General features: G+C 38.6%; 6 protein-coding genes and 1 pseudogene across 8 annotated transcripts; 4 read left to right on the top strand and 3 right to left on the bottom strand.

Moving 5' to 3' along the window:
* Window positions 1–48,414: 48,414 nt before the first annotated feature.
* LOC127435711 (transient receptor potential cation channel subfamily M member 1-like) lies at window positions 48,415–71,788 on the top strand. The gene is made up of 25 exons (XM_051689330.1): window positions 48,415–48,778; window positions 50,682–50,752; window positions 51,293–51,479; window positions 51,683–51,896; window positions 52,092–52,216; window positions 52,758–52,929; window positions 53,516–53,690; window positions 54,673–54,796; window positions 57,730–57,802; window positions 58,137–58,237; window positions 58,821–58,955; window positions 59,160–59,219; window positions 59,307–59,474; window positions 60,663–60,692; window positions 60,789–61,081; window positions 61,565–61,793; window positions 62,065–62,196; window positions 66,919–67,050; window positions 67,181–67,309; window positions 67,469–67,720; window positions 68,083–68,257; window positions 68,858–69,002; window positions 69,397–69,599; window positions 69,734–69,866; window positions 70,123–71,788. The coding sequence occupies exons 3-25, from the start codon at window positions 51,312–51,314 to the stop codon at window positions 71,618–71,620; spliced, it is 4,866 nt and encodes a 1,621-aa protein (XP_051545290.1). The 5' UTR covers window positions 48,415–48,778; window positions 50,682–50,752; window positions 51,293–51,311; the 3' UTR covers window positions 71,621–71,788.
* Window positions 71,789–71,826: 38 nt separating this feature from the next.
* On the bottom strand, window positions 71,827–90,099 carry LOC127436331 (ras-related protein Rab-8B-like). The gene is made up of 7 exons (XM_051690425.1): window positions 89,892–90,099; window positions 85,936–85,996; window positions 84,069–84,129; window positions 83,739–83,816; window positions 83,453–83,542; window positions 76,731–76,847; window positions 71,827–76,633 (listed from the first exon to the last, which is right to left on the bottom strand). The coding sequence occupies exons 1-7, from the start codon at window positions 90,013–90,015 to the stop codon at window positions 76,541–76,543; spliced, it is 624 nt and encodes a 207-aa protein (XP_051546385.1). The 5' UTR covers window positions 90,016–90,099; the 3' UTR covers window positions 71,827–76,540.
* Window positions 90,100–95,130: 5,031 nt separating this feature from the next.
* Window positions 95,131–96,946, top strand: LOC127436109 (40S ribosomal protein S27-like). Its single transcript, XM_051690045.1, has 4 exons — window positions 95,131–95,287; window positions 95,937–96,045; window positions 96,225–96,335; window positions 96,527–96,946. Exons 1-4 carry the CDS (start codon window positions 95,282–95,284, stop codon window positions 96,553–96,555), a joined length of 255 nt encoding a protein of 84 aa, XP_051546005.1. The 5' UTR covers window positions 95,131–95,281; the 3' UTR covers window positions 96,556–96,946.
* A 166-nt stretch (window positions 96,947–97,112) lies between these two features.
* On the bottom strand, window positions 97,113–104,033 carry LOC127436108 (dnaJ homolog subfamily A member 4-like). The gene is made up of 8 exons (XM_051690043.1): window positions 103,898–104,033; window positions 103,396–103,543; window positions 102,918–103,095; window positions 101,308–101,412; window positions 99,039–99,266; window positions 98,727–98,957; window positions 98,510–98,610; window positions 97,113–98,421 (listed from the first exon to the last, which is right to left on the bottom strand). The coding sequence occupies exons 2-8, from the start codon at window positions 103,525–103,527 to the stop codon at window positions 98,206–98,208; spliced, it is 1,191 nt and encodes a 396-aa protein (XP_051546003.1). The 5' UTR covers window positions 103,528–103,543; window positions 103,898–104,033; the 3' UTR covers window positions 97,113–98,205.
* Window positions 104,034–110,272: 6,239 nt separating this feature from the next.
* LOC127436140 (long-chain-fatty-acid--CoA ligase ACSBG1-like) lies at window positions 110,273–114,885 on the top strand. 3 transcript variants are annotated; one of them, XR_007896341.1, is made up of 3 exons: window positions 110,273–110,370; window positions 112,907–112,971; window positions 113,245–114,885. XR_007896341.1 is itself a non-coding variant. In XM_051690089.1 (3 exons), the coding sequence occupies exons 1-3, from the start codon at window positions 110,309–110,311 to the stop codon at window positions 113,579–113,581; spliced, it is 432 nt and encodes a 143-aa protein (XP_051546049.1). In that variant the 5' UTR covers window positions 110,273–110,308; the 3' UTR covers window positions 113,582–114,885. The 3 variants fall into 3 exon arrangements, 1 of the variants encoding a protein (XP_051546049.1); XM_051690089.1 differs by having other exon boundaries at window positions 113,277–114,885; XR_007896342.1 differs by lacking the exons at window positions 112,907–112,971; window positions 113,245–114,885 and adding an exon at window positions 110,710–110,955 and having other exon boundaries at window positions 110,303–110,370.
* A 4,919-nt stretch (window positions 114,886–119,804) lies between these two features.
* LOC127435710 (long-chain-fatty-acid--CoA ligase ACSBG1-like) lies at window positions 119,805–124,349 on the top strand (annotated as a pseudogene).
* Window positions 124,350–124,495: 146 nt separating this feature from the next.
* LOC127436139 (isocitrate dehydrogenase [NAD] subunit alpha, mitochondrial-like) lies at window positions 124,496–141,064 on the bottom strand. Its single transcript, XM_051690088.1, has 11 exons — window positions 140,960–141,064; window positions 136,843–136,905; window positions 131,712–131,795; window positions 131,344–131,458; window positions 131,059–131,246; window positions 129,129–129,262; window positions 128,663–128,765; window positions 127,825–127,889; window positions 127,615–127,699; window positions 126,695–126,847; window positions 124,496–124,846 (listed from the first exon to the last, which is right to left on the bottom strand). Exons 1-11 carry the CDS (start codon window positions 140,984–140,986, stop codon window positions 124,763–124,765), a joined length of 1,101 nt encoding a protein of 366 aa, XP_051546048.1. The 5' UTR covers window positions 140,987–141,064; the 3' UTR covers window positions 124,496–124,762.
* Window positions 141,065–144,179: the final 3,115 nt, after the last annotated feature.

The following is a 144,179-nucleotide window of genomic DNA, read 5'->3' as shown; positions in this document are numbered from 1 at the left end:
ACTGATAAAAACTTAAGTTAGGTAGGTGAATCTCACAACCCCAGAAAAACTATATTATTTAATATATAAATACTTTAATATAATAAATATATTTTATATTTAATATAAAATATTGTTTTTATTTTACATATAAAAATATATATGTTGTGTTATATTTAATATATAAAACTAATATTATTTAACCTTTAATACTTAATAACAAATTATTTAATTATACAATAATATATGTAATATATTCAAAAAAGGTATGATGTTTTGCATAAAGAAAATTAAGGCTATTTTTAAGACTACGATTTTTTATGCATTGTGAAATAATTGTTATTATCATAACTAAGCACATTTGCCCTCAAATTCTTAATACTGTAATGCATAAATATAAATATATATATATAAATGGTCGGAAAAATAAGCAACTTAATTTTCTTTACACAAAATGTAATTTCTTATTCTTTTTCTTTCGATTTTGGGGTGAAATGTGACTTGGACATGTTCTGGACAGGTTTCACGTGATCCACTTAGGTAAACATGATGATGCATGAAATGTTTTTTCCATAACATCCCACAGGTGAAAGGAGTCCAAAATCAAAATTCACGCTTGACTCTTAATAATTCCTTACGTCATTATAAATTACTTTTCTAAGCCTACTTTGGCATCGGGCTTTATCTTTGTAAACATAGATGCATGATTCACAACTACACCTGTTGTTTTCAGGAAACTGTTTTACCATTACACCACACACAGTTTGCAATTACATAGGAACATGCCCTGCAGATGCAGCATTGCATAATGTGTATCTGGTGACATAATTAGAACGACCATAGAAATCAACCATTAGCTTGATCTAACAATGTGATGCAAAGTAATGTTGACTTGATCACCCTTCACAGTCTTCTGCTGGAGTTTAACACTGGGTTGCAGTGGGAGTTTGGCCCAACCCCAGGGGAAAGGGGGAGGATAGCAGACAGAAAGGAGGAGGGAGAGAGAGACAGACGGAGGAGGGTGGTGGATCTTTCAATTGCTGGGTTCAGTATTCTAGTCTGCAGGGAGGTAGGGGGTGTTGATGCATAGAGACAAACCTGACCAAGCTCCCCTGTGTGTACTGCATGCAGACAAACCTGTTTGATCACATACAACTTGGCTAGATACTTTCGTTTGACTTCAATCCAAAGTTTGGAGACTGAATTGTATGTTGATTTTTAATAAGGGCAACCACAAATAGGTGTTTTGTGTGCTGCTAACCATTTTTTCAAAGATCAAAATCATAGTGACATTATGTGAACAATCTAGCCTTGAAATTTAAAGGTAAAGTGAATAATTCTGTGCCACTAGCATCACCAAATGGAGTTGCAAAAATAATGACTGTTTTCAAACAAGTTTCCCGAACACTCCCACCATCTGCTATCGTTTGGCAAACAGATAGTCCCACCCCATAATCATGCCATTAGGGGCCATGTTGCTATATTGGGTGGCTCAAACAAATAGACCAGTGTTTTGATAGTGAAAGCCCTGTTCACACCAAATTCAAGACTAATTTGTGAGACGAACTGCCGATGAAAGGTCTATTCCCACCAAGGCAGAGAAGATTTTTTCTCAGGCAATATGAAAAGCAAATTCACTCCTGAACAATATATGGCGTTTACCGAAAAGCAATTTTATTCCAGTACACTAGGTGGCGCAACACCCCTTTCTGCTGGTGTGACATCCTTCTATCAAGAAGAAGCGGAGAAGTAGCAAACCAAAACACTACTTGCCAGGAGTAACAGGTTCCAAACACAAGTAAGTTTATTTGCGAACCGTTCTACAAAGAAAATCAAATGGAGTTAGTCAACCACAGCAACAGCAACAAGGATGAGTATATTATGGTTCTGATCAGAGAGAAAAACGAGAAAAAGTTGGCGATGCTGGGTACATCCCATAATGGGGAGTTCCACAAACGTATACAAGAGTTTAAGTTTTACCACAAATGTTTTCCTCGGTTCCTAGTTGTTCTTCTTAATGTGTTTAATGTCGGTTTGCTAAGAAACTTTTGGTGTCGCCACCAACACACTGGATTTTGTAGTTGCAGTGGCTCGTGATCAAAAACACTTACCTTATTTGTGAGTCCGTTTTCTTTGCAGTCCGAAGAAAAAAACATTCAGACTGCTCTCCTTAAAGAAAATCGTCATGGTTACTTGTGTAACCTCCGTTCCCTGATGGAGGGAACAGGACGTTGTGTCGATGTAGTGATACTAGGGGTCACTCTTGGGAGCCCGAGACACCTCTGGTCTTTGATAAAAGGCCAATGAAAATTGGCGAGTGGTATTTGCATGCCACTCCCCCGGACATACGGGTATAAAAGGAGCTGGTATGCAACCACTCATTTAGGTTTTATGTTGAGGAGCCTATATAAGGTCCGGCCATTTCAGCGGGTAGTTCAGCGTTGTGGCAGGAGGGACACAACGTCTCATTCCCTCCATCAGGGAACGGAGGTTACACAAGTAAACGGACTAGCGGAAGATATATATCGCATGGGGTTAGCCTTACAGGGAACCACCACATGCGGAGCACCTACCCCAGAACAGGACTCTTAATTAGGACGTGTACTGGTCTCTTCGAAAACTCGACTGCCACAGGGCTCGGAGGAAGTCAACAAGGGAACAAAGTTTGTGAACACTACTGGGAATTAATAGCGCACGTCTTCAGCTCCAAGGGAGGTGGAAGGCGCTATGTGCAAGCGATACACCCGGCCAGCTATCCCGGGCTTATCCACTTGTGTTGCGTGCCACTACCTGGGACGAAACCGGTTCCACCCGGAGGTTGTAGAACCTTGCAAAGGTGTCGGGTGTTGCCCAGCCCGCTGCTCTGCACATGTCTGTTAGAGAGGCACCTCTGGCCAGGGCCCAGGAAGCCGCTATACCTCTGGTAGAATGGGCTTGTAGCCCTACCGGGGGCGGCATGTTCTGGGCAAGATATGCCATAGTTATGGCGTCAATGAGCCAGTGGGCGATCCTCTGCTTGGAGACAGCGCTTCCTTTCCACTGTGCACCAAAGCAGACAAAGAGCTGCTCAGAGATTCTAAAGCTCTGCGTGCGATCCAAATAGATGCGTAAAGCATGCACCGGACACAGCAATGACAGGGCTGGGTCTGCCTCCTCCTGGGGCAGTGCTTGCAGGTTCACCACCTGGACCCTAAAAGGGGTGGTGGGAACCTTGGGCACATAGCCCGGTCGGGGTCTCAGGATCACGTGAGAGTAACCCAGACCGAACTCCAGGCATGTTTCGCTGATAGAGAATGCTTGCAGGTCACCTACCCTCTTGATGGAAGTGAGCACAGTCAGGAGGGCAGTCTTCAAGGAGAGTGCCTTAAGCTCGGCTGACTGCAAAGGCTCAAAGGGGGCTCTCTGTAGACCCTGAAAAACTATGGTGAGATCCCATGAGGGAACGAGGTGCGGTCTGGAGGGATTCAGCCTCCTGGCACCTCTTAGGAACCTTATGATCAGGGCGTGCTTCCCTAAGGACTTACCTTCGACTGCGTCGTGGTGTGCTGCTATGGCGGCAACATACACCTTCAAGGTGGAAGGGGACAGCCTCCCTTCCAGCCTCTCCTGCAGGAAGGAAAGCACTGATCCGACTGCGCATCTCTGGGGGTCTTCGCATCGGGAAGAACACCACTTAGCGAACAGACGCCACTTAAAGGCATACAGGCGCCTCATAGAGGGGGCCCTAGCCTGAGTGATCGTGTCTACCACCGTGGGTGGTAGACTGCTTAGGTCTTCTGCATCCCATCCAGGAGCCAGACATGGAGATTCCAGAGGTCTGGGCGTGGGTGCCAGAGGGTGCCCCGTCCCTGAGAAAGAAGGTCCTTCCTCAGGGGAATTCGCCAGGGGGGAGCTGTCGCAAGGAGCGTGAGGTCCGAGAACCATGTCTGGGTGGGCCAGTAGGGTGCTACCAGGATGACCTGCTCCTCGTCCTCCCTGACCTTGCACAGGGTCTGTGCAAGCAGGCTCATTGGGGGAAACGCATATTTGCGTAGGCCAGGGGGCCAGCTGTGTGCCAGCGCGTCTATGCCAAGGGGAGTCTTGGTGAGGACGTACCAGAGCGGGCAGTGGGAGGACTCTTGGGAGGCGAACAGGTCCACCTGTGCCCATCCAAATCGACTCCAAATCAGCTGGACCACCTGAGGGTGGAGTCTCCACTCTCCCCTGAGGGTAACCTGCCGTGACAGCGCATTGACTGTAGTGTTGAGGTTGCCCGTGATGTGAGTGGCTCGCAGCGACTTGAAGTGCTGCTGACTCCAGAGGAGGAGACGGCAGGCGAGTTGTGACATACAATGAGAGCACAGACCGCCTTGGCGGTTGACATATGCTACCGTTGCCGTGCTGTCTGTCCGAACTAACACGTGCTTGCCCTGGATCAACGGCCGGAACCTCCACAGGGCGAGCAGAATTGCCAACAACTCGAGGCAGTTGATGTGCCAATGCAGTCGCGGGCCCGTCCAGAGGCCGGAGGCTGCGTGCCCGTTGCAAACAGCGCCCCAGCCCATTTTGGAGGCGTCTGTTGTGTCTGGAGACCAGTTCTAGAGGAACACCTGCTCGTAGAAATAAGAGGTCGGTCCAAGGGCTGAAAAGACGGTGACAGACCGACGTGATGGCCACGCGATGTGTCCCGTGGCACCATGCCCATCTCGGGACTCAAGTCTGGAGCCAGTGCTGAAGCAGCCTCATATGCATCAACCCGAGTGGGGTGGCCACCGCCAAGGATGCCATATGCCCCAGGAGCTTCTGAAAAAGTTTCAGTGGAACCGCTGTTCCCCGTTTGAATGCCTTCAAACAGGCCAGCACCGACTGGGCGTGCTCGTTCATAAGGCATGCTGTCAAGGAGACTGAGTCCAACTCCAATCCGAGAAAAAAGATGCTCTGAACCGGGAGGAGCTTGCTCTTTTCCCAGTTGACCCGATGCCCTAGTCGGCTGAGGTGTGAGAGCACCAGGTCCTTGTGTGCGCACAACATGTCTCGAGAGTGAGCTAGGATTAGCCAGTCATCGAGATAGTTGCAAATGCCCACCTCCCTTAATGGGGAAGGGCAGCCTCTGCGATCTTCGTAAAGATGCGAGGAGACAGGGACAGGCCGAAAGGGAGGACTTTGTACTGATACGCCTGACCCTTGAACGTGAACCGCAGGAAGGGTCTGTGTTGAGGAAGGAATGAGACGTGGATGTACGCATCCTTCAGGTCTACAGCCACGAACCAATCTTGATGCCGGACGCTCACCAGAATGCGTTTTTGCGTCAGCATCTTGAACGGGAATCTGTGTAAAGCCCGGTTCAGTACTCGCAGGTCCAAGATTGGCCGCAACCCACTGACGGTCCGGATCAGCCATCGCGACGGATTGGAAAGCACGAGCCATGCGTCCAAATTACGCGCGAGGGGGACCAAGGGGACAACATCATCGGACGTACTGGCAGGTGGGGTCTCGCGCCAGGGCGGAGCACGAGGTGCCACAGCACATTGTGGCCATGCTGAGTCTAGGGACATCGAAGCACTTACCTGGCTCCTTGTGACCACCCCCGGAACAGCCTGGGATGGGGGAGGAAGAGGCCTGTCCTCATAACCCGTGGAGACTGCCACATCGGGGGCGGTTGTGTGCCGCAGCTGGGCGCTCAGGGGCAGAAAGGGCACCGCTGGAGCACCAATCCTGCAAGAAAAAGCCTGTGGACGGTAGTCGTGGTGACGACCGTACGCACCAGGTATGTGACCCAGGGAGGAAGGAAGCCACTCTTTTGCTGAACTGTTGGGTACCGCAGCCACGTGGGCATGCGGCGAAATCAAACAAAAAGGCAACAACAGATTTTCCACCCGGCCCTCCACCGGGGGATGGAGTGGTCTTCCTATCAGCTCCACGTGAGTGGGTTCCCTTGTCCCTGGGTCGCCCGTCTCGAGGACCTCCGTGGGTTCTTCAGCGCCGGCTGTGAGACGGCAACGTTGCCATGGTCACGTTCTCGTAGTAAGAACATGAACCATTCACAAAAGCTGTCTCCGTGTGGGTCGCGCCCAGACACGAAAGACAGCGATCATGACCATCCGAAGTTGAGAGATAACGACCGCAACCAGGAATAACACACAATCAGAAAGGCATCTTTAAAAAGACACGTCTTTAAAAAGACGTTCCGTGTGTGCGCTCTTTTAGAGAAATATATACTCTTTTAGAAGGGAAAAAAGCTCTTTCAGAAAATATACTCTCTAGTTTTTCTGCCAAAGCACCCAGGGGCGTTCTCTGCAGTGCACCAGTGCAGAGGAGGGAGAAGCTGCTGAAATGCGCCGTCAGATCCAGCAGAGGTGAATGAACAGTTGTATTTAGCTCAATGAGCATGACCGTTCGGCTCCGAAGAGAAAATCTGAATGAGTGGTTGCATACCAGCTCCTTTTATACCCGTATGTCCGGGGGAATGGCATGCAAATACCACTAGCCAATTTTCACTGGCCTTTTATCAAAGACCAGAGGTGTCTCGAGCTCCCAAGAGTGACCCCTATTGTCACTACATCGACACAACGTCGAGTGAGTGACAGATAGGGAACTATGGATTCTCCAAATTGTGAATAAGCTTGTTCGCAATGCAAATTCACACAGAAATTTCAGGCTTGGTGTGAATAGGCCTTTACAGAACGACACTTTTCAGGGGGGAAAAACAACAAATGGTTTACTTATAATTGTAACTACATATATTACATGGGAAATTGCACACTGCAGCTTTAATAAGGAACTAAAATAGGTGTATTATTACTAGACTACAGATCTATTTATTTCACATTGTTTGAATCAACCCTTTCAAGGTTAGCTGCACAAGTTAGCCTAAGTGATTCGGAGTGACCTTTTCTTAATCATCTGTTATATTTTAGATTCTACTACTAGGGTGGGGGGGGGGGGGTGTACTTGCTGGTTATGATTATATGTGGGGAGGATCTACACCCCTGTACTGCAGTGTAAAATAAGCTTGAGTGGAAGAGACCCCTGCATTTCCCCACAAACCTCACATCTACCTCAAGAAACAACCCATGTCGGTTTTACAGTAGCAAATCAGTAATTACGAGACCCAAGTGACCAACATCACTGACTTTCAGTTCAGTCAGAGCCTCACCCAGACACCAGGCACCATGCAAATTACAGTGCAACCCCAACACACACCCATTTACAATTACCAGTGAGACACCAGCCCCTACGGAAGGAGCTTGTTTCCTCTGAAGCAAAGCCAGACAGACAGTAGAACAGGCCTCTTAGCGCGAAGATGAGCCATTAAAGTCATAAAAAGTGGAGGCTTTGCCTATTGGGCCTCACATTTTATTGCCCGTGTCGGGCACATTTCAACTATCATTAGATACTCAGGATCTTAGTTGAGCAATATTTAGTCATATTGAAACACAACAGGCCGAATGTGCATTGTATTCAAAAGATTTTAAGACGAAAAGCAAAACTGAAAAATTTTGTGGGCAACATGGTAATTTTCATTTTTGAGTGGACTACTTAAGGTGTTACAATGTTTGAGGAACTGAAATGATCTCTAGAACGCTATCTGGATGTGCTGTGCTATTTAACCAATTTGTTTAAGACACATTTATATACAGATTTCTTTTTCCCTCAGCAACTGCACACTTTCAGTTCCTTTCTCTAAACGTGAAGTGAGTATTAGCACATTGTGTTGCACAAGAAGTCTGAGAAAGTAGATTTTTAGAGGTTGTGCAAAACTCATAGCCACAATATTAGGGTGTTATGAGTGGTTGCTATGCATTACTAGGTGGTGTCTAGGGTGTTCTGGGTGGCTGTTTACTGGCCCAAGTAAAAAGAGTCCACCCCAAATCTCTTTGATATTCTGGCCTCTAAATATGTCTCGGTATATTTTATCGTCTGGCAGGTAAAAGTTGTAAGTCTGATTGCTTAAATAAGTAATAGTAACCTCTCTTCAATAGACCAAATGATTTGATGATATCATTCATGTGTGTAGCACAAACGGTGCGGGACAAGTTATGCACCATAGTTTAATACTTGTGTTAGCTATTTGCTGTAAACCCTATCCCTAAGGCCAGAAACATACGTGTACGCAAAAGCGCAGTTGGGTTGAACCAACACACTCTGACGGCGAAATCGTCAGGATTCGTATGTTTTCTAAATTTGGCTAATTCGTATGATATCGTGCGACTGCACTCGTTTGAATTCCACCGACTTTCACTACGGCCAATGATGTCGCTGGACATTGTTTCCATCTAATACGCGGCAATTGCTCCTGTCACACACAAGAGCTTCCTATCATGTTTACACAGTCTACTGATTGGTTAAGTTTAGATAAGGGGTTTGGGTAAGGGCATAATATTAATAAGCATGTCCTTAACGCCTCATGCGCGGAACTCGCGCTTACTTTCGCATTAGACATCCGGGAATTTGCACGTGATGAAGTCGTACGAGATCATACGAAATAGCCATCTCGTAAATTAGATACTACTTTCCATGAGATCGGGTTAGGTTGAACATGCTTAACGGCCATTCTTGCGTTACTGTGGTGGTAACAAACCTCAGTGCTCAAGGGGGCATCAAGAGTCTTTGCCATTAACCTCCTGAGACCTGAACGTGACTGCTGTGTGCATTTTCCACTTTATTTTTGGATTTCTAACTAATAGCACCTAATAAATATTTTCTAGAGCAAATGGTTTTCCTAAAAATGTATGTCCACATATGTGGACAATGAGACTAAGTTGTGAAATTTTTTATAATACCAAGCTATAGAAAGTAAAGATTTTTTAAATAAAATTATTTATAATGTTTCCAGGAGTGTTGGTTATTCATGTTTATGAGATGATACAGACATTACATCATAAATTAACATAATTAATTATGATTAAAAGTAATGGCCAGCATCATCCAATTACTGCCAACCATGTTAAAATAAAATGATTAGGGCTATCAATCAATTAAAAAATTTTATCAAATTAATTACATGGTATGACAATTAATTCATCGCATAGATACAGTAAATATTTGCTAAGTAAGCCCCTCAAATAACAATAGAGTTCACAGCTATCCATTTTGCAATTGAATTCGTCAATCAATCCGAAATAGATTTATTATCAGGGTTTTTCAAAGGATGCGTCAATGTACACCTGCGTCAGACAGACGCTTTTGGAGCGTCTCACTTTGGTCGCTGTGTCAAGTTAAACTTAGTTTGAATCAAACAGTTTGAACGCGTTGTTATCTTATGTTGTCTGCTCTCGGTATTGTCGGTAAGTGTAGTTGGTTCTCTGTCTGAATAAGCTGTGTGTTGCCTATACAGCTGGAGTTTTGCTTACTGCCCCCTGAAGAAAACAGGTGGAACTTCAAGCTTGAATTTCTCCGACTGTAGGAATATTCCTTATTACGGTCCGGGGACATGATTAATTGTGTTATTTTTTTTAACAAATTGTTTTTATTTTGTATTAATCTCACTAAATTAACGCTTCATAATCGACAGCCCTAACATTATATGTTATAAAATCTGAATCCATGTACTGATTATCATTGTCCTATGTCTGCCAAACATGTTGAGTGGTCCAACCATTTGCATCATCTGCAGCCTGAAACTGAACTTAAGAAGTTTGGATTGAATACATTTTGCTGCATAGAGAGCTATTTGATGCTCCCTTGCTCCCTATTTAGTGAATGACTAATAACCTCCAGTGTGCTGTCTATCTGCAATGGTCACAGAACAGTACAGTATGAAATGCACCTTATTTTCATCCTACAGGGCTCCAGACTAAAAAAAAAATTACTTACTGAAACATTATTGAAAAATTAAGGAGCCAAATGGCTGTTTTTAGTCACCAAATCATATAATTGCTCAATTTAGATTGTTGTTCAGAAACAAGATAGAAAGCAGAAGAAAAGGAAGACAGCTGATAATCCATTAATCTGAGGTTTAATAAACAGTATATACAGTCGAGAAGATAAGTTTGCATTCCCCTTTGATATTTACATAAATTATAGTATGCATATCATAGTGTGTTGCCTTCTTTAGCATCATTGAATGTTTACACCTTGTGTAATAGTTGTGTATGAGTCCCTCAATTGTCCTAAGTGTCAAAAGCCGGATCTCATATACAGTATATATATATATATATATATATATATATATATATATATATATATATATATATACTTTAAAGTTTAACCCTTTACTGACAGCACAGAGTCTCCTGAACTGAGATCAGTCGGTTTAAATTAATTTAAATTGTGTTGCGTATAAAAAAAATACAAAGCCAAAATACAACGTCCACACATGTGTGTGCGGGGTCACACAATGTTAAACAAAACTCACAATAGAAGCGGACAGTTCACACAGTTATAGTGCCCCTTGTGTACCTGTACTTTCGTTGTGTTATGAATTGTGGTTGACACATTTTGGAATGCAACAATGCACAAAATCAGTCTGGCGTAGCTTGAAGTGCCTGTGTTCAAGAACTTGCTTAGAGTTTGTTTCAGGCTGTAGTATGTGCATTAGCGAAAGTGATGCTTGGCATTAGCACGCACCACAAATTATGACATAGAATAGCTTAGCTATGTTCCAATTTAGATTGTAGTTTCCTGAGTATTGGAGAAACATCACAAAATGATATTTGAACATTTTTGTTCCTCTTTTTTTATGTTGTGTAGCTGCTGGACACTGGATAAATGTTGTCATTGGGAATTACTCTTTCTAAAATATGTTGTTGTTAGTTTTCTACCAAGTTCCTCTAAAGTAGCAGAGTGTTCAGGACATCCTAAAAGTGGATCAAATATTTGAGTACAGGGAGACCACTTTGTGTTGTCAAAGTGGGTAAGCAAAAACTTGTGACCTTGTGTTGTAAAAAAAAAAAAAAAAATCTCATTGTATTGTTTTGCATGAATGTGTGTGTGTGTGTGTGTGTGTACATGTGTACGTGTGTGTGTGTGTGTGTGTGTGTGTGTGTGTGTGTGCTGTTGTATTGTTGTTGTTTCTTACATGAATGCAAGCTTTAGGGTTGAGGACAAGGCTAGAATATTCAAGTTCACTGGGTCTCCCTTAAACAGATACCACATGGCACACACTAATCTTATTTAGCCTTTGCCTGTGGTTGAGCAGGTATATTCTGTCCACTCTGCTGAAGCATAGCCAATTACATTTCCTTCCCATTTATGAGCCCCCTTCCCATTTGTGAGCCCCGTCCAACAGACATACCATCTGTGCCTCAGATTGCCTAAATAATAGATCTACAGATAAGATCCCATAAATACAAGACGGCTATCATCAGCAAGATTAAATGAATGCTAATAGGCTGACTTTGAGAGGGGCTTTCTCAGACCACTCAGTGACTTTGGTAAGAAATACTCTTGAAACCAAGCTTACGCTGACTGTTGTTCTGGAATAGAAGAATGTGAATATGATCACACAGGAAGTCGGCAATTTGTTTCCAAAAGTTCTAGTACACTAGGATTGGAAGCATTATGCAGACTCACTGATAAGTGCCACCTCCCATCAGACATTTTTGCATCAGCTATAGCATGTTTACCTTCCCTTGTGGTGCGTCCTGAAACCAGGAAAACATCGCGTTCACATAATCAGTGACGAGTGCTATTTGGAGGTTGCATTTTTCCCTCTAGCATTACATTTTGACCACATTGATTTTTAGGTTTAGGTTTGTGTTTGGGTTGGGGGTTTCAGTTTATAATATATGCATTCCTCTAGACCAGGGGTGTCAAACTCGGTTCCTGGAGGGCCAAAGTCCAGCAGAATTTAGCTCCAACCCTAATTAAACACACCTAAAGCAGCTAATCAAGGTCTTCAGGGGTGCGTGAAGATTACAAGGAGGCATTTTGGAGCAAGGCTGGAACTAAACTCTGCAGGACTGTGGCCCTCCAGGAACTGAGTTTGACACCCCTGCTCTAGACTGTACAACAGCCTGTACAGCTGAAAACAACTAGCGTTACAACTTTTGCCTTTGGATATTTCACCCATAAAATGGAGCTCATGCGTGCCCATACGGCCAACAACAGTTACGCTTTGACCACTGGGGGCAGTGTTTCCAATTTCTGGAAGCACTGACCAATTTTAGCCAAAGAAAAGCCAACCTACTATTTCCGATTTCACTGTGCGATCAGTCTGGAATGTTTAAAAACATTAAGATAGTAGAGATACGTAGAGATAAGTATGTTATGCCCCTAGTTACTCTCATACAAAAGAAAAATCATGAATTAGATCTCTTTAATATCTCAGTTGTTTCTTCCAGAAAGCAATAAGATTAAGTGGAGAGCAAATTTTTCTTTCTAGGATTTTATGCCCTTTTGCAATAGAAAGATTTGTGATAAAGATTGCAATACTTAATTAATTTACTGCTCTCAGCAGTCTGTTGCCAAATGATTAAAGTCGTAATGACTTTTCACAGACTTTTTAGAGGTTAGGCATGTAATACATTGTTATACTATAATTATACAAAATTTATTAAATACTATTTCATTCAGCCAGTCATGACTTTATTTTATAAAATAATAGTGATTACAACTAAATTCATGATATGTATATTTTGTGTGTGTGTGTGTGTGTGTGTGTGTGTGTGTGGATTTTCTCCCTTTTTCTCCCCAATTTGGAATGCCCAATTCCCAATGTGCTCTAATTCCTCATGGTGGCGTAGTGACTCACGAATCTCAGTTGCCTCCGTGTCTGAGACCATCAATCCGCACATCTTATCATGTGGCTTGTTGAGCGCATTACCGCGGAGATGTGGCGCGTGTGGAGGCTTCACGCTATTCTTCGTGGCATCCATGCACAACTCACCACGCAACCCACCGAGAGCGAGAACCACATTATGGCGACCACGAGGAGGTTACCCCATGTGACTCTACCCTCCCTAGTAATCGGGCCAATTGGTTGCTTAAGAAGCCTGACTGGAGTCACTCAGCACGCCCTGGATTCGAACTTGCGACTCCAGGTATGATAGTCAGTGTCTTTACTTTACTACCCAGGCCCCCACCCCCCCATGATATGTATCTTTAACTACATGTGGTCATATACAACAGTCAGTAATTACACTGATTTAAGAATAACAAGCCCTAAGTATACATAAAACACTACTGGTTCTCATTTTAAGTTGGACATGACAAAAGTATAAATTGCATTTTAGCAACTGCTCCAACTGATACATAGGCCTTGTTATGACTCACTAAAAAGAACCAACTCTTAAGAGTCATTTGTTTGTGAATCAGACTGGAATCAGACTTCACTGGTTGTGCTGTATGTTTTTGCTTTATAAAAAAGAACTGGCTCATAAGAGTCATTCATCCGGGAATCAGACTACACTAGTTTCTCTTTTTGTTTTTTAATCATTACAACAACAACAAAACAGCTATAAGAGTCATTTGTTAGGGAATGAGACTACAGTGATTGCACTTTATGTTTTGCATTGATTCAGTAATGGTGTTTTGGCTCCACTGAATAGTACTGCAGGACCCACTGTCAGTGTATTAAAGTACCATTTTTTATGTCTGTCGGCGGAAGAATCCACATTTAGGATTATACAGTTCCCTGATTTAAAAAAATATATATAATTCTCAGTTCCCAACCATAGCTGTAAGAGGACACTCAACTGAGAAATGTTCAAAGATCTACCACTCTGCATGTTTAGTTATTTGTTTCCTTTTTTTTTTTCATTTGCATTAGCAACCCTTATCTCTTATCATTACATCTCAACTGTTGCTTGTCGAGTCCGTGCTGGCGCTCCCGTGATAAACAGCAATTGTCTTCACTGTCGTCTCCACCCAAATGTTCTTGCATTGTTCAGTTGAGATCTAGATAATAACCCACTTGCATCCATCTTGACAGCAGGCATATTTGGTTTTGTGTCTTTTTTCCAGCAGGCCCACAATTACTTGCATGTCCCTGCAGTCGCAAGTGGTAACATCAAGCTTTTAAATTCAATTGCAGGTTATGTCATTGTCAAAAAGTGACGAATGTAACAAGCTGTGAAATGGAAAAATGGCAAACAAGAATGTGTGGGTAAAATTTAAATAAAACCCAAACAGGACTGTTCTTCAGATTTGTTCTGTTAATTTCTGCTGTAATCTGCCGAATGGTGCTGAGGCTCACCACAAATCACCCTGAAATCGAGCTGGGATATGTGGTTTACATACTCAACACATTGACCCATATTCATCCCCTCTATTTTGCAAATAGGATCTTTGGCTCAACTACCAAGACCTCTCCTGTTATAATTTGCTTATGGCATATACAATCAGGACACAAATATATTTACTGTACATTATAATGTTTATATATAAACATATCCTGTATGTTTGTGTGTGTGTGTTATTAAGGGCACATTAATTTGACATATATTTATATATATACTGTACATAATGAGATGTTCTGAGTAATGGTTCCATTCTGTCATGTCCGGAATGATTACACTTCTGTAACCCAACGACAAAGCTTAATCTGGATAATTGTCAGCTAAGTAGCTGACAACAAATACACAAATATTGACCGCTCATGCTTGTAATACACAGTGATCCTGTTCTAGTCAGTCTTTGTCTTGTGAGTCAATCAAGCAATCACAGAGAATGATACAGATCTGAGGTGATTATTTTCTATTTGTTGTGAATTCTTCCCTTTTAAGTTTAAAGTGTGCTACGTGTGTGATATTTTAATTCATGACTTTCGCAAGTAACGTACTGCCACGTTTCCAGGGTGTGCGGGCTTAGCGTCATAAATGGGAAGCCTATTCACTAAGTGAATCCAGCGGAGCAGTCAATTCACGTGCTCTCACTCGTGTGCAAGATAAAGTTTGTGACACAGTAAGTATATGGTTTATTTGTTATTGATAGCACAGATTTTTGATGCCGATTGTTGTGTATAATCATGATGTTGATGTTTAGCAAGCTTTTGAGTGTGATTGTACCCTGTATATGGAGCGGATTAGCTCCGCTAGCATCGCTGCTCGTACTAATAATGTTTACAAGTTTATTACATTTAAGTGTAACATTTGTCAACGTGATAATACCCTGCTCTGGTCATCATTATTACTGCCTGTATTAATGATACAGTTCAATTTCTATATATAATTCATATTTTGTCATCCTTACTACACTGTGCAGTTTGTCATATTTGCAAACTCATATACTGCTATATTTCTTGGGTTATATTTCATGTATCAGGGCATTTTACAGAGTGGTTTATTATTGAGTTTGTAGTCTGTTAAATTGTTGATTATATTTAGACAATGAGTATTTATTTCTGTTATTTTATTTATTTCAGAAAACTACCTCGAATACTACAATGTATATATGGTCGTTCTTGTGCAATAAACGGCCAAATTCTAACTGATGACTCAGACTTCCTGACCAGAGTTCTGCAGCGGTCAATAACATAATCACCGGCATTCAGTGGGGCCATCCCCAACAAATGGTCCTTCGAGCCGGATCTATTGACTACTGCAGTAATGTCATTGGAAGAACGATCCACCTCTCCCCCTCATGCTGAGACTTCAGACAGACCCTCATGGCATCGTCGCACACCCAAGCATCTGGAGGAGTATCTCCTTGACTACAGCCATCACCGACCGGCCCTTTCCTCCCAGCCTACAGCAGAGGTGCCAGAGGAGCAGTGAGGAGCTGCAGCCGGAGTGGGCATAACTTGTCAACCATGACCAGCCTCCAGCCAGGGTGAGCATCCAGCCACAAGCTCCACGGACTTATTGAGTATGAGTTCACTGAGGGAATTATTGAAGTTTATGTCTGAGAAGGGTAGGGATGAGGCTGCTGATATGGCTGCGCTTCAGAGCAAACTCAAACAGTATGAACAACGGCAGCGTCAGTGTCAGGAGCTGATGTAACATATCACATCATTCCTGAGGGAAGAAGGGAATGAGGAGGAGGCACAAAGTGTAAAGTCTACCACAACACCGACAAGATCACTTCCAGTAAATTCTCCGCATCCGCTTCTATCATGTTATTCTTCATCACCATCACTTGACGTTGTGTTACATACCAAGGAACAAGGTGTAAATCCCACAACACTAGGACATGTGACTGCCATACAAAGAAATGTAAGCACACCTACTGCAGAGGCAGAGCACTTTAACTCTGGTGTTGTACCAATACAGCCAGTCACTTCACTCTCTTTGTACTCACCAATTTCGTCTGGTGCGTTGCCTGCTGCCATGCCCCAACACCAACAAGCTACAAGAGCAGAGACTGGGCCACTATTGCTTAATAAACAGTTCTGCCCTTATGACGATGCTAGAAATGCCTTTCAGCCTCAAGTGCAGCCACAGCTATCAGCTCCCACACCAACCTACCACTATCCTAGTGTGCCTTACGTCTATACAACAGCGGCACCTTCTCCACAACAACCTGTCACTGCTCCACCTGCTTCAAGTTTTTCAGTCCCTCACTATACTCCAATGCTTCCAGTAGTGTCAGTGCCTCAAACCCTGCACAGTGCTTCCGTTCCTGCAATGAACATTGCTGCCCTTGCAGACATTTATCTACAGCCACTGAAGCAACCAGAATACTTTGTGCCTCACTACCCTTTGCATGCTGCCCCCCAGCCAAAGATTCCTGATTTTGTAAATTTCAATGAAAGGGAATTCTCTAACTTGAAGTTAGCACTGGACAATCTTCTAGAACCTCATGCAGAGCTAGATGAGAAATACAAGTACCACACTTTGCTAGAACACCTCAAATTGCCTGAGTCGCAGATGATTGGTCAGTCCTGCCGCCATCATCCATACCTATACTCAGCAGCTATGCAAGCTCTTCAGTTGCAATATGGTCAACCACATCAGCTGCCTCAGAGCAAAATAGCGGCAATCCTCACAGCACCAGAGGTCAAACCAAATGATTCTTGCAGCTTCCAGAGTTTCGCTCTCCGTGTCCACCTCTTAGTGAGCATGCTGTTGTCTTTGGAGGGACCCAGAGGGATGGAGTTGAACTGCTGCTTGCATGTGGATCGTTTACTTAGTAAGCTGCCCAAGTACTTACGAGATGGTTTCATAGAGTTTCTCCAGCTACAAGGGAAGCTCAACTCCCCCAGTATCAACCCGGATAACCTACAAGACTTCGCTGGATGGCTCCAAGTCAAAGCTCAGCAACAGAGATTGTCTCGTAGGTTAGTGCAACACTACCAGTATGAAAGAGCTCCCAGCGGTTCAAAGGAGAAGAGTGCATTTAAACCAAAAAAACAGAGCACAGCCTTGTATCATGGTGCAGCACCTACAGAGGCTAAAGCATCCCCCAGTCCTAAGTTGTCTCGGAAAAAGACCCCCCTCAAAGTCAATTGCCTTTTCTGTGGCAGCAAAGACCACTTCATCACTCGATGCAGCAGTATTAAAGAGCAGTCAGTTGCTGATCTTTGTAAGTGGATTTCAGATGGGAAGCGCTGTTGGAAATGTGCCCATTCCCATGCATCTGAGACCTGTAATCTAAAGAAACCCTGCAGTGATTGTGGTGGTATTCACCTTTAAGTGCTTCATGGACTGGCCCAAAGTCATACAACCGACACACCATCAGTTACCTCTGAGAGCCGTATCTACCTCTTACCCTCCATTGCATCAGGCAGAGTCCTCCTGAAAGTGGTACCGGTGCTGCTGCACCACAAATCAAAGACAATAGAGACTTATGCTATATTAGATGATGGAGCACAATGCACCATGATACTACCTACTGCCGTCCAGCAGCTCCAGCTGAAAGGTGAACCTGAGACTCTGGCTCTTCGTACAGTCCGACCAGACACTACTCACCTCAATGGCTCAAAAGTCACCTTTGGAATCTCCCCAAGAGGTAACCCAGAGAAATGCTATCAGGTGATGGGAGCATTCACAGCTTCTGGCCTTGATCTGGTGGAACAGTCATACCCAGTTCAGACTCTTCAGAGACGGTATACACATTTAAGGGGAGCTCCACTACAGCCATTTCACAAGGTACGTCCACTGGTGCTCATAGGTTCAGACCAAGCTCATCTTATTACAGTCAAAAAACCTATTTGTCAAGGCACCAAAGGGGGACCTGTGGCAATTTGTACAGCTCTCGGCTGGACACTCAAGGGGCAGAAATGAGAACTATGGGCCATGCACCAGTGCAGCAGTGTTTCTTCATTTCCACTGCCCTCCCAGATGATCTTCTTTACAGAAATGTGGAGAGGTTATGGCAACTGGATGTGCTGCCTTTTCGCAACGAGAAACTGGTTGTCTGGTCTAGGCAAGACAAAGAGGATATGCATCTGCTTGAGTCTCAAATGCAGTGAGTCAATTTCAAGAGAGTACAACATTACGCCACCCCTCTTCTGTGGACCAGAGGGGCGCCTGAACTTAAGGGCTCCATGCACTCCGTCCTTGCACTGAAAGGAGACTCCACAAGGACTCTGAAAAGGCCTCAATCTATACAGGAGAAATTGCCAAACTTATCGAGGCAGGCTATGTAGTCAAGCTCAACCAAATGGAAGCAACACAGACAGAGGAGGCATGCTACCTACCCCATCATCTGGTGAGCCATAACAATAAGTCACGATTGGTGTTCGACTGCTCTTTCAGACACCATGGCCTGTCCTTGAACGATCAACTCCTCCCTGGTCCCACACTTGGACCGTCGCTGTTAGGTGTACTCTTGAGATTCAGACAGCATCCTGTGGCAGTAAGTGCATTAAGGGCATGTTCCATCAGGTCAGACTACTGCCAAAAAGATAGGCCCTTTCTCTGTTTCATTTGGAGAGATCTGCAGGGTGAAAACCCTCCAGACGTATACGAGTGGCAGGTTCTGCCATTCGGCACAACAAGCAGTCCATGCTGTGCCACCTTTGCTTTGCAGCACCATGCTCGCAATTTTGAAGCCAAATATCCAGGTCTACAACAGATAGTACACCAAAGCTTCTACGTGGATAACTGCCTGACAAGCTACCCTACTGTCCCTGCAGCCAAGCAAACCATGAATCAGTTACGCAGCATGTTAGCAGAAGGTGGGTTCGACCTCAGACAGTGGGCTAGCAGTCATACAACGGTGGTAGCTCACCTTCCGACGGAAGCCCAGTCGTCGACCACAGAGCAGTGGTTAGTGCAAAACCGCATTGACCTTATGGAGCCCACATTAGGCCTCCGGTGGAATTGTGCAGCAGATACCCTTGGTTATCATTATCGGCCCATTGAGCATGCAGCACTGACTATGAGAACTGCTTACCAGGTGTTGGCAACACAATATGATCCACTGGGGTTCATACTACCATTCACCACCAGAGCAAAGGTGAACATTCAACAGTTGTGGGCTAAAAAGAGAGACTGGAATGACCCAGATCTACCACCAAACATTCAGACCGACTGGATCAACTGGGAAAGCGAGCTTAAACATCTCAGTGCAGTATCCATTCCTTGCTGTTACACACCAGCCTCCACAAATGCAGCAGAACAGAACAACTCCCTCCATGTGTTCTGTGATGCCTCTGAAAGAGCCTATGGGGAAGTGGCCTATTTGGCAGTTCAAACCGGCAGTGACATTCATGTTTCCTTCATAATGGCCAGATCACTGGTTGCTCCTAAGAGGCAGCAGTCTGTGCCTCGCCTGGAGCTTTGTGCTGCCTTAGCTGGAGCTCAGCTAGCCAAACTGATGAGGGATGAGCTGACACTCTCCATCAGTCAGACAATCCTGTGGACAGATTATATGACTGTGCTAACGTGGATTCAGACAGACTCCTGCCAATACAAGGTATTGTTGGGACACGAGTCTCCGAGATACAATAATTAACAGACCACAGAGCATGGAGGAATGTTAATACGCAGTACAACTCAGCTGATGACATAACAAGAGGTAAAACCCTTCAAAGTCTGGCTGAGCCCAGTCGATGGAGCCCAGTCGATGGAGGGCCTCCATTCTTAAAACAGAGCGTAGAGCACTGGCCTAAAATTCCTGACGTTGTACAGTCAGAAGTAGTATCTGAATTGAAAGGCCTATCCTGCTACTCCGTAATGGCAGTTGAAACTAAGTCCAACCTTCCCAATGTTGCTCAATTCAAGACCTGGCGAGAGTTAGTGGAGGCAACTCGACAAGCCTGTCAAGGGCCGGCCGCATCAGACAGTGTAACTATGACTAACAGAGAAGCAGAAGCTGTTCTGCTTAGGGCATGTCAAGCTCAGAGCTCCTGGAAGAAGTAGCTGCCCTTAAGGCACAGAAATTGATTCCCGTACACAGTCGACTGGTCAGCCTCGCTCCAGAGTGGGACCCACTGACTAACATGATACGTGTTGGGGGGTGTCTAAGGAGGCTAGCAAACTCGGACCCAGAACAGAGACACCCTATAGTGCTGGACCCAAGACACGCAGTAACAAAGCTCCTTATCCAAGAATTTGACGAGCGTCTGTTACATCCAGGAGCCGAGAGAGTCTACGCTTAGGTACGGAGACAGTACTGGATCCTCAGAGGATGCCAGGCCATCAGGCACCATCAACGCAACTGTCTGTCCTGTCAGCGATGGAGAGCTCAGCCAAAGGTTCCTCAAATGGCAGATTTGCCACCAGTACGCCTCCGACTGCTCTGTCCACCCTTTTACTCAATGGGTGTTGACTGCTTTGGCCCATACTTGGTCAAAATAGGAAGGCGGAATGAGAAACTTTGGGGCCTGATCTTCAAATGTCTCACAACTAGAGCAGTTCACATTGAGCTCCTTAATTCGATGGATGTAGATGCCTTCCTTGCACTCCGCAGGTTCATCGCCAGAAGAGGTCAACCCCATGAGATCCGTTCAGATTGTGGCACCAACTTCCGTGGGGCAGAAATAGAGCTACAGGAAGCCTTCTTTAGTATGGAGTCAGAACTCCAAACCCGTCTTGCAGACCACCAAATTGACTTTAAGTTCAACCCACCCAGCGCTTCACATTTTGGTGGAATATGGGAGCGTGAAGTCCGCTCCATAAAAAATGCTCTCCAGGTAGCTGTCGGTAACTAATCAGTCACAGAGGATGTCCTGTCCACAATCCTAGTGGAAGTGGAGGGGATCCTCAATTCAAAACCACTGGGATATGCCTCAACAGACATCGCCGACATCGATCCAATTACTCCTAACAGTCTCCTTATGGGGCGGCGAGATGCATCACTCCCTCAGGTGGCGTATGCTCCAGGAGATATGGGGCGGCTGAGGTGGCGTCACTGTCAGAACATGATAGTTCACAAGAAACTACTTGTCCACACTCCAGATCCGGCAGAAGTGGCAAAAGGAATCAGAAAACCTGATAGTAGACTCTGTTGTACTGATCGTAGATCCACAACTCCCAAGAGCTCAGTGGCCCATAGGCAGAGTTCGGAAGACATTACCCAGTAGTGACGGATGTGTGCGGACTGCTGAAGTTGTTATTAATGGTAAAATTTACACTAGACCAGTTGCCCGCCTGATAGAGTTGCCTGCCTTGGAAGGTAACATTAGAGACATTTAGAAGATTACTTTGATTACCCATTTGCTGCTCAAATGTGGGGGCAGTTGTTGTGAATTCTTCCCTTTTAAGTTTAAAGTTTGCTATGTGTGATGTTTTAATTCATGACTTTCGAAAGTAACGTACTGCCACGTTTCCAGGACGTACAGGCTTAGCGTAACTGCCTATTCACTAAGTGAATCCAGCGGAGCAGTCAATTCGCGTGCTCTCACTCGTGCCGTTCTCATGTGCAAGATAAAGTTTGTGACACAGTAAGTTTATGGTTTATTTGTTATTGATAGCACAGATTGTTGATAGTGATTGTTATATGTATAATCATGATGTTGATGTTTAGTAAGCTTTTAAGTGTGATTGTACCCTGTATATGGAGCTGATTAGCTCCGCTAGCATCGCTGCTCGTACTAATAATGTTTACAAGTTTATTACATTTAAGTGTAACATTTGTCAACGTGATAATACCCTGCTCTGGTCGTCATTATTACTGCCTGTATCAATGATACAGTTCAATTTCTATGTATAATTCATATTTTGTCATCCTTATTACACTGTGCAGTTTGTCATTATTGCAAACTCATATACTGCTATATTTCTCAGGTTATATTTCATGTATCAGGGCATTTTACAGAGTGGTTTATTATTGAGTTTGTAATCTGTTAAGTTGTTGATTATATTTAGACAATGAGTATTTATTTCTGTTATTTTATTTATTTCAGAAAACTACCTCGAATACTACAATGTATATATGGTCATTCTTGTGCAATAAACGGCCAAACTCTAACTGATGACTCAGACTCCCTGACCAGAGTTCTGCAGGGGTCAATAACATAATCACCGACATTCAGTGGGGCAATCCCCAACACTATTGTTGACATATAATAGTAGCAAAAGCAATCTGATTAAATTGACCAATTTTCAATAAATAGGCTGTTTACCTTTGTTAAGCAATGTAGCAACTTGGTGCATTAAATGGGTCAAAAAATGTTGTTTACAGGTGTGAAGTTGTTTACGTTTATTGCCATTTTACAACGGCTTTGAACGGGACTTAGAACTATACGTTTTATAATGGAGAGTTTGTGACTGTAAAATGTGTGTGAGATGGGCTGTGGTTTTAAGGTGGGGTTTGTCTCATAATAATTAAGGTTAGTTATAGAAAATCATATACTGGTTAGTGTAAACATGTGCACTGTAGACATATGCTTGTCTTATGAGGAGCAGACAGCAGACTATGTTCTCCATGTCTATTTTTGTACCTGTTGTTTTGTAGACTTGGAAATGGCCCATACAGCAATTTTGTTGTTCCTCTTAGCAGTGAAGTGGTGACGCAAATATCCAGCTAGTAGTTACATAGAAATGCTGATGTGTATTCAACATGAAATGAGAAATAGTTCACCCATAAATGAAAATTAATTTATCATTTACTCACCCTAATGCTGTTCCAAACCCATATGAAACCCAAAGGGAGAAGTGTTGAAGAATATACTGGCCACTCTTTTCCATATAGTGAAAGTGAATAGTGACTTGTGCTGTCAAGCTCCAAAATGACAAAAAAGCTTCATAAAAGTATTATAAAATGGTCCATTTGACTCATGCGCTTTATTCCAAGTCTTGTGATAGCTTTCTAAACTATATAATAGCTTTGTGAGCAAAATTTTAATTGTTATTCACAGATAATCTTCCCCTCTGCTGAAGCTCTGAAATGGACTACAAAAGTCATATGGACTACAAAATGGGGCATTGATGTCATTTGATGGCAAACATCATTGGTGCTTGACCAAACATCATTGACAAAAATGGCACCCTATTTTGATTTGGAGGGGAAGATTTTCAGCGAACAACTGCTTAAATTTCATTCTGTTTGCCATTCAAAGCTAACATATGGTTTATGGAATGTAGTGGAATATATGTCATATGGACTACTTGTATGATATTTTAAGGTATTTTTTTATATATTAGGGCTTGACAGCCTCAATCTGCTTTGATTTTAATAATATGGAGAAGAGTGGCTAGCACATTCTTCAACATTTCTCCTTTTGTGTTTCACAGAAGAAAGAACATTGTACGGGTTTGAAACAACATGAGGGTGAGTAAACGATGACATCATTTTCATTATTGCATGAATTATCCCATTAACAGGACATTTGAGAGATTCACAATGGTTGTTTCCTGGAAGTAACAGCACAAAGAGGAACTTCTATAACATAGACGTTATTTTGATACTTGGAGTTTACACAGCTGACTTAGAGATGAAAAGCCTTCGAGTTTTCTCCTCCCATCTTTGCAAGGCACCTCACCCCCAGTTGAACCTTGGGAGTAGAGTTAGTTAGCACAGAATCTAACACCAAAGAGGCCTCTGCTCAAAGAAAATAGAGAGGCTTCTTGAAAACCTTCACACTGTGGAGAGAAGCCTAGATTAATTCTTCAGTTGAGTTCAGTTGAGACAGAATGACTTCTTGGTTAATAGCCATGGGCACTTATGCCAAAACAACTAAACTGACAGTTTTTTGTTTACTTAAATAACGATTGGGGTCACCAAAGGTGATTCCTGTACTGAATTTAAGGGCACCCAAAACTCACTAGCTATCAAATCCATCACTAGCCATCAATTCCAAGCTAGTGAGCAGGAGGAAGCCTCTTCAGAGGGATTTCCACTCACTCTTCCGTCTGTCCTGTTTGGGGGCGCAACCTTTTGTCCAACTTTGTTCTCCGAATAGAAAGGGATTGGAACACACAATTACACGGCTCACCAGGGTTCCCTCTCAGCCCTTTCTACAGGACTCGAAAAGGGGGATTCGTGGAATTTGCTAACCCTGGGAGGGTTTCTAAGAAGTGTTTACCCCGATCGTAAAAAAAAAAAAGTGGGTGGAGTAAGTAGAGTATTTGGTGCAGATCTCAGTCTGTTTGAGGATGAAACCGATTGAAAGTTGTGGAAGTGAACTGCTATTCTGCCATACAAAGGCAAAATGCAGTAACCACCCAAACGTACTTATTTATAGCGTATATTTTGTTGTTAATGCAAATTTCAAAATCCGTTTTCTTTGAACCTGTACATAGGTGAGTCAAACCTGTCTGTCACCAACATGATTACTGGTGACAGGATCAGCCACATTATGCTGACTCGCCCACAAGTGTCATCTCCCATCAGACATTTTTACATCGGCTCCAGTGTGTTTACCTTACCCTGTTGTGCGACGTTGCATCAGCAGCATGGAAGACCTGGGTTCGGATCCCGTGTTGAAACCAGGAAATAGTTACATTAGTATAATCAGTTAAAAGAGAGCGATTAGGAATTAGCATTTTTACTCCACTGTTGGTTTGGTTTAGGTTTGGGGGGTTCAGATTATAAAATATGCATTCCTCTTCACTGTATTACAGCCTGTACAGCTGAAAACAACTCGCTTCACAACTCGCATTTGGCGCCTCTCAGTGGACATTTCACCTGGACAATGGAGCTCACATGTGCCCATATGCCCAACAACACTTACTGCTTTTGCCACTGGGGGCAGTGTTTTTGCATTTCGGTAAGCACAGACTGATTTTAGCTAAAGAAAGGTCAACCTACTGTTCCTGATTTCACTATGAGATCAGTCTGCTGTCACAGGATAGATCATACAGTATGTTTACATGCGCAGATAGAATCGAGCTACAGCAGGTTTTTGCATAGTCAAGCTACAGTTCACATCTGTCTGGCCAAGTATACATGACGGGGAGGACGTCAGCTGATGAAGTGTTAAAAACAAGTCATGCATCGTGTCTGTCTTTTGGAGCATGTGCAAAATGCAGAGGCCAATTATGTTCCGAGTGCAGTTCTGTACATTTAACGTTTTGGTTGTACATGCAAATGGACAAATACTTTAATAACACAATGAAACATTTTATCCTCCTGAGTGGTTACATAGAAACAGCTGCTGGTAAACAGCTATTGCTAGTACTCATGGTAGCTTTCATGTTGAGGCTGTAAATGTAACGTGGTGTCGACTGAAAAGTACAATGTGAAAAGAGACCAGTGTGGGCAGGGGGAATGGAATCAAACTTAGGTTTGGACCAGGCAATCAAACCAAGTGTGAAAACAGCCTTACATTGTTCGGCCCATTAGGTTTCATGCTTTAGCGCATGGTTGCAGGGGCACACCCCCTCTTTCCCAAGACCCGGAAACAGATGGTGCACTGGGCTGCTCCTCCTCCACAGGCACTTTACTGTCGTGCCACCAGCCCCCACCAAATCTGGGACATGTAGTGTGGGGGAGTGGGGCAGATACATGGAGGCCTCTACAACTTAAAAGCAGCATAGAAACAAACACCAGCTACATATTAGTTTCACATTATGAAAAACACCTGCTCAGTTCTGATGCTCTCCCCCCCCCCCCCACACACACACAAGAGTTAGAAAGAAAGAAGTGTTATTACATGTAAATAAAACTGTACCTTTCAACATATTTGAAGAATGTTTTTTTTTTTTCATCTTTTCCTGACTCATGAATAACTCGTTATTGTTTTATTTACTAAGGCAAGCATCACTACTGTTGCATATACTTACTCTATATTTAGTCTTATGTATTGAACTTTGGCATTTAACTTGTCCCTCACTGTTATGCACATCTGAATGATACCTAACATAATGTACTTCGTAAAGGAGAGTGTTGTTACTTTTCAAAGTGATGTTAGATGTATGATTTACACTTGGCAATTGATAAAACAGTCATAAAAAATCCCATAGACTTACATTGAAGGAGAGACTCAAGTCATACAGAAATCCCATTGATGGCCATGAACATATATTCACTGAGCACTGTATTAGGAACACCTGTACACCTACTTATTCAGATTATCTGATCAGCTAATCATGTGGCAGCAGTGCAATATATAAAATCATGCAGAAACGGGCCAGGAGTTTCAGTTAATGACCAGACCATCACTCACAACACCCTAATATCATGGCACACACCATTCATTTCTCAGAAAATTTAAAAATCTTTGCATTGTTTTACAAGGCATCTGAGAAGTAAAGCAGGTTGTTTTAACTAGCTGCATCATGAAAAGACTTCATTTTCAGTTTTGTCATCCTCTTTATTGCAAATGGATATTTATGAATTATTTAAATTGATAACAATGAGATGTCATTGTCATGAGTGGCTATGCAATGACATCATTGTAAATCACAATGAACAGCTGAAGTTTCATTGGAGGGAACACATTTTTAAATTCATTAACAGAGTGTATTAGAAAAAAAAATATATAAAAAAAACAAAAACAAAAAAACAGGAAAACAACATTAACAGCATGGAAACCGCACCACTCGTATGTTTACACTTAACATCCTGTGTAATTACAGTAGACCTCTCACGAGAGTGATATGACACCTCTCCCTCTCTCTCTCTCTCTCTCTCTCTCTCTCTCTCTCTCACTCTGTTTCTCTCCCCTCTCACCCCATCCCCCTCAAATCCACACAGGAAACAAGCTGTAATCCTCATTACTGTTGTTTTTACTGCTTTGTTAGGGCTTGCTGAATTGTAGCCAGTCAACACAATAAAAAATGAAATGTCTCACCCTTAAAAAAATGAGGACCTTCCCACTAATTGCACAGACATAAACACAACTGTGAGGAAAGTGGGGTTGAATTTAGTTAAAGGGATAGTTCATCTATAAATGAAAATTCTGTCATCATATACCAAAACTTTAAAGCTCCAAAAAGCACAAAAGATCAGCATAAAATTAATCCATTAGCCTCCAGTGGTTTAATCCATGTCTTCTGAAGTGATCCAAATGTTTTTTTTAATTTTTGGGTGGGTCAGAACAGACCAAAATATAACTCTTTTTACACAGTACAACTTTCCATTACAGTCTTTAGGCAAGATCATGATCATTTCAAGCTTGATTACACTTCCTAGTGCTTGACGCATGCGCAGAGCACTAGATGGCACCAGGAAGTGTAATTGAGCTTGAAATGATCATGATCGCCAAGGAGACTGCTAGTGTCAAGAATTATTGTGAAAACAAGTTATATTTTGGTCTGTTCTCACCCAAAACCAACTGGATCGCCTCAGAGGACATGGATTAAACCACTAGAGTCTTATGGATTACATTTATGCTGCCTTTATATGCTTTTTTGAGCTTCAAAGTTTTGGTCACCATTCACTTGCGTTGTATGGACCTACAGAGGTGAGATATTCTTATTAAAATCTTTGTTTGTGTTCAGAAGAAGAAAGAAAGTCATACATATCTTGGATGGCATGAGGGTGAGTAAATGATGAGAGAATTTTCATTTTTGGGTGAACTATCCCTTTTAGCATTTCATTTATCATATTCATTTGAGGAGAAAAGCCTGTATTTTGCATTTGTTTTCTAGTAAACTCTGTTGTGCATCATCCAACACGAGCCTTTGATGAAACATTCCCATCACCCCATTTTTAATTCATGAAATCCTCTCAATCAGTGATGATTTGTGCCCTGACAACATCAAACTGTAGTAAATGCTGATGCTTTCCACATGCCTTGAGAAATGTGCGTGAGTGTAAACCATCAACAGCAGTACTGACGCACTGAGCTATAGCGGCCTTATCCAGATCTCTGCTGTTTCATAACCAAATATCAGAATAATATTTCAGAGAGTAAGAATTAGGGTGGAATTATAAGTTATACTGTATATTATATTTGTATGCTCTAAAGTCATGCAAGTTACAGTTAGACTGTAATGCAACAAAAGAGATGTGTTTAGGGCCAAGTGTCTATGTTCTTTTCCTGTTCATGCCAGTTAGGATTAAGTATTTCAGTTTCTCAGAACAAGAGGGCAAAAGGATCTCCATAGACATTCAACTAATCTTTGATCCCAAAGTATGTATAAGTAAATGCAGGCCATTCCACATGCTTTAGGTTGCAGTCTGTCTCTTCTTTAGAAACTGAATATTCAAAAATGGCCAATGGCTTTAAAGGTGACATAAAAAGCACCATAATTAATGTGAAACAAAGCCTGAAGCCCCGGAGGCGGAGTGTACATTAAATAAATGGATGTGAAATATTGATTTGAGTTATTCAAATTAATAAAAGTTAATATTTAAAGTTATTAACATTATTTATTATGTGAGAACAAAGAGACCATGAAGTGATACGAAAGACATTAAAGTATCACCTATATATAGGAAACTGGTTGCCTGGGACAACATCCATTTATACAGTTTAACAGTCAGTATACAAAAATATTGGACTAAAGTATGCCGTGATTGACCACTTAGAATCAAGTATTCAAGAGAGCCATGTAATAAAGGACCAGAAGTTGTTTCCACATCTAAGGGTCCTAAATGTTATTTAATGGCCTAACAAACAATTTAGCACTCTGAAGCATCACTTTAATATCTCGGCTGTTTCTTCTTGACAGAATGGAGAGCAAATGGAGACCTTTTCTTAAATCTCCCGCTTCTCTTGAGATAAAGGTCATGTTAATATCACGTGTCTTCTTTAGATTTCAGAAAATATCTCAACAATGTTAAAAACTGTTTTCAGATTTGCAGGGTTACCAAATTCTGCTATCAAAACTCAAGAACTCAAATATTTCTCATTAAAATCTTCCATAACCTAATTTACCTGAGCTATGCAATCCACATAAAGTTTACAACTATATATTCTTACAGTATGTAAAATCTCCTGAGCTGTGAAAGAGCCACCTTTCCCAGAATCTAGTGCTCAAGGAAAAGAACTAAAGGCCACTGACCTTGATTTCACCAGCAGAGAACAGTGAAGGTACAGGTTATATTGTGTTTATCTAAAGGTGTAGGGTGATTAAGAGAGGCACATGCCTATGATGGCCTCACGCTGAAAGTATGTAGATGTGGTTATAAACAGGTGGGTCTCTCTCTCTCCACGAGATACTGTAACATTGTTATGGCTCTCACTAAAAAGAGATTAATTGTGCATTGTACACTTGTTTTCAGTGTAAGCCATAAAGATAATTTTTATTGAGATCAAATTCAAGGAAATTAAATTCAGGGGAAATGTGTCATGGACGAATCTCACAGAACATGTGAGGAAAATATCCTGATCATATTTCACTCCTGTTAATCGAAATAAAGAAATAAGAAATTTTAGAAGTAAATACACCATTATATAATTGTAATGAAAATGTCACCACCATTGTACAGTAATGAGAATCTAATGAGAATCACATTTGAGAATAAAGTGAAAATAAAAATAAAAGTTCAGTGATGAGAATTTAGGGGGAAATTAGCTTAATTGTCATGAAAACAATATCACAGTTTTACAGTAATAATAATAAAACTTGTCTAGTAACGCATTACATTAACCCTTAAATACCTCATTCCACTCCCTGTACCTCATCCATTTTTTTAAGTTGTGCCCACACCTCTTTAGTATTCCTCAATCCCTCTCTTATAAATAATAAATGGCCAAAATTGCAAAAACAAAATAATACAAAAATAAAAATTATATACAGGTGCATCTCAATAAATTAGAATGTCGTGGAAAAGTTCATTTATTTCAGTAATTCAACTCAAATTGTGAAACTCGTGTATTAAATAAATTCAATGCACACAGACTGAAGTAGTTTAAGTCTTTTATTCTTTTAATTGTGATGATTTTGGCTCACATTTAACAAAAACCCACCAATTCACTATCTCAACAAATTAGAATATGGTGACATGCCAATCGGCTAATCAACTCAAAACACCTGCAAAGGTTTCCTGAGCCTTCAAAATGGTCTCTCAGTTTGGTTCACTAGGCTATACAATCATGGGGAAGACTGCTGATCTGACAGTTGTCCAGAAGACAATCATTGACACCCTTCACAAGGAGGGTAAGCCACAAACATTCATTGCCAAAGAAGCTGGCTATTCACAGAGTGCTGTATCCAAGCATGTTAACAGAAAAAGATGCACAACCAACCGAGAGAACCGCAGCCTTATGAGGATTGTGAAGTAAAATCGATTCAAGAATTTGGGTGAACTTCACAAGGAATGGACTGAGGCTGCGGTCAAGGCATCAAGAGCTACCACACACAGACGTGTCAAGGAATTTAGCTACAGTTGTCGTATTCCTCTTGTTAAGCCACTCCTGAACCACAGACAACGTCAGAGGCATCTTACCTGGGCTAAGGAGAAGAAGAACTGGACTGTTGCCCAGTGGTCCAAAGTCCTCTTTTCAGATGAGAGTAAGTTTTGTATTTCATTTGGAAACCAAGGTCCTAGAGTCTGGAGGAAGGGTGGAGAAGCTCATAGCCCAAGTTGCTTGAAGTCCAGTGTTAAGTTTTCACAGTCTGTGATGATTTGGGGTGCAATGTCATCTGCTGGTGTTGGTCCATTGTGTGTTTTTTGAAAACCAAAGTCACTGCACCCATTTACCAAGAGAGCACTTCAAGCTTCCTTCTGCTGACCAGCTTTTTAAAGATGCTGATTTCATTTTCCAGCAGGATTTTGCACCTGCCCACACTGCCAAAAGCACCAAAAGTTGGTTAAATGACCATGGTGTTGGTGTGCTTGACTGGCCAGCAAACTCACCAGACCTGAACCCCATAGAGAATCTATGGGGTATTGTCAAGAGGAAAATGAGAAACAAGAGACCAAAAAGTGCAGATGAGCTGAAGGCCACTGTCAAAGAAACCTGGGCTTCCATACCACCTCAGCAGTGCCACAAACTGATCACCTCCATGCCACGCCGTATTGAGGCAGTAATTAAAGCAAAAGGAGCCCCTACCAAGTATTGAGTACATATACAGTAAATGAACATACTTTCCAGAAGGCCAACAATTCACTAAAAATGTTTTTTTTATTGGTCTTATGATGTATTCTAATTTGTTGAGATAGTGAATTGGTGGGTTTTTGTTAAATGTGAGCCAAAACCATCACAATTAAAAGAACCAAAGACTTAAACTACTTCAGTCTGTGTGCATTGAATTTATTTAATACACGAGTTTCACAATTTGAGTTGAATTACTGAAATAAATGAACTTTTCCGCGACATTCTAATTTACTGAGATGCACCTGTATATACTAATATCTTAATTTTTTTCTTTTAATTTTTAGGTTGAAATATGACCTGGACATACTTCTGTGCGATTTCCCCTGAAATCCGTATGACAGCTTCAAGTCTTAATGACGACTAAATTGTAAAAAGTGAAATGCACAAGATTAGCGTTATTCTAAAGTGCACAAGCTGTGTCTCCCCAGTGTGTTTTGACATATCCAGTACAGTCTGCTGCATTTCATTCAAGATTGGCTTGTTGAACTTGAGCCACAGGTTCACCAAAAGCCCCCCTTTCTCTGCCGGGAGAGAGTTAACATGCCTTGGCATGGCCTGATATCAGATCTGTGTTAAGTTTTTCCTTTCTCTTTGCATTTCTGTCTTTCTCTCTCTCCTGTTCAGCCTGTGTTTCCTCTTTGCAGATTGACATGTATTTTGAATGACCCTCTAGGAAAACCCAAACAAAGGCAGACTTGAATCCTCCCACCTGTCTATATGTTGTACTGAGCTGACATTCTTTTTAAGAATATTCTCTCAGAAGACAAAGAGTCTCTGGTGTACGTGATCTGAAGATTGTGTCCATCAAATTCAACCAAGTCCACCTTCCACCCCCCTTTACCAAACACACACACACACACACACACACACGCACATACATATGTGCACTGAGTAAAGAGAGGAAACGCACAACCTTTGAGTTTGCTGGGGCTGTTGTCTGTCTCTATAGCAACCAGGTGGGGCTGTGAGCTTCCAGGTAGGGCAGACACCTGCTGCATTATTCATCTGTGCAATGTGTATTCTGACTACACATATTTACACATTTTACCATGTTCACTGGTAATACACTGTCGTCCAAGTGACTTACCTCCTTTAAACACTAGAGAACCCTTAAACGTCTTTTCTTTGTTTTGTTAGTTTCTTTGTTTTTAACTTTAAAAGAGTTTGGCCAGTTGGAATCTATTAAATGTAACGTTTAGTACATTTCTAAGAAGTTTTTTCCATAGTTTATCACATATGGAGGTAATTTGGGGAATTTTAACCTGCCGGACAGCTGTTTTCTATATTTTCCCTCTTTTTGGTAATGAAACATGTCACAGGGCAAAACATTTGGAGATTAACAAGTAGAAAACAAAACAATACATGCTTGACAGCTGTAGAACATTTCACAAATGGCACAATGAACAATGAACATGCTTGTTTAGACAGATCGATAATTGTCTGCTCTGATTAATATTCTCCCCATAGACTGATAGATGATTCAAAAGGATTTTCATAAAGCTTATCCCACATAAACATGAGTGTCACAGTGGTTCTGTAGACTCCATGAGACAGTTAAGAGCCCTAGTATGTGTCAACCATCAGCAGTTTACCTTGGCATTTCTTGATACGAGAGGTTACTTTGTTTCCAGCACTTAAAACAGTCACACATGGCAATGTGAACATTGAAATAAAGCTGAAGGAATGACCACTGGCGAGGTGCATGTGATAACTGGTTCCGCAAAGATTCCTGATGTAATTTTTCACAATGTTGCCTGACAAAAAGAGTTTCTTATGACATGGAGCTACAACAGGAGGAGGCGTCCAAATAGGAAGCATTTTCGTTTAGTCAGTAGCTAGCACTGGTTGACCTAAAATTTGTCTCTTATGCAAAACTTCCAGACAAAGAGAGCAGGAAAGGCACATTGACACCAGCTCTTTCTAACAGCAGCAATGAATTATGTGAGAAACAATGCCGTGTGAACGCTCTCTAGTGGTGAAAATATAGTGCAATACAAACCATGCACTGAGAGAATGTTGAAAACACCTGTTAGACAGTGACAATAACCTGATTTGAATAAATAAACACAAACAAACAGACGTAAAACATAATTAATACAGAAACAAATAATGCAACAATAAATTAAATATTTCCTTTAATGGATAACTAAAATCACAGAGACATATATTAAAGGGATAGTTCACCCAAAAATTAAAATTCTGTCATCATTTATTCACCATCATGCAATCCCAGATGTGTAGGACTTTCTTTCTTCTGATGAACACAAATGGAGATTTTTAGAAGAATATTTCAGCTCTGTATGTCCTCACAATGCAAGTGAATGGTGACCAGAACACTGAAGCTCCAAAATGCATATAAAGGCAGCATAAAAGTAATCCACACAGCTCCAGTGGTTAAATCCATATCTTCAGAAGTGATATGACAAGTGTGGTTGAAAAACAGATCGATATTATTTATATTATTTAGTATTTTTTTGCTATATATTCTCCTTCCTGCCCAGTAGGTGGCGATATGCACGAAGACTGCCAATCATCAAAAATAAAAAAAGAAGAATGTGAAAGTGGAGATTGATAGTGATAAAAGGACTTAAATATTGATCTGTTTCTCACCCACACTCTGTTTCTCATATATCGCTTCAGAAGATACGGATTTAACCACTTGAGTCGGATGGATTACTTAAAGGGATAGTTCACCCACAAATGAAAATTCTCTGATAATTTACTCACCTTCATGCCATCTGAGATGTGTATGTCTTTCTTTATTCTGCAAAACACTTTTGAAGATTTGTAGAAAAAGATCCAGGCTCAGCAGGTCCTTAGAGTGGGAGAGAATGGTGATGGTGGGAAGGGCACATAGACATGTACAAATATAGTATGTACATATACTGTATGTCATACATCTTTGGCTGCTGCATTATGTCTCGTTCTTCCATCGTCTATTCATTAACATAGACTGTTATAATGTAAAAGATGGCATAATCAAAATATAATGCATAATATTTTGTCATTATGTGAAAACTTGCTGGTCAGTTCAATGAAACAATGCTCAGAACGTGCATCTCTGTTCTTCCTTCAGGTAACCGTAATAAGCTTAGTAAGTGTGCACCACTGTTTCTGAACCATGTATCTGGAAACCGCGGTTTCCGTGACGCCATAATCATACCGTTTTTAAAATGCAGGGTTAAGTTGAGAATAGTTTTGAAGACCCTGCATTCTGTTACATTCAGCTGTGCTCAATCTAGATGTTTGAAAGAAAGATTTTGCCTTGTGTGTGTGTGCGCGCGCTTCTCCAGAGTGTAGAGCACGGTCTCTGCTCCGAACAGAAAGACAGAAACTGTCACAAAATTAAAAAAATAAGGCCCCTCTTTGATACGTAGTGTATAGTTAACAGGTAGTTGTCACTGAATTTCGAATTCAGTGTAAAGTCACGTCAAGCATTTTCATTTTCAATCACTGTTTTCATGATCGATCATTTCTGTCACTTCCGAGTACTCGGGTACTCATGCCCATTCCTAATTTGCAGGTCTAAAAAGTACAGATAGTCGGCATAAAAGTAGTCCATTCTGTCTCCATCTTCTAAAGCGAATCAATCACTTTGTGTGCGAAAAAGAACGATATTTAAGCACCTTTTAACTATAAAAGATCGCTTCCAGTCAGGCGTTAACAAATGGCCAAATTTACCCTAGTGCTCCCGTGACATAAGCGCGATGACACGTGAACTGACACATGACAGACACACAACCAATGAGTCAAAGGAACCATCATGTTTACGTCACGGGAAATTCGGCCATTTGTTAACGCCTGACTGGAAGCGATCTTTTATAGTTAAAAGGTGCTTAAATATCGTTCTTTTTCACACACAAAGTGATCGATTCGCTTTAGAAGACATTAATGTCACCGCTGGAGATAGGATGGATTACTTTTATGTTGACTATATGTGCTTTTTGGACCTACAAATATCTAATCATCATCCACTCCCATTCTAAGGACCTGCTGATCTTTTCCTAATCTTCAAAAGTGTTTTGCAGAATAAAGAAAGTCTCAGATGGCATGAGGGTGAGAAAATTATCAGAGAATTTTAATTTTAGGGTGAACTATCCCTTTAAATGCTGCCATTATGTGCTTTTAGGACCTTAAAAATTTTGGTCACCATTCACTTGCATTGTATGGACCTACAGAGCTGAAATATTCTTCTAAAAATCTTTGTTTGTGTTCTGCATAAGAAAGAAAGTCATACACATCTGGGATGGCATGAGGGTGAGTAAATGATGAGAGAATTTTCATTTTTCAGTGAACTATACCTTAAAGACAAGGGTGAACTGTATAATGAAAAAAAGGAAAAGGGTATTTTTCATAAATAATATCAGTCTGGGTAAGGTTGCCACATTTATAGGCTATTGGAGAAATTGGTCACATGTGCTTTATATGTTGCAATTTAAACTAAATAAATTTAAGGAATGTTCTGGCTTCATAGAAGTTAAGTTCAGTCAACAGCATTAGTGTCATAATGTTCTCAGTCACAGTAAGGCACTTACAATTATTGCTTGGTAAGTTACTCAAAAAAGTAATCCACTACTAATGGAAAATGTACTCTCATGACTAATTACTTCACTTACAGTACCTTTTAAAATACTTTTCACAGAAGTCTATTTCCTCCTTGTTTGTTGTTGCACACAAGTCATACTTAGCACTACATGTTTCTCCCTTACAATTACTTCGTACTTCAATGCAACTGTCACTGAAACAAACAGGCAGACATAGAGTATGAACATAATTCATGTTTTAAACGCTTTCTACATACATACTATTATTTTAGAAATACAGTAACCCCACTAATGTACTTAAAAGTAATTAAATGAAAGTCGGTAACTGTAATCTGATTACACAAATTTAAAATATAGTGTGTTGCACTACTTTTTTTTTTTTTTACTTAAATGTAATAAGATTACAGTGGCTAATTTCTTTGACATCAGATTACACTGCTTACAATGGAAATAAATAGGGTCAGTCCATAAACATCAAAGGAATATTCCGGGTTCAATACAACTTAAGCTAAATCGACAACATTTGTGGCATAATGTTGATTACCACAAAAATTAAATTTGACTTGTACCTCCTTTTCTTTAAAAAAAAACAAAAAAAAAAAACAAGCAGAAATCTGGGTTACAGTGAATGTGGCCAATCCGTAAACATTAAAATACACACCGTTTCAAAAGTATAGCCACAAGACATAAACAATATGTGTGTTAACATGATTTTAGTGTGATAAAATCACTTAATAACCTTTTCTGTTTAAAGTTATATCCAATTTTACAACTTCGTTGCTATGACAATGTAATGTCAACAAACCCTAATGCGACTGTAAAAATGACTATATAAACAACTTTACAGCTCAAATAATACATGATTTTTAACAGAAGAATTAATGTAAGTACTTTTATAAAATTATAAGCTTCACATTTCTGCCTTTAAACCCTCCAAAAATTGGCCCCATTCACTTCCATTGTAAGTGTCTCACTGTACCCTTGACTTTTGCTCTTTTTTTTTAAAGAAAAGGAGGAACCAGTTGAAGTTATTTTTTGTAGTAATCAATATTATGCCACAAATACTGTCGACTGAGCTTAACTTGGTATCGAACCTGGAATATTTCTTTAACACACATACTGTTTACGTCTTGTGGCTATATTTTTTAAACTGTATGTATTTTAACATTTATGGAATGGCCCCATTCACTTCCATTATGAGTGCCTTAATATACTGTATCCACAATTTATTTATTTATTTTTTAATATATATGGGACGAGTATAAAATATTTTTGATGTTTATCTACATTATGCCACAAATCTGGTCGATTAAGCTTAACTTGTATTGAGCTTGGAAAATTTCTTGGATTTATGTTTGTGTTGGCCAAAACCATGGTTTGATATTTTTGCTTTCATTCATCTGTTTTAGAATTTTACTTTAATTAAAATTGATACAAATTTGACTGTTTAAATAAAGCAAAGTCATTAAATAGCATATAATATGCTACTTAATGGCAGGCTCCTATTGTACCAACATGCAAAAAATGGTGTGTTAAATGGTCTGCAGCTTTTTTCATAGTAAATAATGGTGGAAATGTTCAAATGTTTTTATAGCCAAGACAAAAATAAACCTACCATAAGAAATATCGGACCCACTTTATATGAGGTGTCTTCAACCACTATATGTACTTAAGCACTTGATACAATGCACCTGTACATATTACGTACATATGTGCTGTTGCATTGTACTTACATTTAAAGTACCTGCATTTAATTACATCTAGTTACACTGTTAACCTTAACTCCTAAACCTAACCCTACCCCAAACCTTACCCTTACCCCTAATCTAAACCCTACCTCTAAACCTACCCGTACCTCAAACTCAGTAACAGCAAATGTAAATCTTGCAGAACAACATGTAGTTACACGATAAATACATTGTATTGTATGTATTTTAATGTTAGTACATAGTAGTTAAAGACACCTAATATAAAGTGTGACTGAACAGTTCATTGGAATAATAATCTCCCCTATTTTTGACAGATTATATAGAATGTAAAGCTTCATATAAAACAACTCATCAATCTGGAATCTTGAAATTGGATGTGTCATTTGATAATATCCAGCTAGCACAGAACATGAAATCATGTTCTTGCTTATAATCCTGCCTTGTCAATTAAGGTCTGCTAAACTCTATGGAGTAATGTTAGTGTATGGAAATCCATCTTAAAATGATGGGTTGAGTTTCAGCACATTCCTAAGAGAGAAGATCATGTGTTATCCCTGTTGATTTGCTGCTTAGCTTTACATATCAAATATATTCGTAACTGTTTAGACACAAGCCAATGCCTTCTGGGGTAATGCTCATTGGATTTGTGTATACTGCAAAATAGGGAGGAAAATAAGGGCATACAGTTTGGTTTCAGTTGAATGCTGTATAACAGGAGCCCTCAGGGTTTTCCGGAGTGCTCTAGTGACCACAGTACTCTAGTAAGGGAATTACAGTGTGCGCCTGACAATACCAGAGCCATCTGCGCCCATAAAGCTCATTTGTGCCTGCTTACGAGGAGAAATGATTCATTATCTGTTCTTAAAGCAATGGGAACACTTAGATTGCTTAATATAAGGTAAGCGCAAAAACTTCTGCTTAAGTCTTTCACTGAGTTCACCACAGCCACATCAGCTCTGAAGTTTACCGAATTCCGTACAGGTAAGAGCTTGTGTTTTTGAAGCTATAGACTCTGTAAGATGGACATGCTGATGTGGACAAGCAAAGCTTTGAAGTCTTTAGGTATTTCAAACATTTTTGTTGTACTGTAAGTGAATTGGGGTTTATACAGTAGTAATGCCACAATTAGCAAATGCACTCATCTGTGGTATTTAATCAAAAGTGTTGAAGGAATTAGTAGATGTTTTCCTTTTAGTAAGCCTGCAAACAAATCAATGTTTGTCCTGGCTTTTTTAAATCCACTCATGCATGAAGCCATTTTTAGATTGAGTTATATGAATTCTGGTATTACTATATTAGAGGCTATCATGTGTCCAAAGCTTTCTATTATTATTGAATATTAAAAATTGTTTCATCATAGTAACAGGGGCTTTAATCAGGTAAACAGTTCCAAATCTGACCCCCTCTGACATTCTGTTTATACTTTTTATACTTTAAATGAGGAATCCGTACTGTAGCACATGCGATTTGTAATATGCCATTTGTGTGTATTAAGATGTGTGCTTGAGTTCATCAGCTTTATAAAGTTATTGATATGACATGGATTACTTTACGTTTCATCCTCTTATAATGAGATGAAGAGATGTGAGTGTCCATGTGTGGCTCCTTTGGTTGTCATGCACTTATATTGTTGAAATATTCAACACATCAAATGCTTTCCAGGAATGTGCAGCCATTGCAATAGATTTATCAATATCAATTGTATAACAAATAAAGACATTTGTAATAAAATTGAAATCCGTAAATATTACACATATGTATGATCAAATTACTAACAGCAACTAAGAGCATGTAACAATTACTAGATACAAACAGCAACAAAACAAATACAATAAATCTCACTTTACATTACAGATCAAATGTAACTGTTTATTGAAGTACTGAGTAATACAAATTAATAATAATGAACTATGGTAATAATACTGTAAAAAAAAATAAATAAATAAAATGTCATAAAAATGTAATAATGAATGAACTTAAAGGGTTAGTTCTCTCATCATTTACTCACCCTCATGCCATCCCAGATATGTATGAATTTCTTCTTCAGCAGAACACAAAAAAATATTTTTAGAAGAAAATCTCAGCTATGTAGGTCCATAATATGCAAGTGAATGGTGACCAGAACGTTCAAAAAAGTAGGTAAAGTCGGCATAAAATTAATTCATAAGACTCTAGTGGTTTAATCAATGTCTTCTAAAGCTATTCAGTTGGTACTGGGTGAGAAAAGTAAATGTAACTCCTTTTTCACCATAAATCTTGACAACAGCAGTCTTTCTGGCGATCATGATTTCAAGCTCGATTACACTTGCTAGAGCTTCACGCATGCACAGAGCACTAGATGGCGCTATAGGAAGAGTAATCCAGCTTGAAATCATGATCGTGCCTAGAGACTGCAATGGAAAGACGTACAGTGAAAAAGGAGTTACATTTTGGTCTGTTTGGCTTGTTTAAGAGGGGGAGGAAAAGAGGTGTCCCACTTTACAGATATTACCAACAACAACAATCAAATATCTGGGATTTGGTCAAAAGAGGTTCTTTTTCCCAGTATTTAGTGGGCCTATCTCTTAATTTTCGCTTTTGACTAAGGTAGGAGACAGCCTAAGCTTTCTACAAAGGTATTATGTCAAGTTTTATCGCATTTGGGTCATAATTAAAAATGCCTTGTTATTACTGATTATAGTGTTATGCAATTTGCACAACATGGTCACTGTAATGTAAAGTGACACTGTACAACACTCGTGCAATTACAACCTTAACCATAAGAGGGCGGCATTCTTCAAACTTTCAGACTGTACCTCAATGTAATTGAGCTGAAAGGTTTGGCACATCTGTTTCAGGTTTAATTTGATTGTTGCTTTTATTTCTGTGTGCATGTATTTTGAGGAATTAATTTAATTCATGTCCTAATTTCAATTAATCCATTGGTTGTTTGTGCTAAACTTTGTTTATTGGACTATTAAGATGGGTCACTTACTTTAAAAATCAAAAGGCACCCCCAAAGTTTGCATCTTATTACCGGCCCTGGTAGGATCCCCATGACCTAAGCAGGAAATTATTGTTATGTTTTGCAAATCTGTATGTCTCATCACATATTTTCTCAGACAGACTTTTAACCTATATCAAAAGTCTGTATCCCACGTGTGGCACCTGTCTCCCTCTCCAAAGTCTTCAAAGTCCAAGTGACACCCAATCCCAAAGTTTGCATGTTTTCAAAGCCTTTTTGGGCCACAGTGTCCCAAAGTAGATTTACCTTCAATAACCATTTATTAAATCTCTCCCCCATTAAAGTCGCAAGCTCCCAAGAGCTGGCTGCATTAATCCTGATTACAGCCCGTCAAGCGTAGGAAACGGGGTCTATGTGTCAAGCGTGTCATCGAGAGATGTTTTATCCCTCGTCTGCATCTTTCTATCTTGTCAGTTAAGGGCGGGAGACCTCAGAGACAGATCAGCAGAATGAGATGAGCTTGCATGTGGCTACGTAGAATCGAGACCACTTTAGTAGAAGTTGAACTTTGGGTGTCTGAGACAGGGAGAAAGAGAGTGTTAGCAGGTCAGAGAAATCCATGAGTCTGTGAGGGGCCGAGTGGACTGGACACATGGAGCGGGTTGGAAGGAGAGCCAGTGGCTCCATCAAACGGGCCTCCATTAAACGGTCACCATCTGGGTCTCAGCAGGTAAGAGTGTGTCCATCATGTTTTAGGGATGTTTTACAGTGCCTAACACAGTGATCAACAGGTGATGGAAAAATGTGTCCATTGTGCGTTGTGGGAACTCTTGATGTCTGGGATTCAGAGTTTTCACAGATTTGTGCCACAACTGACGCCTCAGTCCAATCAGCTTGAGAGAATGGGAAAGAGTAGAGAAGAAAATAGCCAATCAGACTGGGCTTCAGGTTTCTTAGTCTTTCGTATTACATTCATATTCGACTTCTCTGCTGCAGGTAGAGCTATTTCTACCTGATTTAACCCTTAAAATTTGTTTACCTAATGTAGTCAGGTTAATTCAGTTATATATATTTTTAATTGTGTCAAACCAGTATATTTAAGCACATTTTTTTTTTTTTTTTTTTAGTGTAGAAATGTTTTGTCAGGTAACCTAAAAATGTCAATTGACTTTATTCTAGGCAAAATTATGATTTAATATAACTAAAGCAACCTGACTTAATTAGGTTACACCAATAAAGTAATTTTAAGGGTCAGATCAGTTAGAACTAACTCTTACACAATGTGACAATTGCAGATTTTCCTTTGTTAGATTTACTTTTGAACTTTTTTGTGTGGTTTGTCAGGTTTTGTGCTTTTTGCTAGTCTGATAACTCATTATTTACATTGTGATTGTCATTGTTAATAGAAGCTTGTTAGAGAAGCTCTAACCACTTTTCCTATCACTGTAAAAAGTGGTAACCTGCCATTGTTACCTTAAGGAGCTTCTACCTGATCTACCTGATTTTTGGTGTAACCTAATTCAGTCTTGTTAAAGAATATTTTTGACTTGAATAAAACCATATGATTCAGATGTTACCACACAGAAAGCATTTTTTTTTCCCCCATGTATGAAGCTGATACTAAAAGAAACCTTAACTTGTTGCAATGTTGCAAAACTATAAGTTAGAGGTACATGTAATATAACAGATTTTTATTTTTAAAAACTCTTACTAATCCTCCGGCAGAATCAAAATGCTTGCTCCTATTTCTGTGCATGTGCTTTTTAACTTTTCTTTGTTTTTGTGAGGCTTTGGTCTTTGTAAAAACATTGTTAAATGCTATTTGGATACGTTATAAATTACCATTGTGGTATAGTTATTAGATTTTTGTTTTATTCTAAATAATAGCTTTTTTAGTTGCATATTCTGCACATCTCTATACCTCAACGTGACGTAATTGCAAAAATAACTGTCAAAATAGACCAAAATAATTTAATTAATGAAAAATGGCTTTCCTTCTTTAAAAAGTTTCTATAAACCTGATATGGCACCTATTGCAAGCCGTTTCGACATTTAATCACGTGCAAGATTTGAATTATAGATGTAAACAATCCAATTTTCACTAGTTAAAATGCTAATTCTTGATATTAGGAATGGAATTAATACTACTGAAAGTGTAAATTGTGATCAGTAATTACATCTGCACTAGTAAAAATTGTAAATCTTAGTATAAAAGGTGACACCATTACTTGCAGAAATACACATTCTTGATATCAAAAAAGGAATTTCAACTAGTAAAAGCCATAATCTTTGATATCTGTAACTGCATTTTCACTTGTAGAATTTCACAATGATCTGTTATTCACTCCTATTCAAAACACAATTATCTACAGACTATGGATGTAACAGTATCACGGTATACTGCGGTTTTATAAAGAGACGGTTATCAAACCGTTGGCATTTATAATTCACGGTATTGCATTCACGGTATTACTTAAATTTATTTATTTTTTTAAATCCAAGTAAAGGAATAAAAGTTTCCATTGTAAATATCAGTTAAATTAAGAGAGAATCAACTACATTTACACAGCATCATATAAACTTCATCAAATACATTTCTAACTTTCTACATCCTACTGTTTCACTAAAGCGTCACTTCATTTTAAAAGCCACACGCGTGAACTGCACGGCAGAGAGCTAAATGTCAAAGTCTGAACCTTTATTTTTCCCCCGCCAAGCGGCTGAAGTCTGGGGTGTGGGAATATTTTGGTTATTTAAAAGACCAACAAGGCACCATCAGTTAGCCAAACACTAAACTTTGTCGAAAAAGTGTTGACTCAGGCAGGGAACACTTCAAACCTTAATTTATTTACTAAACTTTATTTCCGGAAAAACGGCAGATCATAAATAAATATTAAACTGCTAATAATTTTAGCAAGACAATTTAATACCGTGATATCGTAATACCGCTGCATTTTGTGTGACGGTTATGGTACTGTGAACTAGGGGTGTATCCAGGGCCGTTTCTAGGCATAGGCGAATTACCTCAGGAAATACAGATCACTGTGCTTTGTAACTCTATGCTATATACAATTAAACAGCTTTTAGTCTGTGACTAAAACAGTATGCCTGTTGCATTCTATTCATTCATTAACGTTAGAGACTGTCCATCTGCGAATATTTCTGATATTTGAACCCTCTATGCTGCACATTCATTATCCTGTTCACTGACTGAATGTTTTTCCTACAAGTGTGATGAAATGTAGAGTTTGTTAGAAAAATAATACTGAACTATAATGGACAGAATATTAAAAGTACTTTTGTAAAGGCAAAATATTCTGAATTGGCCACTTTAAAACGCTTCTACCATTTCTGTGACTGATGTTTTCTGTTTGAGTGTAAGCATATGTGCTTTGACATTAATTACGTATAAATTATGTAGGCTATATAAGTCGCTTCGGACTATAGGACCTTTCAGATGATGAAAAAACATGACTTATATTCAGGAAAATTCAGGTAGTCATAGGAATCTCGTATATCTGGGAGTCTTATGAAAAGGGGTTTATCATTTATTAGACTATATACTGTATTTAACTGATATTTACAATGGAAACATCTATGACTTTAGGCTACTTGGATAAAAAAAAAAAAAAAAAAAAAAAAAGCATCTAAGTAATACCATGAATGCAATACCGTGAATTATAAATGTCAATGGTTTGATAACCGTCTCTTTTTAAAACCGTGGTATACCGTGAAACCGTTGTACCATTACATCCCTACTGTGAACATTTCATACAATTACACCCCTACTACAGACATCTTTTATTAATTTTATAACTAGTTGGAATTCCCAATATGCATATCAGTTATGTACCTCTTACTAGTAAAATAATAAATTTTGATATCAAATATTACACTGTTTCTAGTACAAATATCCATTCCTTTTTTTTTTTTTTTTTTTGTTTCTCCCCAATTTGGAATGCCCAATTCCCAATGTGCTCTAAGTCCTTGTGGTGGTGTAGTGACTCGCCTCAATCAAGGTGGCAGAGGACAAATCTCAGTTGCCTCCCCATCTGAGACCGTCAATCCGCACATCTTATCACGTGGCTTGTTGAGCACGTTACCGCTGAGACCTAGTGCGTGGGGAGGCTTCACGCTATTCTCCGCAGCATCCATGCACAATTCACCACGCGCCCCACCGAGAACAAGAACCACATTATGGCGACCACAATGAGGTTAACCCAATGTGAATCTACCCACCCTAGCAACCGGCCAATTGGTTGCTCAGGAAGCCTGACTGGATTCCTTCAGCACACCCTGAATTTGAACTTGCGACTCCAAGTGTGGTAGTCAGCGTCTATACTCGCTGAGCTACACAGGCCCCCACAAATATCCATTCCTGATATTAACAATTGAATTTCAACATGTTAGATATCTGAAAATGGATTTCAGGTATCAATAAATTGGAGAGTAATTAAAGATATCTTTAAAAGGCTTTCTGATTAGTTACAATCAGATTACACATATCAGTGAAAACCAAATCAAAGATATCAAAAATGAAAATTTTTATGTACATGTTGCAATACCAATTGTTTATATCAGGAATGGACATTAGTAGTGTTCACAGCTGTTCCTATTAGTGAAGCTGAAGCAAATTCAACTTGCTGCAATGTTGCAAAACATAAAGTTAGAGATACATTTTTATAAAACAGATTTGTGGCTTTAAAATGATTTAAATCTCCCACTAATCCAAATCCTGATCTTAACCATAACAAGAGGAACCAAAGGGCTGGTTTCAGGCCAGCATATACAATGCAGCTTTCTCCAGTGCCAGACTGGAGCAGCACCTCTGTGGTTTGTTGCTCCACCTCTGCCTCTAATCCCCCATAATGCCCAGTATGAACACCAGCAGCTGGGCAAGATTAAGCAGTCTACCTCCCTACTTTCAAATGTCTTCTTTCAAGTAATTAAGACTCTAAAAATACAGCCTTCAAAATTACCCAAGGAAGCAAAAACATGTCTCAGCAATGGTGGACTCCCCTTGTGCATGTTAAGTGGCGCACTTTGGACTGATGTAATTCAGGCATCGGACACATTGCTAAATTGTCAAAGTAAGCTAACATAACCTAAGCATTTGTGCAGATTTATTTTTAATTGTTAAATGGTGACAAGTTACAGGACCTAAAACATGCACTTTCCCTTTAAAAACTTTCCCTATCTGTCCATGGACACATTATGCATCAACTCTGCATCTTGCTATGCAGTTATCAAAAAGAGCTTACTTCTTGGCTCCTGTGCTTATTGTGGAATTAATTAAAAAATAATTTGTAAGATGACTGCACAAGCAAGTAGACACACAGACTGTGAGTTTTGAGGGGCATGTGTCCAAACATGAGACAACCCTGAGTAGACAAGGAAAGATAGATAGAGTTGTTTCCTCTGCTCAGACACTTCCATTCAACTGCAATTTTAAATTTGTATTGTATATCCTCTAAAGTTTACAGTAACAATTTCTCTTTCTTTGTCTCTGCCCCTTCCCCATCTCACAGATGGAGAGAAAAACCCCTCTCACAAACATACTTGTCTAAAAAAAATTATCTTATGACTAAGAAATCTCAAGGCTAATCAGTGACATGTTGCTCTCATGTGATGGTGGCTAACTGGATTTTCAAACCCACAAGAGACAATGAGTCTTTTTAGAGGCAGACTAAGAGGGGGAAAGTGGTTTTAAAAAAGGTTAAGCATTTTAAAATAATCACGCTCAGCAGTGCGGAGACCCAATGTCTCCTCAAACCTCCATAAAAATGAAACTCTGAATCAAAATGGCAAATACTGTATTGACAAGCCTCAGAGCAACTTAACACTCTCTTAACAGTCAACTTTTAGATTTTCATTTTCTAGCATTAAGATAGTTTGTGAGTAAAAAGTTAATTGAAGGCCAAGTATTTTCTCTCATTTGATGTTCAATGTTCACTTCATAAATACTATGTAGAAATGGATGGATGGATGGAAGGAAGGATGGATGGATGAAGAAATGGATGGAGAGACTGGATGGATGGATGGATGGATGGATGGATGGAAGGAAAAATTGATGGATGGAAATATTGGATCAATGGATGGATGGAGAGACTGGATGGATGGATGGATGGATGGATGGATGGAAAAATTGATGGATGGAAATATTGGATCAGTGGTTGGATGCTGGATGGATGGATGGATGGATGGATGGATGGATGGTTGGATAGATAGATAGATAGATAGATAGATAGATAGATAGATAGATAGATAGATAGATAGATAGATAGATAGATATGCCCTCATAAAAGTCACAAAATGCCCCAGAAAATCTAATCCAGGGGACAAATATTGCTCATTAATGGACATATTACTGGATCATATATAATTATAGTACATAGTCCTTTATATTAAACTTTGAAAAGATGTTCATTCAAAAGAGGTTCATTCAATTATTTTTAAGTTAAGGTCCCAAAATAAGAAAAGTCTTAGTAAAGATGGCACATTTGGAATATATGTAAGAGGATTCTGGATTTGTTAATTCATCATGATTTGTCAATATCTCAATGGAGAACGAGCGTAAAGGCTAGACAACATTTTTCAAGGTTGTGAGTTGAGCAAAAATTGAACCCCACACTGTTCATAATTTCTGAAGAATGGGTCATCAGACTTCTGTCATGTGATCCTCAATGTCTATTTTTGAGAAGACTCAGAGAGTGTGAACAGGCTACACAGTTAACACCTACAATATTTCAATGCAAATTTCAGAAAATATGCATTTAAGTGTCATAGTGGGTTTCGCCTTTACAGTGTGAAAAAGCAGATTTTGCCAAAAATGTTAATCTATTTTACCTTTTACAAATTCCATCACAAATCTCAGTTGAAATCCGACTTATGAACAAATGCTGTTTTAGTTGAGCAATAATGTTCAAGAAGATGTGGAAAGACTCAGTGGCGTTGATTGTTGCCAGGTTTGCCATGAGCCTTGTTAGTTTGTAAAATCAGATTTTTCCTCCTACAGTAGAGAGCTTTTGTACATTTTCTGTGGAAACTCTAACAAGGCTGATGAGTGCTCAACGGATTTGAGTTTTAATTGCTGTGGATAATGAGTTTAAATAAGCCGAAATAAGTGCGTCACATTGGCTGAAACACAGCGGTAGCAAAAGCCCTTTGTTTTCAAAGGCTTTTATTACCAGTAGTCCACATGCGTTTTAACAACAGCAGCCTTAAACTGCTGAAAGAGGGAGAGGGTCAGGCAAAGAACTCATTGAAAAGCACTTTTAACCAATGATCTCACTATCTCTATCTAACCTATAAAGGGTGAAAATGGATATCTTCATTTTGGATGTTAATCTATCCATGTTTGTAGTACCTAACCAGGCAGTCCAACTATCCAACACGCCCCTTACATCTGTCCAACTACTGTCCTTGTGCTGCTGTCTTTACATTTTTTATTTAAATTTAGCCTGGCTTAACTAGACACAGTGACTTTTTAACATATTTATAAACTCAAAATGTGGTATTATAAATATAGTCATAATCATTTGTTTTGTGAAATGTCATCTTATATTAATTTCAATCTTCTATTCGGATGACTCACTATAATTGAGAAGGATACCTTTTTTCTTGTATGAAGGAGGTGTCTTATAAAGGACTGTTCCCTAAAAGATGAACGTCAACAGCATCATAAATGCTAAAATGTGATTATTATTCCTTCAGAACCATTTTCCCTTCACAATATGGTTGGTGGAAATAGAGATTAACAACAATTAGAGTGGGATGACCTTTGCCCCCAACTGGAGTTCAGTCATGTCTTAACTAGGCCTCTTTTCAAAAGACTCCCAGGGCCCAATTCTCTCAATTATGCAAATTGGGCTTGAAATCAAAGTGTTTGGAGGCGGGTGACACTTTCAAATGAAAAGCTTTGGTGCTCGCCATGCTTTTTTGCTGTCCCTGCTCTAGATTTGCCATTCTTGTCTTCTTCTTGATACAAACATGATTCTCCATGAAGAACCTAGGTGAATGTAGATTTGCTTTTTCTAAGGCAGAATATCATTCTCTAAAAAATGTAGCGCTTAAAGAATGTGATTTAAGGGGCCGGGTGGGGTTGTGAGGCTATCAAAGTAGATTTGTTGTGCCTTGCTCCAGCAAGGGATGAAAATACCCTGTGGGCAAGGAGAGAGGGGTCATGGGACTCCCAAAAGGATTACCTTGAACTGGAGTCATGGGACTTGCCTCAAACAAAGAGCCTGCTCACATGCTCATCATATGAACAGCCCCTCATAAAGTGGTGAAGTTTCATGTCTTGTGGGATTCAGTGGTCACCAACACTGTGGGAGAGAGCACCCCTCACCAGCGGAGCTCCAGGAGGGACATTGATGCAGAAAGTTTCCCTGTTGAACCTTCTTGAAGTCGACTAGTGGCTCCACAGGTAGGACCCCTGCTAGCTATAAGGCTTGGTGACCAGCAGGAATCCATGGATCCATGCTTTACTGATGATGCAGTTAAGGGGATGATAGGGGATAGGAATGATCACTGTATGAACTGTTTTGTAGTGGGACTGTTTGCTAATTTTCCATGTTATGTACTGCTTATATGATCAGACAGCTGTACTTGTTTTCAAGGTTGTTTTTTGGGAGTATTTACAGGGTTTAGAGAATTTATAAATTTGTTAAAATAATAATATTTTGTAAATTTTTTCCTTAATTTTAAAATTAATAGCAGTATTTAAGTCTTTTGTAAATTTGCTTTCCCAAAATTGTATGGAAGCCAGATCCCGTCTTGGAATAAAAAAAATGAAAAAAGGGAATAGTGACTTTATATCTCGCAATTCTGAGTTTATCTCTTGAAATTGCGACTTTATATACCACAGTTGAGACTTTTAATCTCACAACTGCAATTTGATATCTCACAAATGCAACTTTATATCTTACAATTGCAATTTAATATCTTGCAATTCTAAGTTTATATCTTGGAATTGTGGGTTTACAGCTGGAATTTTGTTTTATCTCACAATTGTGATTTTATATCCCAGATTTGCAACTTTATATCTCACAATTGGGACTTTATTCCTTGCAATTGTGAGATATAAAGTCACAGTTATTAAAAATAAAGTTGCATTTGCAAGAAATAGTCACAATTGTGAGATATAAAGTCAGAATTACCCTTTTTTTCATTCTGAGGAGGGATCAAGACAACAGACGTATTTCCTCTTGTCAATAAACAAAATTGTGAAACAATAACAAAAATGTAATTTCTTTTTTTTTTTTTTTTTTTTTTTTTTGTGAATTTCATATACTTGAAATTGATAATTCTCTTAAATGTATAACAACGGTAGGTCATGGTTTGGTGGTTTTCTAACTTGTTCTGTCTTAGTATCTTGGCCACTGCCCTGTGACTGATTTTTGAGGTGATTTGGCTAAAAGCTTTTGTCTTATTTAGGTCTGAACCAATAACAAAAGCCCAGACAGATATTGCTTGGAACCAAAGGCTATTTTTGTACAGCGCTGGAACACAATCAAAACTCTGGTGCGGTAGAATCGGTTCTTTTGGGAAAGCTAAATCTGTTAGTGGGTTTCCTTGGCGCTTTCTCAGAACAGAAAAAAGCATTGAATGGTTTGGAGCTGGGTTTGAACTCTAATTTGCTATACACTAATAAACTGGCCACAGCTTGGATTTGGTCAATGGCTGGGCGCACTTTATCTACACATTCCAACCACAAGCAACAGTTAGCAGCTTTGCAATGCTAGTAGCAGATCATGGAAATAGTAAAAGACCAGCAGGATCCATTATCTATGCACTAATACTGTATATTCCTAGAAGCACACTCATCTGCAGCTGTAAGGTAAATACGCTCGTAATGGTGAACAAATGCATTTTACCACAAGTCTCCATAGCTGTTTAATCACTTAAGACATTAGGCATGTACATATTTTCTCAACCATGTGTGCCAGTATATCTACAGCTTGCACATACTGTACCACTCATACTTTAGTAAGGATTAGCATTGCAAAGAGGATTTACTGTATTCACTCTAGGCAAACTAAAAGCAGTTCTCGCTGTATATGATGTTAAACATATATTAATTTGTGACCCAACAGTATACTGAGTGTATGTTTTACATGTAGTGGTTTATGCATATAGAATGGCTTCCATACATGTTTTAGGTAACATTTTTCTGAATCTTAACCTCTGATTTCATGCAAACATTAAATGAGTTTTCTGATTTTCAGTGCTGTGAACTAACTATCCCATAACTATCCCTTTGAAAGCCCATGTACAAAGACATTTCCAGCTTACTATACTGCATTTTCTTTTGTGTTTCTTATGGCCAGAAAACTTGGATTGAGAAAACCTTTTTCAAACGAGAATGTATCCATATATCTCCTGCCAAGGACCCAACCCGGTGAGCAATTTTTAAAAATGTCAAAAGAACATGCCACTACATATAATGACACCATTGTGCGAGACAAATTACCTCTATGACTCATTTTGTTTTTAGGCATTTTAAACTCTTATGTAATCAGGGGTGATGTGTGACATCATAAGTCCTTTTACAGATCATTGTGTAAGCATATAGAGTGGCAGGGATGCTTCAGGGCTGAAAGTGAGGGGGATGGTGTAGTCCAGTCCATCACACTTCCTGTAGGTGGAGGGATGCCAGGGTGTGCACTGGTGCATATAACAATTGAACACTGGCCACAGTTTAGACAGAGCCCTGATAGGTGGCCTAAATACAAAGAAACCAACAGCAAAAATGATTTTTGCGAATAAATGTCAACTAATCGAATTATGTAAGCAACATCCTGTTGCATGCAATAAAACAAAACCTAAACTAAGACATATGCCCAGGTTATGGGACTTCTAAATCCTCTGAACATCAATATAGTACTTCCATATTTGCCAACTTTACTCACAAACTCACTTTTGCTTTGTGCATCCTCAGGTGCGCCTGTGGTTATCTCATGACTCAGCACCAACAAGTCACCAACAAGCCCTCAGAAGAGAACAAGCTCGTTCAAGTGGACCCACCTCAAGAGAAATGGTTGGTGGTCAGACATACCCAGACCGCCCCTACAGATGCATATGGCACCATTGAATTTCAGGGTGGAGGATTTGTCAACAAGGCCATGGTATGTATTCTAAACATTAAGAGTTGAATTGTACGTGCAAACACTGAATAATTCATTAAAACAACTTTGTGGTTGCATAATTGTGTATCTTGAAAAGATGGATAACCCTACTAGTATAGTTCGCTTAGTGAGGATGTAAACATGATTTAGTTTGAGAACAAGTTAAAGCTGACATTAACCTTAAAATGTAATCTCTCCTACAGTATATCCGGGTGTCATATGATACCAAGCCAGACAGCTTGCTGCATCTCATGGTGAAAGAATGGCAGCTGGAGCTGCCTACTTTGCTTATATCCGTTCATGGTGGCCTCCAGAACTTTGACCTGCCACCCAAAATAAAGCAGGTATTTGGGAAAGGACTGATCAAGGCTGCCGTGACTACTGGAGCCTGGATCTTCACTGGTGGAGTTAGCACTGGTGGGTATTTATGGTATACAAGTATGCTTTTATACAGCACTATGACCAATCCAAAAGGTTGGAATCTTGCTATATGCACATCATTTAGATCAATCAAAGTCTAATCCTAATCTGCATTCTTCTTGAGATATGTGATCAGTTTGATGTATCAGATGTAGTTAAGGGAGTTTTATGTTACTTTCAATCATAATGTAGGAGTTATACGGCATGTTGGAGATGCTTTGAAGGACCACTCCTCTAAATCCCGAGGGAAAGTCTGTGCCATAGGCATCGCTCCATGGGGAATCCTGGAGAGCAAAGAGGATCTATTAGGGAAAGATGTAAGCACGATACATCAGCATGTAATACGTATATTACTGGTGCGCATAAACTACATGAGCTACATTGGCTGCAGTGTCCTAATTGTGTCAGAGCTGTGTAGCGCACCCCCCCCCCCCCCCCACCCCCTTTCAGAAGTAGATCTGGGGTTGAAAAATGCAAATAAATTAAAATAAAAAATGAATAAATAAAGAAAATGTAAGAATACGATCAGAAAAGGATGTCGTTGTGTACACTCTGTGGGGTTTTGAAGTTTGGAGCAGCAAAAATAGTTAACCTTGTGTAAATTGTCATGAGAACATTTAGCTTTATGCTAAGCTAAAATGCTATTTCGTGCTTTTACATGCATCTGTTACCAGGTGCGATTATATTTTATAATGAATTCTATGAAGAAGATTAGAGGATCACTTCCAAATTATTTTTTGTGGTAATCAACATTATGACATAAATGCTGTTGATTAAGCTTAACTTGTATTGAACCCGGAATATTCCTAACTGTAAAAGTTCTGTTGTTTTCATCTGCAATGTCTTTTTTCTATTCAGGTGACCAAACCATACCAGGCTATTTCCAACCCATTGAGCAAGCTTGCCGTTCTCAACAATAGCCACTCGCACTTCATACTCTCTGATAACGGCACATGTGGGAAATACGGGGCGGAGGTCAAACTGCGTAGACAGTTGGAGAAACACATTTCCCTGCAGAAGATTAACACCCGTAAGTGTCCTTACATCAGGCTCATCTTATCTGCATTAGGTTTTAATGCATCTCTGATCTCCAAAGAGAGCACACATTTAAAGCTTCCTAAGTGTTTGAATGATACAATATATGTCCTGATTTATCAGTAATAGTGTTAATGGGGCTTTGGTCAGAGACCAGTAGAGAGATTCTCCATGCTATTCCAGCTATGAAAATCAAGACCTTGCTCTCTGTGACCTGTGGGTTTCCCTTTGTCATCCTATGCCTGGAGCTCGTGATAAGGCAGGGACAGCAAAGGGAGGCTCAGCTGTCATCACTCACATCGGCTGATCTGGGATCAGACCCAGGAGCGACAGATTCAATTAATTGTACTGACTTTAAAATACCTTTTTTTTTGTTAATCACAAAAGGGCTTTTTGATTTTGTATTAACGTGCATGCATTTTCTCTAATTGAAAATACGATTTAAAATACAGAACAGTTAAAAGGCTCAAACATTTTCGTTAATGTTTTGTAATATTATTACATTAATATGTGCTCAATCCCTATACTAAGAAATCAAACATTTAGGTAAATTAATTTCTTCTTGTGTGTGTCTGTGTTAGGTTTGGGGCAGGGTGTACCAGTGGTTTGTTTGATTGTGGAGGGAGGTCCAAATGTGATCTCCATTGCTCTGGAGAGTCTGCGTGAAGAACCACCCGTGCCTGTAGTGGTTTGTGACGGTAGTGGCCGAGCCTCGGACATTATTTCCTTCGCTCACAAGTACTCAGAGGTAGAAGGGTGAGTGTTTATAGCCAATATAATCACCCAACCTACAACTCTAGCTTTCAAAAAAATTTCTTAAAGGGATAGTTCACCAAACATAAAAATTATTTCATAATTTACTCACCAAACCCATATTGCTTTCGCTCTAATGCAGAATACAATACCTCACTTTAAAACTTAATAAAGTACCCAAAAGTTTAATAAAAGTAGTCTATGCATTTACTGCATCATATTATCAAGTCTTCTGAAGACATACGATAGGTTTGGCAACACAAAATTTAAGTAATTTTTTCAATATTGACATCCATTGCACATAATTTTTTATATTTTTCTTTATTTATCACACATTATACATTTGCACATATACAGTGAAATTCTTCTTTTTCACATATCCCAGCTAGGCTGGGGTCAGAGTGCAGGGTCAGCCATGATACGGCGCCCCTGGAGCAGATAGGGTCAAGGGCCTTGCTCAAGGACCCAACAGTGGCATCTTGGCAGTGCTGGGGCTTGAACCCCCAACCTTCTGATCAGTAACCCAGAGCCTTAACCACTGAGCCACCACTGCCCGGTATGTGCAGTAACACATCCATGAGTTTACGCGAGAACTTGTGTTGTTTTAAGTGCTAAGTTCTCGCATGACCACACAAGCCATTGCAAACAAGCTTGTCTCATAGTGCTAGCAACGGATATCAAGATTTTCACTGAAAAATGACTTAAACTTTTATTATACTTTTGGATACTTTTTTAAGCTTTAAAGGAATATTCCAGGTTCAATACTAGCGTGGCATAATGTTGATTTACACAAAAATTTGGTATTTCAACAGTGCTGATATTTTTGTCTCTTTTATGATGAATTGCTTGTGTTTTTCCTCATCTTGTAAGCTACTTTGAAAAAAAATGTCTGCAAAATGAATAAATGTAAATAAAAGGTACCCAACATGCAGTTAATAGCAATGAAATTGATCTGTTCATTTTTGTAATTGAATAACATTTTTAGACTGGTAAATGAAGACGTAAAAGAGCAGCTGCTAGTCACCATCCAGAAAACCTTTAACTACAACAAGACCCAGTCAGGGCAGATTCTGCTCATGGTCATTGAATGCATGAAGAAGAGAGAGCTGGTAAGTATCTACAATGAAATAAGATCATATAACAATGTGAAGACCAACCATTGAAGGAATAGTTCAACCAAAAATGTCTTCTGAAGGCATACGATAAAATACAAAATGTAATTTTCAGTGAAAATCATAACTGGTTCTGCCATGAATATACAATATTCACAATACTGCGAAAGAGCTTGTATTGTTCTTGTGCACGCAACGGACATCAAGATTTTCACTGAAAATATTGTGTTGTTTCTCACTGAAACCTATTAATATTTGGGTAAACTGTTCCTTTAATATAAAAATGTTCTGTAAAAATAATGATTTAAATTAAAATCAATTCCATTAATTGTAATATATTACAAGGAAATTAACTGTTATATATATATATATATATATATATATATATATATATATATATATATATATATATAATAAAATTAATATTGCTATTCCTGTTTGATTGTGTGGCAAATAATTATCATCAATAAACATTTCCATTCATTATTCATTTTCTCCTTCGTCTTTATTCATTTCTCCTTCTCATGAATTCATCAGTATTTGCCCCCTTGTTGTACTTGCTGTACATGATAATTTTTCAGTTTACATTATCATCTTAAATCATACCCTTCATTCTCAAGTGACTTGTAGAGCACAACTTAATTGAACAAACCATCCATCTCTTTAAGATCATCTGTTAGAGAAAGTACCTCCGAAAAGACTGATGCCATAATTATCAAACTACAAATGGGAGCGACATCTCTACTTTCAGAAATGATCATATTTTTCCTCCTGGGAGAAAATTTTTACTTTTTAAAGACCCACACCTTGATGTGTTTTCGAATCGTTCCCATGTCCCCATATTGCCTATGGACTAGAAGATTAACCTATCGGCTGTCCAGTGAACCCTGGGAGCTCAGTTAATAGCAATATTTGTGCTGTTGCAGCAGCTTTAACTGTGGGTAAGTGATGTGATAAGAGTTTAGTTATACTGCCTCAGGACAGGAGATAAGCTCCAGCTATGTACATCTGGACTAGGATCAGTGTTGTGCCACCTGTTCTTGTCGAACAGCCACGTTCATTCATCCTGGTCCTGAGCAGATTAATCCACATATCTCTTCTGTTTATTCTAGTGATATCATATCACGTTGTCTGGCTTCAGCGTTTTTACATAAACAGAGATATTAATGTATGTTAAGACATAAAGATGTGGAAAAGCCTTCAGTTATTATGGACACATAAATAAACACATTTCAATTCAACCTACATTTCAGTTGCTCCAACTAGTAATCATACTATTGATAGCTTAGTTGTTGTTAGTATGAAAGCCTCTTAATCATTCTAGCATCTGCCTAAAGCATGTACATTTTTTTTTGCATTTACTTAACATAAGTAAAAATGTAAATAAAAGGTTAAGCTAGACACCAATTCTATCAGTAGATTCTGTCATGTAGCATTTAGTGTAAAATTTGTTTTTCTAATGTTTTGTGCAATAAAATTGATTCATAGCATTGCTCTTTGCCGTTTCCTTTGCTAATTGCATAGTCACTTAATTTCACTAAAAATATTTAAAGGGATATTTCTCCCAAAAATTAAAATTCTGTCATCATTTACTCACTCTCATGCCATGCCAGATGTGTATGACTTTTTTTCTTCTGCAGAAGATTTTTAGAAGAATATCTCAGCTTTGTAGGTCCATACAATGCAAGTGAATGGTGGCCAGAACATTGAAGCTCAAATAAGCACATAAAGGGAGCATAAATGTAATCCATATGACTCCAGTGGTTAAATCCATGTCTTCTTATGTGATCCAATCGATTTTGGGTAAGAACAGACCAAAATGTAACTCAATTTTCACTATAAATCTTGACATCTGCAGTCTCCTTGGCGATCATTATTTCAAGCAATGATCGTGCCTAACGACTGCAATGGCAAGATTTATAGTAAAAATGTGTTACATCTTGGCCTGTTCTCACCCAAAACTGATTGTATCGCTTCAGAAGACATGGATTAAACCACTGGAGTCATATGGATTAATTTTATGCTCCCTTTATGTGCTTTTTGGAGCTTCAAAGTTTTGGTCACCATTCACTTGCATTCTATGGACCTTCAGAGCTGAGATATTCTTCTATAAATCTTCATTTGTTTTCTGCAGAAGAAAGAAAGCCATACACATCTGGGATGCCATGAGGGTGAGTAAGTTTTTGGGTGAACTTAAATGAACCATTTAATTAAATAAAAAATAATGTCAATTAGTACTGCAACCAGGCAACATACCTAAAAAGAACCAGTATATATAATTTATTTCTAAATAAATGAGAAATAAATACATTATATATCTTTGAAATTACATTGTACAGTATATTTTTCAAAATTTGTTTTGGGCTTTAGCAATGAGGGCCATTTTATACAAGAAAATGGAAACAAATATCTTTTTAGCATGCTGATTGCTCCGATACTATTAAGAGTTCAAGTTAAGGTGGTGACCCCCGTTTGGCCACCTTCAATCCACTGAAATCATGAGATATCAATCTAACTAACCAGACACCAGACCATAAGTCCCTCATTAGCAATGCACGCTAAAACTCAGGAGTGTCTTGGAACAGTGCCACTCATCCTTGCCAACGTGATTGCATTTAACATTGACACACATGTGACTGCAGATCAAAGGTAATAGCATTTGGTACCAGCTGTCTCAAAACAAGGAAAGCAGTATTAGTTCATTTCAGAGGGGAATTAGCTGTTTATGCGGGGTGTGAATTGGAGTGAATATTGAAGATGCTAGATGAGGAATTAAATATTCATCCACATTTTCTACACATTAGTTCATTCCTTCTATGCCTTTCCCCTCAGAGTTCACATCCTCGCCCAGGGCAAAATAAATGCATGAAAGTTTAAATGTGTTAAAGTTCCAAATGGTTGGCTGCCTCAGTCTAACTTGTTATATGTAGATAACAGTCTTTCGAATGGGCGCTGAGGGACAAGACGACATTGAAATGGCCATCCTCACTGCGTTACTGAAAGGTATCCTAAATATGCATAACTGGGTCACTCCACGAAGATGTGCCTTTTCAATTTGAAATAATATGTATCATTAAATTTCGTGATTCAAATGTGATTTTATTTCTTTAAACTATTACATTTGGTTTGCATGGGTTTTATATTGAAAAGAGAAGACGTAGTACCATTATATTTTAAAATGAAGAGTTTATCTGTCCATTATTTATACTAGTTTTATTAATGATTCTTTCTTGGGGACACAAAAGGCACCGATTTCGTGGAATGACCCATATCCTATACTGGAAATATGGTTCATGGTTGGAAAATAACTAATTTATGTGTGTGTTTGGGGTCTCAGGCACAAATGCATCCGCTCCAGATCAGCTGAGTCTGGCTTTGGCTTGGAATAGAGTGGACATAGCACGCAATCAAATCTTTGTGTATGGACACAACCTACCAGTGAGTCAAATAGTGCCTTGTTTCCTACCTTTAATATTCCCAGGAAATAACATAATACGAAAAGGCTAGAAGATGTTTCTTTTGTCACAGCCTGCAAGTGCACTTGCAAGCGCCATCTCGACCAGCACAGCACCAACCCAAGACAAGCAGAAAGGAGCAACTCAACGAAACAAAGGAAAGGCCAGAGGGAAAAAAGGCAAAGGAGGCAAAGCCAAAGTAGAACAACCAGAGGAAAAAGACCCCAGGAAGTTAGAACTGCTTAACTGGGTAAGACAGCATGGCAATGTCAAAGTGCAATTGTGTCTTCCCCCCCCAAATATCTATAATGCCCTGTCCCAAAAGCACCCCTTAGCCCTAGCGGTCCTTCTTGAAGTTCACACTTGGTGACATAATGCTACATACTCTGTGTGGACCATTCTGAAATCCTAAAATGACAAATTGGACACCCTACATTCCAAGCAACACCATTACAACAGATGTAACAGATACAATACAAGTATTTAACTTGTATCGTGAAGTTTAGTGCTTCAGTATCCTTAATTTCGCTTCACTGACAGTTCTTGCTCTCTGTCGCCCTCTTCAGGTGAACTCTCTTGAGCAGGCCATGATGGATGCTATAGTTCTAGACAGAGTGGACTTTGTCAAACTACTCATAGAAAACGGTGTAAACATTCATCATTTTCTAACCATCCCTCGATTAGAGGAGTTATACAACACTGTAAGCAACGCAACCATTATCATGTTGGAGCTTATCATAAAGGAAGTACAATAGAGCATGAGAGCAATTAATTTAATCCTCAGAAGAAAAACAAAATGTAATAAAAAATGAACAGGCCCTACTGTCACACTTTTTAATGTTACTCATAATATTATTACTCAATTTTACATAATCTAGTGTAACTTGTGTTATTTTTTTTGACAGAAACTTGGACCTGCCAACACTTTACATATAGTAGTCAGAGATGTTAAAAAGGTAAAGCTGGTTAATTGAGAGGTGTTGTTGTTTTTTTTTTTTTTTTTTTTTTTTTTTTTTTACATTCTGTCATTTCTTAAAATATATTCAGGAGAGCTAACATTTGTTCATTTGATTTCAAAGGGGAACCTCCCACCAGATTACCAAATCACATTGATTGACATTGGACTGGTGGTGGAGTACCTAATGGGAGGGGCATATCGCTGTCACTACACAAGGAAAAACTTCAGAGCTCTCTACAACAACCTCTATGGACTGAAGAGAGTAAGAAGCACTGATTACTCAATTCATTACAGGTTTTAAAGGGACAGTTCACCAAAAAATTACAATTCTCTCATTTACTTTCTCTCATGCCTTCCCAGATGCAGTGTTGGGTGTAATGCATTACTAAGTAATTAATTACTGTAATTAAATTACTTTTCATTGGAAAAAGTAAAGTAAGGGATTGCTGTTAATTTTTCAGTAAATTAGTTACAGTTATGCCTGATGTAATTGTGTTAAATACTGTATAGACTATAGAACAATTCTATATAAAACAATAGTGAATTTAAAATCGAAATTTAACGTCTAATGTTAAAATGTATGTTTTCTAATTTAATGCAGCCCCCTTAAATTTTTTGCCAGTTCATTAATAATTTATTTGATTTTATATTATTTATTTGAAAGAATTAAAAGAACAGTTTCATGTCTATACTTATATTTTTCATCTGGTTGAGGTTGATCAGGGTTTTATAAAGTAATTAGTAATAAATAATGCAATTACTTTTCAGACAGAGTAATTAGTACAGTAATCTAATTACACTGTAGAAGATGTAATTAGTAGTTAGTAATTAATTACTTTTTTTTAGAGTAACTTCACCAACACTGCCCAGATGTGTATGACTTTCTTTCTTCTGCAGAACACAAACAAAGATTTTTAGAAGAATATCTCAGCTTTGTAGGTCCATACAATGCAAGTGAATGGTGACCAGACCTTTGAAGCTCCAAAAAACACATAAAGTCAGCATATAGGTAATCCATGAGACTCTGGTTTAATAAATGTTTTCTGAAGTGATGTGATAGGTGTGGGTGAGAAACAGATCAATATTTAGGTTATTTTTCACATTATGAAAGTGAAAGCGGAGAGTTATAGAAAAAAAAAAAAGGATTTAAATATCGATCTGTTTCTCACCCAAAGTGATTGGATCGCTTCAGAAGACATGGATTCAAACACTGGAGTTGTATGGATTACTTTTATGCTGCCTTTATGTGCTTTTGGAGCTTCAAAGTTTTGGTCGCCATTCACTTGCATTGAAAGGACCTACAGAGCTGAAATATTCTTCTAAAAATCTTGAGAGAGTAAATGATGAGAGAATTTTCATTTTTGGGTGAACTGTCCCTTTAAACGTCAATTCAGTGTTCAATTCAGTGTGTACATAGATCCTAAATATTCTAATGTCCCCTTATTTGCAGCCAAAAGCCCTGAAGCTTCTTGGAATGGAGGTACGAGCCAAATATTTCACCCTCTTTTAATTACATTCTCAAACATTTGGCTTAACATCTCTTATAAAATCATTCATTCACGACTCACCTTATTAGGATGATGAGCCAAGACCAAAAGGTAAGAAGAAGCAAAAGAAGAAGAAAGAAGAGGAGGAGGATATTGACGTCGATGATCCCGAGGTCAGCCGCTTCCCCTACCCATTTCATGAGCTAATGATGTGGGCAGTGCTGATGAAGAGGCAGAAGATGGCTCTGTTCCTGTGGCAGAGGGGTGAGGAGGGCATGGCTAAAGCTCTGGTGGCCTGTAAGCTCTACAAAGCCATGGCTCATGAGTCTTCTCAAAGTGAGATGGTGGATGACATTTCCCAGGACCTCGATAACAACTCCAAGTGAGTTTATACAAAGTCTGTTTAAAGGGATAGTTCATCCAAAAATGAAAATTTTCTCATCATTTACTCACCCTCAAGCCATCCCAGATGTGTAAGACTTTCTTCTGCAGAACACAAAGATTTTTAGAAGAATATTTCAACTCTGTAGCCATACAAGTGATGAATCATGCAAGTGAATGGTAACCAAAACTTTAGAGCTTCAATAAGCACATAAAGGCAGCATAAAAGTAATCCATAAGACTCCAGTGGTTAAATCTATATCTTAATAAACGATATGATCTCCACATACACTTTCACATTCTTCTTCTTTTGTTTTTGGCTATTTGCATTCTTCGTGCATATGGGCAGGGAGGAGAATTAATAGTAAAAAATAAATAAATAAACATGAAAAAAACATTTTACAAAATGGTTCTGCTTCACATATACATGTATTTCGAAAATATTTTTATTTCAATGCATAGTAAAAATACTTCTCTCCTTCAGGGAGTTTGGAACCTTGGCTTATGAGTTGCTGGATCAGTCTTACAAACATGATGAGCAGCTGGCCATGAAGCTGTTGACCTACGAGTTAAAGAACTGGAGTAACTCCACATGTCTGAAGCTGGCAGTGGCTGCAAAGCACAGAGACTTCATCGCTCACACCTGCAGTCAAATGCTCCTCACTGACATGTGGATGGGCAGCCTGAGAATGGGCAAAAACCCTGGACTTAAGGTGTGTTATTTTTGTTGTAATTTAGTAAAATTTAGAATATTGGGTGGTTTGGAATGAAACAACGTTGAGCAAATAATGACAGAATTTTCATTATTGGAAGAACTACTACTTTAATGTAACAGTGCAACATTTTACAATTATTATTGCTGCTTCATTGGTGAAGAGCATCTTTAATTTATCATTATTATTATTATTTGCTTAAAGGACATTAACTGTTGTAGTAGTCAATACAGTGATTCATCAAGTCTCTGCAAACTCTTCTTGTGTCCAGGTGATACTCAGTCTCATTTTCCCACCTCTTATCCTGCTGTTGGATTTCCGTCTGGGTGATGACATGTCTCATCAAGTCTCAGCAGATACTGAGGACAGGAAGGCCAAGGATGATGATAACAAGTCCAGCCGGGTAACTGCATCACTCTCATTCTCGTTCAGACAAAACCCTCCTCTGTTAGATCACTGTAGCGTACAGAACTGAAAGCTTTTGACCTAATATGACCTAATATGAGCTTAATCCATTAGTAAATGTACAGGTCTTACAGTACGTGGCACAGTCGAACATGCTTGCTTTAAATTGGGGTTTTAAAACTGGGTTTGAAAAATTGAGAGTGGATTTGAAATGTAACAGTAAAACATTCGCCCAATATACAGTATATGCAGTATATACAGGGCTCCAGACTAAAAAAATGACTTAGGAGCCATTGGCTCCTAAACTGAAACATTAAGGAGTCAAATGGCTGTTTTTAGTCGCAAATCACAGAACTGCTCAGTTTAGATTGTTATTCAGAAACAGGATAGAAAGCCAAAGAAAAGGAAGTCAGCTGATAACCCATTAATTGGAGATTTAATAGACAGTATATATACACTGGCAGCCAAAGGTTTGCAATAATGTACAGATTTTGCTCTTATGGAAAGAAATTGGTTATTTTATTCACCAAGTGGCATTCAACTGATGTATAGTCAGGACATTAATAACATTAAAAAAAATTACTATTACAAATTGAAAATAAAAATATTCAGAACTTCTTAAACTACTTCAAAGATTTCTCATCAAAAATGCAGCAATGACAGCTTTGCAGATCCTTGGCATTCTAGCTGTCAGTTTGTCCAGATACTCAGGTGACCTTTTTCCCCATGCTTCCTGTAGCACTTGCCATAGATGTGGCTGTCTTGTCGGGCACTTCTCACACACCTTACAGTCTAGCTGATCCCACAAAAGCTCAATGGGGTTAAGATCCATAACACTCTTTTCCAATTATCTGTTGTCCAATGTCTGTGTTTCTTTGCCTTCTCTAACCTTTTCTTTTTGTTTTTCTGTTTCAAAAGTGGCTTTTTCTTTGCAATTCTTCCCATAAGGCCTGCACCCCCGAGTCTTCTCTTTACTGTTACATGAAACTGGTATTGAGCGGGTTGAATTCAATGAAGCTGTCAGCTGAGGACATGTGAGATGTCTATTTCTCAAACTAGAGACTCTGATGTACTTATCCTCTTGTTTAGTTGTACATCTGGCCTTCCACATCTCTTTCTGTCCTTGTTAGAGCCATAATATATATATATATATATATATATATATATATATATATATATATATATATATACACACTGTATATGAGATGCAGCTTTTGACACTTAGGACAATTGATGGACTCATACACAAGGTGCAAACATTCACTGTTGCTCAAGAAGACAACACACTACTATATGCATACTATATGTAAATATCTGCTTATGTAGATTCTGAAGGGCAGTAATAAAAAAATGTTTTATCTCTTATATTTGTATAAATTATGAAAGGGGTGTGAACATTGAGAAAAAGGGGAATGCAAACTTATGTATCTTCTCATCTGTATATACTCAGGGGTGTAGATTCCAGGGGGGATGGGGGCAGGTAACCCCCCCAATAATCAAATCAAGCAAGTACAGCCCCCCCCCCCCAATATTTATACCACATTATAACACGTAAATGCTTCCCGTTGCAACCACCCTAAAGTTTCAGCCAAATCTACACCCTTGTATATACTGTTTATTAAACCTCAGATTAATGGATTATCAGCTGTCTTCCTTTTCTTCTGCTTTCTATCTTGTTTCTGAATAACAATCTAAATCGAGCAATTATATGATCTGGCGACTAAAAACAGCCATTTGGCTCCTTAATGTTTCAGTTAAGGAGTCATTAGCCCTTAAGTCATTTTTTTTAGTCTGGAGCCCTGATATATATACAGTATTGAGTATAATCCAATTACAAAGTAATTAGTTACTGCAATCCAATTACTTTTAGTCAAAAACCTTTTGTGTAATGTATTACATTTAACATTTTTGTAATCAGATTACACTTACTGACTTTCAATAAATTCAATTGCTTTAAAGTATATTATAGGGTTATTCTTATTTCTAACAAATTATTTATGTAGAATACATGAATTATGGCCCCATAATGAGTTACTGTGAAGGAGAAATGTGAGGTGCTGAGTGTATGACTTGTGTGTAACAATAAACAAGAAAGAAATATAGACATTATTTTGAATTTGTTGAATGGAAAAGTGTTTTAGAAAGTAACTTAAAAGTAAAGTAATTAGTAAAGTAATCTGATTATATATATATATATATATATATATATATATATATATATATATATATATATATACTGTATATGCACGCATTAATCATACAATAATATTTTACAACTAGATAGTAAAGTTTGAAGACAAACTTTATGTTGGCTTGACAAAGCCTTGTCTGAAAGTTTAAAATAGTTTGAAGAGTTTGAAGGTCTTACAGTCAGACAGACAGAAGGAATATCATACAGATAGACAGCCAGCTGCAAGAAGTCCTATGCAACCCTACTCCTTGCTTGTTTTTCTGAATGGCAAATTGGTTGCTAGGGTAACCCCATTTGGTTGCTAGGCAGTTACCAAGTTAACACTGAAAAGGCTACTTGCTACCCTGAGTTAAATGAAAGAAACCCAAAGTCTCTACAATATTCTGGTTCAGAGATATGTGATTTGTTACTTGGTTGCTAGGGTAACCCCATCTGGTTGCTAGGCAGTTACCAAGGTGATACTCAAAAGGCTCCTTGCTACCCTGAGTCCAGTGAATGAAACCGGAATTCTCTACGCTGTTCTGGTGCAAAGATATGTGATTTGTTACTTGGTTGCTAGGGTAACCCCATCTGGTTGCTAGGCAGTTACCAAGGTGATACTCAAAAGGCTCCTTGCTACCCTGAGTCCAGTGAATGAAACCGGAATTCTCTATGATGTTCTGGTGCAGAGATATGTGATTTGTTACTTGGTTGCTAGGGTAACCCCATCTGGTAGCTAGGCAGTTACCAAGGTGATACTCAAAAGGCTCCTTGCTGCCCTGAGTTAAATAAAAGAAACCCAAAATCTCTATGATGTTCTGGTTTAGAGATATGTGATTTGATACTTGGTTGCTAGGGTAACCCCATCTGGTTGCTAGGCAGTTACCAAGGTGATACTCACAATGTTCCTTGCTATCCTGAGTCCAATGAATGAAACCAGATGTCTCAACATGTTCTGGTGCAGAGATATGTCATTTGTTACTTGGTTGCTAGGGTAACCCCATCTGGTTGCTAGGCAGTTACCAAGGTGATACTCAAAAGTCTCCTTGCTACCCTGAGTCCAGTGAACGAAACCGGAAGTGTCCACAATGTTCTGGTGCAGAGATATATGTTTTGTTACTAGGTAAGCTCATTTTGTTGCTAGGCAGTTTCTAGGGAGATACTAACAAGGCTGCTTGCTGGCCTGAGTCATTCGAGCCAACAATGAAGTCTCTATGATATTCTGATCCGGAGATATCCATCTAAGCTCATTTTAATGGAAGTCAATGAGTTTTGGTTGCTAGGGTGCACTAAATGGTTGCTAGGGTGTGGCTAAGTATTGTCCAGCATGATATGTAAAGGCTCCTTGCTGGTCTAAATCAAATAAGCCAAAGCTGAAGCCTCTACGATGTTGTGGTGCAGAGACAAGTGTTTTGCTATACGGTTGCTAGGGTAAGGCCATCTGGTTGCTAGGAAGTTGTCAGTGTGATCCTCAAAAGGCTGCTTGCCGAACTGAGTGTATTGAGTCAAACCTGAAGACTCTATGACATTCTGATCAGGAGATATCCATCTAAGCCATTTTGAATGGCAGTCAATGGGTTTTGGTTGCTAGGGTGCACTAAATGGTTGCTAGGGTGTGGCTAAGTATTGTCCAGCATGATATGTAAAGGCTCCTTGCTGGTCTGAATCAAATAAGCCAAAGTTGAAGTCTCTACGATGTTGTGGTGCAGAGACATGTGTTTTGCTATACGGTTGCTAGGGAAGGCCATCTGGTTGCTAGGATGTATGCAGTTGCTAGGGTTGCTAGGGTGATGGAAAGATAGAAAAGAGAGTGATGGAGTGATAGATAGAAAGTATGAGTGGTGGAGTGATAGGAAGTAGATTGAATCCTCTAAAGGAGTTATTACAGTGAAAAGTTTCCACACCTTGAATGGGAGTCAATTTAAAATCAGTCCTGTTCGGAAGTCCGATACAGGAATAACGGAAGTCCGATCAGTTAGAAAAGAGACAGCAACCCGGGTCAGACCAGTCTGAAGGTCTGTGGCGAGTTTGGTGTTTGTAGCTTGAAAGCTCTAGGAGGAGATACTGTTTAAATTTTGGCTCAGAAGAAGAAGAAGAAGCAGCAGCTTAAATAGTAGATCAATAATAACAAATAAAATCCAGTAATTTAATTTTAGAAAATGGGTCTTTATACATGAACATATATTCAGTAGCCAATCTTATACTGTAGGAAGGGGGTCCATCGCAAGGGGATCATTATATTTGGGGGTCCTTGGCATTAAAGACTTAGAAAATGCTTTAAAAAAATAGGCGTAGATACTTTATGAGAGTAGATACAACGTATAGGAGAAAAGAAATCAGGAAAAAGCAGAGAAATACACATTATGCAGTGTGTGGATACTGTTTCCCCACCCCCCACCAAATTTATTTTTTTGGGGGGGGTGGGGGGGGGGGACTTTTGGTCGGGTTAAAACAAATTTGTGAGGATTTCGTTCTATACATTAGATTTTAGAGGTGTTGCTGTTTCTATGAATTCAACCTATTTTAAAACGGTACCCGATTTCCTTTTAGGATGTCAATGCAGATGCAGCTTCTAAGAAAGGAGATGAGGAGGAGGGCAATAAAAACATGAGGCGGATTCCTATCGGCAGGAAAATCTTTGAGTTCTATAATGCCCCTTTCACCAAATTTTGGTTCAACACTGTGAGTATATATGTACAATATAGCATATATTTGCATAAACATATTGATTATAGATTTTGTTGATAGACAGTAAAGCTACTAGAGTTATTGACTGACATCCACTGAACTCATTGTCTTTATGTTTGGACAGATTTCCTACCTTGGCTATCTAATGCTTTATAATTATATAGTCCTGGTGAAGATGGAGCGCTGGCCCTCATTACAAGAGTGGATCGTCATTTCATACATAATCACTCTGGGCCTAGAGAAAGTCAGACAGGTATAGATGAAAATATCTTTCTAAAATTGCACACAATTGCAGCAACAGACTGGTTGTAGCTGGTTTGCTGTTACCAAACAAAACAAAACAATTAATAGAAAACCCAACAGCAAAGAATCAGTTTTTAAACTTTTTTTTTTGGTCCCATTTTTTTCACAGATCCTGATGTCAGAGCCAGGAAAGCTCAGACAAAAGATAAATGTGTGGTTAGAAGAGTACTGGAACATCACAGACCTGGTGGCCATCTCCACCTTCCTGCTCGGGCTACTGCTTAGGCTGCAGAGTGAACCCTACATGGGCTACGGCCGTGTGATCTACTGTGTGGACATCATCTTCTGGTATATCCGGGTGCTGGACATTTTCGGGGTCAACAAGTACCTTGGACCCTATGTCATGATGATTGGAAAAATGGTAAATGTGATCTGTTGTCCTAAATCTGTTCTGCACTTTAGATTTAAAGGGATAGTTCACCCAAAAATGAAAATTCTGTCATTATTTACTCACCTTATGATGTTCCAAACCAGCATGACTGTGGACAAAATACAATGAAAGTGAATGGTGACTGAGGCTGTTAGTCTCTAACAGTCTGCTTAACATCTCCTTTTATGTTCTATGAAAAAAGAAAGACAGAATAAAAGTAAAATGGGGACAGTATGAAATAAAAGGAAAGGAAAAGGAAATGATGACTACATTTTCATTTTTAAGTGAACAATCCCTTTAAAGATGAACATAAAGTTATTTATTGGCTTTTTGAACTGCTGCCTGTTTTGCAGATGATTGACATGCTGTACTTCGTGGTGATCATGTTGGTGGTGCTGATGAGTTTCGGTGTGGCACGACAGGCCATCCTCCACCCAGACGAGGTGCCCACGTGGCGCTTAGCCCGCAACATCTTCTACATGCCCTATTGGATGATCTATGGAGAGGTGTTTGCGGATTCGATAGACCGTAAGACTAGAATTCATAGTAAGATTTTGTTTCCTGCCTCCAGGGTAGTCAGCCTTAAACAGTTAGATCCACCCTCCTAACACCTCACTAATGTCTCTATTTCCACTCTGGTCCTAGTGTTGGTTGCAGTTATCATGCATAATACCCTTTTTTTTGTGTTAGGAAACTGTTAGATAATGTATTCAGTCTTGTATAAATGTAAAACTTGGAGACAGAAAAATTTGTTGTCAAATTGTGGTTATTATTGTCGTATTACTGGCTGTCTGCCATTGCTTTGTGGTTGGAAAAGTTGTAGTAGAATTACTCTGCCATAAAAATTGCAGGTCTTTGATTTCTAGTTGATTGTCCAGCCTATCTCTTGATTCAGATGTTGGGTTTGATTATGTCTTGTTGCTCTTGGTTTTCTGTTGCACTAATGCTTCTTCTTTTCCATTATTCTTCCCTTCTGGAATTTGCTAAAGTTTACGCAATGGAAATAAACCGTAAGCCAAATGATAAACATTTTTAAATTATGATAAACTGTGATAAGATCAATAGTATTGAACTAAACAAATTCTTGGCTAATGCTATATGTTAACAAGGAAGCTCTTTTCTAAACAGCCCCCTGTGGAGAAAATTTATACGATGAAGATGGGAAAAAACTTCCGCCCTGCATTCCTGGAGCCTGGCTCACCCCTGCCATCATGGCCTGCTATTTGTTAGTAGCCAACATCCTCCTCGTCAACTTGCTCATTGCTGTCTTCAAGTAAGAATGCTATTAATTATATAATAAATCATTCATAATAACATTTTGAGCTAAATTAAGCAGGATGAGCAGCAAATTTAGTACAAGGTCATTCTCTGAAGTGTTTGAAAATAGATCATAGGGATGCATGATATATTGTTGACCATATATTAATTTTTTTTTATGTTTGTTTTTAATTATCGGGATCATTATAGATACAGATTATGTTTTTATGACGGATTTCTGCATGTAAGGTTTCAAAACAAAACAAAACAAAAAACAGTTATTGGCTGAAATATAAAATAATTATCAGATATTGGCATTGGCGAACATTCCTACATTGGTGCATTCCAAATCACAATTCCATAGAGTTTATTCACTTAACTAGTTTTATATGTGTTCCCTATGATTCTAGCAACACCTTCTTTGAGGTTAAGTCCATCTCCAACCAGGTGTGGAAGTTCCAGCGATATCAACTGATCATGACCTTCCATGACAGACCTGTGCTGCCTCCACCTATGATTATCTTCAGCCATCTCTACATCCTGTTACGCAGACTCTGCTGCCGCTGTAGCAAGAAAAAGGAGGGAGAATTGGATGAGAAGGATAAAGGATTAAGTGAGTCTCATAAACTCATGGAGAATATAAGTAATAAATAAAGTAATAAAATTGTAAGTCCAAATGTTTATTAACAAACAGACTAAAAAGAACATTCTGAGACTTGTCTTGCATTCATTGTGTTGTTCATAAAGAGCTCATTCTTACCCCCGATGAGCTGAAGATGCTGTATGAGTTTGAGGAGCAATGTGTGGAGGAATATTTCAGGGAGAAAGAAGACGAGCAACTGTCCTCAAATGATGAGCGTATAAGGGTTACAAATGAAAGGTAATTTGAATGAGGAACATTAGAAAAACTTTCCCATTAATTGATTTAAACCCTGGTTTCATTTTTTATAGTTAGTTAATACATTTATAATGGCATTACCTTAAAGGGGTAACAATTTGAAAGTTAATCACCAAAAATGGTAAAACTCAAAACTGAATTATAAGATGGCCTCTAGTAAAAAGACCTCAGTTTTCCTCAAAGACCTTAATTTTGCTGATTCATTAAAAATTCACATTTTCATCTTGTTACTTTTCAGGGTGGAAAACATGTCCATGCGCCTTGAGGAGGTGAATGAGAGGGAGAACACAATGAAGGCCTCCCTTCAGACGGTTGATCTCCGTTTGTCCCAACTGGAAGACATCCATGGCCGAATGGTGAATGCCCTGGAGAGACTGGTAGGAATCGACCACGCTGAACTGACCCGGGCACGTTCAACGGCCTCCTCTATTTGTGACCTCTCCTCTCTCCAACGTCACAGCAGTATAAACAGTGCTGATGGGTACAGCCTCTACCGCTACTACCTGGGTGTTGATGACCGTCCTCCTGAGGAAAAAGAGGGGGATCAGGGTAAAACAATAAGCACTATGAACATCAACACAAAAGAATATGGGCAGAACCTGGAGGTAGATGTTCCAGGGATAAAAAGACGTCTTGGCTCATGTGTGGACATCCGGATCTTCCCTTGTGAGAAGGGAGTCGAGAACGTTAATCAGGTTGAAGGGACACAGCCACAATCACCAAAATATCCAATTCCTGACATTCAGAGTTCTTTGGATTGTGCCACAACAAAAGATTTGATGATGGGGAGGGCTAAACTTGAGGCAACTATGTCCTTCCCTCTTGAAAAGGTTAAAGCATTCAGATACTATCCAGAAGAAATACAAAGTACATCGCCGTCCACTGTACAAAGGTGTAGCAGCACAATCTTGTTTGATCAAACAAGTGGAAGGGAAGAGACTCGATTGGGGGGATGCATGGATGGGTCTCCAGATATGAGACGTTGGAGTGCTGACTATGAGTATAAGGTACATCCCAGTCTTTTTGGACAGACGCCAAATGTATCGATGGTTAGACCATTGGTAGATCAAATTGACAAGTTTAACAATGGTTTCAAGGTAGAGCAGCATTCTGACGAGCCTGGGCTGCAGAGGCCAAGAGTTTCTTCTAGATATAATAAGGAGGAAATGGGCTCTGAAGATGGGGATAAGACAGCGGACAGTTCAGATGGACTGATGAGTAAGGAAGGTAATCAGTTGATAACAGAAGATGAGATAACAAAGGATGGAGAGCAAGACTCAGAAGGGACAACTGGCAAAGAGGGACAGCAAGATGTAGATCAGGTAAAACAGGAAGACAGGAGTGAGACCATTGAGAAATGGGACAAATGTGTGAATACTGAACTAGAGGGGACAAAGGAACCAGAAGGTGATCCTGAAGGAGGTCTTGGAAAAGAAGAAAGTCATGAGAAGAAGAATGAAAAGGATGAGATGTCTATGGATGCAGGTGCCAGCAGTTCTGAAGTCCAAGCTGAGAGAAGCCAACTGCTTCAGCCTGAAGATACAGTATTCCTCCATGGAAGATCTAAGAGCTGGTCCACAAAACCTTGCAAGTCCTTAGGAAACAGCTTGAAAAGGACATATGGATCCAGCAGTGAGAGAGACCTTGCTGGAGCATATGGAGACTCTATTGACTCTACTGAACCTGGAAAGCCAACAGAGAAGACAACAGAGCACACATCTTCAAATAAGCCGTAGAGAACAAAGAGGAAGTCCTAGAGTGAGTCCAATATAGCCCAACAGTGCCTGCCCACTTTTTCAGCCGCCTTGGCTCCAGAAGTATTTTTCCCATTAATTTCTTCCACAGGGATTTTATAAAATCCTTCATAAAAGAGTTTTAATCCATGAACCAAACCAACCAGCTCCGAGGTAAATCGCAACATTACAAACTTTGATTTGAAGCAAAAAAATCTATCGGCAGTAGACTATCTGCACTCCTAATTAAATACTAACAGACTGTGTAGGGGTATCCCACAGACACCCTACACAGTATATGGGAGTCCCACAGAGACCCTTCACCAACACCCACCCCTACCCCTAAACCTAACCCTAACATTCCCTTACAAAATTAACCCTGGTTTTACTACAATAACCATAGGATCACAACTAACAGCTGCACTTTTTCTGCAGCTTAAGTCCCCATGAAGTGCCTTGACAAGTGCAGTTTGATTTAGTGTTTTGACATATTTCCTGCTAAAACAGGAATTTGGGGCAGGACATGTGGAACGACCCATTTTTAAAAATTGGCAATAGGGTTTAGTTTACAGCCACAGCCACACACATATACCTCTTTCCACCATGCTGGTTATGTCAAAGCCGCTTACCGGGGAAACTTTAGAAGCAATCTCAATACCGGCCAACTTTTCCGAACAATGATCTAACTGACAACATGAATCCATAACCAGCCCACAAACACACATAGCACATTTTACTACAAGGCTGGAACCATTGTGCAAGTCCAATGCAGATGAATTAGAAACAAGGTAATATATCCATGTTTTGAATCACAATACTCTAAGCATAAAGAATAAAGAACACTTACTCAAGCTGTTTATCCCAAGAAATGTCAGACTGCACAAAACATATAAATAAACTTTCCTTGAGTCCAGCCCCCACGTCGGTACGTCCTATTCAGAAGTGATCATCCATATGCCCTTATCCCTTCGAAGACAATTACCTTACACTGTTAGAGCTTTAGACTGCTGAAAGGTGATAACGGCCAACTCACTTTTTGAGTGACCTTTATTGGCAAAACTGTTTGGCATGACCCTACAGCATGGATTATGTTCCCTTCGACGTGCACTGCGAAGGCATGGTAAGCGACTGTTAGAACACAGCCAGACGTGCTGAAGAGTCGTAGGAGGAGGGTGCATTCTCGTTCTAGAAAGCATTTGATTGGACAAGGTTTCTCAACCTCTATGTGACATCATGGATTTTAAGTGCTTATATCTTCTGAAAATGAATTTTGTCAACATTTAGAAGTACACTAGCATATACAGTGCATTCAGAAAGTATTCAGGCCCCTTCAGTTTTTTCACATTTTATGTTGCAGCCCTATGCTAAAATGCTTTAAATTATTTTTTTCACATCAATCTACACTCCATACCCTATAATGACAAAGCAAAAATCTGATTTTTTATAACTTTGCAAATTTATTACAAAGAAAAAAACTGAAATATCACATTGACATAAGTATTCAGACCCATTGCTATGACACTTGAAATTTTGCTCAGGTGCATCCCATTTCTCTGGATCATCTTTGAGAGGTTTCTGCACTTTGATTGGAGTACACCTGTGGCAAATTCAGTTGATTGGACATGATTTGGAAAGGCACACACCTGTATATGTAAATCCATATCAGAGCAAAAACCAAGCCATGAGGTCAAAGGAACTGCCTGCAGAACACAGAGATAGGATTGTGTCTAGGCACAGATCTGGGGAAGGCTACAAAAAAATGTCGGCTGCATTGAAGTTTCCCAAGAGTACAGTGGCCACCATAATTCTTAAATGGATGAAGTTTGGAACAACCAGGACTCTTCCTAGAGCTGGCTGCCTGGCAAAACTGAGCAATCGGGGGAGAAGGGCCTTGGTTGAGCTCGAACCAATTCGAACACTGCTAGCGTCTACAGTGAAATGCTGATGCGCCTGCAGCGATGAGTCGTCATAATTTGCTCTGTATATAACAGTCTACCTTGAACTCTGAGGTTGTTCATTGATGGTATATGCATTTGTTGAAGCCATCGGTTCATGTTATTTCAACTTCAGTGTTTAAAAATCATGTTTAATAATGGAATTCCTGGTGAAGAACTACACTATCCATGACCCACAGAAAGATCCACCAATCAGAGAACGGTGGCCAACAGAGCCTGCAAAACCATTAAGCACTGTGAATGATGCAATCGAGTACAGTCAGTCTCCCTACACCCCTTAAACTAAATATATATGTATATATCTTAAACTTTTGCAGTAAATTTAAAATATATTGTTTCTATACTTATAATCAACAACCTAAAATCAATAGTTTTTTTTATATTTCCATCGTTTTTTTTATTCAATTACATCATTAGCAATGCATAATGGGATTGTAGTTCCTACCATGTGCAAGACGTTAAGAACACAGTCTTGTACCTTTGTCTTTTTGTCCGATTTTCAAATACTTTTTTGCTTCAAATCCAAGTTTGTAATGTTGTGATTCACCTCTGAGCTGGTTGGTTTGGTTCATGGCTTAGAACTCTTTTATGAAGGATTTTATGAAAAGACTTCTGTAGAAAATACTTCTGTAACCAAGACGACTGAAAAGTTGGGCAGGCACTGTTGCACTGTATTGTAGGCATAAAACTGTACAACAGCACTATCTTCTGTTCTGGATGATGAACTGCAAAGCAAGAAATTAATGAAGACAGGCAAAAATGTTGTACACAGTCTTTACTTTATCTATTATATGTAGTATAAAAGTTACAATTAATAAAACCACACTTCAAATTCTTGTTCATATTTTCTTTATGGTTATAAAACAAGCTTTAAATGAGTGTATAGTAATTTTTTCATATAGCAGGCTACATTATATAGAGAGTCCAGTAACACAAGTCCAGTTATCTCTTAAATGTTAGGTCATACAATCACAAATATGAAATAATACATACATAACAATGGTCCCATCTGAATATCAGTGGTCATGCTACATTTCACCAATAAATTTTTTCAGAGTAGTATGGCAGTTCCTAGATTCAAACAGTCCAACTCAGATAAATGGATATGGATCCAAGGCATTAAGTTTCCCAATATCAGCACAAGTAGTTGGAAAAGGCAATCCCAAAATGGGACATTTTATTGCTGTTACCTACTTCATCTACTTCCTCTTCTGAAGTTTAAATGGGAGACCAAAATGTCTCACATTTGAAAACAAAAGTGCAGATATAACCAGTGTCAACACCTATAATATTCACCCTGTGTCCTTTGACTAATACAACTATGCAAAAAACATTACAAGCACAAAAAACACATCATACCACTTTTTGGCAACCGCACACTTCTTTAAGAGTTTAAGGTGAAACGAGTTATATAAACAGTAAGAAAGGCTGTACATAGAACATTTAACATTATGCGCTGACTACTTCCAATAAAACAATAAGAAAGAGCTCAAAGAGTGAGAAATATCAAATTGATATGCAAAAAAGACAGTTTATTAATGACTCATAAGAATGCATTAGTGGCTTGTTTATTCAAATAACAGTTTAGTGTAGATAATTCACACATGACCTTAATGGTTTGAGTATCTACACTTGCTTGTATGCAGCTAAGCATCCAGAACGTATCAAATTAATACATTAATTTAAATGTATGCAAATTAAGTGGCTGATTATTAGACTTTATTATGAAATATCTCCAAAAATGACACAAGGTTTAAGTGATTATAGATATTCACATAATTTTGACTGATTTTGCCAAGTAAGTCGTGCTCCCTATGATACATGACCTGAAGATGTTCCTCTATCCATCATGTATCCGTCAGGTTCTATCTTTGTAACCATCCAGTTGGTGGACTGATGTCTGTCTGCACTATGTATGGACTTTTGGCTGTAAGAAGAACCCATGCTTTAACCCATGGGTGTTCCAAAAAACGCATTATATATTTTATAAACAATGCATATGTAGTTCTTAAAGACACTTTGTAACATATTATAACAAAACAAACTCTATAATACTGACAAACTTCTGACTCTCACTAATTTAGAAATACTAAATGTATATCTAAGCCTTCAGCAGCAAATGTTTTAAGACAGAGTATGCATTATTCGTATAGAATATTTTACAAAAACGCATTAAAGGAATAGTTCGTCCAAAACTGGAAATTATGTCATCATTTACTCACTCTCATGTGCTCCTGTATGACTATGTTTCTTCTGAGGAACACATAAGGGAGTTATTTATAGCAGAATGTCCGAGCTGCTCATTTCCATACAATGAAAGTAAATGGTGACCACGCTTGTCAAGAAAGATTTTCAGTGAATAATGACTTACATTTCACACTGTTCCTCATGCAAAGCTGTCATATGACTTTCGAAGACTTGGAATATAATTAACAAGCAGCGTGGACTACTTTTCACAAGTATTTATGATTTATTTATTTTTTTTGCTGTTTTTTTTAAAGCCCCTGGTCCCCATTTACTTCATTGTATAGAGGTGAGCAGCTCGGAAATTCTGCTAAACTTTTTATTTTGTGTTCGACAAAAGAAAGAAAGTCAAACAGGTCTGGAATGACTTTTGAGTAATTGATGGCAGTATTTTGCTCTTTGAGTGAACTATCCCTTTAAACAAACCCTTTGATATTTGATCCATTATCTTTTGACCAGAAAGACACGATCGTGATCATGATTATCACCACACAACAAACAAAACTTCTTATTCTTCAAGTCTACCACGGATTAAATCTCTCAAAACTGCATCATTCCTCTGTACCATCTTGAATTTAAAGGCTTGGAAACACAAACGTTTGTCTGCTCTTGAGCCTGATATTGCAGCTCTTTGCAGGGGCTCATGTGATATGTTATACCATCAGAGCATTTGTGGCTGCCACCGTGACACAGCGGGTAAATGTATCCACTCGCTGCAGAAGAGTTACAGCAGAGAACATTTGAAGATGCTGTGCTTTTTGGAGCGCTTTTCTGAGATCTTCACCGGCCCCCCACCATCTGCATGACCGCCATCATTCTGGTGAATAGAGAGGGATATCAGAGAGTATTTACAGTAATTATAACACAGGAAAGAGCACATATGACTTTATGATACACTATGAAATGTGGCTCACCATTTTCCTGTTGAGTCTGGCCATGATGTCTCTGGCTAGGGTGAAAAAGGCCTCCTCCACATTTACGCTGGATTTTGCACTTGTTTCCAGACATTTTATTCCATAATCGATTGCCAACTAAAGAAAAAATAAATAATTTATCATGCAAAAACTATTGCACAATAATTTGTATCAAACATCAGCTTGTAATACTCAATAAAGGAAGAAAGTAGCAAATTACAAAATCTCAATTAAAATCCAGGTAAACCGTTAATGTTCCATATTTTATGTGTTAAATGGGTCATTGACAAGTAAGGTTGTCCGAGATAATAAAAATGAGAAATCTATAAAAACAAAATCAAATTTAAAACATCTATCAAGTTTGTAGAAATGCAATCTTCGTGTCCATGTTGGTGTCATACATTTTGAAAAACATATAGCATTTTCAACAAAAAATCGATTAAATGACTTTAAAAATGTCAAAAAGGGTAAAATGTATATATATATATATATATATATATATATATATATATATATATATATATATATATATATTGTAAAGATAATAAAATACTTTCCTTGCACATTGAATATATGTGAGTATACACAACTAATCATTAAATTAAATTAAAAATTATTTTTTTTTTTTTTGTTCAAATGACGACAAAACGGCTCCATACATTTTGGTTACACCACTTGACTTTCTTTTGGTGGAAAAATATTTTTTAAATATTAATTACATTTTAAAACAAAATTGTTACCTCATGTTTTAAAGAAATAATAATAAAATATTATTCCAAACTACTTATGCCAAAATTCTTTTTCTTAAGAATTTCAGCTTTTAATGAGACTTTTATTTATTTATTTATTTTACTGTCTCCAGACATTTTGACTGAAGCCCCCAGAATTTTAATTTTTTTTTAATTTAAAAAATGAAAAACATGTTCATCATAACAGGTGTATTCAAGTAAGTGTATTGTGAAAATTGCTTTTTAATGTATTTTTGAATAACTTATTAGTTTCAGACGAAAAAAAAAAATTAGCATCACATCATTGACCCATATACAATTATTGTGCACACTTGATATATTATAATGTTTACGTATTTATGTATATTTATAGGACTGGGTATTGATACAGATTTCCAGATTCGATTCGATTCCAATTCACAAGCTCTTGATTCCATTCGGATCTCAATTCTATATCGATTCATATGGGTACATTTCTGTACAATGTTGTGATAAGTCACTTGTTCGGGTAGGAAGGAGCAAGCGGGAGCCGGATAAACAATTCACGTAAGTTTCTTTATTTACACTACTTTTCAGTATAAACACATGGTTTGCTTTTCAGCAGGGCCCACACACACACACACACACACACACACACACACACACACACACACACACACACACACACACACACACTCAGGTTGGTCTCTCTCTCTCCTCCAGCTCTTTTAACCCCTTCCAGCTCTCACTGCAACACAAAAAGCTGTTAGAGGTGATTTCCCACAGGTGTCAATCCTTACCGCTCTTCCTCTTCCGACCTCGCTCTCCACAGATGTCGCTCGGTCACACCTACCTCACCACAAATGTCTATTTTGCTTGCATATAAAATATATTCTCTCTCAACTAATGCTCTTAATTAAAAAAGAACCTTCTATGTGACCCTTCTAAGTACAATTTGAAAATATTCATTTTACAAATCATTTTATCATTAGTTTTTCATCAAATTGGTCACATTTTATCATCAATTAATGTCTTGAAATGGCATATACTATGTTGCATATATATATATATATTTGTTACATTTTTATTGTTTACATACATAATTTGTACTATTTACATGTATTTACATTGATATGAAGAACACGTGCTTAATCAGTACTGTCTCTTTAAGACTAGCGTCATCAGCCTGTAAACGCATATAACGAGAGAAGATGTGCGTAGTTTCTTTAGCGCATCCATGAGCGATTAGAATGAAATGTTTATTTTTATGTTATTTTTAATCAATAACTGACTATAAAAAACAGAAAGGGTATTAGTCAATGACATATGGATCCATGGATCTCATCTTTGGACACACAGAATGATTTAAACTAGGGCTGTCAAATGATTCAAATATAGCTTTTTTTTTGTTTTTTTATCGCGATTAATCGCAATGTCTTTATAAACATGAGTGGACAAAATATGCTTCCTCCAGATGTATTTTTTCAGTCATCCACACAAAACCTGCCCCACCAACAGAGTTGAACAACAGAAAATGAACAACACTATTCAAATTATGTACAAAATATAGTAGTTGTAAGTGTATTATGACAGGATTTATTCGCTTCTTTTTACAGAGTTTTGACAGACATTTTCTTTCCAGGAGCACAGTGGAATTAAATAGCTCTGGTCATGTGACTATTTGCACCACTCATGCAAAAAAGTCTGCACTGTCATTTACAACTGACAACTCAAAATACATCAAAAACTTCTTTTAGACCAGGACACAATTGTAACCAGTGGGATTAAATGGGTGACAGTGTAGATTACGTGCAGGGTTCCAGCAATGTCTCTAACTTCTGCATTGGCTAGTGCACTATCAAACAGAGACACTGTGACAGAACCTTGGAGACAGCAGCAGGGTTTCCGTTAGCCGGTAATCAGTACCGCCGCTCCAGGCCCGGTTCAACGGGGGTGCTTGAGGGTGCTAAGCACCCTCAAATCAACGTTAGAGCACCCTCAATTGCAGACCAGGGCAAATTTATCCTGAATGTTTTTTTTTTTTATTAGATCACTGGGACCTAACACACCTCCACAAGCATTTAATATGCTCAGGGTTGCCAGATAATAGATGTGATCCCCCAATCAGAGATTTACACTAGCACAAATTGGAAATATTCTGCCTGTTATACTTAATTTGTGCAATCTGGCAACCATGCATGTGAGCACCATGAAAACAACTTCAGAAACTATCAGTAGTGTGATATTTAGCTCAACGTAATGTGTGATACAGCCACTCCGTGTCCATTCATGAGGCTCCATGTGCTGTTTAGTGCTACTAAGTCTGCGAGCAAACCTTTTCAATGATGAACTTTATTAAAATACAAATAGAACGTTGCATCATTCGCATGCGGAGGGGTAATTAATGACATGCGAGCAAAAGCAAGCAAGAGAGGAATATGTTTTTTAATTGTGTAAAATTAGTCAAATGTTGAAGTCCCTCACACCTATATGCAAATGTTACTCTGGCAGTAATCATTTATCATAGTCATGCAGCCTGTTTTATTCCATTGTGTGCTGAATGGGATACCAAACCATTTGCGGACAAAGCATTGACGAGACCCACATCATGACCCACTGAGCGCATAAATGAGTAGGTAATGTATTGAGATTAAAACAACTAAACAGGTCTGCTTTGCATCAAACATTAAAGGAAGCTTTTAGAATCTATCATTTCCGAAAATTTTATTTTACTATTAAAACCGACCCCTGATGTAGAGAGTGTTAAATTGAATAATAAATTGCCATTGCATTGAAGTATAGCCTATTGGTGGTAAAATGAACAATTATTAATTATACCTCACATTTATTCAGTTTTTCTGACACCTGTTAGAAAAGTATTATTTGTAGAGAAAAACTTCAGGCAATTGCAGAATAGTCCCATTAGTCACATACTTTATACACTGTATACACAAATTGTGCATCATGCATTAGTATTGTGCATCGTGCACTACTATTTCTGGGCTTAAAAGCTGCAAGAACTGTGCAGATATTTTTATCTTCTATCTTCCATGTTCTACTTAAAGGCTGATGTGGCCCCTGTACCAAAATAAATGCACACCCCTGCTCAGTTGAACAGGCTATGTAAGCCTGTATATTAGCAAAGCAGATTTCCCTGAATCCCAGCGAACACACAAAATCCCTGTATCAAAACTAATAAACGTGTATGATTTTGCAAATCAGTATGTACTGATTTGCAGGCGCAGCATTTTCCTGTCATTTTCAGCAACAGATCATGCACCGAAAGAAACTAAGCAATAAATGTTTGTACATTTTAAAACATTTTCTTTGCGTTGATTGAGTAGCATTTAAACTATTTCATCTTTTAAAAAAAATTTGTAATACGATACGGCTCCACTTTATAAGAGCACCCCCACTATTTTCAGAAGCACCCTCATAGCCCTTTTCCATCGACACGGTTCGGGTGCAGGTTCCTGGGCCGGTGCAAATTCTCGAACTGTTCGCGCATTGCCACCGCCGAAAAGGCCACTCCGGGCCCAAAACCTAGTTCCGCACCGGCCCCAAAAGCTTGCTGGTCTTTACACAGGAACCAATTACGTCAGGAGACGGAGGGTGGGATAATGTTTCGTCGCTATGGTAAAGTTTTCCCAAACAACAACAGTAGCTACCGTCTGCAGCAAGGAGTACATCTTCGCTCTATAACAACAATAAAAAATCCACAAAATTATCAGACATCAAAAGCATTTAGGTAACATGACGGAACAAGTTCTCTACTTGCAATTTGGTATTTACGAAGTATATATCTACTTGGTATTTACGAAGATACGAGATAAATTAGAGATCGCAAAGGAAAAAATACTCTACGAGAATGAAGATACAGCACGAAATGATGCATGTCGCCTTCAATCGGACAACTGACCTAATCATAAACAAATTGAAAAACACTTAAGGGAGTACAGGGACCATAAGAAGGACATAAGCAAAAGTGACAGTGGACAGAGCAACGACGTTTTGGACTCAGACACCGACAAGCCTGCTAACTAAATGATGCATTGAATCCAGCCAGTAACGCTCGTGATAAACAGTGAATTGCTGGTGTCCTCTGCAGCTGATTTCAGTAAGTTGTTATATTTGCCAACTTTGTTAGCTTTTCATACACTGTTGTCATCGTATTTTGTGTATTGTTTTGTTTTGTAAGGGGATTTTTGACCAGCTCCTCACTAATGGCAATTTTCCACTGCACGTTAAGGTTCGACTCGACTCGACTCTGCTCGCTTTACTTTTCTGAGCTTGCTTTTCCACTGCAGTTTAGTGCAGCCTCAACATGGGTGGGATTATAGGCTGGTCGTCATAGTTGAGCCACCTCTACTGCCATGACATCATCTTAATCGCGACACAAACACACAACAAAGGAGCAATGGAGGATATTGAAGGAATGGTGTTATTGATTCTCGGCATGTGGCTGTTTTTCACAGCAAGACGACAAACTTTGTTTCAAAAGAGGCTGACGGCAGCAAGACAAAATACCTCTAAAAAACAGGAGAGTTTGGGAAATCATACACCAAAGCGCAGACAAGGACATCACTGTGTTAGCTCAAAGACGACGCATGAGGGTAAGCTAACCTGCCATCTAGCTTATAGATTCTCTCTGACCAGTCAGTGATCTGCAGGGTTTTGACATCACATTTAGTATTGGCTCAGCTTGCTTGGAACCTCGACTGAGGTGGTACTAAAAAAAGTACCAGGTACCAGGTACTATCCACAGTGGAAAACCCCCAAAAAGCGAGCAGAGTCGAGTCGAGCCGTACCGTGCAGTGGAAAAGCCCCATAAGTTTTGAAGATCGCAGTTATCTGTTAAGTAAAACGGTGGGATTCTCAATCAATAATATCACATGCTATAGCAAAAATCAAAATGCAACCATCTGCTACACCAATGTTATTAATGATTCCACTGTAACAGTTTACAGAACTTAGCAAGTTAAGCCGTAGTTCATACAATATAATGTAATTACATTACCTGTCATCTTTAGCGTAGATGTCTTCTCTGGCAGTCTTGTTGAGCAATGTAATTACGATGGATTGCATTAATCCGTATGTTTAAATATGTCCTCAAAAACAATCAGAAACTCCATCAGCTGCCTTTACTGGCACGTTATATGTTATTCAAGGACACGGAAGCAGTCGTGGAACATAGACGATCGCCTCGCACTCACACTTTCACTTCACTTTCAACTTTCATAACACGCCTCACAGTGCAAGGCAGGTGTTTAAGTGGCAGCTCTCTTGCCACTGCAATCATGTTACAAAGTTCTGAGCTCTGTCTGTGCTTTGTGGGCATGTTCTACTGCTGTGCTACATTGATCAAATGCTTGGCGCAGGTATCAGCATAATGTCTCCCAGCATCTGTTTTCCGGATGGTCAATGCATGTGACATCAGCGGCATTTGCGCGAAATGACACGCTTCTCATGAACTACGGTTTATTCAAAGGGTCATATTACGCGTTAACGACGTTAAAAAAAATAGTGCCGTTAAACTAATTTTGCATTAACGCGTTATTAATGCGTTAACTTCGACAGCACTAATTTAAACCAAACTTTTACTCTCAAAACACAGTGAAAGCACCTCTGTGTTAATAACGTCTCCACTATACTACTTGTGGATAATATGGTGAGTGAAATCTGAACATTTACTAGCCAGTGGCTAATCATAGACATTTTCAGTTGCATAGTGTGAGATTTGGTTGCACATGTGATTTACTTGCATTACAGTGGGTTGCCACATAGAGTGAAAGGATCGATATCGAGATCATTAAAATGAAGATCAGGATGCATCGGAAAATCAACATTTTTACCCTGCCCTATATATTTATATTGACACATACAGTATATTATATATACAAAAACATACACTATATAATGCTATAATCTATACAATAATGACATTTTAGGATAAACTGATTATGTATTTGAGTATGAGAAAACTGCAGAGAGCTTGTAAGAAGCGAAAGGCCTCACTTTCTCTCCTCTCTCTTTGGACACCTGTCTCCTGTCGTTCATATCACATTTGTTTCCGAGGATCATCCTCTCAACATCAGATGACGCATGCTAAAAAAAGTAATAGAGATGTTCTTCAAGTTACACAGAAAATGTATTTAAAAAATGTAAAAAATATATGCTCTTAACTCATTTAAATAAACAATAAAATACCGTAACGTAGATTAATGTATTTACATGTTATACCATATCTGAGCATAAGTACTGAGCAGATATATGAACATAACCCTGTATTGTAGTGAATTACCTCCTCAATATTGCGGATCCAGTTTTTTATGTTCTCAAATGACTTTTCACTGGTGATGTCATATACTAACATAATCCCCTGAAAAGAAAGCAAGTGAGATAAAAACATTGAATGTGCTTAAAAACTCATATACACTAAACAGACCATTTCAAAGAACATTCAACATCTTTGTTCCAAGAACATTTCTGGTTAGTTGTCAAATACATTCCGAACAACAGTGGGAGGTGCTTCAGCTTTATTCACATTGCAATTCCTTTGTTATAATTTATGTAATTAAAATGGTTTCTATATAATTCCATGAAAATAGTGTGAGTGTCAGTAAGGTCTTACCATAGCGCCTCTGTAGTATGCTGTGGTGATAGTCCGAAATCTTTCCTGTCCTGCTGTGTCCCTGTTAAACAACCAGACAGAGTTCTTTAAAATTGCCCCTGCAGGGCAACACACACAAATATACATCCTCGCCTCATTTCTTCCTTCCTTTGTCACCCTGCATAACCAAAACACTTCACACTGGTTTACAGTGAATCCCACCCTGCTTTTTGCTGCTTGTTGTCTGCATGTCCCATCCTTTCTTAAAGCCCTATTCGGATGGCAATTGTTTCTCAGGGTGATGCCTGTAAAGGTACATTTTCATGGCTCCTCTGTGATAAAACTCATGCGTTCGGGTGACAATTAAATCACGACTTTTTGTCGATCACATGATTGCAGTTGCGCTTGTTATATGGAAAATTCATCAAGCCACAAACTGTCCTCTGTATTTGCATTTAAATATGTTTGGAATTACGCTAAAGTGAAAATAAACATTTTAAAACATGAGGGAACCGTGCTGCAAAGCTCTGCGGACATTTACAGTGTACATTTTCACATACGGAGCAAGCCAAAATTCTTGCGAAGAGCAATTAAACAAGTCAAGAAACTGTAGAGACAAGACTGTTTATCAACGCAGTCAAATAAATCTGTCAACAGGGGTACACATGTTTCGTCACCCACATCACTTCAGTTGCACCACTTGCGCGCTCTCTCCTAAGCGCACGCAAGGAGATATAGAAGCCGCACATATCAAGGACTGTAAAGATAGTTCAAATGAAATTTGAGGAGCTCTGGTAAAAATGGTTTTCTTATGTTTTATCTATCAAAATGACGGACATCATTTGGAATTATCTGTCAGTGTTTAAAAAGTGGAGGTGGAAATTAAACCTTTTAAATAAGATAGACATTAACTCCGACAAATTTTCTGGGACTATTCGACCCGTATAAATGAGTAGTCATGCAAGCCCTATGTATAAATGTATTTAGTAAACGCTTCTACATTAAAATGTGATATTACAATTTTATTACATTGCTGCCATAATAATGGACCATTTCAAAAGTTTACGTGATCTGGCTCTCGTTTTTCTTTCCCTTCTACTTAAGAGTCCCCACTCACTGTGTTGGAGTGGCGACATCATTTTATTATTGTGAATTATTTCAAAAATTTCTGTTGCACAATCCTCTAACTTTCACAACTGTCCATTACTGCCAGAGCTGTTACCACATGCGGCGCAATGTACGGCACTTGGATTATAAAGTCAGAGATGTGGACTCGGATGGTAATTAAATTACCACACAACCTTGGTGTGTGTCAAAAACAGTAGGTAATTTGAGGTAGTAGGTAGTAAGAAATTTTCTTGCGGAAGGTGGGAGAAAAACACAGACATTTTGGATTCAGACGGCAATAAAATCACTGACTATCCCCTGTAAATGCTGGAATTACCTCATGTCCCCATGTAAAATAACTGTCGTCCAAATAGTGCGTCACCTAAGTTCTCGACAGAGTGGGTGACCATTACAACTGATAAAAGGAAGGCCACAGTGTATGATGTAATTTCCCTTTTACCTAAAATACCTGAAAGCATGATGGACCATTAGAAATACCAAGACCTCTAAACTCTCTCCAGTGCATTGAAATACATTAACAGACATATTGCTGTATGTTGCCATTTTTCTCCTTTTAAGTAATTTTTTTCCTTATAAAGAGCACACAGAACTCTCTGTCATCTGTGTTGAAGAAGTCTTCTAAGGGATGGGAACATCTCTTTAGGTACATCAACAGTTTACACAGTTCTAAATATATAGGCTTGTGTGAACTGTGACATAAATAAAGTGAAAAGTAAAGAAAAAAACTACATTTAGTAGTTGTGACAAATAAATGGTTTACCATATCTGCAGCTTGATTTTCTTCCCATTGAGCTCGATAGTTCTGATTTTGAAATCAATTCCTGGCAATAGAGAAAAAGAGAAACATCATCAGTTGTACAATGGATCACCATATTTGTTGCTTTGCAATGGTCGAGTATAATGAGCCATTATCAGCTTCTTTTGAAATTTTTTGGCCTGGTTATTGGTTATTAAAAAATGACTCTTTTCCATTTTGGTATAAAGTTACCATTTTGTGAAACCGCTTTTACACAAACATTCACTACGCATCATAAAGTCTTAACATTATAGATTGTTTTCTGTATATCTGACATCTCAAGGCTATTTATGTTGCTGAGAGATAGGTGGTTTCCTGCTGCCCTGTTAGCTGTCCTGTCTGTCTGGACTTTGCTCAAATTCCTCATTACATTAGGTCATGTTTGAAAAGAAATTAATCAGACAAATGATATGGGAATTCTAGGCTGAATAGTGATATAAAAACAATATGTTCCATTAATGGCGCAGTCTGTACTTTGTCCCTTCCTAAAAATCTTTATGTATAAAAAATAGTGCTGCAACTAACAATCATTTTGATACTCGATTAATCTGCGATTATTTCTTCAATTAATCGATTAATCTCTAACAAAACAATCATGCAATTAATCGTGATTAAATCTTTAAATCAACTGACAGCACAACTAAAAAGCTTTATGCTTAAAAATATAGTGCTGAAACGAACAATATTTCTGATACTCGATTAATCTTCGATTATTTCTTCAATTAATCGATTAATCATAACTACAAATATCATGCAATTAATTGGGATTAAATATTTTAATTGACTGACAGCACAACTAAAAAGCTTTACGCATAAAAAAATAGTGCTGTAACTAAAGATTATTTAATAAATAAATAAAATTTGGCTTTTTGAACCAAATTATCAATTAATCTTCGAATATATCTTCAATTAATCAATTAATGCAAAAAAAAAGCACAATTTTATCTCCTGTATTTTATTTTTTTTAAATTAAATATGAAGGATTGTATACATTGTGTATAAAAAAGGTTTAAAATACTAGATAAATGTTACAATATCAACTGTTTGTCAACATGGAACATATAACATGTTACTGTAATGTCATTATTCCATGAATATTAGGGGCTCTGTACATTTATTCTTATTCTTATAAAATATGTTTTTGCATTATATTTAGGATTTCAATTACGGTTACATTTAAACCTAAACTTGATGTCCAACATTAATCAGCTAATTATTTAATTATAGAAAATAATCTATTTAATCTATTAGTTTTTGCAGCACTATTAGGAAATGAATAGTGCTTTTGAAAAATATGTTTAAAATCATAAACTCGCATGAGATGAAGACTGTAGTCATAAGTAGCCTGATAGTCACAGTTAACTAGTATTCACTCAATACAGATATCCATACATACTTCCCTACTATATAGTATGCCAAAAACAGTATACCAGTGGAGTAGTATGTCCAAATCCTCTGTATTCTTAAAAAAAAAAAAAAAAATCTAGATTATGCACTTTCACATTCAAACCCTACATGGGTTGATCCATGAGTTACCACCACCATCATGCCCTTGAGCAAGACACTCAACCTCAGGTTGCTCCAGGGGGATTGTCCCTGTATTAAACGTTAGATAAAAGCTGACTTCCATACAGGAAGCGTGCATTCAGTACAGATGAGACTCCGGAATCCAGTCACTCTTCAATGACCCATAGCAGCATGATCAACACAACAGACTCACCCTCCTGAAACAGTTTCAGATCAGCCAACTGCATTCAGCTGGCCTTGCAGATGACCCCTCACAGACCCTCTACTTGCATCCCTAGAAATTACACCTACATGCTGCTATGGAAAGTCACACGAGTTTGGAACGACATGAGGGTGAGTAAATTATAACAGAATGTATATTTTTGGGTGAACTATCCCTTTAAGTATCACAACCCTGAGAGAAACACACATTTAGAGTTACAGGAAGTAGAGAAGGACAGCTCAGAGAAGTATGAGGAAGCATGCAGAGTGCTCACCACTGGGGTCACGGACATCCAGGCACAAGAACACAGATGCCAGTCAAATGCATTGGCGTAAGAATGCTGAGATGGCCTGAGTGAACGTTACGAGACTGTGACACAGTTTCAAACAGTACAGCCCTCTTTTCATGGTTAAGTCTACTACTATGAGACTGCATTTCTGACCCTGCACCACTCACTTTATCACCACAAAGAAACTGTACTTCCCCAAGCACTCAAAATTTTGTTTATGCAAAGTTATTGAGATGAAGGAAGCCAGTCTCTGCAGCCAGATAAGTTGCAAACACAACTAAACTCTGAAAGAAAGTCAAGGCCCAAAGACCCTACTACAAGACACCTTTGCAAAAAAAATATATAAAAAAAGAAAAAAAGGCAGAGGGGGTGTTAAAGTTTTAATCAGATGGAAAAACTGACAAAGGAAATGACTAAACTCTCTGTGCAGGCAAACTCAAGATAAACCCATGCAGCATTCACACATTTACACACTTAGTTATCTAAATGGGGACATACTATATACGTCTTATGTTTTTATATACTGCTAATTATAATAGACTATCCCTAACCCTAATAATTATTTAATGCATGTATGAATGTTTTTTTCAAATGAGGACATCCCAAAATGTCCCTAAAGGGAGGTTTAGTTTATATTTGGTCACTTCTATTCTATTATTGTATTTGCATTACTGGTTTTCTGAAAATATTCTAGCTGTTGTATTTCTGTGTGTACTGGAAGAATCTGTTATCAAGTCAAATTTCCTTAAATATGTGAATCGACAAAAAAAGAATGTGAAAGTGAAAGTGGATAACATCGCTTCTGAGGATATAGATTTAACCACTAGAGTCTTATGGGATAATTTTATGCTGCCTTTATATGCCCCCCCCCCCATTCACTTGCATTATATGGACCTACAGAGCTGAGATATTCTTCTAAAAATCTTTGTTTGTGTTCGGCAGAAGAAAGAAAGTCATACACATCTGGGATGGCATGAGGTTGAGTAAATGATGGGAGAATTTTCAATTGTGGGTGAACTATCCCTTTTTAACTGTTTAGCCTAAAATGTTCAGCCATCAAAAGACAGAATACTTGCATTACATTGTCACTCATTCTCAATTGATAACAGCTGTCATCATATGGCAAACAGCATCTGGTCATGACCAACAGCCTGTCATCTTTATAAACAAATACTTCAATAAACCAGCTAACTGTAACATATCAGCTGGCTTGGGTTCATTAGCATGTTAGGGCACTGAATGAGAACACAGAATGCATATATATATATATATATATATATATATATATATATATATATATATAGCTCATTAAAATGTTTATATTTGTCTTGTGTGGAGTCCTGTATGAACTTGCAAAAGGCCATTACTGAAATGGGTTTTGACAAGTTAAAATTAGATAAAGCTGTCGTCAGCAAAATATGACTCTCACACCTTTAAAGAGCCAACAGCATTGTTTCTAAAGTATATATATATATATATATATATATATATATATATATATATATATATATATATATATCATTTTTATACTTGCATTATATAGGATGTAATGTATGTATCTATGATATCTATCTATATATAGTAGGCCTACAATACATTATCTATATATAATCGATATTTATTTATCTGTTTATATGTTTACATTTGGATAAATAAGCAAGCTGAATAGTATTTACTCATAGGCCTGCATTTCTAAATACATCCAGATGTTTTAATGTTTCACATAACCACATGATTGATTGAGGGGAAAAAAATAGCTGCTTTTTTAAAGTAATTTATCTAAGCAAAAGGAAAAAGTAATTTATTTATTACAGTTTCAACTGACTGATTTCTAGGACCCTATTGTCCTTCCTTGCATATAACGGGACACTATCACTATACGCAGATGACCGGTGTACTGACCGATTGTGGAGATGAAGGTGGTGTTGAACGCATCCTCGCTGAATCTGAACAGGAGACATGTCTTTCCGACTCCGCTGTCCCCTATGAGCAAGAGTTTGAACAGATAATCGTAGGTCTTCGCCATTTACCAAGCTGGTATATTCCTCTTTGGACTGACAGTGCACAGTTTCCCTTGTTCATGGCATTGACAGAAAATCATACGGTCCGGAGAGGAGGCGGGGCCTCTTTAGTGACGTCAGTGCTATGCCATCTGCGTGATTGGTCAATGTAGTTTCTAGGAGGACCCTGGTACACAGTAACACAGTAGTCAAATATTTACATTTACATTATGTCACCCATCATATGTAGCCTAGTAATAAACTGTATCTGAACCTCCGGTGTGCACAGCAAGGCATGGAAAATATTAAATAAACAGATGTGTTTTTCGTGGAGCATTTCAAACAATACATTTGTGAATTTGTGGAAATGTGTCTGGGTGACCTGTTATTTAGTAGATTTAAAAGAAAAGACCATGAATATAGTAAGTAGCAATAATTAATTTGAAATGAACAGAGTTCATGTCAAACACGTAAATCGCAGTTCCCAGCCATTTTAGCATTTATTTAATGCATTCACGTAAAATGGACGTAATGGGAAACATTGTCATGTGAACTCATTTGTTGCATTTATGCGATTTATTTGAATGGAAAATTTGTATGTAATCGCAATACATACGTTTTATTTTGAGCGGCTAAATGTGTTTACATTACAAATATTTACTACTAAATATTTACTACAAATCTACTAATAAATGGCATTTGTACCTTAGTTGTGAAAAGCAAGACATAAATATATAAGATAAACAGCTGTTTTAAATATAGAATATGCTTCTAAAAAATATTTGGGAATTAATTGCTGACAGTTTATGTAAAAAAAATAAATAAAATAAAAATTAAACAAATTTCTATCATAATTTGATGTCAGTCACATTCACAGTTACATCCAAGTGGGGGAAATGTATGGGAAAATATTCCATCTATACATATATGTTTTTGTTTTTTATTTGTTTGTTTTTTGTGCAATTTTGGATGTCTCTCTCTCTCTCTCTCTCTCTCTCTCTCTCTCTCTCTCTCTCTCTCTCTCTCTCTCGTGTGTGTGTGTGTGTGTGTGTGTGTACATGTTTATACTACACTGTGGGGACCAAATGTCCCCACAAGGATAGTAAAACCTGAGATCACCTACATTGTGTGGACCAGCCAGCGGTCCCCACGAGGGAAATGGCTTATTAAACATACTAAATTATGTTTTTTTGAAAATGTAAAAATGCAAAAAGGTTTCTGTGAGGGTTAGGTTTAGGGGTAGGGTTAGGGTTAGGGGATAGAATCTATAGTTTGTACAGTATAAAATCCAAAAAATGCATGGAAGTCTATGGAGAGTCCCCACAATGATATAAAAACATAGTATGTGTGTGTATGTGCGTGTGTGGGCAGGTTTTTGTGGTATACGAGGACATTTTTTTAGGTTACAAACTGGTAATTACAAGGGTATTATGCTATAAATGTGGTTTATAAGGACATTTCTAGTGTCCCCATAATTCAAATCGCTTAAAAAACATACTAAACAATGTTTTTTTTTTTTTTTTTTTAAATGTAAAAATGCAGAAAGTTTTTTGTGAGGGTTAGGTTTAGGGGTAGGGTTAGGGTTAGGGAATAGAATCTATAGTACATACAGTATAAAAATCATTATGTCTATGGAGAGTCCTCATAATGATAGCTGCACCAACATGTGTGTGTGTGTGTGTGTGTGTGTGTGTGTGTGTGTGTGTGTGTGTGTGTGTGTGTGTGTGTGTGTGCGCGACCTGTTTCAGTGGCATCACTTTTTCCTGCAGCCACCACATTTGTGGCCATCTGCGGGAGGAAACAATGGCGGTGAATGGAAAAACACCCGTAAAACTATATCAAGAAAAAGACTCAAAAGTCCTGTCCCAGGAAAGGTGTATTCAGGTCTGAGGTCTGCACAAATATTGCCAAATTTGACTTTTGCGGACATTTAAATATATTTAATCAACGATTCATCTCTGTACGGCACCGAGTCTGTTGTGTAACCGTCAAGTGCACACACCTACCGGGACATCACCATAAACATCTCTTATTCAGAAATCACAAATGTTTTTCTGCTCTGATTTGGCCACAATATCACAAAATGTCTGTGATGATCCCATCTGTATGAATGTAAGAGCTGCTTTTAACTCATGAATAATACACAGAAAGCAACCGAGGTGTATTAGTGAATAAGACTAATATGTTTATATTGTAGTCTGGTGGTGTGAATAAAGTCTGTGCTTCATAATCTTATGATGTGTTGTTTGTTATTTATTTTTATTTATTTATTTTTTTTTATTATCCCCTTTTCTCCCCAATTTGGAATGCCTAATTCCCACTACTTAGTAGGTCCTCATGGTGGCGCGGTTACTCACCTCAATCCGGGTGGCGGAGGACAAGTCTCAGTTGCCTCTGCTTCTGAGACGTCAATCCACGCATCTTATCATGTGGCTCGTTGTGCACACCGCAGAGACTCCCAGCATGTGGAGGCTCATGCTACTCTCCGCGATCCACGCACAACTTACCACACGCCTTATTGAGAGCGAGAACCACTAATCACGACCACAAGGAGGTTAACCCATGTGACTCTACCCTCCCTAGCAACCGGGCCAATTTGGTTGCTTCAGAGACCTGGCTGGAGTCACTCAGCACGCCCTGGATTCGAACTCGTGACTCCAGGAGTGGTATAGCGTCAATACTCGCTGAGCTACCCAGGCCCCTTATGATGTGTTGTTTATTGACTAAAATTAGTATACATTAATTATATACTATGTATTCACAGTATACTTATTTTTCATTCATTACAACGTGTTACAATTATCACATACCTTTATACACAATATTCCTGAGTCCCATGATGCTTTGCGGGAGATGTGGGCGGAACTTCCGGTTGTGCATAAACAATTGTTATGTTATGTACTAACGCAGCATTAAAAATGACAGAAACTTGAGAACAAATTATCACAGAATTATAGCAAGGCGATATTGTTCTTCCCCACATATATGTTAATGATTATGGGTTTCAGGATGATGGACAAATATTGCAAATGTAGAAGCATTTTAGTTATTTTGTTGAGTCTTTATCCATCGATTGGAAGAACCTGAGCAGACTAACCTGAAAAGCTATGTAGCCTATTAGCAAAGTTGGGCATGTTTTGAGAACTGTAGATAATTATGGTTATTTTAAAGCATATATGAGTTTAGTCAGAACCTAAAGAGTTTGTTGTTCCGAAATTTTGTACTTACAGCAGATACAGGGGAGGTCTAGACAGCAGGATGCTCATTTATTACAGGACTCAGGCGATGAGACTGTCATGCTGCCGTTTTTCTGATAAAATACAAATATTTTGTGGGAGCTGAATGTGTAGTAAGCTCAATCTAGCTTTGTAGCTGTCAATTTATATACTTAATCTTCGTATCTAAATGCTATAACCTACGTTACATGTTTTAGTGTTGACTGAAGAACTGATCCTGTTCATAGATTTAATTTATTGTTCTTGTGTAGGAAATAAGGATGTATTAGCAGCCACACAATAAACCGTAGCATACAAAAAGAACTACATGCTATACAAATAAACATATTTATTTGTACATACGTTATAAATATTGTACACAAAAGTTCAATGTTCTCTGTAAAGCAACTATAAAACAGTATAACGCACTATACAATTAAATTTAATTGAAACTTAATTAATGCCCACACTGTTTTCCAAATCACCTTTTCCGCTTAAACGGCAGTATCACATTTTTAAGATTTAGAAAAAAAAAAAAAAAGGCTCTGAATTACTGATCAGAAGGTTGGGGGTTCAAACCCCAGCACTGCCAAGATGCTACTGTTGGGCCTTTGAGCAAGGCCCTTGACCCTATTTGCTCCAGGGGCGTTGTAACATGGCTGACCCTGCACTCTGACCCCAGCTTGGCTGGGATATGTGAAAAAAAGAGAATTTCACTGAATATGTGTGATAAATACATTTTTCTTTTATTAATTAATGAAAAGTCCACACAATGTGCTAAAACGTACTGTGGAGTGTGTGGTAAGGGACCGTCTGAAAAGTTCACAAATGGTGGTAAAACTGTGGAGTTTTTTCTATATAAATGTTCAATAAGAGCAAACAATGTATGAATACAATCATAAAGAGAAGTACAGGTGAAGGAAAAAAATTAACAAATAAATTAAATTTAAAATAAATTAAAAAAAATGTAAAAAATGTGTATAAACTATCCAAAATGTATACATAAATAATTTAAGTGTCCCTTATTTTAAAACTTCAAAAGTGGCAACCCTAATGGCATACTACCCATACTACTCTTACTACTTCTGCCTGTGTCTATGACAGAAATAGTATGAGCAGTATGGTAGTATGTAATGGCGAACTCAGCCAAAGACCGAGGAATACTAAAGCGGTGAGGGTACAACTCCAAAAAGACCAGAGATATGCGTTTAAGGGTTCATTTGAACGTTTTTCACACTAACTTTACTTATCTATTAAATAAGAATTTCCATTGCTTTTATTTTGAATTAAGAAAATCACAGGAGATATACAGTAAAAAAAAAAAAAAAAAGCCAGCCAAATATATTAAATAAACAAGTGAATAAATTCACATAAATGAAGCACATAAATAAACAACCAAATAAATAAATAAACCTTCTGATAATGAATATGGATCTGTGAGCAGTAGCGATGCAGCTAAATAAACCACTATGAGGCGTTGAGATGACTAAAAATGTGTATTTATACTTTACTAAAAAAATAAATAATAATAATAATTATATTTTGTTTATTTGAATTATCTACTGTTATTTTTTAATGTACTTTTATATATATATATATATATATATATATATATATATATATATATATATATATATATAAAAGTACATTAAAAAATAACAGTAGATGAATTCAAATAAACAATTAAATTAAAGTGTACTTAGTGGCTACGATAAACAGCAAGAATCGTCTCTAATCCCTAGTAGTTAGAGCTGCCATCAAGGTTGCCAGTACTCTATAGTAGAGATGATTATAATGCTCTTTTCTGAGATATAGGGCTAATGATATCATTTCGTCAGTGCAAGATCGTTTACTGTTGCCCTTTAACAATGTTATATTGCATTAATGTTCGGGAAATCCCTGGAAAGTTTGGCTACGGACTAATGTATTAAGGCGTGTTTTATGGCGGAGCATGCCTGGGCATGTCTTGTATTCAGATGTCCCATATGAAGCTGCACTTGGCAACACTGCAGTCTCAGAGATTCAGTGTCGAGGAAAGCAGCAGTAACACGAATGCGAACATCTTTAGCTCCCGACAATGCCTGTAAGTGTATTTTTCTCAATTATACACCGATTCCAGCGTTTGACAGCTGTTAGTATATGCTCTTTCGCCTGTTGTCCTAATAATATTACAGTTATTGCTCATTTTTAGCCGTGCAATAAACACGTGAAGTTTGTGGTTTCGCATGGCGATGGTTCAGTTAGGGCCTAAAGATTTACCTCGCACGTGTAACATTAAAACTGTCGCATCGCGCCAGACAAAGTGACAGATTAAAGCCAGATTGATGTGTAAATTGTATTTTATTTATTTTTTGGTCAAGTAAGCATTTTTATTTGTTTTCCTGATCGATTTAACAGGTAATGATGGAAGTGATCAGAAAATGGCTATTCTTTTTGATCACCATTTTTTCTTTTTTGGTCTAAGAAATCATGGCGTCAGTTATTTGAATTATTTTCGATTGCTTTTAATTGTTGCCGTATATAATTAAGTTACTGCGCATGAGGCATTTAGTGACATTTGGTTTTTATTGTGTTGTTGCGTAGCTAAATTGGGAAATCTAATTTTTGATCCAAAATGTGGGAAATCTAATTAAATCTGAATCATTTTCACAGTAAAAATGACAGTCATGTTGTTGAGATGATGTATGCATGCATGTATTTATGTATATTTGCTCTTGTTTTGTTTGTAACAGCTGGCCAGAGATCTGCTCAACCCTTCCTTTGAATTCGAGAGAAGACAGCATAAGAAGAAGAGACTTGTGCAAAGCCCCAACTCTTACTTCATGGATGTGAAATGTCCAGGTATAAAATCTACAGAATATTTGGATAGTGTATTACGGGTTATATTTCATTGTGCATTGATTGTATAACTTATGTTATGTTATAGCATGAATATGTGAATGAAAATGCTTGTTAACTGATTTTTTAAATTTTTTTATTAGAAAATATAATGCTAAATATGTGTTTTCTTCACTGTTTAGGTTGTTATAAGATCACAACTGTGTTTAGTCATGCACAGACGGTTGTGTTGTGTGTTGGATGTTCAACAGTGTTGTGCCAGCCCACAGGAGGGAAAGCCAGGCTCACTGAGGGTGTGTATTTGTGGTTTTAAATATCTAGTCTATCTGGAATACCACATAGGTCATTGATTTGTAGTTATAGCATCAGAAGTAACTACAAATGGGCATTATTACATCTGCTACAATGTCTCATACTGCTGTAGTTCATGAGTGATAAAGCCTGAAAAGCCTAAGTAACATATTTTCTTTTCCATTTGGAATAGGTTGCTCTTTCAGAAGAAAGCAACACTGAGAAGAATGGACAAGGAATAATGCTTTGAATGCAAAGAAATTGTGCTGACTTATACCTTACCTTTTCATTGATTACAATGAATGAACTTTAAATGTGATTATGAATGGTACATGGCAGGTTCTTTCTACCATGTTATCAGTTCAATTTTCTGAATAAAATAACTTTTGCATTACACAACTACATCAAAGAACATGGTCACTTTGACCTTTGCACTTGCATTTCAATGCAATTGGCCCCTGTTAGCCACATATGCAATTTGTAACATGTCTCTATTTTATGGTTATAAAGCTTTTGAATGTCAGTGTTGTTGAGGATATTGTTATCCTATCTTTAATTGGGTTTCTGATGTGAAATGAAATATATCAAATTAAAATAAATCTCATAATGGTGATTTGCATTTATATAGTTGCAGCCAGAGCTCCTCTGAACATAGAAATGCAACATTTAACCATTTCTGCGTTTAGCCAATTGCATTCAGCTCTTATAATATATACTAACAATAACCAGGAAGAAAATCTAAAGAGATGTTATATTTGTGGAAAACATTTTTAGGTGAATAAAACTTAACATATGTTTAATGTTAATTAAGCCAATACCTTCTAAGAAAGTGTACAAATATACATTTTCAACTGGGATTTTTCATGCAACCGACAAAAAAAATAAAAAAGAAGCAGTTTCCACTCTTGACACACTGTTGCACATCTACATAAACGTTTAAAAGTTACTGAATTGTGTTCTCACAAACTGAATAATTTACATGCAAAAATGAACATAACAGTTTCTATTAAAGGAGCAATATGTAACATTGGCATAAAACATTTATAATGGGTACTGCAGTACAAATTCAAAATATTGGAGAGAGAGTTGTCTCCCCCGCCACCTCCACCCCAGACTCAAAGCTCACGGGTTGCCAGGTTGAGGCACGCAACAGGAACGAGCAAACTGACAATGGCAAGCAACGAGCCTTACGCTGTAAGTTGATCAGCTAATGTATGCGTTTATAATGTTTTTATTGTTTGCGAATTATATACCAGCTGGTGGATTTTTTTATAATTCTGTCAATGTTATCTAGATGTATTGCTGGCTTCCATGGCTGCAGCGTGCTGTGTTTGCTCGTTAACTTGTTTCAAATCTGCAAACCCAGGGTGTCGAAATACTATTGGGAAAGGGGAAGTGGGTGGGATCACACAGGCCAAAACACAAACAGAAATTCTGGAACGGATATTTAAAAGTAGAATATATACTGGCTGTAGCGTTGTTTTCTGAGAAGCCAGTATTTCAACTTAGCATGTTTCCTAAATCTCTGATAACATATGATAATTTTATCCTTTAGTACAGTAAATATATTACATATTGCACCTTTAAATTCAGATCAGTTCAGATTGTCATCTAAAATATTTGAATCAATCCAATGTACTGCTAATACTCATTAATGGTGGTAGCTGCTGGATATCCTAGGTTCTTCCTTGCAAGATGCTTCAGAATATATGTGGCAAGAAAATGGTCCATCTTTTAAGGCTTTGGTTTGAGGGAAATCCTCGCTGTAATGTACGTACAGTAGTGCTTGCCAATAATTAAATTAAATGTCCTGTCTTCCAGTGTCATTTTAGAAAAATGCTGTTGCGCCAATGATCCCATTATTTGTGACATTCACTGAGTCTGGCATTGGACCCCACTGTGCCTGGGGCCTTCATCTTCTTCATAGGCTTCACTACTGTAGCTTCTCTTTTGGCTTTCAAAGTCTATTTCACAGAGGTCAACCTCTTCCATGTCATCCGACACCATGACGTGATCTCTCATTGGGAGTAGCTTCTCCAGGTCAGGCAGCATGTGCTCAGGTAGCCAGTATTTATCTGGGAACTCAATCTGAGGGAACAGAAATGCTTCTGTGAGATGTGACATTCCCAACACAAGGTTATTTAAGCATCAAACACAAGTATTGTCAAAACTTTACCTCAAACTGTATGATGAGAAGACCTTTCTCATAAGGGTCTCTCTGCAAAGGCATGCCCTCATTATGAATACATTTCAAATCATTTGGTTTGATTACTTGACCTAAAATAAAAAGGCAACATTTAATATGTTATAAACTGAACATTAATTCAGTTATCAAGCATGCAAAATAAATAAATAAAAGTATTCAACATAAATAACTAACGCATTGAAAATACCTGGAGATGAGTGGATGAGAAGCGTTCTGTTATCTAGGGTAAGGACTGTCTTCTTAAACCCACAGAGTGCCTCTACCAGCTTGATTTTCATCTTCATGATCAGGTTGTCACCCTGCATTTGGAAGACAGGGTGCTCTTTCAGGTCCAGTACGATTATGACATCACCAGGCTCTAGTCCAGGCTCTTGATCTCCTTCTCCGTGGAATGTGATTTTCTGGCCATCCTTCATACCTGTGACAAAGATAATAATTAGTATACTCCTGGAACACTAACCTTGAAGCAGTGGAACCTGAAGTTTCTAGGCCTACCTACCTTTGTCAATGTGGACTTCGAGAATCTTCTTTTTGCGTTCTACTTTGTGTCCATTGCAGTTCTTGCAGCGGTCCTTGGAGCTGAACTTCTCTCCCTGTCCTTGGCAGTCTGAACACATGCTCTGAATCTGCTGGATCATTCCAGGTCCAATCTGTTGTACCTGGACCTGCACCCCCCTTCCTTTGCAGGTTGAGCATTTTTCAAGTGTGCCCTTTTTGCCTCCATAACCTGCAAGATGGATCAGTTACATCTTAGATGGACAAAAATATGATGCTAGTTTCCCATATTCCCAGGAATATTCAAAATAATTTCAGCTTAAACAACAGCATTTGTGGCATAATGTTCACTACCATTTAGCATAATTTCGACTTGTCTAGGGATGTTGCAATTAAACACTTTCACTAAATAAGCCTAAATATGAAAACCTCTTGTGCTTGTGCCTGGGTGGTTAGAGCAGCTGTTGCTATGGTTACGGTCAGTGTCTGTGTGGTGATTGGCTAGGTATAGTGGACTGAACATGAACTTTCATTCCACATGAAACTGGGCTACACAAATTCCAAAATATTACAGAGGAATTCGATCTACCAGACTCGTATTAACCGAAAAAAGGGTTACTGAAGACAACAAATGTAAAACATGCAGAAGTCATATATACAGTATGTACACATCCAACAAATGCGACGGGATGTTCCACTAGTTGTCCAACAACAAACTAAGGATAACAACAAATTAATTTTTTAGCTGTGATGCTTTTAAAGGGATGAACTGAGAAATGCAACTTTTTGGAACATTTAAGCTTGTTGCAGCATGCTGGTCCTTTGTGTGTAGTTCAGTGGTTCTCAATTTGTTTGGGTCACGCCCCCCTTTGAAACAAGAAAAATAATCATATCGAAAATCATTTTGTTTTTACTGAAAAAAATGCTTTTAAAAGATTAAAAAAAAATTTCTTTCATCTTCATTTGACAAAAAAGGTTTTATTTAAAAATACAATGAAAACTGAATGAAAAGTTACACTTCACTCCAGGGGGCGCTTAGACTCTCAGAAAACGGAATCCTCCATTCATCCGCATTTAACTACCAGAAAGTTTTATCTCTCATTGGAGACAATTTTACTCTAGAATAGTTATTTTTTAATTAAAAAAAAATTATAATTGCAAGGATTCATATCTATGAATGGAAATAAGCTTCAGCAGTCTCTATAAAAGTTTTTTTTTACAATCCTCATCCAGTAATAACTGACTGTGATTGTCGCATCTTAGCCAGCGCTGAAAAAAGTAATAAGTATCACGTCTACGTGCTGTTTCGGTAGCGGAAACAGCACGTAGACAATAATTTGCACCTGATTATTAATGATACTGATAAACTTTAATAAAAACTAACCTTTCCTCCATCATTTACTCACCCGTGTCATTCAAAATCAGTATTACTTTTTCATCCGTGAAACACAAGATTCAGGGAGAGAGGATCAGCTATGTTATTCATTATAGAGGGGACCTTCTAACTTAAATTACAGACATATCAATTTTACAAATATTTTATCAATAGTTTTTCATCATTTTGGTGACATTTTAGCTTTTTTTAAATGTAGTCCATGTATTACATCAATAAATGTGGTGTATTGAAACTGCATATATTATATTACATATATACAGAGATATTATTACATGTTTGATAAGTAATTACTTATGTAGAACAAGTGTTAAAATGGTACCGTCTCTTTAAGATCTGTGGAAGGAACGACAGTAGTGTTTGTTTGGTTGATTGGCTTCTTTACAGCATCAATGCAATGTATAATTAGAATTAAATGTTTATTTTGTTGTTTTTGATAAATAACTGACTGTAGAGAACAGAAAGTAATGAAGATTAAGTAGAAAATCAATATTTTTCCCAGCCCTAGATCCAAACGCGTGAGAGAGGTCCAGCGAATCCTGCAGGATCAGTTTCAGTCTCGTTCGTGTCTCATAGAAGCATCTCAGACTGCACTGAAAATATCACGATATATCACGATACATGGATCTAAGTAACGAAACAATATCGTGAGAAAAAGTATAATGTATAATGTTTACATCCTGTGGCTATACTTGGTAATAAATTGTGTGTATTTAAGCGTTTATGGACTTGCCCAGTTCACTTACATTGTAAGTGCCTCACTGTTACTGTAATTTTTCCTTTTTGTGGAAATCATCATTATGACGCAAATGCTGTTAATTGAGCTTACCTTGTTTTGAACCCATAATCTTATCAATAATGGACTAGTAGTTGCTCTTACCGTCACACTTCTCACAAATGACATTCTTCTGAAGACCAAGTTTCCTTGTTGAGCCATTGTACAATTCTTCCAGTGTGACTCCAAGCTGGTGAACCACATTCTTACCTGAAAAAGAGAAAGGAAAAACATAAAATCCCAGCAAACAAAATATGAACCAGTGTAATGTGTGGATCTGGCAAACACATTATCATTATTCCATAAATTTGCTCAATTTAAGAAAAGTCATAGTGTCATGAGATTTGCATCATATTTATTATGTTTTGTTTTTGTTTTTTTTTTAAATACAATGCTACCTGGTGCAGGGGCGGTACTGGGGGGGTGGGGGGGTTGTGTGTGTGTGTGTGTGGGAGTGTTATGTCGTCCGACGGTTGGTGGGGGTGGGGGGGGTGTGAGTGGAGTGTTGTCCGACCCGGACCATAACTGCCACTGACCAGGGGCCGGCTGCACCAGCTGTACGTAAGTTACAACTTAGCCTAGTTGTGGCGTAAATGGGCACTAAGTCACAATTTACACACTACTAAATATTTGAGCGTTGCACCAAACTTAGGTAGAACGTAACCCTACGTATGAACTAAATATTTACGGCAGCCTCCGACCAGAAGTAACGGTTGGAATAAAAAAGCAGAATGATATTTAATGACATCAATGTGGTCATGTTTTGCATCAATCATTTCGACATACAGTACGATGTTGACATTTACACTCGTTTACATTTACGAGAGAGGAATAATTTTTACTTTTAAGCTGCTCTTCAACATGCGTCACTCGGTGTCAAATTTCAACATATTCAAAATATATATATAGGATATTAAAATGAATAAATGTCTATTTTTCCAGCCTGTTGTATTAGTATTTATTTATCACCCCTTATTTATTTTAGATACAGTTCCTATATATTGTTGTTTACACAGGGGCAAATATACTATTTATCAAATCTACTTTTATTACGTATCGTATTTTAATGGGGATATAATTTAATACAGCTGACAGTTTCATGAGTAAACAAAGTTTGAACATCAACCGTAACAAGATCAAAGTGAAGTTCACAGCTTTTAACACTTCTGTGCACAAATTTGAAGGCTGTTTATTGGATCAATACAGGTAAACGTCATATTATGTGACTTCGCATTACTTTACGGAGAGCTTACGACTTACTAGTTAAGTCTTGCCTTAAGAACAGATGGTGCAACCAAATTAAGCATTGAATTAGTTACAAACTAACTAGTGGTTACTAAGCCCTTAGTGTGAAGTTTACGTCCTAACTTAAATGAGAACTTACACACAGCTGGTGCAACCCTACCCAGGTGTTGAAACCTAATGTAGTCAGGTGTATTCAGTTATAAAATAATGATATTGATTTGAATAAAGCCAGATAACTGAGATGTTACCCTTTGAAGCTCATTCTTGGGTTAAATTGTGTATACCACAAAAGATCAATGCATATAATAACTCTACTGATTATGTAACATATTAAACTCTACTTTCTCCTTTTGGATGACCCCTAAGCTGCAAAAGTGTGCTATTTTTATCAAGACAGCAGTGTTTTGGTCTCATGACCTTTGTCGGGCAGTAGGCCAAATGCCACCTGGTGCTATTAACATGTGGCTCACCTCTTCTTTCTCTCTGCATTCTGCCTCCACCACCAAAGAACATGTCGAAAATGTCCATGGGCGATGAGCCCCCTCCTCCCATGCCTCCCTCCTTGATAGCTTGTTCTCCACCTTGGTCATACAATTCCCGTTTTTTAGGATCAGACAGGACCTCATAGGCTTGAGATATGAGCTTGAACTGGGAAACAGAGAAGATTTAATGCATGCATAAAAAGAAAACAAGCATTTAAAGCATCTTCCTTTAAATTCTTTATTGAAAATAAAAACTAAAATTCATGCATGAACTATCATCTCACATGCATGTAATAAATGTAACAAAATCTCAAAGTAAGGCTAGGAATGCCTCCAGTTATCCGCTTCAGCTCAGCGGAGCGCTCGAGACACTTCCAGAAAGTTCCTCTCATTTCTGTCGCTGTCATTTACCAGGCAACGCGAAACATAATATGTATACACGAGTCTCAGCAGAACCTCCACTTACTTTCTCGCCTTCATTCGGGTTCTTATCCGGATGATATTTCAACGCCAGTTTCCGATATGCCTTTTTGAGCTCGTCCAGCGAGGCTTTGGGACTAACGCCGAGCAGATCGTAGTAACCGGTTTCTCGAACCATCTTTGATGGGACTCAACTACAGTACACAGAAACAACATATCAACAGTCAGTCCTGCCGATTTCTACAACATGCATATATATATATGTTTTAATTCAGTGTGTGATATATATATATATATATATATATATATATATATATATATATATATATATATATATATATATATATCACACACTGAATTAAAACATGTTAGAGTAGGTTTGTTATGGATGGCGCTCACTAATCAATAACGACACAGAGCATTTATTAGATGGCGTAGAGACATCTTTTCATACAACGTTCCGTATATGTGTGCTTTAGGTCTAGATAACATTTCAAGTAACCTATCATAAATGTTTAAGTAAGTGTCAGGAGTGTGATAATACTCACACAACTAAAAGGAGAGGAAAAGCCGGTTCGCTGTGATCTCGAGTTAGTCTCTCTTGCCTGTTGTTCTGCTGACTGAATGTGAGCGCACTGTGAGCTGTCTGTCTTATATAAGCTGCGGCGCTCCAGAACGTTCTCGAGCTCGAGTGCAGGAAATTTCGACGCTCGAGGACTGACTGGGGGGACCTACTATGGAGAATATTGATGGGATGAAATAATGAGAGGCGTGGAGCCACTTCTCATGGAATTTGAAACACATCTTACACTTGTTTGCACTTTATCTAAGCGGTTGAGTGTTGCCACATTTGTAATAGGTATAAGGCATGGATACTATTGAGATTTTTAAATTTTTTGAATAAAATGTGAGTGTGCTGGTGTTGGCCTAACCATGTTTTCCATGATTTCTTATGTCTATTTGATATTATGGTGCCCAGCTATGGCTGGGCAGACTGCAAACTGCCCCAAGTGAAAAGAGCCCACCCCCATTATATTTGTTAAGGTCTACATTTGTCTTGAGTGCCTTGTTCGAAGTATGTCTGTGGGATTTTTTCCCGCCCATATTGTTCTCCACCAGGCTGAAATCGTAAATCTGATTGCTTAGAAAAGTAATAGCACACCTCTCCTCAACAAGCCACCCGCTATTCATGTCCACAGCATAGTGTGGACTAAGTTATGCGAAATGTAATACTTAGGATTAAGGGTTTGTTCAAATACCAAACCCTAAGTATGGGCAATAGCATTAGCAAGCACTAAATAAAGATTATCAGTGCAAAAAATAAATAAATAAATAAATAAAATAAAAATAAAAAAACCTGCCACAAAATGTATTTCTTTCTTTTTCAAAATATTTGCTCCTTTCTGCCAGGGAGTCATTTAATCTGTCCACAAACATTTAATGGAGATGTACAGCGGAGAACATAAGGAGGGCAGCCAAGTCTTGTAGCTTGGGCCTAGAGAAAAATAGGTGTCTGTGTCCTTTAAGGTATTTAAAAATGAATATGTGTAATTAGCTAAATAGCTTATGACTGAAGTATAAACCTTAATGTTGATGCCCTCAATATCTTCATAATGATCATTGCTTTAGGTCCAGTAAAAAGAGTAACACATTTGTGGCAAGCTTGTCTGACACCTCAGTTGGTGTTCAACTGAAGTAGCTTGACTGGAAGTAAAGTAAATTTTGTATGCGTTTTAGGGATTAATGTGGAGAGACCACCCTTTGTTGTATAACTCCAGCAATCCATCTGCCCTAAAAAAAATTATTTCAGTAGGGTACTGAGGGTTGGTTGTGATTTGGTTCAGCAGGGGGCGTTCCTTAACAAGGTAAAAGGCTTGTGAGTCAGCTTTGAGAGATGGATGGTCTTGAGGTAGAAAAGGATCACACATAGTATTGGATAATGCAGTGAGAGATGACTGAAATGCTATATTTCAATTTATGTATAGCAAGTATATAATATATGTGCTGCGAAGGCACAAAAATATGTTTTTGTGACTTGAAAGGCACACATTTAACCTATTATGTCTAAGAGAACTTTACATTTTTCAAAACTGGTGACAGCCAACTTATACAGGAACCTGCTGAGAGTGCTGTGAAACCACAAATACGTGTTGCTTTCATACAGCTTGTTTTCAATGTGAATCAGCCTTTAAGGACATTCAGTCCGAGTCAGTTAATGATGGTATGGTTGATTCCCATTCAGAATCCACGATACTTCACTGCTTCTGGCTTCAAGGTCACTCTCGTTATTATAACTTATTCTACTCACAAAGACACTAAATCTTTAAACGGTTTCTGCATATTTTTATTCATAGGCTCAGTTTTCTGCTCAGAACCCAACTGTGCTGATATCATTTTAAGCTGAACAGAACTGATCAGCTATATTGTGAAGGCATGTTCAACTTTCATACATTATTTGTATTATTATTATTATTAACCAACAATACAAAAAATGCAATAAGCATGTAAGTATTGTTCATCATGTGTCATTTTTTCTTGGAAGCATGCAAGTCTCTATGCCTTGGTTGGTCAACATGACCTCAATATCTGTGTCATCTGTGCCAAGCTTGGTATGAACTGACTAATGATTACTATATACTGCGGACAATAAAAAGATAGCTCAGTTTTGAACATTTTTTAAGGTATGATGAAATACGGACTTTAAGCTTTTTTCACCAATTTTCATCTGAATTATTTTGCAGTAAACTATGTAGACATTCTATTGTTTTATATTCCAGCAGGGTTCAATCCCAAGAAACTTACTGTATCTACCAATGCACTCCATGTATTTACTAGCTGTTTATGCAAGCACTTTGTTCTTGTAAGAATAAGTATGTAATAAAGTTTATAATAAAGTGACAGAACATGTGATTGCTGATATCCTACCCTTTTGACATTTCAAATAGAACTTGTTTGCTTGGCTCTGTATAGTCATCATTTCCTTCCTCTCTAATGAAGATACTTTATTCTTGAGAGTTCTATTGTCTTCACTGGAACAAGACAGGGTTAATGTCTGTAACATGGTCTCTATGCAGAAAGAAATATATACAAAAACATACTTGCGTAGAGACATCAGGATTTAAATTGTTGGTCCATTTTCTGTAGATATTTCAAGCCAATTTAAAGGCCCAAAAACCTACAAATTACAGCCATGATGGTTGAGTCAAGTGTTTTTGTTTTATATCAGTACTTTTGTCTCATTTAGTGCTGCTGACATATAAATGAGAACCATCCCCTGACACTAGGCTTTCGCCCTTTCTAGATGAGCAACATTCATGTTAAACCTTTTGTGTTGGTTAGAAAGTTTAGAGGAGTTAAGAATCACAGTAAGATTTAGTCAACATCTAGACTGAAAAGTTATTTTTTGTTTGTTAATTTAAATGAAACTAAAAAATATCCAGTATATACTGTACTGTATATATATTTTAAGTGTTTTATTAAAGTTTTAGTTGACTCAATCATCATGAGTGTTTGAAAGTCACAAAACAGTGGAATTAACATATGAAAGTTGAACATATAGTAGTTCACAATATCGGAATAGTTCAGGAAGAGGACATGAAAATCCAGGGGATGCAACACAATGTGCTGTGGGTTCCTCATTGTTGGTCTTGAAGATCCAGAAGCACTGACCCAGACAACAACAGCTCAAAGTAGCCCAGCAATGTCACACTGTTCCTGGACCTCAAAGAAACTGTTTATGTCCAGGACAAATCAGTCCAATATAGGGAAGACACAATCACAAGGCCCAGGATAACAATAGTTTGAAGGCTCCACTGAATTGTTCACTTAAAGGATGGTGTGGCGCTGTCTTGAGGTCTCAAGCTCTTCAGTCAGAAGTCATCCGTATAACTCTGTGAATTTGTTGTTGGTACCTAGAAGAATTTTTGTATCATGCGATCCAGCAGTGATTGGCAAACATGTAGAAGCACTTGTTCAAAGATCCTCCCTATGTTCCAGTCATTTGTGGGACGGTCGGGTTCCTGCCGTGGATCATAAGTCATATTTATAACAAAGTTTTGCGCAGTAACAGGGCCATTCGTAGTAATTGAGCCCATCATGTTAGCTGAGGTTTCTTCAGGCATTGGAGAAAAGCTTGCCATTCGATGATCCTTTCAATGAAAAGAGCCAGCAGATCTGGATGTTGCACTAAGGTTGTCCATTCTATAAACAAACTTATTGCTGCAAAATCCATAAATAAAATTCCAAACAACAACAACAAAACAGTAATTTATTGTATTTATGAACTATGCGTGATTCTTACAAAGAATAATAATTTTTCTCTAATTTCTCATTTTCATTGGTAATCTTCACTCTTTGGTCCTTTTGGTGATCATTTGGCAATTTCCTCCTTCGTTGGTGGTTTCATTTCACGGTCCTGCATGTTGATACAACTGATTGACAGTTTTGTCTGTTCATAGGTCTGTATGTGAAGGGTGCTGAGTGCCACTGCCGACATGTCTGTACTTAATCGACGTCGTTCATAGACAAGCAGAAGTATAGAATCTTCCACAGGTCTTTTCTTCCTTTTTGTGCTAGACTTTAAAGCACAGGTGAACATTTACACAGTCAGGCTATATTATATTATTAATGAAACGTCAAACAACAACACAACAGTATTTATTGAACTCACAGAGATTTTATACAAAGAATCAAGACAAACTTTAAACACAATTTAGTCTTCTTTCCATTACAGCTTTCTCTCATTTCACGTCAAGTTATTTCTCCATCGTTGGATATCAAGCTTGTTTGATATCACATCCTGATGTTAGTCAATACAATGGCTTTTTGCAATAGTTCGAAACCCATGTCTAATCTGAAATGTATTACTGATTGTTTCCTATGATTTGTAAGTTATCTTCAGGATCTGTATTATCTTCATATGCTGCTTTCAAGGTCTCAGGCTTGTGTGGGGGTTGTGTGACTTCCGCCCTCAAATTTATACCCAGAAGACCTCCAATCATCTCATGAGATGTCAAACTGAAAACCTGTAAGAGTTCTGGAAGGCAATGCAAAACTTGTTGCTAGACAGATCTGATAGATTTAGGTTTACAGGGACAAAGATGCTGGGTTCTCCTGGACAATTTATTTGGTAACTCTTAAAATATTTAATGCCACATTAATAATGGATGACTTTGTTCCTGTTTAGAGGAGTTTTCATTTTGATACTTCACATCATTACTGAAGGAGATTACTAAGCTGTCTTTATGTGGTTATCACAGAGTAAAGTACTTCTGCTTCACTTAAACATACAGAAATAGAAAAGACATATAGAGTGGAAAAATAGTATGCATTAGTTATAAAAGAAGTGATGATATGATGAAAATGAAGAAAACAAAATAGAATTAAATGTTCTTACTATAGGTTAAAATGACTATTATATGGGGTACTTAACCTCCTGAGACCCGAGTGTGACTGCTGTGTGCATTTTCCACTTCCCTTTTTGATTTGTAACTAGCAGCACCTAATAAACAAGTAAAAAATAAAAACAAATCTAGAGCAAATGGTTTTCCTAAAAAATTATGTCCACATATGTACGTGGACAGCGGGACTAAGTTGTGAAATTTAAAATAATACCAAATGTTGGTTATTCATGTTTTTGAGATGTTACAGACATTACATCAGAAATTATCATAATTAATTCTGATTCAAAGTAATGGCCAGCATCATCCAATCACTGCCAACCATATTAAAATAAAATGATACATAATACATTTAGAATCTATGTACTGATCTGTACTGAAGCTAAATTACCCACAGATGTATTAATTTTGTTTCAACTTTTGAGGGATAATGTCTCAAAATCTGCAAATGTGGACACTGTTTATCAGCGGGCTGACGCACAAAAAATGAATGAATTTTTTAAAGCGGCATATCAAATGAAACTAGAGACGATACTCTTTACACCCAAACAGGTTTCAATGAAAAAACTTACAAAAGTTTCTTACCAGAGGCACTTTTGTTGACTCTGTGTGAATAGAAGCGCTTCATGGAAATCAACGTAATGATGTGTGATTTAGTTGCGGCAGAAGTTTAACCCTTAAATGACAGTCTAGAGTCTTCTAAACAGTATTCAATTGGTTTAATTTATTTCAATTTATGCATCGTGTATAGCGAAGCCAAACTACAACACCCACATATGTGGACGCGGGGTCACACGAGATTAAGATCGTAATATACATATTGTTAAAAGTGAATAAAACAAACTGAACAAAAATAATTTGTTTTGACATTAAGTTTGGTGTTCTAAACACAGTACTGCATACATATGTTGTAATTAAAGAATGAACAACTCTGCAATGGATGAAAAACATAGAAGCCACAATTGTGGCGACCAGGTCCAGTGAAGTATTAAAAATGCATTGTGTCAGTGTTAGAAGAACGTACCACTTCACCAGTACTAAATTTGTATGCAAGGTTAATTTTATTATGGAACAGGGAGAGAAACTGTGTATGGAAAAATTGCTTTGGAAAATGTCCTCCTTGCTGCTAAAAAGCCTTAAAAACTATTTCATCATCACACAGTACTCCGTGTGTAAATTATTTCTAATGTAGATATCACAGAACTAACTATTCTGACATTAGCTGAGGGAGCTTTTTGCACCAATTTGAAGGACTGTAACACATTTGCATATAAAAGGCCCCAAACTCATTGATATGCACTATGTGTTGTCACCCAAAGACATTTCCCACTGAAACAATTTTTGCCAACTTTCACTTACTTGGAAAATAACTTCAAAATGAACATTTCCTAGAAGCTCAACATACTCTGAGAGTCACACAAATAAGTAGTAAATTCTTTTACTTGGAGAGTTGTGACGTGTTCAGGGATGCCTCATTTAGCTATTAATTCCTTCATTTTGTCCTCATTATGCCAAGAACCAGATTATGTTTGAGCTGCTCATACCAGTCCAGCAGTCAGCATGAACACCAGCACTCAAATACACCAGCAAACTGATCCAACCAATAACCAGCTTGGAAACAGGTATGCAGATGATTTTTTATTAAGAACTGTTAATGTTGCCATGTTATGAGTGTCACGATTCACTGTTGTCTGCCCTGTGTTCCCCCTGGACTACACTTCCCATAATCCCCTGCCCTGATCACTTTCAACTGTTCCCTATTGTTCTCACCTGTTTTTCATTTAGTCATTAGTCTTTGTGTATATATATATGCCCTGTTGTTTGCTTGTTGGTTGTCAGTTGTTGTAGATGTATATGTGTTTTGACCTCCTGTTTATTGACCAATTCCAATTGTTGATGTTTTCTTTGTTCCTGTGTTTACCCCGTTATTTTGTACTTTGTTTATTTATTTATTATTAAAGTTTGCCACACCTAGATCCAGCCTCCCGTGACCTCCTTCCTCACATTACAGAACAACTGACCCCAAAAATGGATCTAACGGCATACTTCACGCAACTGAGCCAGGCGGAATTATCTCCACCATGCCATCCACACAGGATTTGATGATGAAAACCTGAAATCTATTTTCAGAATCGGACTCCCAACATGCCGTTGGAGGGAATTGCCGGAGACCGGAGACTACACATGGGAGGAATATGTAAGGCTAATCTTAGAGACACTCGCTTCAGAGGATCCTCCTCTCTCAATCCCGGTTCTGGTTTCTGAGTCTTCCACGCCTCAGCCTGCTCCATGCCATGTCACAGCCACGCCTCAGCCTGCTCATGCCATGTTACAGCCATGCCTCAGCCTGCTCCATGCCATGTCACAGCCACGCCTCAGCCTGCTCCATGCCATGTCACAGCCACGCCTAAGTCTGCTCCACGTCACTTCACAGTCAATTCTGAATCTGCTTCACGCCAGGTCACAGCCAAGCCTCCCACGGCCCCTGTCTCCAAGTCGAATGATCCGCCATTAATATCTGTGCATTGGGCCACAAGAACCCTTCCTCACAAATGATCAATGCCCACACCTGCCACAGCCAACGAGCCAACGCCCACGGCCAACGAGCCAACGGCCACACCTGCCACGGCCAACGAGCCAGCGTTACCAGTCTCGTCCGACCCAGAGCCAGCGTTACCAGTCTCGTCTGACCCAGAGCCAGCGTTGCCAACTTCGGCCTCCCGGAGGAGGAGGAGAAAGGCTTCCATTTCCAAGTCTCTGCCCATGTACACGACCACAGAAGTAGCTCTCGAGACTCAGCTCATGTTCACGACCACTGAGGTTACCTCCCAGACATCCTGGATTCTTAGCCTCGAGCCTGCCACGGCTCTGCCTTCCACGGCTTCGCCCCTCGAGCCTGCCACGGCTCTGCCTTCCACGGCTTCGCCCCTCGAGCCTGCCACGGCTCTGCCTGCCACGGCTCTGCCTTCCACGGCTTCGCCCCTCGAGCCTGCCATGGCTCTGCCTTCCACGGCTTCGCCCCTCGAGCCTGCCACGGCTCTGCCTTCCACGGCTTCGCCCTTCGAGCCTCCCATATCTCCGCCTGCCACGGCTTCGCCCCTCAAGCCTCCCACGGCTCCGCCTACCACGGCTCAACCCTTAGAGTCTTCCACGGCTCCAGTCTCTACCCTGTGATTGCCACCCAGTCCTCCTGACCCTGTTCCAGCCCTGTGGCCACCAACCAGGCCTCCTGATCCAATCCCTACCCTGAGGTGGTCTCCTGGCTTTCCACCTGATCTGCTCTGGTCTCCCTGGTCTCAAGCCTATCCGCCTGATCTGCTCTGGTCTCCCTGGTCTCCTGGCCATCCACCTGATCTGCTCTGTCACAATTCACTGTTGTCTGCCCTGTGTTTTGCCCTGTCAGCTATTCCCCCTGGACTACACTTCCCATAATTGCATGACTACAGAAGACTTGGAATGTGGTGCATAAGCTCTATTAACTGCATTTAGATGGCTTTTTTTTTTTTTTTTTTTTTTTTTGCTTTTATGTCCTTTTTGGAGCTTGACAGCCCTTGGTCCCCATCCACCTTCGCTGTACAGAAGCATTATATTATAATAAAGTTTGCCCAGAAATGAATAAATGACTACTGAACTATTGGGGCTCTAAAAAAACCTTTGCACCAATTTGTGAACTCTTGCCTTAAATTGAAAATAAGTAAAATGTCTTGTTTAAAAGGAGTTTGGCAGATTCCTAATGGAAAAACTGTTTTGGTGTTTGTGTTTCCCACTCTAAATGAAAATGAGCAGCGGAAATTAAATCAACTCAACTGCCAGTTCTCGCGCTTTTGTTGACCAGAGCATCAAGCCTGTTATTTTGTTTGGATGCCAATTTTTAAAGCAATCTGATGTACCCAATCACTTGTGGTTTCTGCATGAAGTAGTAAGAAAAGAAAAGAAAAGTTTCCATGATGGGAACTAGAGCTTCTCACATGTTTTGTTAACTCCTGTCAGTCAACAAAACCACAGGGGCTTTAGTACCTGTTAACCAAAACCCGCCATTGTCCAAGCTCACAATGGTGCTGAGCGGTTGTGCTATGTGATTCATGGGTACAGACAGGGGTCAGAACATGGGGAGTTTGGTGTCCATTAATGGGCCAGTGTACCCGTTCTGTGTTTCAGTTCTGACTGCTCATCTCTGGGGCCCATGACAGACCCTTTAGAGCAGGCTGTGGAAGATGGACCATGTAAGTAGAGCAACTTATAGTATGTTAATTCATTTGTGTTTAATATGTTCAGAGTTTGGATATAGGACAGATGGAAACTAGAAAATGAAAGTCTGTCAAGACAAACTTTAAATGACAAAGCATTGAGGGTTATATAGCCCTTGCATATATGGGTGGATGGATGGATGATAGACATGTATGGCTGTTGTCATTGTCATCAATTTTCTAGTTTAAGAATTTAGCTTTTTTGTACATTATGTGCATAAAACTGTGCATATCTCCTATTCAATGCAGCACAGAAAACAGTGTTGATGAGTTTCTGGTAGGTGCAGAGTTGGCTCCAGCCCAATGCCTATGGACTACAGAAGCCAGCGGATCTGTTCAGCTGAGAATGGATGAACTCTGTCAAGAACAGCCTATTACTGTCCATCAGATGTTTATTGCCTCGATTCAGAAGTTTGGGAATCTGTCTGCTCTGGCAATCAAAAGAGGAAACAAATGGGAAAAAGTTTCATTTTCAGAATATTATCAGCTCTGTTATATAGCTGCTAAAAGCTTTCTCAAGGTGATCTGGGTGACCAGTTTTTTTTCTTCATATACACTTACTGAGCACTTTATTAGGAACATCTGAACACCTGCATATTCATGCAATTATCTAATCAGCCAATCATGTGGCAGCAGTAAATGTTCACATCAACCATCAGAATGAGGGAAAATGTGATCTCAGTGATTTCGACCATGGCATGATTGTCAGACGGGCTGGTTTGAGTATTTCTCAAAAATATATATATATATAAAAAAAACTAGCTGCTGATCTCCTGGGATTTCCACACGCAACAGTCTCTAGAGTTTACTCAGGATGGTGCCAAAAACAAAAAAAATCCAGTGAGTAGCAGTTCTGCAGACGGAAATGCCTTGTTGATGAGAGAGGTCAACAGAGAATGGCCTGACTGGTTCAAGCTGAAAGAAAGGCTATGGTAACTCAGATAACCACTCAGTTGTAGTGAGCAGAATAGCATCTCAGAATGCACAACATGTCAAACCTTGAGGCAGATGGGCTACAACAGCAGAAGAACTATAGTGTTCCTAATAAAGTGTATAGTGTATAATGGCAAGTCTTTTCAATGTTATATCCACACTCTTCTCTTAGTTTGGTTTGGAGTGGTTCCACAGTGTAGCCATCCTGGAATTCAGCTGAGTGGTTTATCTCGGCTGTTGGGTCCAACTTTGCAGCGTGAGAAACACATTTCTAGGCTTTTCACACTTCGCTTATAGGAATAGTTTACTCAAAAATACACAATTCTCTTGTACAGTGATCTGTGCATGCATCAAGTGCGAGGAATTGTAATCAAGCTTCAATAATGATCACGCCTACACTGAAAAAATTATTTTGTGGTGTAAATATAGCCGAAAAGATTAAAAACTTTCTACATTGAATAAGTTAGTTTAAGCGTGAACTTGAAAATATTAAGTGAATTTTACATTCAAACGTAAAAATGTATGCTCTAGCTTCAAATGCTCTGAGTAAATATTATTTATGATTGTTTGCTATTTTAACAATGTGTGATCATTGGAAAATATAGGAAACCATTTTATATTTATTTGCTAATTTGAGTACATTTCACTGATCAATAAATGAGTAAATTTAGTTAACTTATTGAATAATTAATAAGCTTGCATGGTTTCACTGTTTGCAAGTTTATTTATACCATTTTTATTGTTAATTTTGTTGTTTGGTAACTTCTTGTTTTGTGCAGTCTTAAGTTAATTTTCTCCTCAAAATTACTTGTTCAAGATAAAAAAATAAAAAAAACTATCTGTTGATTGTCACTGTCACTGTGGTTTGTGCACAAAGTGTTGAGGTCTGCGTCTGCAGCACTGAATCATGTATCTATCATGATTAAACATATGTTTGTAAGAAAATTCAAAATGTGGCATGTTCTAATAAGATGTTTATTTCAATTCTAAGCATGTACAGTATATCATATTTGTATGTAAAAGTTACTGAATTTACAAAAATGTTTAAGTTAAATTTACTCACTCACTTTAATCAATATTATGTCATAAGGTTAAGTAGATTTTATACCATTAAGATTTATTTTAAAAAACTGTGTGCAAAAACTTGCGAAACAAAAATTCATTTTTTCAGTGTAGGAGACTACAATGTCAGGATCAGTGTTGGGTGTAATCTGATTACAAAGTAATAAGTAATTGAATTACTCTTTGTACTAAAAGTATTGAATTTTAATTCTTGTAATCAGATTAATTTACTAACTTTCAATGTTAATTACTTTTAAGTACATTACTTGTGTTACATTACATATTTCTAAAATAAAATATGTATTTATAATAAAATGTAAACATTTATTATGTTTATATGTACGTCTGTTTGTGTTTCTGTGGCAGCTGAAGTGACAAGAACGATGATCAAGGAGGAACATGATTTTGAATTTAAGCGGAAAAACAACATTATTCTGAGAAGTTTTTTTGGAAAGTAACTTAAAAATAAAGTAATTAGTAAGGTGATTACCTTCCCCATAAATGAATCGGTAAATTAATCTGATTACAATTTAGAGAAGAAATTTGTAATTTGTAGTAGATTACTCTTGTTGAGTGACTTACCCAACACTAGTCAGGATTCATAATAAAAAAGTTACAAAATTAGTTACATTTTGGTCTGTTCTCACAGAAAACCAATCATATTTCTTCATAAGACATGGATTAAACCACTTGAGTCATATGTATTACCTTTATGCTTCCCTTATGTCCTTTTTGGAGCTTGGAAGTGTTGGTCCCCATTGACTTTCATTGTATGGTTATGTATTCAGGTTATATCTCCATCAAAATATTTTCATTTGTGTTTCGCAGAAGAAAGAAAGTCATACGTGTTTGTGACTGCATAATGGTGAGTAAATGATGAGAGAATTATCATTTTTGGGTATTCCTTTAACCCAGGGTCAAGTATGACCAGTTTTAAACATGAAACAAGATGATAACCCAGGGTTAAAAATTACCGTTTTAACCATTTCAAGTGTAAAAAGCCCAGTTTTCCTCAATAAAGTAGGAAGAGAGTATTCACTGTCCTCACATCTATATTTGTGTTTGTGCTAGAGGTACAGTTGTGCTCAAAAGTTTGCATACCCTGGCAGAAATTGTGAAATTTTGGCATTGATCTTTTATTTAAGGATAGTGATCATATGAAGCCATTTATCATCACATAGTTGTTTGGCTCCTTTTTAAATCATAATGATAACAGAAATCACCCAAATGGCCCTGATCAAAAGTTTACATACCCTTGAATGTTTGACCTTGTTACAGACACACAAGGTGACACACACAGGTTTAAATGGCAATTAAAGGTTAATTTCCCATACCTGTGGCTTTTTAAATTGCAATTAGTGTCTGTGTATAAATAGTCAATGAGTTTGGTAGCTCCCACGTGGATGCACTGAGCAGGCTAGATACTGAGCCATGGGGAGCAGAAAAGAACTGTCAAAAGACCTGCGTAACAAAGATGGAAAAGGTTATAAAAAGATATCCATAGCCTTGAAAATGCCAGTCAGTACTGTTCAATCACTTATTAAGAAGTGGAAAATTCGGGAATCTCTTGATACCAAGCCAAGGTCAGGTAGACCAAGAAAGATTTCAGCCACAACTGCCAGAAGAATTGTCTGGGATACAAAGAAAAACCCACAAGTAACCTCAGGAGAAATACAGGCTGCTCTGGAAAAAGACAGTGTGGTTGTTTCAAGGAGCACAATATGACGATACTTGAACAAAAATGAGCTGCATGGTCGAGTTGCCAGAAAGAAGCCTTTACTGCACCAATGCCACAAAAAAGACCGGTTACAATATGCCCAACAACACCTTGACACGCCTCACAGCTTCTGGCACACTGTAGTTTGGAGTGACGAGACCAAAATATAGCTTTATGGTCACAACCATAAGTGCTATGTTTGGAGAGGGGTCAACAAGGCCTATAGTGAAAAGAATACCATCCCCACTGTGAAGCATGGTGGTGGTTCACTGATGTTTTGGGGGTGTGTGAGCTCTAAGGGCACAGGGAATCTTGTGAAAATTGATGGCAAGATGAATGCAGCATGTTATCAGAAAATACTGGCAGGCAATTTGTATTCTTCTGCATGAAAGCTGCGCATGGGACGCTCTTGGACTTTCCAGCACGACAGTGACCCTAAGCACAAGGCCAAGTTGACCCTCCAGTGGTTACAGCAGAAAAAGGTGAAGGTTCTGGAGTGGCCATCATAGTCTCCTGACCTTAATATCATCGAGCCACTCTGGGGAGATCTCAAACGTGCGGTTCATGCAAGACGACCAAAGACTTTGCATGACCTGGAGGCATTTTGCCAAGACGAATGGGCAGCTATACCACCTGCAAGAATTTGGGGCCTCATAGACAACTATTACAAAAGACTGCATGCTGTCATTGATGCTAAAGGGGGCAATACACAGTATTAAGAACTAAGGGTATGCAGACTTTTGAACAGGGGTCATTTCATTTTTTTCTTTGTTGCCATGTTTTGTTTTATGATTGTGACATTCTGTTATAACCTACAGTTGAATATGAATCCCATAAGAAATAAAATAAATGTGTTTTGCCTGCTCACTCATGTTTTCTTTAAAAATGGTACATATATTACCAATTCTCCAAGGGTATGCAAATTTTGAGCACAACTGTATAATGCCACAAACTCACCAGATGCCTGCTGCTATGTTGCAAGTGACTCAAGAGCCAATATCATTGTTGTGGAAAATCAAAAGTAACTGGATAAGATTTTTCAGGTACATTTGGTATCCTTTATTTTCTCATGGAACATACTATGAACACCTGATTTGTAGGCAAATTTTTTATTTTTTATTTTTATTTTTTTTCTTGTTAGGTACAGGATAATCTGCCACGTTTAAAAGCCATAGTACAAGTATGTTCATAGTATTCTGTAGTCATAAGTAAGTAGCCATAGTATTCTGGATCTTTGCAGGAGAAGTTGCCCAATCTCTATTCGGTGAGTGTGTCCATATATAGAGTTTAAATTACCATTGTTTCCCCAAATATTACCAGAACATCTGTTGTCTTTGGACAGTGGGAGGAGTTTATGGGACTAGGGCTGGAAGTTTCTGACCAAGAACTAGATGACATCATCAAAAGCCAGAAAGCCAATCAGTGTTACATACATATTTACACCTCTGGGACTACTGGCACCCCGGAAGGAGCGATGATCAGTCATGATAACGTAAGCCATATAGAGTGGATATTATTGTAATGCCATATTTTATTGGAAAGTACTGCATACTGCACAGTATATACTTGATACTCCCTACTATTTTTTTAAATCTAGAATGCAAAACAATATGCATTATGCAATTATACATTTTCAATTATTAGCTACATTGTTTAAATATGTCCCCATCATGTTGCATGTCTGATTCAGTGGCGTCCAGTTATCATATATGAAATAAAAACTTCATTTGCATTGCATTTATTGTAAAAATGTCTGATCCTTTGGGAGTCTGTAAAGACTTTGTTTACAACTTGAAATTACCAGTTCTACAGAGATGTGAACGGCTTTTAAAAGCCGTAAACTTGTAAATATGGTAATTCTGACATTTGTCATAACTGGAAATGGAATGTTAAGTGCATTGCATTGTAGGATACAGTACTCCACGCAATGCGCCTGATGTATACTGCAAACAGTATTTTGACAAACGTAGTACTGTAGGTCTTCCGGGTATTCTGTGCATACAGAAAATTTGCAAACTCCGCACAAATGTTTTTTTAGACCAAATAGTTTTTCAAAAAAATTATGTCCACATATGTGGACAGTGAGAATAAGTTGTGAAATGTTAAATAATACCAAGCTATAGAAAGTCCGTTTTTTTAATTGTTTTTATTTTTATCAGATTGCTTATTATGTTTCCAGGAGTGTTGGTTATTAATGTTTTTAAAATGTTGCAGACAATACATCAGAAATTAGCATAAATAATTCAAAGTAATGGCCAGCATCATCCAATCACTGCCAACCATGTTAAATTAAAATCATACATTATAAATTCTGAATCTATCTACTGATTACCATTATCCCATGTCTGCCAAACATGTTGAGTGGTCCAAGCATCATCTGCAGCCTCAAACTGAACTTTTGGTCGGATGTTAGGAGTGAATGCACTTGGCTGCATAGGAAAGCTATAGGATGCTCCCTTGCTCCCTATTTAGTGAATGACTTAACCTCCAGTGTGCTGTCTGTCTGCACTGGTCTCAGAACAGTTTGAAATGCAGCTTATTTGCATCCTAAAGCCATATACAGCCTCTGAGAGAAACATTTTCCAGCTTTTGGATTCATCCGTTAATTCTCAATGTGTTAATTCACAGTGAATATAGGTTATTTTAAGGAAAGCCTATAGTCCACGTATGTGGTAATTTTGTTTAACAGCATGTGGTTTTACAATAAATCGATAAAAATTTTTAAATGGCATATCGGATGAAACTAGAGACTCTTCTCTTTTGACTCAAACAGGTTTTAATGTAAAAACTTAATTAGGTTTCTTACCAGATGTAGTTTTGTTGTCATTTCTCCCAAAGACAAACTCAGCTGTGATCGGCGCCATGTTGTTTTGTCACATGACACTGTGCATCAAAAGTTTAACCCTTTAATGACAGCCTAGAGTCTCCTGAACTGAGATCAGTTGGTTTAAATTAAATTAAATTATGCACAGCCTATAGCGAAGCCAAAACGTAATGTCCACATATTTGGATGCGAGGTTTCAGGAGGTTAAAGATAATGTTACTGGTGTTCTAATCAATTAGTGTGTAGAATTTATTGCCTTACTCTGTTGTTGACATGGACTTTTACATCCCTGTTCAGGGAAGTTTAATAGACACTCTAAGAGAGGCGACCCCCTCTTCCCACATGGGTATTCCACGCGTTTTGGAGAAAATTATGGAAAAAATCAAGGAAGGAATTTCACAGTGTGGATACATCAAGAGGAAACTGGTGGCATGGGCCACATCTGTTAGCTTGGAAGCTAATCAAAGGCTTACTAAGTATGCTGTTGATATAACAAGACCTAACCCTGTACCTTTTAAAATATTTTCAGTAGACAATTGTTAGTATGTTACATTTAAGTTATTTAATCTCTTTTCTTGATCTCATGATTATTGTTTTTATTATAGGGATGAGGAGAAGTCATTTCTCTTTAACCTTGCAGACAGTTTGGTCATGCAGAGGCATCGTGCTGAACCGAGCTTCTCCTGCTGTGAGAAGTTCTTTTCAGGAGCAGCACCTCTTGGAAGCAAAACCCTTAAATTCTTCCTCGGTCTCAATATATGGCTGTATGAGGCCTATGGCATGAGTGAAAGCACAGGAAAACACTTTATGTCTAGCCCAAAAGCATACCGATTTCTAAGGTAAGCCTTTATGTGTTTAGGTTTTTTTTTATTTTTTTACCACTAAGTTTAGCACTCGTAATTAAATTGATTGTAATTTTGAAACATGTATAAAATCATAAACTCTCACATGTTTAATTCTACATGGAGAGGGTCCCCTCATTGGGGCTGGCATGTTAGGATCACATGACCAGCTTAATACTGCTCACTTAAAGGGATAGTTCATCCAAAAATGAAAATTATTTAATCATTTACTTACCCTCATGCCATCCCAGATGTGTATGGCTTTCTTTTTGTCTGCAGAACCCAAGCAAAGGTTTTTTTACAAGAATATTTCAGCTCTGTAGGTCCATACAATGCAAATGAATGGTGACTAAAACTTTGAAGCTCCAAAAAGAACAAAAAAACAATATAAAAGTAGTCCATACAAAGACTTGAGTAAATAATGAAAGAAGTTTAATTTTTAGATTAACTATTCCTTTATTAGGTAATTAGGTGATCCAAATAAGAGTGGGCCATATTTTAAAGAGAACCAGGCTGATTGACCTAAGAGAATATTTTGTCAGTTTTCTACTGCGTAGTAAAAGAAACAAAGAAACAACATGAGCTTTGAACATTTTAAAATAAAAGGTACTAAGGCTTAATAATCATTAGGTTCACTCTTTAACAGTATCCCATAACTTGTAGTTGTAGTAAGGTGGTTCCAGGCTGCAGATATAAACTAGCAAACATAGATGCTGAAGGCATTGGAGAAGTGTGTTTCTGGGGTTGTAATGTCTTTATGGGCTCCCTGAACTTGGAGGATAAAACAAAAAGGCTTTGGATGAAGATGGGTGGCTCCACTCTGGAGACTTGGGAAAGGTAGATAAAGACGGCTTTCTTTATATCACCGGAAGAATAAAAGGTAATAAAATAGAGCATTATTTAAATCCCTATATACAATGGGGTCTGAATGTTTGAGACCATGTGTGAAATGCTTTAAATCTAATAATCAGCATAGCAATTTGATTCAAAAGTTGATTTTAAAAATTGACTTTCAGAATGTTTTAGTATATGGTAAGTTCCACTTTTTCTGCAATGTATGCATTTTCATGCACACCTATTTCAACGCTGCATTCAACACCTTGCGGCTTCAAAATGGCACCATTGTGAAGCACACTTTTAGGTCATTGTGTCCTTGTCTCTTTCCATTCAGAGCTCATAATCACTGCTGGAGGAGAGAATATTCCCCCTCTTCCTATAGGAGATGCTGTAAAACAAGAACTGCCATTCATCAGCAATGCAATTCTCATAGGAGACAAGATAAAATGTCTTTCCTTGCTGCTAACACTAAAGGTAAACTATGCCTATAGAGAATATCTGAAACCAAAACCTCCAAAACCCATTCAAACGTATTTTTTTTCCTTGGCTAGTGCACAACCAATCCAGAAACTATGAAGCCCACTGACATTCTAAGTTTAGAGGCTGTGGAATACTGTCAGCGGCTCGGTAGCCAAGCAATGAAAGTGTCAGACATCATTGGAGGAAAAGACAAGCTGGTGTACCAGTCTATTGAAGAAGGTATAGCACGAGTCAACTCGAGCAATGTTCAACGCCCAGCATATTCAAAAATTGACCATATTAGGAAAGGATTTCTCAGTTGTTGAACTTGGTGAGTACTGTGAACACTGAACACTTCTATAGAGATTTAAAAGAATGTTCCAGGTTCGATACAAGTGAAGCACTATCAACGGCTATTGCACCAGAATAAACATTAAGATACACACTGTTTCGAAAGTATGGCCATAAGACTTTGTCTTATCATTTAATAACCTGTATAAAGTCATGACCATGTAAAGACAGTAAATGCGCCAAAATGATGTACAGCTGCACGGCCTTTCACGTCAACAACAAAAGACATGGAAAGCATTTTTTTTCTACTCTGTTAACAGTTGATAAGCCTATTTTGCTTTCCTAACTATACACCTAACTATACACGATGAGCAAAACATTATAACCACTCACAGGTGAAGCGAATAACGTTGATCATCTCCTAACAAGGCCACATGTCAAGGTCTGGGTAGATTAGATGGTAAGCAAACAATCAGTTCTCATAGTCAACGTGTTGAATGCACAAGAAATGGGCAGGAGTAAAGACCTGAGAGACATTGACAAGGGCCAAATTGTTATGGCCAGATGACTGGGTCAGAGCATCTCTTAAACAGCAAGGCTTGTGGGTTGCTCCTGATCAGCAGTGGTGAGCACCTACCAGCAGTGGTCCAAGGAGGAACAAACCACAATCCTGCAACAGGGTGTTGGGCGCTTAAGGCTCATCGATGCGCGAGGACAACGAAGGCTATCCTGTCTGGTCTGAACCGACAGAAGGTCTACTGTGGCACAAGTCACAGAAAATTTGAATGATGTTACGGGAGGAATGTGTCACAACACACAGTGTATCACACCCTGCTGGGTAAGGGGCTGCGGAGACGCAGACCGGTCAGAGTGCCCATGATGAGGCTTGAAAGTGCCTACAATGGGCTTGCGAGCATTGGAACTGGACCTTGGAGCAGTGGAAGAAGGTCGCCTGGTCTGATGAGTCCCGTTTTTCTTTTACATCATGTGGATGTCTGTGTAAATGCGTGCCATTTACCTGGGGAAGTGATGGCACCAGGATGCACTGTGGAAAGATGACAAGCCGGTGGAAGGAGTTTGATGCTCTGGGCAATGTTCTGCTGGGAAACCCTGAGTCTGGCCATTCATGTGGACGTCAATTTGACATGTGCCACCTACCTAAACATAGTTGCAGACCAGGTACACCCCTTCGTGGCAATGGTATTCCCTGATGGCAGTGGCCTTTTTCATCAGGATAATGCGCCCTGCCACACTGCATACATTGTTCGGGAATGGTTTGAAGAACATGATCAAGGTGTTGCCCTGGCCTCCAAATTCCCCAGATCTCAATCCGATTGAGCATCTGTGGGATGTGCTGGACCAACAAGTCCAATCCACTGCGGCTCCACCTCGCAACTTACAGGACTTGAAGGATCTGCTGCTAATATCTTGGTGCCAGATACCACAGGACAACTTCAGGGGTCTTGTAGAATCCATGCCTTGGCAGGTCGGTACTGTTTTGGCAGCACACTGAAGACCAACAGCATATTAGGCAGGTGGTCATAATGTTTTGGCTCATCTGTGTATATGATTATGTTAGTTGCATTAATTTGCTTACATTTAGCATCGTATTTCCCTTCTGTCAGTGACCCTATCAAATCGGACTTGCGACCCACCTGTTCAGAGCAACTAATTTAGACTTCACCTCAACTAAACACACATTTGTGTAAGGAATAATTAATAAATGCTTTTATATAAATATATATATATATATATATATATATATATATATATATATATATATATATATAAAAGTATAAGCTGTGTATTTCTTCTTTTAAACCCTCCAGAAGGCCTTGCCCTATAGACTTTCATTTTAAGTGCATTTTATAAACTGAGGGATGAACAAAAATAATTTTCTTTGCTGATAAAGCATAACTTGTATTGAACCCGGATCATTCCTTTAACTGATTAGTATACACCTCCTGGACTCAAAGAAACATAATTTACCTATCTCTTTTCAGGACCTACCATGAAGTTACACCACCCAGTGGTGCTGCAGATGTATTACAGTAAAATAGAGAATTTTTACAGAGAATAGAATACATCCAAACCCATTACATCTCTATTATGTAAAAGACACTTGCTTTTTACCATTTTAACAATAGTGATATAATAGAAAACCCACCTCCTTTATATGCTTTTCCATCTAATTATACTAAGTGCCTTACATTTTTTAACCGCTATCACAAAACAAACAGTAAAGTCAGAATGTGAATGTGTGTTTTAAAATTATAGCTTTTAAAACAAAAGTTATTTTGATCATGCTAAACCAAAATGCAAACTTTATAGCTGATGTAAAAGCTATTTAAAGCATACATGAAAATGACAAGTGTATGTTTACTTTGTAATGAGATTGATGACTCTTTTAACCAAAACACAAAATCACTCAAAGTAATTTTTATGTATATGATCTCCAAATTTGGACAAGGTAATGTCTGTCATTAACCACATAGCAGAATAGCTGAATTATTTTGAAATAAAATTAAACCAATGTCCAGTCAATAAATACAGTATATTATAGATTATGCGTTTCTTTCGTGACAGATTAAAACAGCTCACAAATACAATCGCCATAGGGCAAGAGGTTAAGACTGCGCTTTGTTATTTTACAGAAAAAAATACATAGACATTTATAGTAGAATTGTGCGTAGATATGAGAATGATACGAATGTTCATTTAATATTTTTGAGTGTCTGTTCTTTGGGCATGAGATTCCAATTAACATTAATGTTCCCATTAACATTAGAAAAAGCCATAACATCACTCCATGTCCTGCACTCTTTTGCAGATATCAGCTGTAAACTCGGAGCACTTTGAGTTTCCACCCAGGTCTTTGGTCAAAACCTGAAATATAGAAATACAGGAAGACAGATGTTTTGTTAGTCTCATTCAGTAACAATGAATATGCATGTATGTGTGTAAAACCTGTGTGCAATCGTTTACAATTTACAATAAAATGTAAAACCAACTGAAACCATATGTATGCTATATGTACAGTGCATCCGGAAAGTATTCACAGCGCTTCACTTTTTCCACATTTTGTTATGTTACAGCCTTATTCCAAAATGGATTAAATTCATTATTTTCCTCAAAATTCTACAAACAATACCCCATAATGACAACATGAAAGAAGTTTGTTTGAAATCTTTGCAAATTTATTAAAATGAAAAAAAGAAAAAAAAAAGAAAAATAAAAAAAAAAAATAAAAAAAAAATCACATGTACATAAGTATTCACAGCCTTTGCCATGACACTCAAAATTGAGCTCAGGTGCATCCTGTTTCCACTGATCATCCTTGAGATGTTTCTACAACTTGATTGGAGTCCACCTGTGGTAAATTCAGTTGATTGGACATCATTTGGAAAGGCACACACCTGTCTATATAAGGTCCCACAGTTAACAGTGCATGTCAGGGCACAAACTAAGCCATGAAGTCCAAGGAATTGTCTGTAGACCTCCGAGACAGGATTGTATCGAGGCACAGATCTGGGGAAGGGTACAGAAAAATTTCTGCAGCATTGAAGGTCCCAATGTGCACAGTGGCCTCCATCATCCGTAAATGGAAGAAGTTTGGAACCACCAGGACTCTTCCTAGAGCTGGCCGCCTGGCCAAACTGAGCGATCGGGGGAGAAGGGCCTTAGTCAGGGAGGTGACCAAGAACCCGATGGTCACTCTGACAGAGCTCCAGCATTTCTCTGTGGAGAGAGGAGAACCTTCCAGAAGAACAACCATCTCTGCAGCACTCCACCAATCAAGCCTGTATGGTAGAGTGGCCAGACGGAAGCCACTCCTCAGTAAAAGGCACATGACAGTCCGCCTGGAGTTTGCCAAAAGGCACCTGAAGGACTCTCAGACCATGAGAAACAAAGATTGAACTCTTTGGCCTGAATGGCAAGCGTCATGTCTGGAGGAAACCAGGCACCGCTCATCACCTGGCCAAAACCATCCCTACAGTGAAGCATGGTGGTGGCAACATCATGCTGTGGGGATGTTTTTCAGCAGCAGGAATTGGGAGACTAGTCAGGATCGAGGGAAAGATGAATGCAGCAATGTACAGAGACATCCTTGATGAAAACCTGTTCCAGAGCGCTCTGGACCTCAGACTGGGTAAGATAACAAAGGAGTGGCTCCGGGACAACTCTGTGAATGTCCTTGAGTGGCCCAGCCAGAGCCCAGACTTGAACTCGATTGAACATCTCTGGAGAGATCTGAAAATGTGCACCGATGCTCTCCATCCAACCTGATGGAGCTTGAGAGGTCCTGCAAAGAAGAATGGGAGAAACTGCCCAAAAATAGGTGTGCCAAGCTTGTAGCATCATACTCAAAAAGACTTGAAGCTGTAATTGGTGCCAAAGGTGCTTCAACAAAGTATTGAGCAAAGGCTGTGAATACTTATGTACATGTGTTTTTTTTTTTATAAATTTGAAAAGATTTCAAACAGACTTCTTTCACATTGTCATTATGGGGTATTGTTTGTAGAATTTTGAGGAAAATAATGAATTTAATCCATTTTGGAATAAGGCTGTAACATAAAATGTGGAAAAAGTGAAGCGCTGTGACTACTTTCCGGATGCACTGTGTATACATACACACACACACGCACACACACACACACACACACACTGAAAGCCAGTATCATACTTGCCTCCTAATTATTGTCCTAACATTCCTAGTGATTTAGCACATCTTACCTTCTTGTCCCGTATGGTGTCAAAGCAGGCAGTCTCAATCTTTTTAGCGTAACTGTGGAGTCCCATGTGGCGCAGCATCATGACTGCACTTAACAAAAGAGCGGTGGGGTTTGCCAGGTCTTTGCCTGCAATATCAGGGGCAGTTCCATGTACCTGACACAACAAGGTGCAAGGTCATTTGAATGACTCACATATTACATGTGCAAAATAAAAACATGAATTATTCTATATGGAAATGCCATAAGACTCAGAGACTTTAAGGGTGCTTTCACACTTGGTTAGATTGCTTGGACTGAACCAGAGTTCGTTTCCTCCCCCTCCCGCTGCCCAGGCTGGTCTCAGTTCACATTATATTATTTGGGTCTGAACCGCAATCCGATTACGTCATCAACGTGAGTACAAGCGGCAGCTGTTTACCACCGTAACTAGGTAGCAACTCGAGAAAACCTCACTGTGTTAAGTGAAGTATTCAAGTTTGTCTCTTTCGATTTACCATGAAAACTTGCCATGCATAGAACAACACTTGTGGTTGTCTCCCGCAGATGCATTGCAAGAGATGTGAAGAACGTGAGCTGCTGTATAAAGGGGATTTATTTGAAAACAAGCAGGAATGAGAAATGCAACATACCATAATAACTGCGAATGGGAGTCTGTAAAGACGTGAATTATACGTCATCACACTTCTGTGATTTGGTAAGATTGCATTCATATCAGTAGCGAACTGTATCAGAGTTCATATGAAACGTACCCCAGACCACGTTTTCAAGCAGACCCGGGTGCTCTTCACCGTTGTGCACCCAAGTTCTGAAAACAGCGTTCACATTATCCAAACAAACTGAACTTTGATGTCATTCGATCCCGGATGCACACCAAAAGTGCTAGTGTGAAAGCAACCTAAAGTAACAGAGTCCAACACACACCGATTCAAATATGGCAACACCATTGGCTCCGATGTTCCCACTGGGAGTGACCCCAAGACCACCAATCAACCCAGCACATAAATCACTGAAACACAAACATCCCAGTCCAAATCAGTGGATGGTGAGAGTTGGATCTTGAAGATAACCAAATCACATATAATTGTGCTCTAACATTATTAGTGTTGCTTTATAGACAGATGATAAACTCACCTCAAGATGTCACCATAAAGGTTTGGCATTACAAGCACATCAAATTGAGAGGGATCTTGCACCATCTAGTGGATGAATTGCAACACAAGGACAAAAGTTAAAGGGATAGTTCACCCAAGAATGAAAATTGATTCTCTTATAATTTACTCACCTTAATGCTATCCCAGATGTGTATGACTTTCTTTCTTCTACAGAACACAAACAAAGATTTTTAGAAGAAAATATGAATATGTCCATACAATGCAAATGAATGGTGGCCTGAACTTTGAAGCTCCAGAAAGCATATAAAGGCAGCATAAAAGTAATCCATAAGACTCCAGTGGTTAAATCCATATCTTCAGAAGTGATATGATAAGTATTGATCTGTGAGAAACTGATCAATATTTAAGTCTTTTTTTTAATATCAATCTCCACAATCACTTTCACATTCTTCTTTTGTTTTTGGCGATTCATGTTCTTTGTGCATACACCCCGTACTGGGCAGGGAGGAGAATTTATAGTAAAAAGGACTTAAATATTAATATCTGATTCTCATCCACACCTATAATATTGCTTCTGAAGATATAGATTTAACCACTGGAGTCATCTGGATTACTTTTATATGCTTTTTGGACCTTCAAAGTTTTGGTCACCATTCAGTTGCATTGTATGGACCTACAGAGCTGAGATATTCTTCTAAAAATCTTTGTTTGTCAACTGGGATGGCATAAGAGTGAGTAAATGATGAGTACATAATTGTTTTGTTATGAGATCCTAGTTTAGATATCATCTATCTTCATCATGTGAGATGGTTCTAACAGAAACAAACAGTGGTAAATGAATAAAGACGGATAAGTACATTGAGACAAACTGTATCCAGGTACATCTCGGTGAATTTGACATCCTTGAAATTCTCAGCAACCTCTCTGCACTTCCGCAGGAACAGACCATCAGACATGCGCCTATGGGACAGGTAATCACTGAGTTTAGCATTATTCTTTCTTAAAACGAACCTGAATGTGAATTTTATTCTGTATTAGATCCAACAAGACATTTGTTACCAGAACAAACTCCTGTTTAAACATCTTTGGATCAAACAAATCAATTATAGTGTTTACATTTTACGTTTTTTTAAGTTTAAAACCATAATAAACATGACAAAAATGTATTATTGCATGTCCTCTGAAGAAAATGACACTAATACATTTCTCAGTCCCTTAAAGAGATTAAATTATTATTCATATAGGTTAACAGTAGCTACAAAGAATATGATTTATGATATATGCTTTACATCAGAAAATATTACTTTTCTAGGAGAAACTCACATGATGTTGGCTTTGTGGACTGCCGTGACACTGTTTCTTTGGTTGTTCTTGGCGTACTCGAATGCGTACTCAGCAATGCGTCGGCTGGCGTCCTCTGTGATCAGCTTAATACTTTGCACCACTCCATCCACGATCTGATAGAAAGCAACATAAGAAACACAATTAAGATAATACACCATATAGACGAACACAACCAAAAACATTTTCTGTCAGCCAAATTGTTATCTTGACAGGATCATGTGTAGGTTTCAGCAAATAGGAATGGGCTAGTTTACACATAGGGGCAAGATATGACCATTTCTACAGATTCAGGTTTTGCATCAAAAGTTTCATGTTGTGGTCTTGATCTATATTTATAAAGTAGCTCACAGCTGTACATACAGACAAAGGGAAGATTGCATGAATGGAATGTGATAACCCGAATGTCTTTCCACATAATGCTTTGAAACACTATGGAGTGGGACCAGAGAAAACTGATTTACGGCAGTAGTGTGGCACCTACCTACAGAATAAACAGCACTGAAATAAGAGCTGTGTGCCCACTGAATTCCCGCTATCACTGCGTGAGAAACTGGTCAAGACAGCATTAGATAGCACAGGTGCTGATGGCAATAGAAAATACTTTGTGCCGCCTCTATCCAGCAGCTGAATGGCTTACTGCACAAAGGTCTTCCTATTGACCTTTAGAGCAAGGGGTCAGAGTTTGGCTGCTTAGGATGGTCCAGTTCGCCCCTGCTAGTAGATGCTGTAACTACACCATTCTGGGGGCAAAAAGCATCTTTCTATATTGATGGCGTATATATCTATTCTGACAAAAATAGCATACAAATAGCAAATATTTAATTATATTATACATTAGGGCTGTCAATCAATTAAAATCGCAATTAATCGCATATATAAATATTTGGAATAAAAATAGTTCAATACATACATACATATACGTTTTACATATACGTTTATATATATATATATATATAATAAATATAAATGGTTACATAAAAAAAAATGATGAATATAAAATATTTTATAAATAATTCAGATAATTAAAATGCATTACATTATTGTAGCAGACGAGGCAAGCATTGATAAAACAATACAAAAAGTGGCTTTAGAAGGCAATATGTTGATTATTTCCATATTATTGAACAGAAGCATATCATTGGCCTACAGTTCACAGCACTCAATTTTGTAATTGAATTCATCAGTCTGTCCAAGATAGATTTATTATAAGGGCTTTTCAAAGGACATGTCAACGAACACATGTGGAGCGTCTCACTTTAGTTGCGTGGTGTCACAAACTTACCGTTTTTAAGTCGCTGTGTCAAGTTAAACATAGTTTGAAACTTAGAAAAACACGTCGCGGGATCCCTGAATTGTGCTCCGTCCAGCTCTTTTTGAACGCAAGAATGTGTCCTCATCTTGTGCTGTCTCAAGTGTCAAGCAAGCCTGAATGTGATTTGTTCCAAGTACATTTATGCGTTGCCTACCAGACTGGAGTTTCACCTACTGCCCCCTGCTGAAAACAGGTGGTAATTCAAGCTTGAATTGCTCAGATGATGGGAATAATTCTTCCTTATTATAGGCCGGGGACATGATTAATTGCATAATAATAATAATAATTAAAATCGCACTAAATTAACTCATTAAATCGACAGCCCTAATTATAGCACATGTTTTTCCACTGACCGATTTTTGAAGGGCTCTTTGAAGCATGAAATTGAATAATATACTGCAATTGAGATGTATGGAAATGCTAATGTATGTTTTCTCCAGGTATTATAGACCTCCTTGCTTTAGAGGGCTTGGTGGTCTAAAAACATCTAGATCACTAAAGAAGAAATCTGAATCAGAATGACTAACCCTGGTTTGAAAGGTTGGATAAGTGTTTCTGGTTAATTAGTATAAAATATAGATGGCTACGAATACATACCACATGTTCAATGCCACTGTATTCTCCTTCTGTGTTTTCTCGGATAGTGACCAGGTCCACATCAGTGTACGGTGTCTTATAGCCCTCGATGGACACGCAAGGACGCACATTAGCATAAAGGTCAAAGGTCTTCCTTAGCAGCAGGTTCATGGATGGGTGGCCAGCAGCAATTGGTGTTTTCAAAGGTCCTGGAAAATAACAAATGTAAATTTAATTGCTGGAAATAATACACTATGAATTTATAAGGTCTGTGGTAAATTGATGTGACAAAGTTGTCAGATTTACCTTTTAATCCAATTTTGTTTTTGTCCATTGACTCTTTTGCCTCGGGAGGAATCATCCACTTGCCTCCAGGTCCTTTGATGGCAGTGACATTTCTCTCTTCCCACTGAATAGGAGCCTGCATATGAGGGGGAAAAAAGGGTTCATGTAGCTTAATACGTCTGCATTACTTACATTTTGGGCAAATATTAACCCAAATTTAATACTAAGGCTGAAAGAAGCACATAGGAGAGTTAGGAACATACAGTAATGGTAGCTTAATATTAACATTGATGCATGTGCTTTCTGAAAACCTGCATGAAGCACTTGTTGAAACTTGCAGCCTAGGCTGCATTCCAGGAAGTGAAAAGAATAATAGAATAGATACTTACCTTAGCTGCTTCAAATATCTTCATTACTGCAGTGGAGATCTCTGGGCCGATTCCATCTCCAGGAATTAATGTTACTGTTTGAATCTGTGATAATAAAAGAACAAAACAAAAATAAGATTTAAATGGACACTTGATCACAAGTATCACAATCTGGCAACATTTAGCTGAGGCTTTTTTTATGGAACAGAGTGCTTAGACAAAGAACTTGAGGATTTTACAATAAATGTTGACTGTAAAAAGTTCTACAAAGGTCATCTATGTTTGTTGGCTGCTATAACTAAAGTCTCCAGAATGGCAAAGAGAAACATTGCATTGTACTGAAAACAAAGGCAGTTCTTGCAGTGCATACTGTATGTTGTGAAAGTTGTGCCAAAAGACCAACGCCTTCAAGTGAGCAACCTTGAGGAGGTAATTATGCTTCAAACCCACACAACCACTTTTTCTGCGGGTTGCAAGAGTGTTTGAGACTCAAACACTTATTTGAGACTCCTATATGTGATTAGGTCTTATGATTTTGTTGAATAAATATTAAGAGAGCATTTTTGGCAATATAGTGAACCACTGAATCTTTATACAAAAAAGTACTGGGGTCATACTATGGTAGAGTGATGGTATTAGATGGGAATACCATGGTACTTTCAGGTTTATCATTGTACTGAATAACCATACCATTTTAATGTACCAATGTACAGTATTTACGTTGTGTTTTAGTCAAAGGTACTTCAAAGAAAACTTGTATAGAACTCAACAGTGCAAACCCACTTCCCCAGCTGTCTTGGAAGTATTTTTCCCATTCATTTTTCCCATAGGAATTTCATAAAATCCTTCATTAAAGAGTCATTAACAAAACCATCCAGCTCCGAGGCGAATCACAACATAAACTTTGATTAAAAGCAGAAAAGTTGTCAAAAAAGACAAAGGTACAAGACTTTTTACTTTACATCTTCCATGAGGGAATGTACTACAATCCCATGCAGCACTGTGAACAATGTTATCGAATTAAAAACGATGTAAAAATATAAATCTACTAAAGCCACGTCCACACTAATATATTTTAATTTGAAAACGCATTAATTTAACCACACTTTGGCCTTCCGTCCACACCGAGAAGGCATTTTTGTCCAGTGAAAATGCAGCTTTTCGAAAATACTCTCCCAAATGGATAAATTTGAAAACACCATTTTCGCATTGTAGTGTGGAGAGAAAACAGACATTTTCGAAAATCATATTGTATTATATTGTCATCTGAACCAGTAATGTGATCCATTCAACACAAAACAATAAAGATGGCAGACCATGTTGTAGCGGCGTCGTTGTGCCTGCTATCCATGTTGATATTGTTGTTAAAGATAAATGCTACTTTGTACCACCATCACATTGCATTCCTTCAAAGGCGATGGGAAGTTTACTCGGAATTGCTGTTCAGCGGCAGAACACGAGGTAAATTGCGTTTCAGACCATATGTATGGAAATGACACAGGGCTACGCTTCTTACATTTTATTTTTTTCAAATGCACAATAAAGGGATTTAAGCATTTTCAGATGTTTCGTTGTGAACGAGCAACCTCTGGAAATGTTTGAAAATGGCAGTGTGGATGGAAAGTGTTTTCAAATTTATCCAAATTAATGTGGACGTAGTCTAATTTCAAAGTTGCTTATTTTTACAGAATCAATATATAAAGCATATTGCAAAATATTAATTCACAAATAAGTAGTTTGAGTGTGTAGAGAGTGCTGCATAGCACTTTTGCCGCACATTGTTTGCTGTAATTCTCTAATTGGTTGATCGTTTTCCTACAGAATCACGGGTAGTGTAGCTCTTCACCAGAAATTCTGCTATTAAACCATTTTTTTTTATTTTTTTAAAGAAGTTAAAATAACAAACTGATTTACAACCTCGGTGCTAACGGTAGGTCTGTCTTTAAAGCTTTATAAGTAATGACTAAAAATAAATTCCCACAATAGATTTTTACTTCTGGAACCAGACTGTTGCACACTGTGGCAGCGGGGGCATGGTCAAGCGTCCGTCCGGAGAGAGAGAGAAAGTGGTAAGGGTGCTTGCACCTGAGCTAGATTATGATTAACATCTGTCTCTAATTCCAGTGAGCATGGCGACAGTGGCATATAAGCAGCCACGCGACCAGCAGAGAGAGAGAGAGAGTCTGGCAAAAGGAAGGCCATGGTGCTCCTGAAGCTGCTGCGTTTAATCTGTTGTGTTTGTGAAGCTGATGTGTCTAAGTAACTTCGTGCCTGTGAAGCTGAGTTTGTAAAGTTGTAAAGCATTGAAGTGGCCGATTAAAAGTCTTACCTGAGCCTGGAAAACCTGCTTCCCTGTGTTCTGCTTCCCTTCTGCTGTGAGGTTGTGTTACACTGGTGCCGAAACCCAGGAATCAAGATCAAAGACGGTACGCCTCATGGAGTCCTCACCATTGGCCGAGGTCCTCAAGTCCCTCACCGGCCTACACCACTCCCACCAACAGGCCCTGCTTGAGCTCCGACAGGACGAAGATCGTCGGTTCCACGTGATCCTTGGAGCTCAGGCAGAGGACCGGCAGGTGATCCGGAGCCTCCTAGGTCAGGGGAAAGCCCCGGCTGCGACCCCGGACAACAGTAGCCCCTTGCCCCCACCCATGCTCATGAAGATGGAGGCGGATGGAGGCGGCCACCCAGAAGCCTTCCTGGACCTCTTTGAGCGGACTGCTGAGATCTGGGGCTGGCTGCAAGCTCAAAGGGCAGCACGGCTCATTCTTTTGTTGTCCAGGGAGCCCCAACTCGCAGCCCAACAACTGCCAGCAGCTAGTCTCCTGGACTACAGTGTCCTAAGGAAAACCATACTGCAACGGGTTGGCAGAAGTCCAGAACAGTACCGACAGCTCTTCCGGTCCATGGAATTGGAAAAGTCCGGCCGTCTGTTTGCCTTCTCCCAACGACTTCGATACGCCTGCTGAAAATGGCTGCTGGCGGGGGACCGCGGCGTCGAGGGAATTATCAACCAGGTGGCGCTGGAGCAGCTGATCTGTTGACTACCGGAGAGGACAGCGGAATGGGTCCAGTGTCACCACCCGGCATCGCTGGAATAAGCGGTCCAATTGGCGGAGGACCAGATGATGGCGTACCCAAGGGCGGAAGAGCCCTCCCACACTCTCTCCCCTCCCTCTATGTTTTCCCATTCTCTTCCCCCTCCCCTCTTCTCTCTCAATCTGCTCTCTCCCCAGAGCCCGTTCCTGCCCCGCGGAGGAGTCCCGCCACCGGAGCCAGTTCCCCGTGCTGAGGGTTTGCACTGCCCACAGCAGCTACAGTGCCCCGCCGCTCTCCCCCTCAGGTGGAAGTGTCCCCGACGCAGGTACGGGCGTGGTGCCTGGGCCGGTCTGTTGGAGTTGCGGGGATCCGGGACACTTCCGGATCCCCGCAACCCTGTGTTTGAGTTGGGGATGGTGGTCCGGGTCCCCGACACTTCGCAGGCTGCCCCCGATCGGGCCGGAGCATACCGTATACCAGTAAGAGTCAAGGGGGGTACTCACCAAGCACTGGTGGACATGGGTTGTAATCAAACCACTATCCACCAACGCCTGGTTCAACGTGAGGCTTTGGGCACAACCAAAAGGGTGAAGTGTGTGCATGGGGATATTCACAACTACCCTGTGGTGACCCTCGTGATTAAATTTCGGGGAACAAAACAGGAGTGGAGGCTGCAGTTAGTTCCCGCCTCACCCATCCGCTGATTTTTGGGACTAATTGGCCTGAATTCAGAAATGTATTAAAGGCAATATGCGTGGATGGGTCCTGCACTGAAGCGATGAGATGTGAAATGTGTGATGCTCTGGCAGGGGAGGCAGAGCCAGGGCCGTCTTCGGCTGCTCCACATCAGGATGACGTGAGGGAGGAGAGGCTGCAGCCCCTCCCATCTTCAGGGGATCTCCTGAAGGGGATTTCCCTTTGGAGCAGTCATGAGACAAAACCCTCAAGCACACCTTTGACCAAGTGAGAGTGATCGATGGTCAACAACTCCAGCCGAATGTCGCACTTTCATATCCTTATTTCGCAATTATAAAAGAGCGGTTGTATAGAGTGACGCAGGACGCTCAAACAAAGGAAGATACAACCCAGCTCTTAATACCGCGGAGCCGTCGGGAAATGGTGTTCCAGGCGGCTCATTATAAACCCATGGCGGGTCATTTAGAGGAAAGAGAAACACTGAACCGCCTAATAGCCCGTTTTTATTGGCCAGGCATTGGCGGCGATGTCCGCAGGTGGTGTGCGGCATGCCGCGAATGTCAACTGGTGAATCCACCGGCCACCCCAAAAGCGCCATTGCGCCCCCTTCCGCTGATCAAGGTCCCCTTCGAGAGAATTGGAATGGACCTCGTCAGGACAATAGAGCGGTCAGCACGCGGACATTGCTTTGTATTGGTCCTAGTGGACTATGCAACGCGATATCTGGAAGCAGTGCCTCTGCGCAACATCTCAGCACGCACTGATAACTGAACGAAATAATCTCCCGGGTGGGGATTCTGAAAGAAATCCTCACCGACCAGGGCACAACATTTATGTCACAGACACTACGAGAGCTTTACGAATTATTGGGCAGTAAATCTATCCACACCAGCGTTTACCATCCACAAACAGATGGCCTGGTGGAGCGATTTAATAAAACCCTTAAAAACATGATTCGTAAGTTAGTGCACGAAGATGCTAGACAATTGGGACAAATGGATCGATCCCCTGTTATTCGCAGTACGAGAGGTCCCGCAAGCCTCCGCTGGGTTTTCCCCATTCGAGCTGCTGTATGGGCGGCACCATACAGCAGCTTTTACAAGTTTGTAAAGTTGTAAAGCATTGAAGTGGCCGATTAAAAGTCTTACCTGAGCCTGGAAAACCCGCTTCCCTGTGTTCTACTTCCCTTCTGCTGTGAGGTTGTGTTACACACACTTTTATCATGGTACATGTCCAAAAATCTCCCTGGTATTGCCAAGGAAAATGTCCCAAAAACGTGGTAATACCATGGTACTTTATTTGCTAGTGTTGTCCATAGAGTTTATGGTTTATGGCTATAGGCCCTTATACATGACAATTTGTAACTTCATGTCACCAACTTTGGTACAGCAGTGAGTCTCCGTGCATTTCAACTTACCCCTCTGGAGAAGGTTCTGGGTTGTGGCGTCTGAGTCTTTATGGCTCCCAGTACACGGGACACCTGCAGAAACAAACCCAAAGGGACATACAGATCAATAACACTGGAACTGTTTTAAAAACACTGTTTTACAAATTTCAGAAAAGCATGAATAATGCTTTAAGTCTAAAAACATTTAACTTCAAATATACTAGTCTAAAATTTTAAGGCACTAATTACGAACACAATAAAAAATACTTTTTGAAACAAACCCCTCAAAGTAGACAGCAGATATGATGTGCACGGTCAGAAAGATGTGCCATAGAATTTTAGGCCTAAATCAATAGCTGCTACCCAGACAAAATGGCCCCATAAAGTATTTGGATAATTAAAGGTGCACTTAGTAATTTTACTCTGACACCTGGTGGCTTGGATGCAGCATAATTCCACCAAAATAGTTTTCAGTTCTCTATGCCATTGTAGAAGTTCACTATTCACTGTCAGAAGACAAGGTGTTTACTAAGATTAAGCAAGTAGTATTCAGCTAGTCATGTGATTCTAACATGGCAGCCCCCATGTGCAGACCCTCTCCAAGTAGAATAAAACAGCTTTTAAAAGGTTACTGATATGACTGAGTCTTCATTTTAATGTGAGTGGTCATGATTTTATACATATGTTTCAAAATAACAATTCATTTCTTTAGAAGTAAAACAAGGAAACATTTACTGAGTGCACCTTTAAGCCACACTTAAATGTATGAATTAAAGCCTGTCTCAAAAACATGTTTATTAGGTTTAAAATGGTAAAACAACAGATGTACTCTTCAAAGTTAAGTTAAAATTGCAAAAATGGCTAGAAAAGTTACATTGGTTCTGGAAAAAGGTCTAACATCAGTTGTTTACGGCTGTCACTTTGATATTGTGTTTGATATTGTATTATGTAATGCAATTAAATTAATACATTTTAAGCGTGGCTTACACTGAAAAAAAAATACTTTTGCTGCTTGTTAAATGCACTAAATTAAAATAAAGCAACACTATTCTAGAACATGATTTCATTGCGTTCTATCCATTTAAAATTTGTAAAATGGAAGTTTACTTAATCTATTTGAGTTGGGACTACATTAATATTTTTATGTGGCGGTAATGTAGCATTGACGAAACTGGGCAGGGGATTTCCATTTCCCAGCATGGTTTGCGTGGGACTGGATGGGGAGAGTAAATGATCAAAATAAAGGGGGATACTTGTTAGTGTTTAATATTTTGTTAAGTTGAGATTTAGAAGTGTATGTTATGTTGGTGTTTGGGGGTTACCATTATAAGAGTGGAGCTTGAGCTAACGACGAGGACAGGTAGATGTCACACATCAAATTGAATGATCGTTTAATTGAGCATATGCAGTGCTAACCACTGCAAAGTTTCTAAACTATCCCTGATAGCACACGTATATCACCCAGACGTCTATTTTAAATGCGTGTTTACATCTGGTAAATGTATTTTTTAGGTTGTTTGCTCATCTGCAAAGACGTTTCCTCTTGGATGTCAATAAGACATCCAGCAGATGTCTTTGAGATGTTTATGATTTAGAATGTTTGCAAATCTGATCTTTTTTAAGATGTTCAGCAGATGTTCATTAGAATGTGATACTTTCCAGATGAAAACATCTAAAACAGACGTTTTGGAGACGTACATGTGCTTTCTGGGTACACTCTGTAGTGCTTCCAACCAGCATGTATTTAGCATGCTAACATCCACTTTCATTAGTTAGTCCATAAAGAAATAAAAGAGAATTAAGTAACATGTCTAATTCTGTTGGGTTTACCCAATTCAACTAGGTTCTTTCTATACAAAGTGTTTGTGTTGAGATTACGTAGTAATTTTAAGTTAAAGCTACACTATGTAACTTTTGTCCCTCTAGTGGTTAAAATATTACTGCATGCATCTTGCGGAAGAACATTGTTTTGGTAATGACGCAAGTTGTGCTTCGGCTCTTCTCCTCTGTGCGGATGAATGTAGTTCGAGGCACCGGTGTACACATGGATACAGGACATCTTATCAGAGCAAATGGACAAATAAATAACGAAAGAAAGGAAAAGATGGATATCTGAAAACATGTCTTGTGAGCAGGTAAGTGCCATATCTTATGCTGTTGTTTTGACTTATTGGAAAAATTGATGTTTTGAAATAAATTACGTTACAAAAGTTAGGCAATGTTCATTAACATTAGACATAATGATTGCTGGTCTGATAAGGTCAAATGTTGTAATGTTTTTATAACTGCAGGACATTCTGGCCAAATAGACCACGACAGGAACTAATTTATTGATTGTCATTGTTACCAACCAGTGGTCAACATCATTTCAAGACTCACATGTCCTTGGCAAGCCAAGGACTAAAGGATTTATTTATATAAATTATTGGCCTTATAAAGAAAAATACGCACATGTGCCAGCAAGTGAAACGTTCTGCACCGATTACAGTATAATTATTGCATTTCACTACACACACACACACACACATTACAAAACTATAAATAAACCATACCAATAAAATATCTTAACTGTTGAGTAAGAAAAAAGCCATCTCTGGGTCGCTTTAAATCCTTTCAGATCTAGGAGTTGTCGCCACCTCTGAAAAGCCAAGCCGATGTTGATTCGGGTTTTATTATGGACTCTGTCGCTTTCCCTTTTTGCTTGTAGACTCTGCTCTGTTCGGGGTTTCTTTGTTTTTACAACCGGTGATTCCTCTGAGGTTTGCCGTTTTGAATGATCCATGGTCAATTTTTCTCATTCGTCGTGACAACAAACTTTCATCTTCACGCTACTCCCACACCGTGCACGCGCTACCGTAGCCGGAGCTTATTTTCACTGCGTACGGATATGACGTCAACACGCACGGGCGAATGACGTATGTATGCAAAAAATGTAAATCCGTCCCAACAGCTCTAAAATATAAATCATTATTATAGGTTTATCAATGTGTATTTGGGTAAAGACATGGTTTGGAAGATGGATTTTTGTTGCACTCTCTCATTAATAACATTTTGTTATGTTTAAAAAAAAATAAAAATACATAGTGTAGCTTTAAGAAAATGTATTTGAAACACGTGGAACCACTCTCCACGATTGAAGTGTTTTGTACTACAAACATTAATTTAAAAGTAAGTCACTTACACTCAAAAAAAAAAATAAATAAAAAAAAATAAAAATAAAAAAAACATTAATTAAAAAAATTATAATAATAAAAAAAAAAATAGCTCTTTGGCTTTTGAGTGTAAGTGACCTTTAAAATAACGTGTGTAGTACAAAACACTTTTTGGCCCATTCAGATAGAAGGGTAATTATTTTTTTTATTTTTATTTTTATTTATTTTTTTTGCGGTCCTCATCACTTGTATCAGCTCGGACAAATATATTATATGTGCTGGAAGAATTGCCAACATCTAGCCTACAAACCAAAAGCTAAGGTAAAACTGACATGCCAACATGCCGAAGAGGTGACCTTCATCCAGCGGGCGATAGTTAGTTGGTTGGTTGGAGTTAAATGTTCTCCTATCACTTGCAAATCACTGTTTTACTTACAGCTGTATCACGAAATTCATTTCTTAATGTCCACCTCAGCTTTGCTATCTTTTGGGACTATCACCACGGCAGCTAAACGCGTAAACGGACCGCACTGATGGGCTTCTTACTTCCTGAGATTTGCTCGCCTCATACCGCATCTCTCAAGAAGAACTTACAGACCTCCGAGATTAGTTAGCTGATTTTTTGTTTATTAAACACTGTAATGTGTGATGATGGTGACTGCAGATGTGTTAAACATCTGCGACGCTAATGAGATTTGTCGACACCAGTGCGCCTTTAACATGCCATTTTATATCTTTCATTCATGTTTGTTAATATACTTGTAGATAATTTGATTTAGGGCTGTTAAAGTCATGTTGCATGTTTTAAAAGTGCGAGTGCCGGTGTTGAAGGGCAAGCAGTCCATGGCCGCTGTCGCATCTCTATAGCAGCACAACGTTTTCAGCGACAGTCTCTTATATAGTTACATTCATACAGGAAGCTCATATAAGAATAATAGAGCATGGACTGATGTGATCTTAATGCATGTCATATATATTTTTTAAAAAGTCCTTACCGTTGACCTCCACACGTTTCCAGCCATCCTGCGCTAACCGTGTTTCTGCGACTACTAACTGAACGCAGCTATCCGGTGTCTCATCCTCCACTACGAGCATCTGGGGTTGCCAGATATTACTCAAGAAGACGGGCTACGAAACTGCGTTCCTTCAGAGTACATTTTATTGTGTGTCTCTGTCAGTGCATGCTTAGATTAAAGTTACTCAGAAGTATAGAGTATTTAATTTATAGTTGGTAATCTATATGCAACTTATGTAATGTGTATTCAATAATGTTTTAAATCAGTGAAATACGGTGCATTACAAAGTCTGATGAATAATGCTTTTTCCCAATTGTGAAGATGTAAATAATAGCCCACTTTATCGATTTGAATAGAAGTTGAATATATAGTTCCAGCAGTTCCATCTAAAGGGTGTTTCTTAAACTTCGGGCACTTTTAGCATTGTAGACTTCAAGACTCTTGTTCCAAAAAATAAATAAATATATAAATAAAATAAAAAAAACTTTTTAAAACTTTGTGCACTAACAATGTCCAACAAGGTATGTTTCCCACCACAGTGTAATTTCCACCACATATCAAACATGGTCAGGTTAAAGGATTTTCCCTGTGCCCCACCTAGACTAATGGGGAGGTTAGACAAAGAGAGAACCTATTGCCCACCCTAAAAGGTCAAAATGAACCCCCAAGGTTTACATGCTAGCATCAGAGGCTGATGTCAAATTCTGTACTGTGTTTAATAGAATTCTTTGATGGAAATGATTGTGATGGAAATTACATTTTTTTTTTTTTTTTTATAAAATTGATTACCTTTGTCTTCCTGGGGCTAATTTCATTGCTTACATTTGATGTATCCTAAATACAAACATTTAAATCATATTTTCCACACTTTTTGCATAATTTGGCAAAATTACAGCATGACTGGAAATAATGCCCAGTTAAAATACTCTGCACACTGGTGATATTTACCTTGAATTTTCTTTGTTTACTTGATGTACCTGTCTCATATTTAATCTTAAGCATGCTCTTCAATGACACTTTTGTCGACATGTTTAACAAGTGCACTCACTTAAAATAAATAAATGTACAAAAAATTATTAGGGGCAAAATAAAAATTTGAGGTGAAAATGTCTTTTTATTTATTTTATTTTATCGATAATTAAATAATTTTGACTCAATAAATATTCAAATGGATTATGTTTATTTTACTCTTTGTTTAGACTGGCATAGTTTTAAACAAGTGATAATTTTTATTTGTATTATAGAATTTTAATATAGAAAGTCTGGGTCTGGGAAAAGGCTAAAACATAACATAAAAGGCATTTTAAAAGCACCAAAAATTAAAGATGAAGACCTGGTGAAACGATTACAGGTCAGTTTTAATGTGACCTACATATAACAACAACAAAAAAATAATAAGTTGAAATCTATTTGTTTTTATAAAAATCAAGCCCTTGAATAACTTTCTCTAATAACTGAAAGTACACATTTTTAAAACTCTCCAAAAGTAGGTATTGTATTACCACTGGCAACCCTGAGTAATAGCACGCTGCTTTTCATGCAGCTGCAAAGTTGAGAAGCTCTGACATGTTGAGCACACATCCTTTTGTCACACTCCACCTACTGGACTGGATGTCAAGTGCACTTTTACAGGAGCATCACAAACGTGCAAAGAAATGTTCCCTCTTTTTTCAGTCTGACTTTTTCTCAAATATAAACAAACCTTTTTAGTTCTAAAGGATGCATTTTTTTTTTAAGGTTTTGCTGGATGTTACATGTTTTGTGTTGTACATTTACTGACCACGCTTACTAACACTAGACCAACGCACAAATAGACCACAAGATGGCCATGTTTTCTTAAAAGTCTTGGTCAGAACAGTGTGTTCTACTGTACCTTATTTGGGCAACACTGACTTGCAAAGATACAAAGCTTTCATTATACTGTACCATTGTACTACTGTTTAAACATTCTGAATATAATAGTCAAAACAGCTTTATTACATACAGTGCATCCGGAAAGTATTCACTTTTTCCACATTTTGTTATGTTACAGCCTTATTCCAAAATGGATTAAATTAATTATTTTCCTCAAAATTCTACAAACAATACCCCATAATGAAAATGTGAAAGAAGTTTGTTTTTAAATATCTGCAAATTTATTAAAAATAAAAAATCACATGTACATAAGTATTCACAGCCTTTGCTCAATACTTTGTTGAAGCACCTTTGGCACCAATTACAGCTTCAAGTCTTTTTGAGTATGATGCTACAAGCTTGGCACACCTATTTTTCGGCAGTTTCTCCCATTCTTTTTTGCAGGACCTCTCAAGATCCATCAGGTTGGACAGCCATTTTCAGATCTCTCCAGAGATGTTCAATCGGGTTCAAGTCTGGGCTCTGGCTGGGCCACTCAAGGACATTTACAGAGTTGTCACGGAGCCACTCCTTTGTTATCTTGGCTGTGTGCTTAGGGTCGTTGTCCTGTTGGAAGATGAACCTTCGCCCCAGTCTGAGGTCCAGAGCGCTCTGGAACAGGTTTTCATCAAGGATGTCTCTGTACATTGCTGCATTCATCTTTCCCTCGATCCTGACTAGTCTCCCAGTTCCTGCCGCTGAAAAACATCCCCACAGCATGATGCTGCCACCACCATGCTTCACTGTAAGGATGGTATTGGCCAGGTGATGAGTGGTGCCTGGTTTCCTCCAGACATGACACTTGCCATTCAGGCCAAAGAGTTCAATCTTTGTTTCGCATGGTCTGAGAGTCCTTCAGGTGCCTTTTGGCAAACTCCAGGCGGGCTGTCATGTGCCTTTTACTGAGGAGTGGCTTCCGTCTGGCCACTCTACCATACAGGCCTGATTGGTGGAGTGCTGCAGAGATGGTTGTTCTTCTGGAAGGTTCTCCTCTCTCCACAGAGAAATGCTGGAGTTCTGTCAGAGTGACCATCGGGTTCTTGGTCACCTCCCTGACTAAGGCCCTTCTCCCCCGATCGCTCAGTTTGGCCAGGCGGCCAGCTCTAGGAAGAGTCCTGGTGGTTCCAAACTTCTTCCATTTACAGATGATGGAGGCCACTGTGCTCATTGGGACCTTCAATGCTGCAGACATATATCTGTACCCTTCCCCAGATCTGTGCCTCGATACAATCCTGTCTCGGAGGTCTAAAGACAATTCCTTGGACTTCATGGCTTAGTTTGTGCCCTGACATGCACTGTTAACTGT

The sequence above is a fragment of the Myxocyprinus asiaticus genome, chromosome 46, assembly GCF_019703515.2.
Source record: "Myxocyprinus asiaticus isolate MX2 ecotype Aquarium Trade chromosome 46, UBuf_Myxa_2, whole genome shotgun sequence".
Taxonomy (NCBI): domain Eukaryota; kingdom Metazoa; phylum Chordata; class Actinopteri; order Cypriniformes; family Catostomidae; genus Myxocyprinus; species Myxocyprinus asiaticus.
Note: the sequence above shows the minus strand (reverse complement) of the source record. Positions and strands in the feature narration are given on the sequence as shown.

What these genes read in the sequence shown, in the direction of transcription:
- LOC127436139 (XM_051690088.1), bottom strand. Translation starts at nt 140,986, where the DNA reads ATGGCTGGAAACGTGTGGAGGTCAACG. An exon ending in AAACAAAATTGGATTAAAAG is followed by an intron (nt 131,247 to 131,343) that starts GTAAATCTGACA and finishes GTTATTTTCCAG; the next exon opens with GACCTTTGAAAACACCAATT. An exon ending in CTTTATGGTGACATCTTGAG is followed by an intron (nt 127,700 to 127,824) that starts GTGAGTTTATCA and finishes TTTGTGTTTCAG; the next exon opens with TGATTTATGTGCTGGGTTGA.
- LOC127435711 (XM_051689330.1), top strand. Translation starts at nt 51,312, where the DNA reads ATGACTCAGCACCAACAAGTCACCAACAAGCCCTCAGAAGAGAACAAG. An exon ending in GCAAAAACCCTGGACTTAAG is followed by an intron (nt 61,794 to 62,064) that starts GTGTGTTATTTT and finishes TCTTGTGTCCAG; the next exon opens with GTGATACTCAGTCTCATTTT. An exon ending in GTTTGCGGATTCGATAGACC is followed by an intron (nt 68,258 to 68,857) that starts GTAAGACTAGAA and finishes TTTTCTAAACAG; the next exon opens with CCCCCTGTGGAGAAAATTTA.
- LOC127436331 (XM_051690425.1), bottom strand. Translation starts at nt 90,015, where the DNA reads ATGGCGAAGACCTACGATTATCTGTTCAAACTCTTGCTCATAGGGGAC. An exon ending in CACCTTCATCTCCACAATCG is followed by an intron (nt 85,997 to 89,891) that starts GTCAGTACACCG and finishes CTCTATTGCCAG; the next exon opens with GAATTGATTTCAAAATCAGA. An exon ending in CCAGACTCAACAGGAAAATG is followed by an intron (nt 76,634 to 76,730) that starts GTGAGCCACATT and finishes TCTATTCACCAG; the next exon opens with AATGATGGCGGTCATGCAGA.
- LOC127436109 (XM_051690045.1), top strand. An exon ending in CATGGATGTGAAATGTCCAG is followed by an intron (nt 96,046 to 96,224) that starts GTATAAAATCTA and finishes TTCACTGTTTAG; the next exon opens with GTTGTTATAAGATCACAACT. An exon ending in GAAAGCCAGGCTCACTGAGG is followed by an intron (nt 96,336 to 96,526) that starts GTGTGTATTTGT and finishes CATTTGGAATAG; the next exon opens with GTTGCTCTTTCAGAAGAAAG.
- LOC127436140 (XM_051690089.1), top strand. Translation starts at nt 110,309, where the DNA reads ATGAACACCAGCACTCAAATACACCAGCAAACTGATCCAACCAATAAC. An exon ending in AATAACCAGCTTGGAAACAG is followed by an intron (nt 110,371 to 112,906) that starts GTATGCAGATGA and finishes TCTGTGTTTCAG; the next exon opens with TTCTGACTGCTCATCTCTGG. An exon ending in GGCTGTGGAAGATGGACCAT is followed by an intron (nt 112,972 to 113,276) that starts GTAAGTAGAGCA and finishes AGTTTCTGGTAG; the next exon opens with GTGCAGAGTTGGCTCCAGCC.
- LOC127436108 (XM_051690043.1), bottom strand. Translation starts at nt 103,527, where the DNA reads ATGGTTCGAGAAACCGGTTACTACGATCTGCTCGGCGTTAGTCCCAAA. An exon ending in CATTTGTGAGAAGTGTGACG is followed by an intron (nt 99,267 to 101,307) that starts GTAAGAGCAACT and finishes TCCATCTTGCAG; the next exon opens with GTTATGGAGGCAAAAAGGGC. An exon ending in TCTCATCCACTCATCTCCAG is followed by an intron (nt 98,611 to 98,726) that starts GTATTTTCAATG and finishes TTTTTATTTTAG; the next exon opens with GTCAAGTAATCAAACCAAAT.